The sequence below is a fragment of the Tursiops truncatus genome, chromosome 4, assembly GCF_011762595.2.
Source record: "Tursiops truncatus isolate mTurTru1 chromosome 4, mTurTru1.mat.Y, whole genome shotgun sequence".
Classification (NCBI taxonomy): Eukaryota; Metazoa; Chordata; class Mammalia; order Artiodactyla; family Delphinidae; genus Tursiops; species Tursiops truncatus.
This window is the reverse complement of record NC_047037.1, coordinates 134,905,110-135,027,005: the sequence shown is the minus strand read 5'-3', so window position 1 is coordinate 135,027,005 and position 121,896 is coordinate 134,905,110. Positions and strand designations below refer to the sequence as shown.

General features: G+C 44.4%; 1 protein-coding gene and 1 pseudogene across 12 annotated transcripts; one reads left to right on the top strand and one right to left on the bottom strand.

Annotated features, from left to right (window-relative positions):
• The first annotated feature begins 1,760 nt into the window (after window positions 1–1,760).
• SETD4 (SET domain containing 4) lies at window positions 1,761–58,719 on the top strand. 12 transcript variants are annotated; one of them, XR_012331602.1, is made up of 13 exons: window positions 2,323–2,466; window positions 3,841–3,946; window positions 7,490–7,585; window positions 11,879–11,916; window positions 14,305–14,393; window positions 15,920–16,349; window positions 18,341–18,515; window positions 19,994–20,075; window positions 21,213–21,293; window positions 23,818–23,941; window positions 25,203–25,369; window positions 40,650–40,720; window positions 47,211–47,298. XR_012331602.1 is itself a non-coding variant. In XM_019923137.3 (12 exons), exons 1-11 carry the CDS (start codon window positions 2,356–2,358, stop codon window positions 25,335–25,337), a joined length of 1,467 nt encoding a protein of 488 aa, XP_019778696.2. In that variant the 5' UTR covers window positions 2,323–2,355; the 3' UTR covers window positions 25,338–25,369; window positions 44,628–45,382. The 12 variants fall into 12 exon arrangements, 10 of the variants coding, with proteins under 10 accessions (XP_073660582.1, XP_073660580.1, XP_073660579.1 ...); XM_019923137.3 differs by lacking the exons at window positions 40,650–40,720; window positions 47,211–47,298 and adding an exon at window positions 44,628–45,382; XM_019923136.3 differs by lacking the exon at window positions 40,650–40,720 and having other exon boundaries at window positions 2,324–2,466; window positions 47,211–47,348.
• Window positions 58,720–112,086: 53,367 nt separating this feature from the next.
• On the bottom strand, window positions 112,087–112,496 carry LOC101329272 (large ribosomal subunit protein uL14 pseudogene; annotated as a pseudogene).
• Between the last annotated feature and the right edge of the window lie 9,400 nt (window positions 112,497–121,896).

Below are 121,896 nucleotides of genomic sequence, written 5' to 3'. Positions count from 1 at the left end.
ACAGTCGTCCCTTTGTTAGACCTGCGCGGTCTCCTAGGAGTTTCGACTCGCCCAGGAAACAACAAGAGTCGGAAGTCGATGCAAAACGCAAGAGGTTTATTGAAGGCCGGTGCACCGGGGTTCCTTGGTCCTCACGCAGGAGGTCGAAGAAGGAACCCTTTTGGGCGCGAATATGTCAGTTTTATAGGTTCCCACTTCCCCGTATGTAAATTATAGATTTGGTTGTGTTCTCCTGCTGATTGGTCCCGGCTTAGGCTCGGACCAGAGAGGGAACTTGTCCCCAGCTGCCTGATTGGTCTTTGACAGACACCTTTTTTACATTTTGTTATCTCCCTCCTTCTCGGAAGGGGGCCGGACATCCTGGAAATTCACCCATTGTCTAAGCAGCCCCTATTGTCTGGAGAGTTCTTAATCATTAGCTGGAACAATGTCCCTCGAGTCCCACACCTTGTTATCCAGGACCCCCCGTGGATACGAACAACCTGGGATGCTCAAGTTCCTCAAATAAAATAATCTACTATTTGCATATAACCTAGGTACCTTCTCCCATATACTTTAAATTATCCCTAGATTACTTATAATGCCTAATACAATGTAAATGCTATGTAAGTAGTTGCAGGTGTGTGGCAAGTTCAAGTTTTGCTTTTTGGAAATTGCTGAAATTTTTTTTCCTAATATTTTTGGACTTGCAGTTGGTTGAATCCACAGATGTGGATACAGAGGGCCGGTTGCACTGGTCAGGTGTTTGTAGGTTTGTCTCATGTTATTCTCAAGGAAGAACTGTTACTGAGTCCAAGCTTGTACCGCTTGGTGCAGGACAGGTCAATGAATTGAGACACGAGGTGTTGAGGCAAGGAATAGTGACGATTTGGAAAGCCAGCAGACGGAGAAGCTGGCGGACTAGTGTCCTAAGGAACCATCTTACCTGAGTTAGAATTCAGGCTTCTTTTATACCAAAAGGGGAGGGGTTGTGGCTGGTTGTTGCAGATCCCTTGGTACTGGCCAGACTCAGAGGGGTGTGATAATCCTTTGTTCTTGCAGCCGTCCAGGTTGGTCGGGTCATGATGTTCTCGTAAACCTTCAACAAGTTCTGCAACTTTTTAATCTCTATACAAATGAAAAGTGTTAAGCCTTTAAAATGCAAGCCTGGGAGGCAGAGCCTTGTGGAAGGACTATGATGTGTATTTCAGGCTGTGGACAACGTTCTTTCTCCGTTTGGTAACAAAGGTGCAGAGGTAGCATGACTCAGCACAGGCAACAACACAACCGTTAGAGTTAAAGGAATAGATCCAATACAGAGCCAGGTTGTTCTTCTGTGTTACAGAACTAGGGTTATGGGTTTTGGAGAGTAACATCTCCAAATGTTAGGTGAAGTACCCTTCCTATAGCTGGGAACTTCGCAATCAACATAACTTATTACTGATATGCTAACCCTTATCACTTGGCCAAGACAGTGTCTGCCAAGTTTCTCCACTGTAAAGTTACTTTTCCCTCCTTTCCATGCTGGGCTGTCTTGGAAGCAAGAGATAATCAAGGTGGGGTGGGTGGGGCAGAGATTGAGCCCCATCTCCTGTAGGGAGGCGTATTTACATAAACGACTGGAATTTTCCTATTAGGCTGATCCTGGGACACGTCCGCCCACAGGGACAGCAGGGTGAAGTGGGGCTGGGCTGCCCTGCAACGGGTTCAGGGCGGACTGCGACCCGAGGCAGGGCGTGGTCGAGGCAACTTCGGGCAGGAAGTGGGGGAAGGTCTGGGATTGCGAGGCCCAGAGGCGAGGCGGAAGCTGGCGGGCCAAGGCGCGGGGAGGAGTCTGCTCTGGGATGCGCGCACTTGGCGGTTCCTTCCCTGGTGGTACGGAAGGACTGCGTAGGTCGGCTTTTCAGAGCGCAGTTCCCGGTCCACGGACCACAGGGTTTTCTTCCCCCCGGCGCCCCGGTCCAGCTTTGGGGCGCTATGACCCCAGCCGCTTTTGGCGGTGGCGCCTCCGGAACACAATGCGCATGCGCACGCCGAGAGGCTGAGGCCCGCGGCGGAAAGAGGGCTCCGCCTGGCGACTGAGGGCGTGGGTCAGTTTGGACTCGAGGCGGGCCTGGCGGCGCTCTATCCCTCCCCCCGCTGCTGCGGCTCGCTTCTTTAACTCGCGAGCATCTGGCGCGCTGTTCTGGGTTTCCACGTGGGCCCGCCCACCGCCGTCTTGAAGCTGTGCCAAGGTGAGCGGGTCGACTTCCGGGGCTGGGCCTACCGTTGCCCAGGTAACGGGAACCTGCTCCTGCCGGAGCTTTCCATAGATTTTAACTTTGGGGGGTCAAAAAGAGAGCTGAGTTCGGATAGCCTACCCCCGCCAGGCCTGGCATGATGCTGCTCATTATAGTACCCACCCATCCCCACCCCCGTTATCTGGGAATCGTTCATTTAGCGAATGTCGACCCGAGAAGCCGCTGTGCAGGCGCGAAGGACCCTAAGGTCGGGAGTTTGTAACTGGTCGGGGTCTGAGCTCGCCCCCTGCCCAGCCAACCCGGCGGCCGGAAAACGGAGGGGGCTGGGGAGGGGCGGGGTGTGTCGCAGCTGTGGGGCGGCCTCACGTCTAGGGGCTGAGGACTGGGGGCGAGGACAGTGCAGCCAGCTGTGCTGTCGCCTTGGCGCCGCGTGCACAGCTCGCTCGCCGGACCCCGGGACCCGCGCGCGGCCGGGCCGGGGGTCAGTGTGGACGCGTCTCGGCCCGTGAGCGGGCGGGGCGCTGGGGACCCGGAGGGGACGAGCCGCCGGTGGCCCTGGGACCGGACTTGCCAACTTCGGGTCGATCAAATAGTGAACCTTCCAGTGCTGGGGTGGGATAGTAATAGAGCTTGGAGTTCGTGTCTTGTTATTAATTTCAGTTCGGTAGCTTTTAGTGGTTTTTAAAAAAACAGTGGTATGGTTAAAATGCACATATATATACACTTAAGTAATATTCATATTATGTCACTTTTGTACTCATACATACATAAAGCACAGACTAGGAGGATACAGAAGTAATAGTAAAAGTCCCCTCCCCGTGCATATTTTTTAATATCCTTCCTTAAAGCCTCTTGTTTTATAAACATAAAATGTGCACGGTATCAAACTCGTAAGGGATCATTGAATTTGTTCTGCAACTTTAGTTTTTCATGTAATATATCTTGGACATTTTTACATCTTAGCGCATACTTACTATTAATGGCTTCATATAGTAGGCCACTGCATTATCTGATCATGCTGGTGTGTTTAATAGATTTCATTTTTATATTTCCGAGGAAGTAACGTATAGAAACTGTAGTCATTTTAGATTTTCTTATCTCTTTGTTTTGTCTGTTCTCTTGGCTCTCATTTTCTCCCTAATCTGTGGCAAACCCCCGCTTAGTTTATATTTATTTCAGGATGCTGGTTTTAAGGACAAATCATTATTTACTTCACGCTGAAAGAGGATTTGGTTTTTTTCTCTAAGACTTCCTAGCAGATGGGGGCTTCAGGACTACTGTTTATTCAAAGTACAGATAGGTTGGTGCTTAGTAAGTGTTAATTATCGTTGATGTACACGTCACCAAAGCACACAATTATGAAATCAGTTATGAGGATTTCTATGATTAATCAGCATGTAATAGGACCTCAAGATAAAACTGTTTTAGAGGGACCAATATAATGGGCATTCCATTACTGCGCATGATTTAGGTCAGAGTATAAACAATTTATATACAAAAACACTTTAGAGAAATGGTTTACTAAATAGTTACATTTGTATATTTAAATCTTTATAGGTACAATCAACAGTGATTATCATACAGCTGGAAAGAAAGGCAGAGATAATGCTTTTTATTTTAGATTGGGCAATTAAGCAGAAACTGCAGTTTTAGTATGAAGAACGGAGGTGGAAGAACAAGCCGAATCAGAAGACGAAAACTCTTCACAAGTTCTGAATCAAGAGGAGGTACAGTTTTGATTCTTTTGGTGCCAGTGATGAAAAAAAGGAATCCTTTGTTGATTGCTATTAACACATAGCTTTTCTCAGAGGCACACGAGCAATGTTAAATTTATTTATTTTTTATTTATTTGTTTTTGGCTGCGTTGGGTCTTCGTTGCGGCGCGTGGGCTAGTTGCGGCGGAGCGCGGCTTCTCACTGCAGTGGCTTCTCTTGTTGCGGAGCACGGGCTCTAGGCACGCGGGCTTCAGTAGTTGTGGCTCGCGGGCTCAGAGTGCAGGCTCAGTAGTTGTGGTGCACGGGCTTAGTTACTCCGCGGCATGTGGGATCTTCCCGGGCCGGGGCACGAACCCTTGTCCCCTGCATTGGCAGGCGGATTCTTAACCACTGCGCCACCAGGGAAGCCCATGAGCAGTGTTCATAGAGAATACTTCTTAAAAAATATTCTTTTAAATAGTGCCATTATATTCTTTTAAACCCTTGTAGAAATACAGATATATTGCTTCAACTATGTCTTCTTTGGGGATGACTCCCAGGTTTCTGTTTCTGGTCCTGACCTCTCTGCTGACCTCTAGCTACCTAAAGGATATTAATATTTGGATGTAAATTTATCACTTCAAGTTCAGTGTAACCCAGTCTGAATGAGATACCGTATGTGAAAGTGCTTGGACCACTGGAGAGTACTACATAAATGCAGTTGTTATTTTTCATAAAAATTAATAGCACTCCTCCTAGCTGACCCCCAGCATGTCAGCACCATGGAGGTAATCTTTGACCATGTATCCTTCTTTGCTCTCTGGAGCCCATGTCCTACTGACTCTCACCTGGCCTTTCTTAGGTTCACTTCTCCCTCTCTGTTCTACCCAGAGATGACTTCAGCCACATTCTTGTTTTCTTCCCTGCTGGTTGTTCCATTTGTCACTGTCAGTCTAACTTTCTTAAGGGATGTAGCCTTTTTGGTAGAGGAGCCTCCAGGATCCTCATTCTCTCTCTCTCTCTTTTTTTTTTGGGCCGTGCCACACGGCATGCAGGATCTTCCCCAGCCAGGGATTGAACCCGTGCCCCCTGCATTGGGAGCACAGAGTTTTAGCTACTGGACCGCCAGGGAAGTCCCCCTCATTCTCTTCTGTGTGCTCTCTGAATTCCTGCCTGACATCAACTGCCTTTCTAAGTGGCTCCCCCGCCCCACTCCCTGTGTTGGCAGTATGTTCTCCGCTCACCATTTCCTGAGCACACCTCCCACATTTCCACCTCTGCCATTCCTCAAGGTCCTTCTTCAGCCAAAACATCGTTCTTCCCTTCTCCCTGCTTGTTCAGTTTCTCTCTAACCTTCGGGGCAGAGTTGAGATCTTATGTTTTTGGTAATGCCATTTCCAGTTCTCACTAATGTCACTGGGTTATCATGCTTATTGGGTATTATTCTTTAGGAGCTATGGTTTTCCAGTTGTTTTTCATGGAAGTCTTGTTTCCCCAACTAAAATGTTAACTTTTTGAGGGTGAAGAACATGTTGAACGCTCTCCACAGTGGTTAATAGTGCTGGGAGTGTAGTAGTTGCTTATTAAATGTTCTTGCTGTAAACTCTGTTCTCTAGGTTGTGATAATGTATTTTAGCAGCCTTAGATTTTGGATCATGTATTTTTTTAGAAAACACTTTCATTGAAGTATAATTGACATACAATGAATGTCACATATTTAAAGTGTATAATCTGATAGATTTTGACATACGTATACACACAGTAAGCCATTATCGAAATCAAGGTATGAACATATTCATCACCCCAAGAAGTTTCCTTGTTTCCCTTTGTAATCCTTTCATCTTGCGCTCTTTGAAACCCCCCCCCCCTTCTTCAGACAGCCACTGATCTGATTCCTTTCACTATTGATTTGTTTGTTTTATAGTTTTCTTTAATCATATAGTATGCATTCTTTTTTATCTGCCTTCTTTTACTCAGCATAATTATTTTGAGGTAATTCTCTGTTGTGTGTATCAACAGGTTATTCTTTTTTATTGCTGATAATATTCCATGATTTGTTTACTTCAATTGTTCCAGCAATATTTATTGAAAAAACTATCCTTTCTCCTCGGAACTGCCTTTGCATTTTGTGAAAAGCCAGTTATCCACATATGTGTGGGTCTGTTTTAGACTTTCTTTTCTGTTCCATCGATTTCGTTGTCTGTCTTGATGACAGTATCGCACAGTCTTAGTTACTGTAGCTTTATAGTAATAAAAAGTTTTGAAATCAGTATTTCGAAGTGGTCTTGGCTATTCTAGGTTCTTTGCATTTCCATATGAATTTTAGAATCTTGTCAATTTCTACAAAAAAGCCTGCTTACATTTTGATTTGGATTGTATTGAATCTATAGATCAATCTGGGGAGAACTTGACTTCTTAACAAGTATGGAATCTTCCAACCCATAAGCAAGATGTATCTCTCCATTTGTTCAGATTATTGATTTGAGATCTTACAAAAATTAAAAAAAAATTTTAATTGTAGTAAAATTACATGTAACATAAAATTTACCATTTTAACAATTTTTAAGTGTAGTTCAGTAGTGTTCAGTACATTCACATTGTTGTACAACCAGTCTCCGGAATTCTCTTCATCTTGCAAAACTGGAACTCTATACCCATTAAATAATAACTCCTCATTCCCCTCTCCCCCTAGCCCCTGGCAGCTACCACTCTACTTTTTGTTTCCATGAACTTGGCTACTCTAGATACCTCATGTAAGTGGAATCATACAGTATCTGTCTTTTTGTGAATGGCTTATTTCACTTTCAATAATGCCCTGAGGATTCATCTATAAAGCATGTGTCAGCAGGATTGGTTCCTTCTGAGAGCTGTGAGAGAAGGGTCTGTTCTAGGCCTCTCTTTTTGGCTTTGTCGTTGGCTGTCTTCTCCCTGTGTTTCTTCTATCATCTTCCCTCTGTTCTTGTGTCAAAATTTCCCTTATTATAAGGACATCAGTCGTACTGGATCCAGGTCCACCCTGATGACCTCATTTTAACTTGGTTACCTCTGTAAAGACCCTATCTCTAAATAAGGTCGTATCCTGAGGTACTGAGGGTTAGGATTTCAACATAGGAATTTTTGGGTACACAATTCAACCCATAATAGATGCCTTTTATTTATTTTTCTTTGCCTTTTGCACTGGCAAGAACCAGTGTAGTGTTGAATAGTAGTGGGGAGAACAGACATCCTTCTGTTCCTGATCTTAGGGGGAAAGCACGTAGTTTTTCATCTTTAAGTATGTCAGCTGTAGGTTTTTTGTTAGATTTTTTTTGTCGTGTTGAGGAGGTTCCCTTCTATCCTTGTTTGCTGGGAGTATTTATCAGGAATGAGTGCCAGATTGTATCCAATGCTTTTCCTGCATCTTTGAGATGATCTTGTGGTTTTTCTATTTTAGTTTACATTATTTGTGCATGTTTTAAAATTTATTCCCTTTTAAGATATGACTGTCTGAGACAGTTCATCAGAGATTTACTTTTTAAATGGTGATCGATTATATAGTGATTTTAATCACCAGTTTTTCTTTCCTCTCTTGATTAGTGAATGAGAGCTACAAGCCTGAATTTATAGAACTTAAGAAGTGGCTGAAAGATAGGAAGTTTGAAGATACAAACTTAATACCTGCTCGTTTTCCAGGTAAGGTCTGACATTCAACTCTCACATGAGAGACATGTGGGCCCAGGTGGTAGGAAAGCAGGGGTGATTCTTGCAGGTGGGCTGTATTCTTTCTGGGGGCATATCATCTCCTCAACCCGACAAAAAATATCTAACATCTTCTGTTGTGTGGCAGCCTTCCTGCCTTGTAGGTGTAATATTTACTTGACCTTATTCTAAAAATGAGTTTAAGTGGCTTGTGGAGAGAAATTCCAAAATGGTGAAATAAAATTAAAAGTTAGAAAAGGGAAATGAGAATAGAAAAATAAGACGAAGGCAGGGATAAGGATAACACATAAAAGCCATGATTGTGAAATTTCGTACCCCTGTCAGAGGTGAGCTACGAATTTGACTCATCTTTCCGGCAGCCCAATGTATATGATTAATTAGCTGAATCTTAGTGTTCTGTAAACCCAGCTAAATTGTTTACTCATCAGAAGTACAGGTATTTCTGGAACTTAGACCTGAGGGAAACATCTTCACTGGGCTTTTCTGGGAGGACATTGTGTAATGTGGGGACTGGTGTCCCCATAAACCTGCTTCTGGTGATTTCATGGGATTTTCAAGCCGTGCAGGCTGATGGGATTATCCTTAGCTCCGGAGCATCACCGTAGTTTTCTGAGGGGAGGGGTTCCGGAGAACCAGCAGAGGTGCTTGGTCCCTGGGGGAGGCTCCAGGAGAGGAGCCCTTAGGGAGGCCTCAGCGGCATTGCCCCCCGAGTGTTGGAGGAGGAGCCCCTGTGTGGCCCTGGCGTCCACAGTCACCTGAACAGGGGTGGGTGAACATTCTCTTCTGGAAGGTGAGGAGCTTGTTGTGAAGGTTGGATTAACATTGTTTTCTGAAAATTGAGGAGCTTGTCATGGAGTTTGGGTTAACATTCTCTTCCGGAACATTCTCTCACAGAAGTTGGGCAGCTTGTTAAGGGCTTGTGCCTGCATACAAGGCGACCCAGCTCTGTCCACAAGTGGGCTTGAGGTAGCCACAGAGAGGACCACCTGTCTCTGTGCTACAGGTCTGCTGCAGCACAGAGACAGTTACGTGCTGAGGGCCTTGAAGTTCTGTATCACAGGGCAGGTGCAGACATTTCACCTTGTAGAATATTTAGACCATATGCCTCTGAATGCTCCCCTTGGTGATTAAAATGATCATTCAAGTACCCATTAGGTAATTTAACTTTGAGCAAACTAACTTCCTCATATATCACCCAAGATAAATGGTTTACCATGTGTGCCCCTGGTCCAGTGAGGCGATGTGTGTAAAGTTGTTCCCTATGTGTCAGTTATACATGATGACTTTGGGCTAAAATACTTGATTTGAACCAACTTTTATTAGGATTGCTCCTTCTTTATGATGGTGAACCATATTTATCAGCCTCTAACGGAATGTTTAACTTTCTCTTTTTGTGTGTCAAGGAACGGTGAGTAAAAACCATACTCTTAGATTTTACTGGATGGAGTTCTTTGTGAGATGATCAAGGGAAGGTAGTGTCAGGAGTGGACTTGCTGTGCCTAAGGCCTGCCTACTCCTCGGGTGTCACTTTGCCTTAAGAAGGGTAGGTTTAAAATTGTCAAGCGGGAATTGGCATATGGTTTCAATCGAATGCCTGAAAATAAGTAATCTGTCTGTGGTTTGGAGCAGTGAAGAGTTAGCAGTTTTAAAAGTAGGAGCAACTTTCTCTGGGCCCACCTCCAGATTCATGGTCTTGGAGGAGCTAAAGCAAAGTGGTTTGGCAGTGATCAGAACCCAGTACTTACAGTTCTGGGGTCAGGGACCCTTCTGCCTTAGCTCGGGCTGCCATAGCAAATTACCATGGACTGGGCGGCTTAAAACGGTCCTTTACTTCTCACAGTTCTGGAGGCTGGGAAGTCTAAGATCATGGTGTGGGCAGATTCAGTGTCTAGCGAGGACCGATTCCTGCTTTGCAAATTCCCATCTTCTTGTTGTGTCCTCACATGGTGGAGAGCTGGGAGCTGGAGCAGGCTCTCTTGTCTCTTCTTATAAGAGCACGAATCCCATTCACGAGGGCTCCACCCTTATGACCTAGCCACTTACCAGAGGCCCTACCTTCTAAAGCCATCTCACTGGGGGCTGAGAAATCAACATATGAATTTGGGGGGACACAAGCATGCGGTCTGCAACACCTTCCCTAAGGGCTCTCTGTATCTTCAGCTCTTAATCAGTGTGTGATAGGAGAGCATGCTGACGGGAGTCTGTCAGGATGGACAGAATTCTGGGGAGTTAGTCCTGGTTTGTGGCAAGGCTCCCAAGTTGCAAGCAGGGTTCAGTCTTTAGACTCTGACCTGATTTGTGCTTTGGGAGCTGACCCTAGTATTTCCTTTTAATGCTAAAAGCACTGTCCAAATCGGGGCCTCCCGGGTAGATGGATGGTAGCAGAAATTATAAGGCAGGGAGAGGTCTGTAATAAGATCCTCGTGGCCACTTGCTACCTTGCCTTAGTAAGTGCAGGTTACTGTGATCTGCTTTCTGATCTCCTGAATACTATATTGTAGACATATAGGTAAAGTATCTTCCGGATTTATTCGACATGCCAAGTTCTGTTCATGTGTGCTCGAAGAGAAATTTCCACTTAAATTAGCACATGAATTTTTTTTTTTTTTGCGGTACACGGGCCTCTCACCGCTGTGGCCTCTCCTGCCGCGGAGCACAGGCTCCGGACGCGCAGGCCCAGCAGCCATGGCTTACGGGCCCAGCCGCTCCGCGGCACATGGAATCTCCCCGGACCAGGGCACAAACCCGTGTCCCCTGCATCAGCAGGCGGACTCTGAACCACTGCGCCACCAGGGGAGCCCAGCACATGAATTTTTTTAAAAGATGACCCCACAGAAAAAAATCCTCTCATTAGTAATTGATTTCAGGAAGGGTTCTGGCCCACGGGGATTAACTCCACAGTGGGACACACAGAAGAAATTAAGTAAGTTCTTAAAACCAAAACCGTGTGTTTGAGCAGACAGACGCTTCTGGGTAGGGAGATAACTCATCAAATCAAACTTGCCAGATACCGGACGGGACTCGAGGCGGGAATTTCCTCCAGGAACCTGCAGCTTCCACTAGTCCCGCAGGCATTGACCTTTGCTGAATTATATACCCTCCTAGCTGAGAGAAAAAAGTCAACAACTGTGGATTTGAGAAGATGACTAGAGAGACTCCTATGATAGTTACAGGTCATACATATTGTGCCCAGCCCTGCCGGAAAAGCTGTCGTCTGACTGTTGCAGGAGGGCAGCCTTGGGCACAGAGGGGTAGACGTCTGCGTGTTGGTGGCGTTGACAGAGATGCTGCGGAGGTTAGTGTTGTGGGTGTGCTCTGGCCAAGGCCTTGGCTCACGGGGAGCAGCTGGCCCTGGATCTACCCTGCTGAGCCCGTCAGGTCACGGAGGCCGCGGCTAATGGCTGCCTGGCTGGGGTGGGGAGGGGGTAGGCCTCAGGCTTTGAGGGACCTGAGTGAGCTTGACTGGTCATTCGGTTAAAGACTCGAGATCATGACTGGGGAAGGCCGGGTCTGGCAGTGGGTAAAAGTGGCCTGTGGGTCCAGCCTCTGAGGTTGGGTGGGCGTTAGGGTTAGGCTCCACCCCGGCTGGTGAGCCCCAGGGGAGAGAATCCAGCCTCACGTTTCCTGTAAGAGACCCAGCAGCAGATCTGCCTAAAGGTGATGGTCTTCAGGTGTTGACTCTGAAGCTGACTTTGCCCTTCAAGATTATAAGCCCAGAAGGAGGTCGGGCCATTTTCCAGAATAGCTTCTTTTTTAAAAAAAATTTATTTATTTTTGGCTGTATTGGGTCTTTGTTGCTGAGCACGGGCTTTCTCTAGTTGCGGCGAGCGGGGACTACTCTTCGTTGCAGTGCACGGGCTTCTCATTGCGGTGGCTTCTCTTGTTGCGGAGCATGGGCTCTAGGCGCATGGGCTTTAGTAGTTGTGGCACGTGGGCTCAGTAGTTGTGGCTCACGGGCTCTAGAGCACAGGCTCAGTAGCTGTGGCGCACGGGCTTAGTTGCTCCACGGCATGTGGGATCTTCCTGGACCAGGGCTCGAACCCGTGTCCCCTGCATTGGCAGGCGGATTCTTAACCACTGCACCACCAGGGAAGCCCCAGAATAGCTTCTTGATCCTTTGGTTCCCCTGGGAGTCAAAGGATACGAGACACTCAGCTTCAGCTTTGTGTAATTTTGAAGTTCATCCACATCTTTTATGCAAAATAGTATCTCTAAGACCTTGAAGAAAGAGTAGGATTTACCCTTTTTCTGTCTTTGCATTCCTAGGTACAGGAAGAGGGCTGATGAGCAAAACATCCCTACGGGTGAGAATTTCTCTCTTATCTTGAAACCCAAAGTAGAGTTTGCTGCTTTGTTTTTGTTTTTGTGGTTCACTCAAGTGAATTAAAGATATTTTAGACATACAGTTTTTTATTTTTTACTTAATGGATAGTTTTGAATACAGTTCTGTCAGTTAGAATTAAGTTTGCAGCGTATAAGAGACAACCCCAAGGTAACAGAGCGCAAGTGTCTCGTGCCGTCATGTGAACAAGCGTGGACGGGCAGACCTGGGCTGGTGTGCTGGTCTCTCGGGCTCTGTCCAGCTCTTATCCATGTTCTGAGAGGGAGCCCCACACCCTCAGCTCCAGGGTGCAGCTCCAGGAGCTTGAGCAGCAGGACGGCGCAAGGAGTGAGGAAGGGCAGGCTTCCCCTCACCCCGGAAATTCCAGCTCCCAGCTGCCGCGAGCTCCCAGCTGCCGCGAGCTCCCAGCTGCCGCCATCTCCCAGCTGCCGCGAGCTCCCAGCTGCCGCGAGCTCCCAGCTGCCGCGAGCCGCACCCTTCAGGTGGGACTGCATGGGGAGCAGGAGCAGGGAGCGCGTTGCGGGGGGTGGCCAGCAGTCTCTGCGGCAGCAGGGTTTGTAAATCGGATCATACTGTAAATGCGCTGGGGATGGGCTGGGGGCGGAAGGGAGCTGCTCGAATCTGAACATCCATAGTAAGTACGGCCGGGCAGCCCAGCAGGCTGCTAACCCTCCTGGCTTCTGTCTCCTCACCTGGGAAGCGGGAGGTAAGTGATGCGGATGCTCTCCAAGGTCTGTTTTAGTTCTTCTGTGCTACTTAAAGGGTATCTAATGCACGGTTTTCTGTAAAGCTAGAAATTAATTCCTTAACTTATTTGTAATGATCTTAATTTTCTGTTTCAAAATTGTTTTATTTTTACTTCCTTAATTTAATTTATAAAAAAACCCAGCTGTGTATATATCTTTAGCCTAAAGAATGGTAGCTTTTAATGTTATAATTCTATTATGCTATCTTAATTTTTTTATTAAACATTTAAAATTGTAAAATTTACACAACATAAAATTTACTATCTTAACCCTTTTTAAGTGTGCAGTTCAGTAGTATTAAGTACATTAACATTGTTGTGCAATATTTTTCTTTTTGAGGGGAGGTATATGACTTCATTGTGTAGCAGGAGTTGGGGGGAGAAATCTACCTCTCATGAATGCAGCAGTGGCTGTGGGCAGTTTTTGTTAAGATCATGAAATGATAATTGGCAGTTGCTTTACATGTACTCTCAAATGTGGCTTTTTTGTGAAAACTTTTTGAAAATTGAGATGTATTTTACACATAGTGAAATGCACAGATGTAAAGTGTCCAGTTTGATGAGTTTTGATGATGAAGTCACTTACCCCAGTCAAGACATAGAGCATTTTATTAAGTGCCTTTTTTAAAATCAGAAAGTCATGGGATGTCAGAGCAGGAAGGGACTGTAGTGACCATCCCAACTCAATCTTGAATCACAGATGAGGAGACCAGAAATTGAACCCAGGAGATTTTTTTTTTTTTTTTTTTTTGCGGCACACGGGCCTCTCACTGTTGCGGCCTCTGCCATTGCGGAGCACAGGCTCCGGACGCGCAGGCTCATTGGCCATGGCTCACGGGCCCAGCCACTCCGCGGCATGTGGGATCTTCCCGCACCGGGGCACGAACCCGTGTCCCCTGCATCGGCAGGCGGACTCTTAACCACTGCGCCACCAGGGAAGCCCTGGCTGTGATGTTTAACCAACTTAGGTGCCAGTTATGATGAAAGCAGGATCTTATATCTGGCTTCTTAGTGCTTTCTTTCTGATGTCTCCTCCTTGACATCTTGATTTTTCTTTCTATGTTTCTGTCTCAGTGGGAGAAACTGAAAGCTATACTTTGGCAGGTGGTCAAATGAGACCCTTGTGCTGGGGGGGCTGCCTTTCTTTCTTTAGCCACTTGGCGCAGGTTATATGGCGAGTAGGCCATTGCTGGGAATAGTCACCGGACACATGGATTTCACTGGAAGAATTTTTTGGCGTGGTTTCTGTCTGTTGCCTATAGGTAGCACTATTTCCTGGTGTCAGAAAATGAAGGGATAATATGATTCGAGTTGTCAGTGTTTCCACATTCCTTTCTGGTAGAAGGTTGACTGGTGGTGGGTGTCAGTCACACAATTAACCTTTAATTCTTGCTGGGGATGTAGTATCTATCCCTGGCGTGGGAGCAGCCTTGCCTGCGTCTGCTGACTTAAACTGGGGAGCCCATCCCCTGAGGGCTCTTTGGTCATCGGTGGTTGGGCTCTGCTGGGTTCTTATTAGATGATTGTGGAATCAAGGGCTTTAAAGACTCATTCAGGTCCTTCCCAAAGCATGGATGTCCTAAACTTTACTTTCTTTTTGCCAAGGAGGGACAGATGATTATCTCATTGCCTGAGAGTTGCCTGCTCACCACGGACACAGTGCTTAGAAGCTACTTAGGGGCGTATATTGCTAAGTAAGTGACTGCTCACCTGCTTGTCTGGGCCAAGTGCTTCTCCCTTAAAGTTTATATCATTGGAGAGTGTGTCGTCCAAGACGTAGCTCATTAGGACCCAGCCCTTTCACGTAGCTAACAAATATCTGAAATGACTTGAAAGGTTTACTCTGTTTTATGAAGTTGATTCTTAATTCATTGTAAACTGCGTTTTTAAGGTTTTAATAGGCTGCTTGGGATGTGGGTTTGAATCCTCATCTAACCTTACCAGAAAATAAGGATTAAATGGGATAATAGATGTAAATCATGGCTGAGTGCCTTGTCTCATGACACTCCACTCTCCTCCGTTGTAGTAGGTCTTGACAAATTCTATTTACTCTTTCATTTTTACCCTTATTGTACTTGCTTGAATTCCCCTTCAGCTCTGAAGAGCTGTTGACAGTATGAGAGAGTTGGTTTTGTTTGGCAGAGAAGAGAGGAGGCCAACATGGGAGCTGAGAACTATTTTCTGGCTTATGTTATAGGGGGTCTCTGTTTTGGGTGGGTTTCTGAGGACAGTGTGAGGGAGATCCTCAGCATAAGGGGTTTCTAAATTATAAAGGTTGAAAGATTGTATTGTTTCTCAACCCACAGTAAGTTCTGGACTTTTTTTCCCTGGCTTACTTTTGTAAGAGGGCTGGTGTATTTTCACTGGCCTGAGTAGAGGCAAGGATGCTCTTAGTATTAACATTTTCTGAAAGTTTGAGTAGAATGCATGGTATTTTAGGAATCTGAACTTTGAAGGATTAATGAAAACTTTCCTAAATACATTCATGCAACATGTGATCTTTTTATTGGTAACAAATAAAAACACTGCGATGTATAATTTGCAATAGAATGGGTACATTTAGGATAAAAGCTTTAGATCTGTAACAGGTATATAGTGAGCCTCTTCAGTTTTCTGCCTGGGTTAGTATCATATGATAGAACTTTCTGCAATGATAGCATTGTTTTACCTTGTGCTGTCTGGTACGGTAGCCACCAGCCACATATGGCTCAAGAGCACTTGAAATGTGGCTTGTATGACTGGGGAATTGAATTTTCAATATTATTTAATTAAAAAAAATAAAAATTGAAATAGCTATATGTACTCAGCGGTTACTGTGTTGGATGGGGCACGTCTAGGTTCTTTCCACCAGTTGCCCTCTACCCCCCAAGATTTATATCCTTAACCAAGTGGAACAAGTGAAATTCCAGCAAAAGCTTTAAAACTGGAGAACCAAGTTGGAAGCAAAGAGGCTTTTGCAAGAAAGAATCTCTGGCAAACAAAGCTGGAGCTCGGGTTAGTGAGCCAGTCCTTGTATCAGTGTGACTGGTTCACTGCATTTGTACTGGGGTGCAATCCGGGGAGGAAAGCCTTGAGGAAGGAAGACCTCTCTTGGGTGCATTAGGTGAGCTTGGCCACAGTCCCTCTGGGAGCAAAAGTAAGCCCTAGGATGTCTGTACCTCTTGCTTATGCCGTATTTTGAATGAAAGTAATTCCTTTAATCTGCTTTTCATTTTAAAAGGTGGCAGCCTCCTCCATCTCCTGTGCTGGCTCTTTGCACCTTTTTAGTTTCAGAAAAGCATGCTGGGGACCGGTCTCCCTGGAAGCCTTACCTGGAGGTTTTGCCCAAGGCCTACACCTGCCCTGTTTGTTTGGAGCCAGAAGTGGTGAATCTTCTTCCCAGACCTTTGAAAGCAAAGGCCAGAGAGCAGAGAACCCACGTGCAGGAGTTCGTTTCTTCCTCCAGAGACTTTTTCTCTTCCCTGCAGCCTCTGTTTTCGGAGGCCGTCGAGAGCATCTTCAGCTACAGCGCCCTCCTGTGGGCTTGGTGCACCGTCAACACCAGGGCTGTGTACATGGAGCGCGCGCCCAGGCAGTGCTTTTCCGCAGAGCCGGACACCTGCGTGCTCGCCCCGTTCCTCGATCTGCTGAACCACAGCCCTGACGCCCAGGTGAGACGTTAACCGGGAGACCTGTGTTTGGTTTCAATAGGAGGGACTCTAACGTGTAGAACCTGTGACTCGGAAAATCCAGCAGAACCGCAGGGAGAGGTGCAGCTGGTAAACCCACCTGCTGTCAGGTAGGCTCCTCTCTTTCTTCCCGACCCTCTTTCCCCTCCGGCATCCTTTTCCTTTGCCACTTTCCCTGCTCTGCTCTCCAGGCCTGCAGGTGGTCTATCCCCTCTATGCCCTGAACCCTAGCCCTCCCCCACCTCCCCATGGTGCAGCATCCTTCTTCCTCCTCTCAGACCTGCGGCTAAAGTCTCGCTTGCTTTCCTGTCTCTTTCCCTTTCACACTTGGTGGCATCGCTGTCAGCATTTTGCCGTGATCTCTGAGGGACTTGCTCCTTCCCCGCTTGGAGCTCTGCAGTCTTAGAGGACAGGGACTTTGCCTTGTACTTTTTGTAACGCCAGTGCTCAGCACAGGGCCTGGCACGTAGTAGGCCTGTTCAATCAATCAACAGTTTCTGGCTGGATGGCTATTTGTGGGAAATCGTTAAGGGGTCCCACTTTGGGAGTCAGTCGGGGATCTCTTCTTCCCCAGGCTTCTCTGCTCCAGCACATAAAGGAGATGATTATATCTGCGGGGCACACGGGGCTGAAGGCCTGGCATGAGGGCAAAGGATGTCTGTGTGTCAGCTAACCTGTTGCCTGTTCAGGGTGTGCTTGCAGGCGCACTGGCGGGACCTGCGCTCACGCTGTCCTCTTCGTGACCCACGCCACCCTGAGAAGCCCACGTGCCCACGAGACGAGAGCGTGGGGATGGAGGGGAGACCCTCCCTGTGCTTTCTTAGGCTGCGGCCATCGCCGTGCCTGTCTGCTCCTTGCTTTTGTAGAAAGATACATTTCTAACAAAATTAAGCAAAGGAGAGCTTCCCTGGTGGCGCAGTGGTTGAGAGTCCGCTGCCGATGCAGGGGACACGGGTTCGTGCCCCGGTCCGGGAAGATCCCACATGCTGCGGAGCATCTGGGCCTGCGAGCCATGGCTGCTGAGCCTTCGCATCCGGAGACTGTGCTCCGCAATGGGAGAGGACACAGCAGTGAGAGGCCCGCGTACCGCAAAAAAAAAAAAAAGTGCGCTGCAGCTGGCATTTGACATGACACCGCTGGCCTTGGCCCTGACCTCTTGTAGGTGCCACTAAAGCTAGAATTTCAGCCTGTTCCTCATCCCCGTCTCACTGCAGTTTGCTGCTTAGTGAGAAGGCCTCGGTGCTTGTACCCGCCGCTTGTTGTGGGAGCAGTCCGGTCTTCTTGGTCTTTTCCTCTCTGCCTGTTACCTAACAAAGCTGTCACAAAATCCATATGACAGTATTAGCCAACATCATGCTGCTCACAAAAGGCTGTGTGTGTATCGTAGGACCTGAAATTTCATGCTCGGCCTGGATGTCTGGGCCTCGCGGGGCCCCGAAGGCCTGACCGTGAGTTCCTCCGCCTTCTCCGGATATTTCCCACCCAGCGGGAAGTTGCCCTCAGCCGGACTGGCTGTAGCCTACCTGGTCCTCAACCGAATGCGTGTCAACTCCCTGCCAGCCCTCAAAATTATTCAAACAGGCAAATCACATCACCCCGGGGAACCAGGGCGTCACCCCTCGCGCCTGCAGGCCTGCTTCCCGTGGCCTCTGCTGACACTCCGCTCCCAGGCGCAGCCCCTGTGTGGCCGTATGGGTGACTTACAATAAACTGCCGTTAGTCATCTGTCCGCTGTCAGGTGTCCTGTGTTTGGCCATCCTCAGAGCCCCCAGGCGGGACTCCCTCCCACCCGGATGGGGGGAAGTCGAGGAGAACCAACGAGGCCAAAGTGCGGACGTGGCATTTTTTCTCCAGGTGGATAAATTCCGTGATGAGTGCTTGAAAGCGGCATCCTGCTTAAATTCATACGCTCACTTAATCTTTTTAGTTTTCTGCTTTGCTCTAAAAACATCTTTTACAATTCTGTTTTCTAGGTAAAAGCAGCATTTAATGAGGAAACTCGCTGTTATGAAATTAGAACAGCTGTGAGCTGTGGGAAACACCAAGAGGTGCTCATCTGCTATGGCCCTCACGATAACCACCGCCTGCTCCTCGAGTATGGATTTGTTTCCGTCCGCAATCCTCATGCTTGTGTTTATGTCTCAAAAGGTTGGAATTAACTTTGGTTCTGATCACTAAGATGATAGAATTCCCCACCCCCCCATCTGTGGTTATGTTAAGTTTTTGTCACAATGGCAAAACCTTAAAGTGTGTATCATTTATTTTCTCCTAGGCAGGGCTAGCCTAATTCTTATTGACCACGTCATTTCATTGTTGAAGTAAAACCAGCAAAGCTTTGATCGGTGTTGAGGATGAGAAGAACTGAGATTTTTATTGCATTAGGTCAGACAGTAGAATGGAAGAAAAGAGAAACTGCTAGGGAAATAAATAGAGTATTAATAGATGGCAAGAAGTGGAAAGTTTTGTACTGAGACATTGTCACTAAAGATAAAATAGGATTAGAGAGCAACAAGTAAAAAATATTTATGAAGCACCCACTGTGTGTAAGGTGGTGTACCAATCACATGGTAAATATGTTACACAGTCCTTCTCTGGGCGGCTTAATGGCAGGATAAAATATGCATTCCATTTATGTTCTTTTGTTACCTAGCGTCATCATTGGTATTACTCTTTTTAAAATAATGATTTACGTATTAAATTTATGCTGTGAAAATTTCAAATGTGGTATTAAAAATAGTACATAGGGGGCTGATTTTTTTCCCCCTTCCTTGAAGCAGCAGAGAAATAGTTTTCTAGGCTTTGAAGAAATGGCTAGAGATTTACTGAGTGTATAATTTGAGGTAGTTTTAATATAAGTTCTAATGGAAATAGAGACTTGGTCAAGGTGATACTACTCCATCCTATTAGTAGCCAAAGTAATAATGTTATTTCTCAGAATGAAATGGAAAAGCGAAAACTGGGCCTTGCTGGGTCTCTTAGAAAGCTAGCTTTGAAATTAGCCTTATATTATGAGAATAACTTTAATATCGATGACCATGAAGTATTGATTTGTTAAATAATTTGAACAAAATTCACCCTTTCATTATTTCTGTATTTAAAAAATAAAAGTAGAGAAATGTAAAAAATTTTAGAAATAGAAAAATCCCTCATTATCCTATGACCCCAAAAAGCTTTGTTAATTTTTACATGTTCATTTTCAGTTGTTTATGATTACAGTCACTAATATCCAGACAGTTTTGAATTCTGGCTTTTAAAAACTGAGTCTTGGAAACATTTCCTCATGTTTGTACGGAGTCTGTACTTCTGGTGGGTGTAATTTCTCAGCAGTCCTGCTAATGTCTTCATTACCCGATTTCGCGGGTTGATTTGCTTAGTGAGAGCAGCAGCTGAGGTAGCAGACGTTTTGTCCCCTGCCTTGGAATTCTTGTAGCTTTCCAGAGGGCTGAATCATACTCCCATTGAGTTGGGCTTGAAGACTAGATTTTTTGGATGTGAAATAGGTAAAATTGTTTACACGTGTCTTGATTGCTGACGGGAAGGAAAGTAAGCTGAGAAGAAAGGGTCCCCCCTCTCTTCCACCTGAATTATACCCTAAATCTCAGCCTGATTTTTTTTTTTTAATGCAGATATACTTGTTAAATATCTCCCATCAACAGATAAACGGATGAACCAAAAGATTTCCATTTTAGAGGATCACGACTTTATAGAGTAAGTGTTTCTCTCCAGTAATTATTCCTTCAGGAAATCTTGATGAGAAGTTGAGAGCTGGGATTTTTACAGGTGTGAGCTGCCTCCCGACTTGTATCCGGTGACAGGTAGCTACTTACCGAGCATTTACTCTGTGCGGCACATCGTGCTTCATGTTGCGGGATACACAGGAGGGGAATTTGCTGGTCAGGCGACTTGTTTGGGGACCTAAGATACAAGCCTGAAGTCTCAAGTTCTGTACCGGGAGAGCCCCGTACGTACTGATCGGTGGCCCAGTGTGTTTGTGGCAAACATGTGGGGTGGCATCGGCTACTGCAGGCCAGCCTGGCCGTCAGTCACCCGGCAACAGGATGCAGGCTCTTGGGATGGGAGGAGCCTAGGTGATTCCACGCCAAATGGGATAAACTGGGTTTGACACCCTCCCTTTCAGATTTTCTTCTATAGGTGAAATTAAGTTTTAAATAATCCAGCAGCACTGTGAGGGACACTAGCTCTGTTGGCTGCCATTTGTTTCATCCAGAGGATCATCCAGATTCTTCATCATTCATCTCACTGTGGCCCCTCATCCAAATTCAGCTTCTTACCAAATAAAAATAGCTTTTTACTTTTTTTTTTTTTTGTGGTACGCGGGCCTCTCACTGTTGTGGCCTCTCCCGTTGCGGAGCACAGGCTCCGGACACGCAGGCTCAGCACCCATGGCTCACGGGCCCAGCCGCTCCGCAGCATGTGGGATCTTCCCGGACCGGGGCACGAACCCGTGTCCCCTGCATCGGCAGGTGGACTGTCAACCACTGCGCCACCAGGGGAGCCCTACTTTTTTTCTTTTTTTTTTTTAAACACAAAGAATTTTTTGTTACTCAGGCCTTATTCTTAAGTATTTGCAGACTTACTTTTCTCTTTGTGACTAAGACCATGGGTTGTGCCATGTTTAGTGGCCCCTTTAAAAAAATGTTTGAATTTTTAGTCATTTACTGTGATGTAATGAAGTACTGAAATGACAGACTGGTAATTTTTTTTTTAATTTAATTTTTATTTTATGTTGGAGTGTAGTCGATTTACAATCTTGTGTCAGTTTCAGGTGTACAACAAAGTGATTTAATTATACATATACATATATCTGTTCTTTTTCTACTTTAGAAATTTGACGTTTGGATGGGATGGACCGTCTTGGCGGTTACTCACAGCTCTTAAGTTGTTATGTCTGGAAGCTGAAGAATTGTAAGTTCCCTGTGTGTTGGTCGTGAGCTGTAGTTACGATTTGGACGTAACTTTGGCTTTTTTGGGGCTTACATTCAAAGGCCCAACCTCAGAGGAGAAAAGATATGCCCTTGTATATTGGGGTTGCTTATTCTCTGTGTAACTTGCCCGTGTGGGGAGTGGTTCACTTCTAGGTTTGCACCATTTCTGGAATTCTGGTTTTAGAGTTATAGTCAGAGTACACGGGCCTGAGAACTGGTCTCTCCTCACATGTATCCCCCTGGTGACCTGCAGCTCATTGTTCAGGATAAACACTTGGAAAAGTGTGCGTGTTGGCCCTGGTCAGAGGAGAGCCTCTGAGCAGGTGGGTTTTTCCTGGGAACAGACCGAGCTCCTGACCACTGGCCGGGCCCCCCCTGGTACTGTCCTGGGGGCAGATCCAGACGCCTGCTCAAGGAGAGGCCTGGATATTTCCATAGAGGAGGCAGGTGGAGGAGCCCCTGATGTAGACACGCATCCTGGTCAGGTCCTCACTATTCCTGAGAGGCTGTTGGTCCTTCCCTTAGTGTGGAAAGGATGGTCACATATGTGGCCGTGCGCTGCCCAGCCCTGGAGCTCCTTGCGAGGGAGTCGGGGAGTAATGCCTGCTACTTAGCACATCTCAGGTGAGAGACACCACAGGGAGGACTTCCTGAAGATGGCGAACCCCGTCCTCGAGCAGTTGGGAGGATTAGGTGAGATAACGCCTAGATGCAGCCCTCAGCACAGTGCCTGGAAGTAGTTTGTGCTCATTCCATCGTGCCCGTGATGTTGCTGTTTACAGTGTTGCTTACTTCCATTTCTGTAGGGACCTGGGGAGAAAAACTATCCCCTGGTCTCAACACCAGAAGCAGTTGTGTCTCGTCTCAGCAGATGGTGTGTTTTTGTCGTACAGACACTGAATTCTGTATCTGATGTGTTTCCTTCTTTTTATCGCTCGCTAGAAAACTCAGAGGCAACTTTGTGGTCCATCCACGTGTGCAGGATTCTAAGGCGTGCAATTTATCACTGACTCATTCCTGGCTGTATCTTATCTTTCTTCTTCTTTCCTTCATCTTGTTTTCCCTATCCATTCATCTTGTGTTTTATTTTGTCTCGTGCATACCCACATAAGTTTCTTTAAGTCGTTCTTGGAGACGTCAACCTCAAATTAAATAAAGCAACTGGATGTTTCCCAGAGGTCCTCCTGAGGCCTCCTTTCTTCCCTTTGGGTGCTTTCTGACTACCTGAGTGGTGTGGCAGAGGAAGCATGTGTTTGGGATTCTGCCTGACGGGTATTTGCACGCTAGTTCTGCCTCTCATTAGCTCTGTCACTTAGGGTGAGTGCTTTACTGTTCCGGATTCTCAGTTTCTTTGTGTCTGAGGTGGGGATTATAATGCTTTCTTTGCTAGGCGGTTGTGAAGATTAAAACAGATACTGGCTGCGTATAAAGCACTGTTCCTGGCACACAGTAATGGCGTTCCTTCTTTCTTTCTTCCTTTTTTTTTTTTTGGCCGTGCCACGCGCATGCAGGATCTTAGTTCCCCAACCAGGCACTGAACCCGTGCCCCCTGCAGTGGAAGTGCGGAGTCTTAACCACTGGACCGCCAGGGAAGTCCCTAATGTTATTTCTTGACTTCCTTTCTTTCCCGAGAACTCATCTGCTCTGGGGTTGCCGCCATGATCCCTGAAGCTGATGACATCTAAGACTTCATTTTCTGTATGGCTCTTGGGCTGTTCTGAATTTCTCAGCGACTTCTGTGCCCTCCACTGCGATGGTAGAGCTGTCACCGTGGCCTTTCCCTCCTCAGCCACGTGCACTTTCGCGTTCTGTGCATCCATCTGTCCCCCCGCCCCCTTCCTCCCTGTTTGGTGCTCCTCACCGGCCTGTAGGCTTGACTCAGCCCCTCCTGCTCGGCACATTGGCCGTGGCCCCCTCTTGCCTCCTCTGCAGAAAGCTGGCCCCGCCAGCCCACTGAGCCCCATTTCCTACGGACTTCCTTAGTGTAAAATTGGAAGGACCTGCGTGTAGAGAAAGGCTTCACTGTTGATTCCTCTTTCCATCTGTAGAGCATTTTACTTTGTGAAACATGTCCTGTTCCGTTTGCCATTTTTTTTAGGAGAGGCTGTCATTTGAAGAAAAGGAAAACCTCCGCCTTTGCTCCTTAGTCGGTAGTACTTTGACTGTGGACTCACCTTCCTGTCTCTTGTTCTCTTCCTATGGCTGGTGGACGCGACTCTTCTTACTCATGTGCCAGACACAGGATTGTGGTGCTAATAAAACTCAGGCCCTGTCTGCAAAGAGCGCCAGTTCCCTCGCTTCTTATCCTCGGCGTTCCTTCTTCTGTCCTGTATACCTTGTCTGCTCCAACACAGGACCTGCGTGTGGTGGGAGGTTTGAGGGAACATGCTGATGGAATGAGTTTTATTATATTTCTGGAAAAATAGGAGAAGTGTTCAAGTGGAAAAGCCGCCTTTGTGTTTGAAAACCTGCTGAAATGACCTTATTGAATATTTTGGTTCTAGGACATGCTGGAAAAAAGTACTTATTGGGGAAATAATTTCAGATACAAATGAGAAGGCAAGTTTGGACATAGCCCAGAAAATATGCCATTATTTCATCAAGGAGAGTAAGGCTGTACTTCAAAAGGTATGCTTCTAGAATATTGCGTTCTTTTCCTAAGTGTGTTGATGAAGTTGTTTTGTACTGATGCTTGTTGGATAGGGATAGTCCACCTTCTTAGGGTGTTGTTAATGCCTTAATAAATGAACACTGATGTAATCCATGTTTTGACTGTTAACATGTGTCTACACCTTTTAATAGGTAAAATTATTGCATGAATTCTTGGTAACAGATTTTTAAGGTACTCTTTCCCTTTTATTTTTAAATTTCTTTTAGTTAAAAAAATTTTTTTTTGGCCGGGTTGGGTCTTCGTTGCTGCACACGGGCTTTCTCTGGTTGTGGCGAGCAGGGGCTGCTCTTCGTCGCAGTGCATAGGCTTCTCATTGCGGTGGCTTCTCTTGTTGTGGAGCATGTGCTCTAGGCGCGCGGGGCTTCAGTAGTTGTGGCACGCGGGCCCTAGAGTGCGCAGGCTTCTGTAGTTGCGGTGCGTGAGCTCAGTAGTTGCGGCGCACGGGCTTAGTTGCTCCACGGCATGTGGAATCGTCCCTGACCAGGGATCGAACCCATGTCGCCTGCATTGGCAGGCTGATTCCTAAGCACTGCACCACAAGGGAAGTCCCGTCTTTCCCTTTTATTTAATGAACGTTTTAATTAAATGAGGAATTAGCTTATTTGAATGAAAACATTACTAGGATTAAAAAAAATAATTTTATTGAACCTTGAAGACCTTGTGTTGAGTGAAATAAACCATGACCCAAAAAGACAAATACCCTGTACTGTATGATTCCACTTAAATGAGATATCTGGAATAGGCAAATTTATAGAGACAGAAAGTAGAGCAGAGGTTACCAGGGATTTGGGGAGGGGGGATGGGGAGTTAATGTTTGATGGGTACAGAGTTTCTGTTTGGGATGATGAAGTTCTGGAGACGGATGGTGGCTGTAGTTATATAACACTGTGAATGTACTTAGTGCCGCTGAATTGTACATTTAAAAGTGGTCAGAATGTTAATTTTTTTTTTTTTTTGCGGTACGCGGGCCTCTCACTGCCGTGGCCTCTCCCGTTGCGGAGCACAGGCTCCGGACGCGCAGGCTCAGCGGCCATGGCTCACGGGACCAGCCGTTCCGCGGCATGTGGGATCCTCCCGGACCGGGGCACGAACCCGTGTCCCCTGCATCGGCAGGCGGACTCTCAACCACTGCGCCACCAGGGAAGCCCTAAAATGTTAAATTTTATGTTTATGTATATTTTACTACACTAAAGAAAATCATTTAAAAATAACTTCCAGGTTTCTCATATGAAAGATGAAGAAGTGGCTTTGATAAACCAACTAACTTTGGTAGAAACACTGTGGACAGAAGAGCTGAAGATTCTCCAGGCCTCTGCTGAGACCCTAACCAGTTTGCAAACAGCTTTTACGTAACTTCACCGAAGTGCAGGTGATCACCTCCAATGGTGGGTGTGACTTCTTAAACATTTTTAAACTAAGGTTTATTTTATATAGAATCATTTACAGTCAATCAACGGTTTCTATTAAACAGTTATCTGCTTAATCCTATTCCCCTGCTTCTGTCTGTCTGTGGGGAGGAGTGGTGGCTGCTTGGGGACGTCGAAGGGCATCTGTAGGGGCAGAGCAGGTCCTGGGGACTCCGTCCCATCAGCATTTCTGTTGCTGTCAAAGCAAATAGCAGTCCTGGAGGAAGACGTCCCAGGAACGAATGAATTGTCACGGGAGGGCGAGGCTGGCAGGGGGCCGGGGTCAGCCCGGGGCCCCGTTTGTGGTCTTCCTCTGGGTGTCCTGCTTCTTACCTGACTCAGCGGCCGTAAGAGCACAAGACGTCGTGCTGCTCTGTGCTCTGATGCCAGCGGGTTAGGGTTGAGGGGCATGTAGCATGCGGCGGTGAGTGGCTGGGTGGCTTCGGAGGGGGCAGTGTGGGGCGGTGCCCAGCCGTCTTGGCTCCCAGCCGGGCTCCGCCCCTGCCGCTCTGAGCTAGAGCAACTCACTTTGAATCTTCTGTCCTTGACTGCCCATCTGGAAACGAGATTGTTACGGGGGTCCCCTGTGCTCCCACCTAGCAGCAGGGCCTGTGGCACAGGCCCCGGTGGGGCTGCCGCTCCCCGTCTGCGCCTCCCCTGTCCGCTGAGGACCAGGGATTAGCTCACGGGGAGGGCCCCTCCAGCCCTGACTACCTGTGATTTCTGTGCGCAGCAAGCGAGTTCGTCCTTGTCCAACAGGAGACTGGTGGAGCCTCACCAGTCCTCCCTCTGTTTACAGTTTCCCAGAATGTGTTCAGATCTCTGTGTAGCCCGTGTCCCTTTCCCATGCTTTGTGGTGGGTGTTTAACCCTTTTATTCTGCTCCTTTTCTTCATTTTAATGGGGGTATTGGGAGGAATAGGAGATAAAGTTTTGTGCTCACTTGGTCATTTTGAATTCAGCCTTTGCTTTCCTTTTTTTTCTTTCTTTTTTTTAAAAAAAGACAATACAAGTCCTTTAGGCTGTTGACGGCACTCTGAGTATGGGTTTTATATAAAGTGTGCTCTAATTAGTACTTTTTAGATCTTGGCTCTGGATTTAAACTTCTCACAGTGCTTTCATGCCCGTCAGTTAACAACTGTGAGGGGGTCAGAGCGGGTGTCATATATCCCAGAAGCAAATACGTGCTTATTATAAAAACTGGACGTTGTTGAAACATACAGCAGTAACGTTTATTAAACGTTAGCGTCGCCGGGTCGAGGCCCTGCGCTCCGGCTTGGTGCGCGGAGTTTTACGGAAGCCTCACAGCCGCCCTATTTTACAAACAAAGACCGGAAGAAACGGCCGGAAATCCCACACCTAGCGTGTGGCAGAGCGACGGTGCCTCTCAGCTGACCCTCTGGGAGACACCGGTCACAGCTCGGGGGCGTCAGTGTCCGGAGTTCCGCGCTCTCCTGACTCGGGTACGTGCCTCTCCTCCATCCTCACCGACGGCCGCGCTCCTCGCCCACCGGCCTTGGTGGGCGCGCGGCTTCACTGCAGGTTATGTTGGGGAGTCCGCGACAGGGTCGGCCTCGCTCTCGCCGCCCTGCGATGTGAGAGCGGGGATGAGAAACATCCCGGGAGCCGGTCCCTCCTCCGGCTGTCGTGGCCGCGCCCGGTCCCACCGCCCTCCCCGGGAAGGCGCGAGCGCACAGGCGCAGCATGGCTGGTCCCGGGGCGGAAGAGGGTCCTGCCCGGGGAGCGAGGGGCTGGCCTCTGTGCTGCGTGAAGCCAGCGGCTCGGCCTGCGTGCCTTCCCGGCGTGGACGCATCGAGCTGGCCGTTGCAGGAGGCTTCTGGGGATTTCCAGGAGGACGGGGCGGGTCTCCGCACCTCGCTGGGCAGGGATTACGTGACTGCCAGTTTGGGAAGAAGGGCTGGGCCCCCTGCGTAGCTCTTTCCGCTTCGCCCCTGGGGGAACCCAGCTCCACCCAGCGCAGCCGTGCCGCAGTGGGGACGTCTTCTTGATTCTGGGCCTCTGTGTAGGGAAACTGACCTAAGGCTATGGCTATATTTTGACCTCTGTCCTTAGCTAGGAGTATTTTTTATCCTTTTCAGAACTAGCGTGGGAAGGGGGTGTATACGCTCCTCAGGCCTCGGGGATTCCCGAATGGGTCATGGGGGGTGGGGGCTGCCCCAGCCCCGGCGTTTCTGTTGCCCAGAGTCCTGTCTTCCCTGCCCTGTTTTCAGCCTTCCCCAGAAGCGAATTCCTCTCGTGAAGCTCAACAAAAAACAAGTGAACGGAGCCCACTCACCTCCGGGATCAGAGTTAGAAATAAAACATCTTCATTATTGTATCTTGAGCATCTCTCCCTGTTCATAGATGCAGTTGAGGTTGACTTTGTTGTTGTTGTTTTAAAGATTTTTTTGATGTGGACCATTTTTTTAAAAGTCTTTATTGAATTTGTTACCATCTTTGCTTCTGTTTTACGTTTCCGTTTTTTGGCCACGAGGCGTGTGGGATCTTAGCTCCCTGACCAGGGATCGAACCCGCACCCCCTGCATTGGAAGGCGAAGTCTTAACCATTGGACCTCCAGGGAAGTCCCCCCTTACTCTGCTTTTTAATAGCTGTTGTGTGTTTCATGATACACTCTACCACGGGTTCACCAGCTTTTTCTGTAAAGGACCAAATAGTACATGTTTGAAGCTTTCTGGGCCATGTGGTCTTTGGCCCAGTTGTAGAGCACAGCAGCTGTAGGCAATGTATAGACACGCATGCCTGTGTTTCAGTAAAGCCTGATTTGCCAAGACAGGCCACAAGCCGTGGGGTGCTGACCCTGCACTACAGCACCATTTATTTTTCCTGTCCCCTATTCGTGGACATTTAGGACCTAAATATATTAATTCTTACTTGAGAGTGCTTTATACCTTTAGAAATTAAAGCCCCTCACCCCCCAACAGGAAAAACTTCTCAGGCGCATGTGGGACTTATGCTTTAGTTGTCCGTGGTTAGAAAAAATGAGCAATGACAAGAGGCAACTACTCAGAGACACTGACAAATGACAGCTATTTCATCATCCATGGCAGATCTACCCTTAGTTGTAAACAGCAGTAGAATAAGGGCCTGCTGTGTAGCACGGGGGACTCTACTCAGTGCTCTGTAATGGCCTATATGGGAAAGAATCTAAAGAAGAGTGGATATATGCATATGTGTAACTAGCACAACATTGTAAATTAACTATACTCCAATAAAAATTAATTAAAAAAAAAAGGAAACAGAAGGATAAGACTTACAGTTTGCAGATGACCCTTGGTGTATAAATGCATTCAGACTCTTTGCAAGAAACGCGTGGCTCCTGTGGACAGTCTGGCCCTCAGGGCGAACCCCAGGGAGGCCACACACTGCGTCTGTAGGCTTGTCCTTGCCAGTCAGTCCCTGTGAGGGCCAGCACCCCGCGTCTGCCCACACAGGGGGGCAGCCTGCACTGTCCTTTAGCAGCAGAACTGTTTGCTCCCTTCTCCCATGTACCGCCTCTCCCCCCCACTGCCATTGTTCTCCTTCCCCCTTTTTTGTTTTCTCTCTCCTAGGCCTCGGGCAGGCCTGCGGTTTGTAGTACACCCATCCTTGTTGGTATCTGGTTCCGGAGTCTGTGGGTGGTAAACCTCCAACTGCTGCCTTGGCCTGAGGGGACAGACACCAAGAAGTGAAGGATGAGTTGAGGCATTCCTGAAATCTTTCAAGATAAAAATAGAGGAGACTCTCCTCGGACTGGGGCACTTTAAGTGCTTCTGCCTGAAGGTGGAGACTGTTAATGACCTTTCAGGAAATCAGTGCTGTAATGCTGTGACAATGGCTTTCACTGAAACACCTGGACACCCCCTTGGAGGGGAGTCCGGGCACAGAAATGGGCGACTTATTTTAGCTCCTCCTTTAGTTGGTAAACCGCAGCTATATTCTGTGATAGATTAGTGTTGGGCAGCAGTAAGTTTTGTCCTGAGGAGGAAAGTACAACAAAACCTATTTTGGGTTGTCAGCTGACATTTGAATACAAAGCTTTGTCAGGAATGCCACCATGTTGGTTTACTTGGAAAAGAGCTTTGTTTTACAGGTCCAGGAAGTTACGTGTGAATTAAAGGGAACAAGAAGATTAGGAGGAAGGCCTGATGCACTTTTCTACATCCCTGCCAATGTACCACACACACCACTGTCATTGTATCACATACACCAGGGTCATTGTACCACAGGCAACAATGTCATACCACATACAACAGTGCAGTGTACCACATACAACGGTGTCATTGTACCACATACAACGATACAATGCGTCATGTACAGCAGTGCCATCTGCTGTCTCTCCAGGGCTGTTCCCACTCACCTTGCAGAGGGCATTTCTCTGTCTTCATCATTTTGTTGTAACCTTTCCTTGAAGGGATATTTTTTTTGTTTAATTTCCTTCTGTTCCATGTAGTTTTAATATCAGGCTATGAGTAAAATTTAAAAAAAAAACACACAGAAATATAGTAAGATTTAAGAAAAATGTAAGGTTACCGCTTCACACCCACTAGCACAGCAATCATAAGAAAAGTGGATAATAACCCGTGTTGTTGAGGATGTGGAGAAATTGGAACCCCACACACTGCTGGTGGGAAAGGAAGATGGTGTAGCCGCTTTGGAAAATAGTTTGGCAGTGGCTCAAGAGGTTGATAAGCATAGAGTTATTTTATGACCCAGCCATTCCCCCTTTAGGTACATACCCAAGAGAATTGAAAACATATGTCCACACAAAAACATGAGCATGAATATTCATAGCAGCATTATTCATAACAGCCCCACACCCAGATGTCCATCAGTGGGTGAACGGATCGATAAACAAAATGTGGTCTTCCCATAAAATGGAATATCATGCAGCCATAGAAAGGAATGAGGCACCAACACATGCCACACGGATGGACCTTAAAAACGTTATGCTAAAGGAAAGAATCCAGCCACAAGAGGCCACATAGAATTTTATTCGCATGAAATTTCCAGAATAGACCAATCTGTAGCGATGGAAAGTAGATTAGCAGGTGCTGTGGCGTGGGGCAGGGTGCTAGAGGGATTGGAGGGTGACAGCCAAAGAGTAGGGGGTTTCTTTTTGGGTTGATGAAAACGTTCTAAAATTGTGATGATAGTTGCACAACTCTGAATATACTAAAGCCCATTGAATTAGATACTTTAAATGGGGGAATGGTGTGGCATGTGAGTTATATTTCAATAAAGCTATTCTTTTAAAAAAAGTAGGGTTAGTACCTATTGGAGAATTCTATCCCTCTTCTTTTTTAAATTTTTAAATTGGTTTTCGGCCACGCCACTGTGCGCTTGTGGGATCTTAGTTCCCTGGCGAGGGGATTGAACCTGTGCCCTCGGCAGTGGGAGTGCAGGGTCCTAACCACTGGACCGCCAGGGAATTCAATTCTATCCCTCTTCTCATGCTCAGCTAACACTTTTTCACAGGCAGGGCTAGAGTTTGTCAGTCTGATGATGATGGTAGAGGCCTGGCAGCGTTAGGTCCTCTGCCCCACGCGTGACATTTATCACCTCGTTTAATTCTTAACAATGATCTGTGCGGGAATAACTTTCCTGATTTTGTAAATGTGGAGACAAAGGTTCAGGAAGGTAGAGTTATTGCTGAGGTCACACAGCTAGGATTCAAACCTCGGTCAACCTTCATACCCCACTCTCCTAAAGTTGATGCTCCTGTGACTGTGTGTGTGAAGCACAGGCGGGCTTAGGTGGGCACCTGCCCTCACCTGATTGGGATCACGTGGACTCAGAGTGGAGCTGGAGTGGTCGCCCTTGGACGAGCATCTGGAGGGCTGGGATCTGCGGTCCTGCTGTTTAAGCACGCTCCCTCCTGGCTTGATCACTGGCCTCTTGACAAGCAGAGACGCTTTAGTACATGGAAGAGCAGACTCAGGGCCCAGGGAACCTGACTTCACATTGACCCTGAGAGGGCGTGTTATTAGCCACGTTTTAGAGAAAAGGAAACAGGCTCCGAGGAGAGAAGGAATGCGGAGTGATGTGAGGGTGGCGGTGAGGCTGCTCTCCATCGCGGGCAGCAGGAACCTTTATTAGGAGCACGTTTGTCACGGTGGGGTCCCCTGACCCTGGCATCAGAAGCAGCCAGGGTGCACGAGCCCAGTCCAGACCCACTGAGTCAGTCTCTGGGAGGTAGGTCCGGGAATGTGTATTTGTTGAGGCCCCAGGTGATTTCAGGGCGTGCTGTCTGCAAACCACTGACCTAGAGACGCCAGAGGAGGGGCTGCGCCCTGGTCCCTGGTCCCAGGGCTTCAGTTGTCATTTCACAGGCTCTTGAGGTGAAGTGTTAGACAGACCTGACCCTCGATCGTGTGACTCCGACCCTGGGCCTCTGAATATGTGTAGCATCAGAGGGTGGCAGTGAGAGACGTCCTCGGGGTGATACACTCTGACCCCTCATTTTGTGGGTGAAGCTCCCAGACAGTGAGAAGCTTGCTCTGGGCCATGGACTTAGCATCAGAACCCACATTTTCTTGCTGTTTCTAGCAGACTTTATGCTTTCCTGCATCCTCCTTCCAGATACTGTCCCAAATGAACTCCCCAAACTGTATTCTTGCAGGGAAGAATCAGAAAGTGGGAGCGGGGCTGTTGGAGGAGAAAGGGGAGCGGTAGCGTTAGCCTGAGAAGGGTTGGAGAAGGGACGCGCTGGAGCTGAGTCCTTCCTGGGTTTGGCCTCTGTCCTCATTTCAGCCCCTCCTCTGGTCTCACGGTGGCTCTGGGACGCACGTATTATGTCTTTATTGGATGTGAAGAAACTGAGGCATAGAGGGGTCAGGGGACTTATCCCACATCATACAGTTGGGGTTTGACCCCAGGAGTGTCTGAGTTCAAGTCTGTCACCTGTCAGCCACACCTGTTTCTGCCTCCAAAGATGGGCAGCCTAGGGTGCTGGGTAGGGATGGGCCACCTGAGAGCAGTTTTTGTTGTGTCATTTTTGTGTTACAATGGGCGACCTCATTGGCCACGAGGACCCAGCAGCACCGAGCTTTGAGGAGAAAGAAGGCCTGCCCGGAAGTCCCTGCGGGCCAAGCCCTCTCCCTGCAGCCTGACTTTTTATGGTCGAATTTCAGTTTTCCAGCCTCTCCCACTCACCCTGAAGACCCACATCCCATAAAGGGCAGCAGGTGTTATTAGAGGGGCAAGAAGGGGAGAGTGGTCCCGCCAGGCAGGCTTCTCCCATTCCGGAGGAATTTGTCCTGGGGTGGGGATCCCTATTGATATCAAGGGTCCCTGTCCAGCTCTGCAGCTCTGGCCACAAGCATTTGGACGCCTTCTGGTGCCTAGAATCAGAAGGTGAGGCAAAACCCAGGACTGCAAAGCATCTATTAAGCAGTTATTAGGGCAGAAAGTAATTGCAGTTCTAACTTCGCCCTTTTCACAAAGGGAGACTCTAAACTGATTAAGAGGAGAGGGGGTTTCAGGAGGTCACTGAGGAAGCAGGTCACGTATAGAGCATGTTGGAGATGGGCAGCACAGACCTTCGATTCTCAGGTCATCTCTGGGACTCAGTGTCCTGGGTGACTGGCCTCTGAGCCTCAGATAGTGAAGGTGGGACCAGCGGTTCGCAGCCTTAACCATTCAAGGGAATCACATGTGGAGCCTTTTTAAAAAAACTTTATTGAGGAATAATTGACAAATATAATCGTATATATTTAAAATGTACAACATAATGATTTGATATATTGATACATACTCATTGTAGAATGATTACCAAGATCAAGATAATTAACACATCTATTATCTCACACAGTTAACTCACTGTGTGCCCGCGCGTGCGCGCGCACATGTGTGGTGGGAATGCTTAAGATTTACTTTCAGCAGCTTCAGGTCCACGATACCATATTATTAACTAGTCACCACGTTGTGTATTACCCACAGAACTTATTCTTCTGATAATTGAAATTTATACCCTTTGACATTTCCCCCTCCTTCCAACCCCTGATGACCACCATTCTATTTTCTGTTTCTATGAAATTGGATTTAAAAAAAAAATCCACATATAAGTGATATCATAAGTATTTGTCTTTCTCGATCTGGGTTATCTCCAAATTCATCCATGTTGTCGCAAATGACAGGATTTCATTCTTTTCTTATGTTGGAGTAATATTCCATTGTATATATGTGCCACATTTTCTTTATTCATTCACCTGTTGAAGGACATTTTAAGTTGTTTCCATATCTTGGCTATTGTGAATAATGCTGCAGTGAACATGGGTGTATGGATATTTCTTTGAGATACTGATTTCAGTTCCTTCAGATATAACCCAGGATTGGGATTGCTGGGTCACAGGGTAGTTAAATTTTTACTTCTTTGAGGAACCGCCATACTGTTTTCCATAATGGCTGCATCAGTTTACATTTCCATCAGTAGTGTATAAGGGTTCCCTTTTCTCCACATCCACACCGACACTTGTTATCTTTTGTCTTTTTGATAATAGCCATCCTAGCAGGTGTGAGGTGGTTTTGATTTGCATTTCCCTGATGATTAGTGATGTTGAGCACCTTCTCATATAACTTTTGTATGCCTTTGGAAAAATGTCTATTCAGGTCCTTTGCCTGTTTTTAAATTGGATTATTTGCTTTTTTGCTATTGAGTTGTATGAGTTCTTTGTATATTTTCAGGTATACAATTTGTGAATATTTTCTCCCATCCTGTAGGCTGACTTTTAAAATTATTGCTTGTTTGCTTTGCTGTGTAGAAGCTCTTTAGTTTGATACAGTTCCAGTTGTTTATTTTAGCTTCTGTTGCCTGTACTTTTGATATCTTATCTAAGAAGTGATTGCCAAGACCACTGTCAAAGATCTTTTTCCCTATGTTTTCCTCCAGGAGTTTTACAGTTTCAGTTCTTATATTTAAGTCTTTGATCCATTTTGAGATAATCTTTTTGTGTGGTGTAAGATAATGGTCCATTCTTTTGCATGTAGATATCTGGTTTTCTTTGCACCATTTGTTAGAAGAGATTATTCTTTCTCCAGTGTGGATTTTTGGTACCCTTTCAAAAATTAGTTGACCATATATGTGTGGGTGTATCCCTGGGCTCTCTATTCTGTTCCACCGGTCTATGTGACTGTTTTTATGCCAGTACCATACTTATTTGATTACTGTAGCTTTGTAATATAGTCTGAAATCAGGACATATGATACCTCCATCTTTGTTCTTCTTTCTCATGATTACTGTGGCTCTTCAGGGTCTTTTGTGGTTCCATACAAATTTTAGGGTAGTTTTTTTTCTTTTTCTGTGAAAAATGCCATTAGAATTTTGATAGGAATTGCACTGAATCTCTAGAACACTTTGGGTAGTATGGACATTTTCATAATATTAATTATTCCAATCCATGAACATGGAATATATTTACATTTATTTGTGTCTTCTTCAGTCTGTTTCAACACTGTCTTATAGTTTTAAGTACAGGTCTTTCACATCCTTGCTTAATTTATTCCTAAGTATTTTATAGTTTTTGATGTTTCTGTAAATGAGATTGCTTTCTTAATTTGTCTTTCAGATAGTTTGTTATTAGTGTATAGAAATGCAACTGCTTTCCGATGTTGATTTTGTATCCTGCAATTTATTTATTAGTTCTAACAGATTTTTGGTGAATCTTTAGGGTTATCTATGTCTAAGATTATATCTGCAAACATAATTTTGCTACTTCGTTTTTGAGTTGGATGCCTTTTCTTTTTCTTGCCTAATTGCTAAGGCTAGGACTTCCAGTACTATGTTGAATAGAAATGGTGAGAGTAGGTATCCTTGTCTTGTTCCTGATCTTAGAGGAAAGGCTTTAAAATTTTACCATTGAGTATGATGTAGCTGTGGACTTTTCATATATGGCCTTTATTATGCTGAGAAACATTTCTTTTATAGTTGATTTGTTGAGAGTTTTTATCATGAAAGGATGTTAAATTTTGTCAAATGCTTTTTCTGCATCTATTGAAATGATCATTTGATTATTATCCTTCATTCCATTAATGTGATGTATCGCATTTATTGATTTACATATGTTCAATTATCCATGCATCCCAAGGATGAATCCCACTTAATCATGGTTTGTGATCATTTTAATGTTCTTCTTTTTTTTTTTGTGGTACGCGGGCCTCTCACTGTTGTGGCCTCTCCCGTTGAGGAGCACAGGCTCCGGACACGCAGGCTCAGCGGCCATGGCTCACGGGCCTAGCCGCTCTGCAGCATGTGGGATCTTCCCGGACCGGGGCACGAACCCGTGTCCCCTGCATCGGCAGGCAGATTCTCAACCACTGCGCCACCAGGAAAGCCCTCAATGTGTTCTTGAATTCAGTTTGCTAGTATCTTGGTGAGGATTTTTGCATCTGTGTTCAACCTCTGATGATTGACCTATAATTTTCTTTTCTTGTAGTGTCCTTGTCTGGCTTTTGTATCTGGGTAATGCTGATCTTGTAAAACGAGTTTGGAAGTTTTCCTTCCCCTTCAGTTTTTTAGAAGAGTTTGAAAAGGATTGGCATTAATTTTTCTTTAAATGTTTGGTAGGATTCACCTGTGAAGTCATCTGGGCTTTTATTTGTTGGAGATTTTTGATTACCCATAATCTCCTTACTCATTATCGGTCTGTTCATACTTTCTATTAATTCATGATTCATTCTTTCATTCATTAATTCATTCATTCATTCTTGGTAAGTTGTGTGTTTCTAGGAAATTATCCATTTCTTCTAAATTAATTCATTAGCATATAGTTGTTCATGGTAGTCTCTTATGATCCTTTGAATTTCTGTGGTATCAGTTATAATGTCTCTTATTTCATTTATAATTTTATTAATTTGAGTAGTCTCTTTTTTTTTTCTTAGTCTAGCTAAAGGCTTGTCAATTTTGTTTATGTTTTCAGAAAACCAACTCTTAGTTTTGTTGATCTTTTTCTATTGTCTTTCTCATCTCTATTTCCTTTATTTATATTCTAATTTTTATTTCATTCCTTATGCTAACTTTGGGCTTAGTTTATTTTTCCTTTTCTAGTTCCTTCAGGAGTAAGGTTAGGTTGTTTATTTGAGATCTTTTTTCTTAATGTAGGCATTCATTGCTATAAACTTCCCTCTTAGAACCACTTTTGCTGCATCGCATAAGTTTTTGTATGCTGTGTTTCTATTATTGTTTGTCTCTAGATATGTTTTTATTCCTTCTTTGACCTGTTGGTTGTTCAGAAGTGTGTTGTTTAATTTCCACGTATTTGTGAAGTTTCCAGCTTTCCTCGTTACTGATTTCTAGTCTCATACCATTGTGGTTGGAAAAGATACTCAATATGATTTCAGTCTGCTTAAATTTATTAAGACTTGTTTTGTGACCTAACATGATTTACCCTGGAGAATGTTTCATGTGTGCTAGAGATGAATGTTGGATGGAATGTTCTTTACATGTCTATTAGGTCTATTTGATTGAAAGTGTCTTTCAAGTCCATCTTTAAAATTGATTCTCTCTGGATGATCTACCCATTGTTTAAGGTGAGGTATTGAAATCACCCACGATTATTGCATTGCTATCTGTTTTTTGCCTTCAGCTTTATTAATAATTGTTTAATATATTTAGGTGCTTCAATACTGGGTGCATATATGTTTACAATTGTTATAGCCTCTTGATTAATTAACCCCTTTATCATTATAACAATATAATGACCTTCTTTGTCTTTTGTTACAATGTTTGACTTAAAGTCTATATTGTGTGATATAAGTATAGCTGTCTCAGCTCTCTTGGTTTCCATTTACATAAAATATCTTCACTTTCAGCCTGTGTCTTTAAAGCTTACATGACTCTTTTCTAAGCAGTATATATAGTTGGGTTTTGTTTTTTTATCCATTCAGTTACTTTTTGCCTTTTAAATAGAAAATTTAAACCATTTGCATTTAGAGTAGTTATTGATAGGCAATGACTTACCATTGCTATTTCATTAATTTCTTTCTAATTGTTTTGTAGTTTCTTTGTTCCTCTCTTCCTTTTTTGCTGTCTTTCTTTGTGAGTTGATTTTTTTTATAGTGGTATGCTTTGATTCTTTTTTTCTTTATCACTTATGTATCTATACAGCAGATAGTTTTTGCTTTGTGGTTGCCATGAGGCTTCCATAATACATCTTGTTGTGATAACTGTTAAGCTTATAACTTAACTTCAGTTGCATAAAAGTGTTCCACACATTTACTTGCTCCCACCCTCAACTTATATTGTTGTTGTCCCAATTTACAACTTTTTATATTATGTATCCATTAACAAAATATTGTAGCTATAATTATTTTTAAGACTTTTGTCTCTTAGCCTATATGCTAGAGTTCAAACTGACTTACACACCACCATTACAGTATTAGGGTATTTTGAATTCTACTATACCTTTACCAGTAAAGTTGATACTTCCATGTTTTCATGTTACTGATTAGTGTCTTTTTGTTTCAGCTTGAAGAACTCCCCTTAGCATTTCTTGTAAGGCAGGTCTAGTGCTGATAAATTCCCTCAGCTTTTGTTTTTCTGGGAAAGTCTTTATTTCTCCTTCACTAATGAAGTACAGTTATGCTAGATAAAGTATTCTTGGTGAATAGTTTATTTCCTTGAGCATTTTGAATGTGTCATCCCCTCTTCTGGCCTGCACGGTTTCTGCTGAGAAATTTGCTGATAGCCTTATTGGGATTCCCTTGTATGTGATGAGTCCCTTTTCTCTTTCTGTTTTAAAATTTCTCTCTTTGTCTTTGATTTTTGAGAGGTTAATTATAATGTATCTTGGTGAATATCTCTTTGGGTTATATCTATTTGGGGACCTTTGGGTTTTATGTACCTGGATGGCCATGTCTCTCCCCAGATTTAGGAATTTTTCAGCTATGATTTCTTTAAATATGTTTCTGTCCTTTTCTTTCTCTCTTCTTTTGTTTTGTTTTGTTTTGTTTGATAGTATCCCATAATTCACATAAGTTTTCTTCAGTCTTTTTCAATCTAATTTTTTTCTCCTCTGTCTGGATAATATCAACAAATCTATCTTGGAGTTCACAGATTCTTTTTTTTTTTTCACTTTTTAAAATTTTATCTTTGGCTGCATTGGGTCTTTGTTGCTGTGCACGGGCTTTCTCGGGTTGCTGAGAGCGGGGGCTACTCTTCGTTGCTGTGCGCGGGCTTCTCACTGCGGTGGCTTCTCTTGTTGCGGAGCACGGGCTCTAGGCTTGTGGGCTTCAGTAGTTGCAGCATGCAGGCTCAGTAGTTGTGGCTTGTGGGCTCTAGAGTGCAGTCTCAGTACTTGTGGCGCATGGGCTTAGTTGCTCCGTGCCATGTGGGGTCTTCCTGGATCAGGTATCGAACCCGCGTCCCCTGCATTGGCAGGTGGATTCTTAACCACTGCGCCACCAGGGAAGTCCCAGTTCACAGATTCTTTATTCTGCCTGAGAACTTCAACAGCTCTCTATTGCATTTCTTCATTCCATTCATTGTGGTCTTCAGCTTCAGAGTTTGTTTGGTTCTTTTTAAAAATGATTTCTGTCTGTTGAACTTATTTTTTTCATTTATTGTTTTCCTGAATTCGTTAAGTTGTGTTCTCCTAAATCCTGCTGAACTTCCTAAAATAATAATTATTTATTTATTTATTTTTGGCGGTATGTGGGCCTCTCACTGCTGTGGCCTCTCCTGTTGCGGAGCACAGGCTCCGGATGCGCAGGCTCAGTGGCCATGGCTCACGGGCCCAGCCGCTCCGTGGCATGTGGAATCTTCCTGGACTGGGGCATGAACCTGTGTCCCCTGCATCGGCAGGCGGACTCTCAACCACTGCACCACCAGGGAAGCCCTAAAATAATTATTTTGAATTCTTTTTTTGGTAACTCGCAGATCTCCATTTCTTTGGGATTGGTTACTGGAAAATCATTATGTTCCTTTGATGGTGTCATGTTTCCTTGCTTTTTCATATATATATATATATTTTTTTGCTTTTTCATATTTCTGATGGCTTTGCATTGATGTCTGTGCATTTGAGGATGCGTTCACTTTTTGGACTGGCTTCAGTGGGAAAAGACTTTCACCTAAATGTGGTTGCAAGGGTACTAGCCTGGTGGGATACAGTGTCTTTCATTCTTGGAAGGCACAGCAGCATAGTCTCCACGTGGCTCTGTCAGCTGAGGTCATCATAGGTGCAGACTGCTGGAATATTCTGTGGCCAAGACTGCCAAGGTCCCATGGGTAGGAGTGGCAACAAGGCTTTTGGGTACTTCGGAGGTGAAGGTTGCTGGGGTCTTCTGCTTTTCCCATGGGAGCAAGTTCTAACCAATGGTTTCCCTCTTGGCTGTGGTCTGTTGTGCTGACAAACAGTAGAAGTGGAGCTGGAGTCCTGGGACCACTTGCTGAGGCAGCATCACTTGTGTCTAAAGCGTGAGCATGTACAGATGGCCTGTGGAACCAAGGTCTGGGTCTCTGGGTCTCACCACAGTGACTCTGGCTGGTGGGGGGTGGTGATGCAGCAGTGGCACAGACCCTGGGGTGACAAGGTGCAGCAATGGCTTGGTCCTCGGCCCCAGGGGGCAGGGGGCAGTAGCAGCATAGCCTGCAGATGGTGGGTTGAAGTCCCACCTTTGACCCCAGGGGGCAGTTGTAGGACGGTAGTAGCACCTACCTGGTGGTGGCTTGTTAAAACCTTGTGTTAGGATCAGGGCTCAGGGCAGCGGCAGTGCCTCTGGCAATGACAGTTCAGAGCTTTGACCTGGGACCGAGGGGCAGGGCCGGGAGCACTGATAGTGTGTTTTGGCAATGATGGTTCCGAGTGGTGGCCTGAGTCGTGGGGTTGGGGCTCAGGGCAGCCCCATCCGTGATGATTCAGAGCCAAGACCTGGGAGCTGGGTGTGAGGCTCAGGGCAGTAACAGTGTGGTACTGGTAATGGTCAGAGTGTGACCTGGGACCCAGAGGGTGGGGCAATGCCACCGGCAATGGTGGCACAAAGCTGTGACCTGAGACTGAGAGCAGGGCTCCGGGCAGCCTGGCTCCCATCACGTATATGATGATGCGCTGTGAGGTCCTGATCCCAGAGAGTGGGGTGCGGCGGTGCCTGGGGCCTCTGCGGACGGTGACAGCTCCAGCCCTAGGGAGGGGACATGGTGGTGGGCACTCGGGGCAGCTCCGTCAGCTGGGATCAGCGTTGGTGTAGACCGGGGGAGACCTCAGTAGCAAAGGCTGCAGACGTGCACAGTGGTGAGGCTTGCTGGAGCTTCTGCTTTCCTTTTCTCCAGGAGGTGGAATTCCTCTGGGGGTGATCTCCCTGGCACTCAGACGCTCTTGGCTTGAGGCTGGGGTAACACAGGTAAGATGCTTCCTGCACTTTTTTACATGGCCATCCTCGGTTTTTGAGCTCTGCAGGATTTTTGATGCTTCTTCATTGGATTCCAGAGCTTTCCCTGAGCTGTTTCTGTTGGTTTGCAGTTGTTCACTGTCTGTGAGGAGGTGAACATTGGGACCTCCTAGCCCTCCACCTTGCTGATGTCACCTCCCTCTCACATGCAGAGCTTTAAAAACTGCAGAGGCCGGAGTCCCATCCCGAGGGTCTGATTTAATTGGTCTGGGGTGTGCCAACATCCTGGGGGTCCTAAAGCTCCCAGGTGACTTTGCTCTTCACCAGAGTTTCCTTTCTGAGTCTCTGGGCTATAGGAACAAGCTCCTTTAACTTCTCCCAGCTGGAACATTCTGGATTTTCAAGCCTACAGTTACAATAGTTTTGGGAGACAGGAGAGAGAATGCCAGTTGCTGTTCCACTGAACAAGTTTATGCTGCCTAAATAATTTCTAAAATAGTACCAATCCCTGCTGAGTACAGATTAATCCAAAGTACAAGTGCTTTAACATTCATTTCAGCCAGGACAGTGAAATATGAGTGGCCAGACCACAGCAGGGGCTCAGTACTTTTTAGTTCTTTTCACAAGACACCTGTGAGTGTCCCAAGTGTTATGGTTGATGCCTGAAAAATAAGAAATGGATCTCTGAATCTGTGGGACTCTGCAGTGAGCTTGAGACACTTCCATCTTTGAACACTGGATGGCGCAAGAAGACCGCTGGGCTGAGGATGCATACTGAGGTCCTTGAGGCTACCGTCAAAATCAGGCAACAGGGAGTGTCATTTTTTTTTTTTTCCAGATGTTAGGACCCAGACAAGGCAAACAAGAACTCTATGTGTTGCTACTGGGATAAAATGCAGACTTCATATTCTCTTGTGGGCCGTTGGATCTCCTTGAGTGAGAAACGCAGACCGATAAATAATAGTTCAAGGTGATGGCTGACAGAGAAGGGACCTGGCCAGAAGTTTTCACACCAGGTAGCAGGTTTTAATTCATTTTTCACACCGGCTAGCAGCTTTTAATTTCTTCTATTCTATTTAATTTCTATCACTGGGAGCAGGGAGACAGGTCCTGACTTACAAGCAAAAAGAGCAAGGGTCGCTTTGGAGTTTAAACTGACCACCCACACAAAGAAAGGGGGGCTACTCTTGTGACCCCTCTTCTGCCAGAGGCTTCTAGAATTAGAAAGTGGTCCATTTGGTGGAGAGCTGGAAAGGAGCCACTTCTTCCCAACCAACGGGAGGGCTGCCTGTCTGTTGTTAGAGGCGTGCGTTTGATCTGAGGACAGAGCTTCAAAGTAGAGTGAAAACGACACCAGGGTGTCCTTGGACTGCTGTGTCTACAGGTGACTTGACAGGCTCCAGATCCCACATGGCTGGGGCAGTGACGTGACCCAGCACACATCACCTAGTGACTGCACAGTGGCGGGGGTGGGGGGGGCTCCTTTGAAACGATCTCTTTGGTCCGCTGGACTTTCCCAGTGCCTCTGTGATCTGTCCTTCCATCAAGATGAATTCAACTTGCAGATAGGGGAGCTCTGATCACGGTTTCTCCCTTCTCACTCTTTTCCCCTTCCACACCTCTTGCTATTTATACACATCCCAGCCTTGTCTTAAGTGGGTGTTTGTTTTCTCTTGGGCATTTCATCTAGAGCGTGGTAGCAAGACCTGGATGAGGCCCTTACTATGGTATTGAAGTTTTTCCCCTTACTTGGAGGAGTAAACTACAGATGACAGTTTCTCTGATTGGAGTTGCCTTACTGGTGGTGGCTGGCTGTTTGGGAAACAGATCCTGCTTCAGAGTATTCATGTTGGGATAATGAGCTCTTTGTGATTGTTGTGGTTCAATATTCAGGCCAGGGGACCACACCGTAGCCCAGGTTGGGAGCCGTGGCACACATGGACACAGCCATCAGCAGAAATTTTATGAAAAAGGAAATATTCTGTCTATTTACAAGGCAGTGTTTCTGATACCCGCAGGAGCAAAATCTTGGCAGTGAGCAGCTGTTAGAATTCATCATCTTTCTTTTATAGTTTGCTGGTGGCAGGAGTCTACGGGGGAGGCCACTGCCACTGAAAATGTCCCTCAGAAAGCTAACGAAGCACTGTCAGCATCTTTTATGGGGGTGGCTGGCCCTAGAACCCTGCTCCTTAAAAGCTGGTCTGGAGACCAACAGAATCAACAGTACCAGGAGCTTGTGAGAAAAGCAGAGTCTCAGGCCCTGCCCTGAACCTACTGGGAGCTAGAGAAGCAGTCCCGCAGAAGTGTGACTGGCTCTGGGGTCCAAGCCATTGTGGTAGAGAATTCCCAGTCTCCTGGACCAGTCGGTCGGACCATCAGCAAGCCATCTGGCGCAGTTGGGGGACGCCCATCCTTGACATGAGGGCGCTGTTCGCGGGGCCCTGGAGCTCTGCTGGGAGGATCCACGTGGCCAGATCCTTGGCGATTATCATAGTTTTGCCCCTTTGACTTTGGGGGACGGCTGTTCCCAAATTCCTCGGAAGTGCCAGGGGAGGTGGCCCGACGGAAGCCACCCAGCTCCTTACCCCCACCCCTTGCTGCGGCTGCTGGGCAGTCAGCTGTGGAACCCCAGTCTTCCTAACATCCATTTCTGAGGTTCACATTCACGGGGAAAAAAACAGATCCCCGTGCAGCGGTGTGGTTCTGAATTCCCTGAGCCACTGCAAATGCATGGGGGCTGGTGGGCCTCGAGTGGAAGAGTCCAGGGGCTTTCAGACCCGGCCATGGTGTTAACTTAGGAGTATAAAGGAGCCTTCATACACCTACAGCTTCTTTCTGGTCATTTCCATGAGCTGCTTTCTGACTCCCTACAGCACTAAGGTTGAGTGTGGGGATGAATTTCCTTGGAGCCTTGAAGAATGAGGCAGTGGTGGTGGTGGGGATGGATTTGGTCTTCGCTTATCTGAGGCCACCCATGGGTTCTGGGACAGAAAGACCGCAGAAGCAGAGGAGATTGCGGGAGAGATGAGCCGTGGGAAGGATCAGACAGCTTCACTCTGAGTGCTGGCTGTGCCTTTTCTTTCTTGTGGCCTGGGTTTCCTGCAGGTTCTGACATGCCCCAAGCTCAGATCCCAGCCAGCGGAGGTGCTGGCAGCCCAGGGCATTGTGGCCAGGTTGATTTCACGGCATTGTTGTCACCCATTAGCTCACATTATGCAGAAGGGGGTGGGGGCAGTGCCTGGTGTCCTTTCCTTTGTTTATAGACATATTTTTCTTCGTGAGGGGAAAAAAAGAGCTGACTCCCTTTTAAGGGACACGAAAACTGAGTTTTGTCTTCTCTTCCTATTACTGTCAAACAAAAGTCACCTTAGAACTCTCGATCACATGGGGCCTGTCACTGGCAGGAAGCGAGACCTTCCCCTGTGAATGTATAACTTACAGTAAGTTCTCAGCAGACCAAAAAAAATGCCTTTTATCATGCTCTGGTTTTTTTCCTCCCACTGTTTTATTTCACTTACAACATCACTCAGGCCCAAATGGTATTTGTCAGGAGTAATTGGCAAATGCTGGAGGCTGTGTTCAAGGCTGCCTGAATGGAAAATCTCAAAGCCATTGTCCATGTTGAAAGAAAATATCACATTTGATCTTTTTTTACGATTTCTGCAGACATGATGCGTGTCTGCATTCTTTAGCCTTAGAACCCTTTATATTTGAGGGACAAAAAAAATCCCGGCAGGAAGTAGCCCTTCACAGCTAATTTACAGTATGCCGAGAAGTAACCACAACACATGAGAAGTCATTTTAAAAACATGACCATGATTTATTTTTATTAGCCATCTAATAAACCTGCACCGCTTTGCGGGTTCTTATACATTGAATTATGACTTCAAGCTTCGCGTTTCATGTCTCCTTCTACTAGGATGTTTATTCTTCTGGATAAAAATATTCCTAAGGATGGTGGCAGCCATGCTTGGGATGCTGGGATGCCCTCTCACGCGGGCTCCATTGGAGGCTGCGTGCTTCTCTGGTGCAGGACATCATGTAACCAGCAAATGAGAATCGTCTGATCAAACTGAGTCCCAGAGAGCAGAAATGATGCATCTGAGGGCCAGGAAGTGAATGGTGACACGTCTCCCAACCCATAAGTCTTCATACTGTATCAGACAGTCCCTCTTAGGTACACAGCAGAGTGTAAATGACATAGTTTGGAGGCTTTTTAAGGTCACACAACCCAACATAAATTTGCCTTTCTCCATGTTTCACATGTGTATAAGTATGTACCTATGAGGAAATGGCACAGACCAATGACGAGGACCACAGAGCTTCCCACCTCGAATCTGTGACACGGGGATAATTCTGGAGTCATAACACACATGTTATAGAACACATGTTACAGTTGGGAGAGTGTTAGATTGAAGAACACATTTTACAGAAAACTCTGGATCAGGGGTCAGCCAGCCCCTATTTTTGTAAATAAAATTTTTTTTCTAAATGCAGACTTCTAAAAAATTGTGGTAAAATAGGTATAACATAATAAAATTTGCCATTTAACCATTTTTAAGTGTATATTCAATGACATTGAGTACAGTGTTGTGTGGCCATCACCATTATCTATTTCCAAACATTTTCTATCACCCCAACAGAAATTCTGTACCCATTAAACAATAAGTCCCCATTCCCTCCCGCCCCCCCCCCCCCGCCCCCACACCTGGTAACCTTTCATCTACTTTATGTCTCTGTAATTTTCTATTCTAGATATTTCATAGAAGTGGAATCATATAACATTTGTCTTTTTGTGTCTTGGTTTATTTCAGTTGGCATAATGTTTTTGAGGTTCATCTGTTCTAGCATATGTCAGTACTTCATTGCTCCCCCTGCTTAATTGAGGTATAATTGACAATTAAACATTGTATGTGTTTAAGGTGTACAACTTGATGATTTTGATATACATTATGAAAGAATCACCACAATCAAGCTATTTAACATATCCATCGCCTCACGTAGTTACCATCTTTTTAAAAATTAAAATTATTATGTTTGTTTTTAGTGGTGAGGACACTTAAGGTCTACCCTCTTAGCAATTTTTTTTTTCTTTTTTTTTTTTTTCCGGTATGTGGGCCTACTCACTGTTGTGGCCTCTCCCGTTACGGAGCACAGGCTCCGGACGTGCAGGCTCAGCGGCTATGGCTTACGGGCCCAGCCGCTCCGTGGCATGTGGGATCCCGCCGGACCGGGGCACGAACCCGCATCCCCTGCATCGGCAGGCGGACTCTCAACCACTGTGCCACCAGGGAAGCCCCATCCTCTTAGCAAATTTGAAAAACACATACAGTATTGTTAGCTGTGGTCACAGTGTTATACATTAGATCTTCAGAACTTAACTCACCTTGCATCATTGCTTTTTTTTTATTGTGGTAAAAACATAACATAAAATTTACCATCTTAACCATTTTAAAATGTACGGTCAGTAGTGTTTCCTATATTTAGTGTCTTGCAACAGATTTCTAGAACGTTTTCATCTTGCAGACCTGAAACTCTGTATCCGTTGAATAACACCTCCCCTTTACCCTCTCCCCTCTGCCTCTGGAACCACCATGCTACTTTTGTTTCTAAGAGTTCGACTCCTTTAGATACCTCATGTAAGTAGAATCAAGCAGTATTTGTCCTTCTGTGTCTGACTTATTTCACTCAGCATCGTGTCCTTAAGGCTCCTCCATGTTGTAGTATGTGACAGGATTGCCTTCTTTTTTATGGCTGAATAATATTCTGCTGTCCGTATATACCATATTTCGTTTATCTGTTAGTCAATTGATGGACACTTGGGCTGTTTCTACCTCTTGGCTCTTGTGAGTAACACTGCTATGAACTTGGATATGAAAGTATCTGTTTGAACATCTCCTTTCACTTTCTTTGGGTTTATACCCAGGGGTATGTTAACGAAGTCTTATTGTAACACAGCTGGATCTCTTTGTTTACCGATTGTCTATGGCAGAGTTTACAACAGCGGAGCTGAGTAGTTGTGACAGAGACCCGATGGCTCACAAATGGCTCACAAAGCTGAAAATATTTACTGTCTGGCCCTTTACAGAAAAAGTCTGCTGACTCCTGCCCTAGATCTAATCAAATATGTGCTTCCTTTGGTGGTTCTGTTGGAGAGTTCCGTCTCCTGGGAACTGGTTTTGAACAAGGCTTAGTTCTTTACCTGGTATCTTGCACTCACTTTACCAGGTATTTGGTACCTGGTATTCGGTAACACACCGGGCTTGCTCCAACCGCAGACAAGCTCTTTTGGCCCTAATACATTCGCTCTCCTCCCAGGGCCTGGACTGACAATAATGTTCTTTCCCTCCCTTAAAACCTAGAGCAAGTATGATCTGTGCTGTGGCAACACTTTTTTTTTTTCTTGCCCCGACACATATGTTTTAGTTTCCCGTGGCTGCTGTAACAAATTACCACAAACTTGGCGGCTTAAAAACAGTAGAATTTTATTCTCTCAATAAAGAATATTGGAGGCTGGCGGTCGGAAGTCCTGGAGGAAGGAAGGAGTCCTGGAGGCTGGCAGTCGGAAGTCCTGGAGGAAGGAAGGAGTCCTGGAGGCTGGAAGTCTGAAGTCCTGGAGGAAGGAAGGAGTCCTGGAGGCTGGAGGTCTGAAATCAAGGTGTCAGCAGAGTTGGCTTCTTCTGGAGGCTCTAGGGCAGAATCTGTTCCAGGTCTCTCTCCTTGCTTCTGCGGTTGCTGGCAATCCTTGGGGTTCCCTGGCTTGTAGCAGCGTCACCTTAATCTCTGCCGCTAGGGCCAACATCACCTTCCTGTGTCTCTCTGTGTATCTGCTTCTGCTTCTTTTCCATTAAAAGGACTTGGCATTGGATTGAGGGTACACCTGGTTAATCTAGGGTGATCTCCTCTTGAGATCCTTCACATAATTACATCTATAAAAACCCTATAAGGTCATATTCATGGGTACTGGTGCTTAGAACTTGGACCTTTCTTATGAGGGTGTGGTGAGGACACGGTAGAGGAGGCAAAACGTTTCCTCTGCTCTGTTAGGTTCAGTGGCTGGGGCTTGCAAATGAACTGGCAGTAGACAGACCAAGAGGAGAAAGATTTACTTTGCATGCATGTGAGTGTTGCAGGAAGGGGGACCCCTTCCAGGGCCCAAGAATGGGCTCTTGTCTAACACTCAGAAATGAATTGTCTGAGGATTCACACGTGCTGACGAAGCAAGAGACTTTATTGGGAAGGGGCGCCCGGGAGGAGAGCAGCAGGGTGAGGGAACCTAGGCGGATAGCTCTGCCGCGTGGCTCGAAGTCTCAGGTTTTATGGTGACGGGATTAGTTTCTGGGTTGCCTCTGGCCAATCATTCTGGCTCAGGGTCCTTTCTGGTGGCACACACAACTGCTCAGCCAAGATGGATTCCAGTGAGAAGGATTCTGGGAGGTTGGTAGGACATATGCACTGGCGTCTCCTCTCTTCTTTTGCCCTTTCCCGTATTCTTCCCGTTTGTGTTGGCTTGTGAGTTCCGTGTTCCTGGCTAGGATCTCCTGTCATAAAATAACTCATGCAAATTGTTGCTGTCTTTGCCTGGCCAGGGCAGGCGGTTTCAGTCAGTGTTCTCCCTAACATAAGGGCCACACAGAAAAGAAATGAAAACTCCAAAATGTAGTTAGGTTTCAGAGCTTATATGTCATTTTTTTTTTAAAAAAGGTGATATACGGTAGAGAAAAGACTAGACAAAGGAAAAGGGGTTTGTACTTCTGGGGGGAGGGTAAATTGTGGGAAGGTGAATGTTTGGGGAAACTAATGGAAGATAAGGGCTGTTTAGTAAGGTTTGTTATGCAGACCAAGTTGGCAATCTCCAGTGATAGGAATCTCTGGGGATTAAGAGATGTTCTCTTCCTGGTGTGGGGACAGGGGAGGACACCTTAACAAATGGAAGTTTATGCCCTGATTTTAGGCAAAAAGGAGGAGGGCAGAGAGTTCCTCCTGCACCTGCTGTGTCTCAGTTGCCTTCAGCGCAAAAGAGTCCTTATGCCAAAGTGGCGTGTTTTGGGGTGGCATATTCTGATCCCTTTCAACACCCTTCAACCCACCACACATATAATGGATGACATTCACATCCAGGCTATATAGCTATATATACATCTGATATAATGACACATCCCATGAGTGGACTCAGATTTTTGGAAAATACAAAGAAATCTTGCAGGGAAATAAGGCAAATGACACTGTGCTTTTTTGGGTGACTTTTATAAATACATTTATCCACATGTTAAATAAAGCAGCCATGTGATGATCTCAAAAACTGTTCACTTTGCAAAAAACTGTTGATGTGATTATTGAAAATTATTTAAAAGTGTATTTTATGGTACAGATTTTAAAAAAAATGAGTATTGATTTTGTTCTCCTTCTGTATTCCTCAGATAATTCAGTAGGCACGTGCTACAATAAATACGTTTAAATAAAGACCGTTTTGTTAAAAGTCACGATAAATGGAATTCACAGATATTTGAATGCTATTAGTAGGGAGAGATCACGTGATGGCCTTGATCTGCAGGTGGCTTTCCCTGCTTTAAGGGACACAGTCATATTCAAGCTGTTTGATTTTTTTTTTTTTGGTGGTACGTGCCTGAGAGTAAATTTGAAATAATTTGAAAGTAAATTGGAAAAAAATAAAGAATACTGAATACAGCCAGCTTGCAGATTTCTCTAGCACGCTGACTGAGGAGGGGCGTGGTAGCATTCTGTTCCCTGGTGATGCAGAGACTGCTGACACATTCTTTGCTTGTCCTTGATGTCTTTCTTACCGAAAATATATCCCTGAGTGAAATTCAAAAGAGAACAACAGAAACTGTGAAACCACACCTCGTGAGCAGTATAAATTGTAGTTCCCACAACTGTCAACTGTATCATGGGCTTTTGGGTGTGAGTGGTGGGACAGTAGTTAACTATCTCTCCTTCACCTTAAGCCAACTTTTTTTTTTCTTAATTGGAAAAGTGCATCATTATTTCCTGATTTAAAAAAGTGACATTATTTCAGGAGTAACATTAAATCTACTCTAAATTATTGAAAGAATAATTTTACATCAGAGCTGTTAAATTTTTATTAATAACAAGTTATTTGTGCACACCTTGGGCTGCCTGGGATGATGTGAAGGTTGAACTTAATATGCAAGGTGGTTTCCCTGTTGAAAAATTAGGGGCTTCTCCAGCCAGAGCACCACAGTGATACACAGCAGTGGAAATGGGAGTCACAGCTACATTTTCTGGAGAGAGATCACAGATCAGGACAAAGCAGGGGGTCCTTTTATATGAAAGCTTGCAGAGTAGGCGCTAGGAGTTCTGGGGCTGTCTAGAGCTGCATGGGTTGGAACGGGAGTGGCCAGGGCAATGCAGTCCCCTCTCTGTTGGACTGATCCTTTGAGGTGAGATTTTTGGAGTGGATCATGGAGAAACAGAGAACGTGTTAGAATTAGGATATGAAGACTTCAAGGAAACAAGCAGCCTCTCGAGCATCTATAATCAGGGGGAGGCGGGGTGAGCACACACCAAAGGGCATTGCAGACAGGGAGGGACCTGTGACCTGCTATCACACCGAGGAAGCCACTGCAGCACTTCACACCCCTGGGGCCCTGCCTTGGCTCCCCATCAAAAGCACACCTAATTTCAGAACACGCCTCCTCCAATCTTACCATGCAAAATCCTACTCCAAAAGGAGAAGAGGGAAGGAAGTTAAGGACTGTGGGAGAGAAGCAGAGGGTTTTTATAATCACTTCGCAGCTTCTACCCAAGGGTTGTTCTGCTCTTCCCAATCATCTCGTATTCTTGGGAGCTCAGCTGTGTGTCTGCAGCTAGGAGGGATGGAGAAAGGCCGTAGTATAGAGTTGGAGAGACTTGGATTGATGTGTATCTGTCTCCGTATCACCATGTTCCCTTCCCATTAACATGTGGCACCTCCAAATCTGTGACATAACATTGCCATGTAATTTGGCAACGTGCAAAGAGAAAAGAAAATACACGGTTTGCCTGAAGTAGGAGAAATATGAAATATAATCATTCACAACAGTCATATCAATTGTAAAGCATAAATCATGACTTTTGATTCTAGTATCGTGTAAACCAATGGTTGACAAAATATGGCCCATGGACCAAATCTGGCCTGATGCTCGTTTTTTGGTAAATGTTTTATGAGAACACAGCTAAACCCATCCATTTACACAATGTCTGTGGCTGCTTTGTTCTTACAAAGGCTGATTGAATTGTTGCAACAAAGACCCTCAGGCCTGCAAAGCTGAAATATTTAGTATGAATAAATGGAAAAAGTTTGCCGACCCCAATTAAAAACTTAAGATGGAAACCAAAAGCAAAGGTGAACTACAGACACAGTCTAAGTGGTGGTCTTGTATTATAACATTAGATTGCGTCTGTACTCTCCCTTTGACTTGTTTTGCTTTCTGAGCTACTTTCATGGTAAAAGTGAAGAGCTTACTGGTAAACCTGTAGAAAACAAATGACAGTGATAGGTGGCCCCAGATGCTTTTTTTTTTTTTTTTTTTTTTTTGCGGTATGTGGGCTTCTCATTGTTGTGGCCTCTCCAGACCGGGGCACGAACCTGCGTCCCCTGCATCGGCAGGTGGACTCTCAACCACTGCGCCACCAGGGAAGCCCCCCAGATTCTTGTTTATTGTTCTCTTCCCCAAGTATCTACTGGATGTCTTCATTGTCTTCAGAGCACAAGTGGTTCCTCTATGTTCCCCAAACACTGATTCACTTTAATCAATCCCTAAAATGTGGATAAGTACTGGCTAATGGATGTTTCCAACAATTGTAATGTATCTGAAAAGCAAATAACCAGTGGTACACAATAATGAAGTCATTTATCAAATATGAGAAATCCTCGCACACAAAATTGTGAATTCTCATGATTGATGCCATGACTACAAAACAGCAGTTTTTTTTTTTGTTTTTTTTTTTTTGTGCGGGCCTCTTCTGTTGCGGAGCACAGGCTCCGGACGCACAGGCTCAGCGGCCATGGCTCACGGGCCCAGTCGCTCCGCGGCATGTGGGATCTTCCTGGACCGGGGCACGAACTCGCATCCCCTGCATCGGGAGGCGGACTCTCAACCACTGCGCCACCAGGGAAGCCTAAAACAGCAGTTTTTTACATCCTCTGATTACAGGAGCATAAATTCTATATTTCGAATACAGAAAAAGAAAAACGCCAATGTCTTACATCTTTTTAAAATTGATGTTGAATGTGCAGGGCTTTGAGACTTTGAGGAATCATGTCCAACATTGTACTGAGCAACTTTAAAGAAATAGTGGATTGAAACGCAATGAATTTAGGATGGAGAAGCAGTGGATTGTATTTCCATTCAGGCCTGTCAGGGAGTCAGTTCATCTGTTGTTTTGTTCATTTCTTGTTTTGTAATTTTGCCAATCTGACACATCTAGGAAGTGAGATTGATTTGCTCACCTTTCGGAAGAGCAGTGAGTAAAGAATCTGTTTCTAAATGATTTTTGCCATAAAATTCCATCAATTTGGACTCGTAATAGTTTAGATATAATATATCCCTGACAAGTTTTGTTTTCACATCTGTGGCCTGAGATGTGGTGTTTAATGAAGCAGAATCCCAATAGGAGTTTCCATCTTACTAGAGTTTTTGGAAGAATCTTAAATGGATCCAAGCATATACTTCACGGTGGCTCCTAAGATAATTCTGTTTCTCTCATTCTTTTGCCCAGAAGAACTCTCTTCCTCAAACATGTTTTTCTGTCCAAGCTGAGTCTCTTGGGCACCAAATCCCTCCCCCGGTTCCTCTCCCTTCTGTGGAGTGCCTTGCTCTCCCTTAGTTCCTCTTAAACCCCTCCACTCCCCCTTCCTTCCCTGAGGCCCCTTCCTGATTTCTCCTGGACCTCTGTCTTTGATTCCTGATTCCTTTCCATAAGTTCTCCTGCAAAACAAACTTTTCTCACCCACTGCACCCCACCCCCAGAGAAACCCATGCTTCTCATCATGTCACCCCCCTCCTCCTCCTTTTCCTTCCTCTTTCTCTTCACATCCTTTGGGGAACACTCTTAGGAACTTCAAATTCTCACTGTCCTTTTAAAAATTGAGAGATAATTTATGATAAAATTCACCTTTTAAAAGTATCCAATTCAGTCATTTTCAGTATATTCACGAAGCTGTGTAACTATCACTATTATGTAATCCCAGAACATTTGCATCACCCTCAAAAGAAACACCTGGTCTATTAGCAGTCACTCCCCACTTCCCCTCCCTTCAGCCCCTGGTAACCACTAATCTACTCTGTTTCTATGGCTTTGCCTATTCTGGACATTTCATGTAATAGGAATCATAGAACAGGTGGCCTTTTGTGAGTGGCTTCTTTTATTTAGCATGATGTTTTCAAAGGTCATCCATGTTTTCGCATATATCAGTACTTCCTTAATTTTTATGTGGAAGAATATTCCATTATAAGGATATACCGTATTTTGTTTATTCATTCATCAGTTGGACATTTGGGTTATTTTCATTTTGGGGCTATTTGAACATTGCTGCTATGAACATTTCTATACGAGGTTTTATGTGAACATGTGTTTTCAGTTCTCTTGGGTATATACCTAGGAGTGGAATTTTGAAGAATTGCCAAACTGTTTTCAAAAGTGGCTGTCATTTTAATTCCCACCAGCAATGTATGAGGGTTGCAGTTTCTCTGCATCCTCACCAACACTTGTTTTGTCTATCTTTTTGATTATAGCTATCCTAGTGAATATGAAATAGTATCTAATTGTGCTTTTTGTTAGCATTTCCTTGGTGACTGTGATGTTGAGCAGATTTTCATGTTTCTTATTGACCATTGTGTATCTTCTTTGGAGACATGTCTATTCAAGTCATTTGCCCATTTTTAAATTGGATTATTTGCTTTTTATTGTTGAGTTGTAAGACTTCTTTATATATTCTGTATACTAGACCCTCAACAGACATATGATTTGCAAATATCTTCTCCCATTCTGTGGGGTATCTTTTCATTTTCCTGATAGTGTCTTTTGGAACACGAAAGTTTTTGATTTTGATTAAGTCCAATCTATTTTTTTCTTTAATTGCTTGTGCTTTTGGTGTCATATCCAAGAAACCATTGTCTAATTGAAAGTCACAAAAATTTACACCCGTTTTCTTCTAAGAGTTTTATAGTTTTAGCTCTTACATGTAGGTCTTTGATTCATTTTGAACTAATTTTTGTATATGGTGTGAAGCAAAGGTCCAACTTCATTCTATTTATTTATTTGTTTATATTGCCGCACCATGCAGCATGCGATATCTTAGTTCCCCGACCAGGGATCGAACCTGTGCCCCCTGCAGTGGAAGCACGGAGTCTTAACCACTGGACCGCCAGAGAGGTCCCCCAACTTCATTCTTCTGTGTATGAATATCTAATTGTCTCAGCACCATTTGTTGAAAAGACTATAATTTTCCCATTGAATTGTCATGGTACTCTGCTGGAAGTCAATTGCTCGTAAGTGTACGGGTCTACTTCTGGACTCTCAATTCTTTTCCATTGATGTAGATGTCTGTCCTTGTGCTAATATCATACTATCTTGATTACTGTACCTTTGTAGTACATTTTGAAATTGGAAAATGTGAGCCTTCCAAATTTGTTTTTCTTTTTAAGATTTTATTATTTTTTTGGATATTCTGAGTCCCTTGAATTTCCATATGATTTTTAGGATCAATTTGTCAGTTCCTGCAAAAAAGCCAGCAAGGATTTTTAGAGGGATTGTGTTGAATCTGTAGATAATTTGAGGACTGTAACCGTTATATCAGTTACGGTTCTATCAGTCAAACAGAACTGGTAGGAGGCACACACGTACTCACACACACACAGCAGTAAGTTGGCTCCTGCAGTTGTGAGGCCTGCTAGGCAAATCTGAAGTCTGCAGGGCAGCGTGTCTAAAGAGCAGGCTGGCACTCTGGGACACGAGGAGAAATTGAAGTCCACAGGTGGAATATCTTCTACTTGGACACCTCAGTTCTATGCTTACAACTTTCAACTGATTGAATCAGGCCCGCCTGAATTATTTAAGATAATCTCGTTAACTGAAAGTCAGCTGTTTATAGAGGATAACCACATCTACAAAATACCTTCATAGCAACACCTTGATTAGTGTTTGATTGAATAACTGGGGACTGTAGCCTGGTCAAGCTGACACATAAAACTGACTTATCACCGCTACCTTGACTATATTAAGTCTCCCAATCCATGAACATGAAATATCTTTCCACTTGCTTAGATCTTTAAAAATTTATTCCAAGGAGGCTTTGTAGTTTCCATTGTATATGTCTTGCCCTTCTTTTGTTAAATTTACTCCTACCTATTTTGTTGTTTTTGATGTTATTGTAAATGGAATTGTTTTCTTATTTTCATTTTTGGATGGTTCATTGCCCTGTATAGAAATACAGTTGATTTTTGTATATTGACCTTGTATCCTACAGCCTTGCTGAACTCTTTATTAACTCTAATAGATTATTTTGTGGATTTCTTAGGATTTTCTATATATGTGATCTGCAAAGAGAGAAAGTTTTACTTCTTTCTAATGTGGATGCTTTTTATTTCTTTTTCTTGTCTAATTGCCCTGGCTAGAACCTCCAGTACAATATTGAATAGAAGTGGTGAGAGGGGCCTTCTTGTCTTGTTCCTGCTATTAGTGGCAAAGTTTTCAGTCTTTTACCATTAAGCATGATGTTAACTCTGGGTTTTTGAGATACCCTTTATCAGGTTGAGAAAGTTCCCTTCTGTTCCTACTTTATTGAGTGTTTTTATCATGAAAGGGTATTGGGGTTTGCCAAATGCCTTTTCCATGTCTAATCATATGGTTTTTATCCATTATTCTCTTAATAAGGCATATTACTTTGATTGATTTTCGTATCAACTAACCTTACATTCCTGGGATAAATCCCACTTTGTTATGGAGCATAATCCTTTTTATATGTTGCTAACGTTTTGTTGAGGATTTTTGTATCTGTATTCCTATGGGATATTGGTCTATAGTTTTTTTTTCTTGTAATATCTTTGTCTGATTTTGGTATCAGAATGCTACTGACCTTGTGGAATGAGTTTGGAAGTGTTTCCTCTTCTTTTCTTTGGAAGACTTTGTGAAGTATTGGTGTTTTTCACTGTATTTTACAGCAGAATGTAGATCTCCTCAGCCTCCATTCTAAAATGTTGAAAGAGGCAAGTGAGAAGGAATAGCCCCTTTGTGCTTCTAGATGTTGTCATCTCTGCATGATGCCTGGATCTATGCAGCCTCCTTGGGACTATGAAGGGAGTCACCCCAAGTCAACACCCTGAGGATGGCAGAGTATAAAGAAGGAAAGAATACACACTCCTTATGAGTGTGGAGACCTCCTGTCTCCAAGTCTCTTGTTATGTGAAGTAACATGTCTTTATTATTGTTTAAGCCCCTTTTGGTTCGGTTTTCGGTTATTTGCAGCTAAAAATATCTATATGATAGTTATTATTGTATCCTCTGCAATAGGAGCATTCCTTGTTTTTTAAATTTTCTTCCGCTTTCTATGTCATCGGGTTAAGACATATTGTGCCTGCAGAAAGGTATCATCAGAGGGACTAGACAGTCACTGGCTTCTGTTTAAAATAAACCAAGTACAGTCTCAAGGTTGTGTGGTCTGTAGCTCTGCCAGGGCTCTTTAGGATGTCATGACCATTAAAAAAACCCTCAAGGGGTTACCGTTTTTGCCCCTTGTATGAACGTGGGTAATATAAAGGACAAATTGAATTTGGAGAGACATACTGTGGAGCCCGAATTGTAACTCACAGAATGAACAGGTATATTAGTCAGGGTTCTCCAGAAAAACCAAACGAATAGAATTGTGAGATGGCCCCAGATTCCTGCTGCCTGGTGTACATACTCTGTATAATCCCCCTTCCTTCTTAAGTGTGGACAGGACTATGAACACCATGACTAGGTTATGCTATATGATAAAAGTGAAGGGATTTTGCAGTATATAATTAAGACTCCAAATCAGTTATCTTTGAGTTAATCCAAAGAGATTATCTTGAGTGGGCCTGACTTAATCAGGCAAGCCCTCAAAAGGGACCAAGTCCTTCTTGAAGAGGTAGATTTGAAGTGTGAGGGGACCTGTGGAGGAGGCCACGTGGCAAGGGCTAGAGTACAGCCTCAAGTAGCTGAGAGTGGTCCCCAGTTGGCAGCTAGCGAGAAAATGAGGACCTCAGTCCTATAGCTCTAAGGCAGTGCATTCTGCCGACAACCCCATGTTGCTTAGAAGTGGATCTTTCCCTCATTGAACCTCCACATGAGGGTGCACCTGGCTAACAAGTTGATTTCAGCCTTGTGAGACTGTCTCGGTCAGCTCAGGCTGCTATAACAAAAATACCATAGACTGGGTAGCTTAAACAACAGACATTTATTTCTCACTGTTCAAGATCTTGGAAGTCCAAGATCAGTGTGCTGGTGGATTCTGTGTATGGTGAAGACCCTCTTCCTGGTTTGCATGGGACTGCCTTCTTGCTATATAATCACACGGCAGAGAACGAGAGAGCTCTGGTCTCTTCTTTTTCTTACAAGGCTCTAACACTTTCGTGGGGGCCTCACCCTCATGACCCCATCTAATCTTAATTACCTTCCAGAGGTCCCATCACATTGATGATTAGAGCTTCAACATATGAATTTTGGGGTGACACAAACATTAGTCCATTAGCAGAAATCCTGAGCAAAGAACCTTGTTAAAGTATACTGGATCTTGGACTACAGAAACTGTGAAATAATACATTTGTGTTACTTTAAGCCACTAAGTTTGTTGTAATTTGTTATTCAGCAGTAGAAAATTAACATAGGTACCATTTCAAATATCGCTCCTTTATATTGAAAGAATATCTCAGTGATCAACATAAAGTAAATTACTAAAAGTAATGTTTGGCAACTCAGGAAATTACATAGATCAGATGCCCCAGCAAATTGCCTTTTCTTTCTCTTTTTTTTTTTTTCCATTAAACATTGTCACTTCTGATGGGACCTCACAGACAAGGAGAGTGTAGGGGATACTTTTTCATCTTCTCCAGGAGAGTTGGCTAGGTGTGATCAGCCCTTGGGAGGCCAGTGTATTGAGAAGCCCTTGTCCTGGTCATTGGCCAGTGGAAGCCACAGTTAGCGCTGGCTTGTACACATTTGTGGGTTCCTTCTATAGGGAGGAAATCTATTCCAGGGAAGAGCATCCAAGTTAAGGAAAGCCTCAGCATTGGGAAAGATTGCTTAAAATACACGGGACTGATACCTGGTTGAATTTTTTTCTCTATGTAATGAGATATAATTCTTTCTTGAAACCTTATTACTCAGGAAAAATTGTTCAGGCAAATCCAGTTGGCTAGGTAAGTTCCACTTGTCCTGTTAGCAGTTTGAGCATCACTCGTGGTTGTTAGGTGGAGCTCGAAGACGGTGTCCTGACTATATGTTATTAAACTGTTTCACAAAGTGATTTTTTTTAAAGACAAATGATCATCAAAACCACTGACCTTTTATTAACCTTACTCAAGAAAGTTCTTGGGATTATTTCTTAATGTTACAGATTATTATGGAACAATTTTTTTCTTTGGCTTTGATGGGATCAAAGGTAGTTGTGTACATTTCTAGTTTGTAAGGCAACAGAAGAGGCAGAGAAGTACCATACTTGTTGTTGTTGGATTGATGATGAAAATGAGAATAAGATGAAGGGTTTTTTTTTTTGTAAATGTAAAAAATGTCCAGTCATTTGTACAAATGGTTTAAAAGCCTTGAGATTTTAGGCGTGTATATTTGCAATTTTTCTCCTTTACTCATTAATTACTAATATGTTTTAATCACTGAGAACACTGTTTTGATCATTAAGAATTTACAATGTAAAGATTATTTCACGGTCGAGTTTCAAATGTTAATCACCGTAACCTAATGCATGTAAATCTCTACTGAATTGAGTTTAAAAATAAAAAGTAAATCATTAATTTGAGCTAGCATGCTTACTAGCTAGCTCAAATTAATGGAAAAAAGGAAACTGGAAACTGCCTTTTATTATTCTCTGCTGTGGCTCAAGGTCATTTCTTTTACTCAGACCTGAGAGTTTGATCCAGTCATGGAAAGAAAAATCATTCTTCTCCCTTTCTTTCCCTAAAAGTGCAGCTCTCACAGGAAACCTCTTCCAGCTTGCCTTTTCTCTTTAACTGTTCTCATCTCATCTTTAATTATTGCTGCTGCTGTGTTTTTTGTTTGCTTCTGTTTTTTAGTTTTGAGGGGAGATTGTGTCACCTGACACGAGGCACTTTGACGTCACGTAGCTTCGCTGGCTGGTGGAGCACTTTTGCGTGATGCTTTGTCATGAAAGCTTTGTATGGTATCTTCCTTTTGCTTTAACGACCTGGGCTTCTTGCTTAACTGTACTCTGATCAGGGGCCGTGTGGGGTATGGATTATAAGCATGGGTTCTAGACTGGCCCCCAGCCTTGACCTGGGTTTGGGTCCTGATGCACCACTCACTAGTTCTGTGCATGGAAAGTTTATATCCATCCTGTGCCTTCCTTTCCTCATCTGTAAATGTGGACAAGCAGAGCACTGATGTCCGAGGGCTGCTGGAAGGATGAAGTGTACCTCCGTGTGCAGCCAGGCCTGGCTGTTGTGCAGGGGCATCAGTTTCGCTGCAGAGAAAATGTGATGCCTTCATTTTGGCTGCATGACCCGATCCTCCGTGAGCCCACCCAACGGGTTATTGGGTAAAATTTTGCTTTTAGTCCCGTCCAGTTTATATCATCTCATCCAATCTAATTTAAAAGGCCACAGTTGAGTTTAAAGAGCTCCTTTAGGCAATAGCCGAAAGTGAAATTTGCTCCAATAGTCTCTCTTGGTCTTTTGCCTAAAATGGCTTTGGGTGGGAGGGGTGTTGTGTGTTTAGTGTTCTGCCCTCTGTGGTGGTTCTCCTGCCTGGAACTGGTGAACTTTCAGTCTGTTCTTTGGGCCCCGGCAGTACCTCTGGGACACATCTGCTATTTCTCCCTTGCTGGCTTTTGCTGTCTGCAGACCCCTGAGCCTGACTGTCTAGCTGGCCCCAGGCCAGGGATCCGTGTGGCCCAGGACAGCTGGTCTTCAAGGCGTCCTTCAGAATGACCCTGCTTTTTGTGCTGCCAGAATTTTTAGGGTGTGTCTGGGCCCTGGATTGGAATACGGGGCAGCCTGTAAGGTGGCTCCTTCACAGCCTGACACACGTAGTAAAGCCAGAACTCCCTGTCCTGGGTATATCCTCACTTGAACGATAGCACACCTGTTGGCTTGTAAGTTTGGACTGCGTGTTTGTGCCCCTCTGCAAATTCCTATGTTGAAACCTTACCCTCCAGCGTGATGGTTTTGTGCCTTTGAGAAGTGGTTAGGTTTAGATGAGCTCCTGAGAGTGGAGCCCCCATAATGGGATTGGTGCCCTTGTAAGAGGAAGAGACCAGAGCTTCCTCTCTCTCCCTCTGCTATGTGAGGACGCAACGAGAAAATGGATGGATGCAAACCAGGAGGAGAGCTCTCACCAGAAACTGACTGTGCTGGCACCCTTATCTCAGACTTCCCAGCCTCTACAACTGTCAGCATTAAATGTTTGTCATCTAAGCCACCCAATCTATGGTATTTTTGTTATAGCAGCAAGAATGGACCAAGGCAGTTGTTTTGACCTCCTGCCTCTTGGTTCCCTTCTCCTCACTACATTTCCCCCAGGGCCAGAAGGGGCAGGTCCTGACTAGGTCTCCCTTATAAACACTCCATGGTTTAGTCCTCCAGGCCTGGCTCTTGATACACTAATGGGGAGACAAGGAAAGCTGGGCATCCTTTCTCTGGTCAGCAGCCCAGCCTGAAAGGTTATCTCTTGCTGTGAAATCATCATTTTTAATGCGTGAAGGTGAATGTTTCCTTGGCCTATCTCTTTGCTTTCCTTATATACTTCTCATTTCCCCCCCCACCCGAAGCAGAGGGATGTCTCCAAAGATCAGAGCAAAGAGAAAAGCAAAAGAGAAAAGCATATTAATGCTTTCCAAACTGCTACCCTTGTAACACTGATGCTGGAATGAAGTTTCCTGCAGGCTGGGATTGTGTCTGCATGCTTCCCAGTGCAGCCCTAGGACCAGGCATAATTTCCAGTAACTATTTGTTGAATAATGATGATGATGAAGAATATCAGTAGAGGTCCCTATAAACAAATATATATGTACTTCTCAAACAGCTTGCCAGCAATTTGCGATAGATGCCTTATAGACATTATACCCTGAAGAAATTATGGATCCTTTGTTAATTGTGAAATAAGTAACTTTTACCTTTTTTCCATGATGAGCAGAGTCATAGAAATGATAAACCCTTGTCAAAGCAAAAATTGCAGTATACGAAGTTAAACAGGCTAGGGAGATTTTATTCAAGGCTATTGCAATAGGAGAGAGAGACTAGAACTAAGTCTGACTTCAACTCTACTGCAATAAAGGGCAGGGGGTGTTTAAAGGGCTGGGATGAGCTAGTGGAAATACACTGGAGGAAGTTAGCAGGGAGGTTGATCAATGGGATGTGTGTCGAGCACACTGAGTTATTTCCCGAGTTTGCAAATGTTTTTCTCTGTGATTAAGACCATCAAATTAGGCTCCCACCCTCCCAACAGAGACTGGGAGATAGGGCACTCTTTTCCTTGATGATTACATTTTAAGGGAATGGCTCCGAGGTCCTTGAGAAAGACATTCCTGGGTTGTAAAACTAGCAACAGGCTTTAAAAAAGATTATGTATCTCTCAAAGTGGCAGAGGAAGAATTTACAATGACAAATTTTCTAGAAAAAATGCTCTAAGTAATAGGAGGCCAGACCCTAGAGTGAGGAATAAGGTTGTCTAAACTTAAGTCAACCTGAGGGAACCATTAAGGCCATCTTCACTCTAAACCAAGTGATCAGATGGTTTCCTCTGGACAATTTAATGTAATATTATGTTTTGTACTGCTCACCTTAAACATTCCTTACTGAAGTAAAATACAGTTTACTATTTTAAGCAATAGGAGAATGTAGATCCTGACCTATAGTATGCTGTTTTGGTTAATATTTTGGGAACAGCAATCAGGAAAGAAATTGGACAGAGTAGGTCCTATCTGTGGAAGCGCTTCAGAGCTTGGATGTCATTGACAGAAAGAACTTGGCCATGATTCTTCCCAGTTTAGAAGAAGTGTTAAGTGAGGGTTTCCCCAATTACGATGCTGCTACCAGTCGTATTTATGTTGAATCAGATATCTTATGGTAAAATATATCATAAATCGACAGATATCTTTACTACAAAGATATCTGTTCTAGGGGTTATTCCTTCTTGTGTTTCCCTCACAACGGTACCTTTTCCCCTGCCATCCCATTTTGCTAATAATTATTAGTAGATCTTCATCACCATAACACTCCAGCAGCAGAGAAGTTGAAAGAAAACTTCCATGGAAGTTCGGACATGTTGCATGAAGATTTAGTCATACGAAGTAGCATGGCTTGGGGACTTAAAAGAAAGTAACACAGTGCTGGAAGCAGGGAGAAAATGATAAAGAATGAAAAGATATATGGGAAATTTAAGCTAAGAGTACTGGTTAAGAAGACACTTCGTTACTTTGATGATGTCAGGTGTGGGGCAGCTGATAGAAATGTCATGAGCTGCAAAAAAACTTGGTTACTCTGAGGTTCAGAAAAAATCTCTCTGTACGTTTTGGTTAAATGTGTTTTAAGATGCTGTTTAGTACAACCTAAGGTTGTTTCCTGGACCTGATCCCTCCTTTCAATGATCCCACGTTCTAACCTGCCCCTTGGCTGTGTTATCTCATTTGCAGAACAGCTATTTGTCAGTCCTCAGGGAGTTGTAGAGTCATGCATCTTGATGAAGAAGAATAATAAGTACCGTGGGCCAATAGTGATTCGGTGCCGGAAGCTGTAATTCCCTCATTGGCTAGTCACATTCGATGATTTACATAGACTTTATGATCTTGGACTAAGTGCCTTCTGGATTGTCTCATTGCTTATTAAAATAATAACGGCTATTAAATTTAACAACAGCAGTTTTTCAGATCATAAGGACATTGTGTGAAAAGCCCTTGTCTTTTATTTATTAAATGCTGTATCTGCATTTTTTCCCCATCAGAAGCTAAATACAGATGGTTTTTAAGATATATATTTTGACTTACTTTATCATTTGGATCTGAAATGAATGTCCAAGGGTTTCTGGTGGAGGGGAAGCCCCTTTAAATTATGTTAAAAGATAGAGGTTAGGAAGATAATTTACTTTCCATAAATGTAGTGCTTTTATTATATCTATCTACCTGTCTGTCGATCGATCGATAGGTAGGTAGATAGGTAGATAGATAGTTGATTTATTTCAGGGGTGTGGTTTAACCCATGGTATTTGTACATTGATGGTTTTATGGGTCAAGTTAAAAGAGAGTAATACCTTAAACTTCTCCATCACTCTACAGCATTAAAAAAAATTAATTAATTAATTTTATTTTTGGCTGCGTTGGGTCTTCGTTGCTGCACGCGGGCTTTCTCTAGTTGTGGCGAGCGGGGGCTACTCTTCATTGTGGCTTCTCACTGTGGTGTCTTCTCTTGTTGCGGAGCACGGGCTCTAGGCTCGTGGGCTTCAGTAGTTGCAGCACACAGGCTCAGTAGTTGTGGCTTGCTGGCTCTAGAGCATGGGCTCTAGAGTGCAGGCTCAGAAGATGTGGTGCATGGGCTTAGTTGCTCTGTGGCATGTTGGATCTTCCTGGACCAGGGCTCAAACCTGTGTCCCCTGCATTGGCAGGTGGATTCTTAACCACTGCCACCAGGGAAGTCCCCATTCTACAGCATTTTAACAGTTGGTTCTGTTAATATTTCTGGTATATCCTCTGTTATGGTCTGCACTGTGTTCCCACAAATTGATATGTTGAAGCTCTAACCCTCAGTGTGACTGTATTTGGAGATAGGATCTTTAAGGAGATAATTAAGGCTAAGTGAGTGTGATGGTTAATTTTATATGTCACCTTGACTCGGAGAAGGGATGTTGAGGCGGTTGGTAAAACATTCTTTCTGGATGTGTCTGAGAGTGTTCTAGAGGAGACTAGCATTTGAATTGGTGAACTCTGTAAGGCAGCCTGCCCTCCCCAGTGTGGGTGGGTGTCATCCAATTCATTGGGTGCCTAAATAGAACTAAAAGACAGAGGAAGAGTGGATTCACTTTCTGCTTCAACTGAGACATTCACCTTCTCCTGACCTCGGATATTGGCACCCTTGGTTCTCTTGGTTTTGGACTCCGATCGGGACGTACATCACCAGCCCCTTGATTCTCAGGCCTTTGAACTCAACAGAATTACACCACTGGCTCTCCTGGGTCTCCAGCTTGCAGGCAGCAGATTGTGGGACTTCCTGGCCCCCTTAACCATGTGAGCCAATTACTATAATAAGTCTCTTCTCTATCCTATTGGTTCTGTTTCTCTGGAAAACTCCACTAATACAATAAAGTCATGAGGGTGGGCACTATTCCAACTGGACTGGTTTCCTAAGAAGAGGTAAAGACACCAGGGATGTGTGCACAGGGAAAGGCCATGTGAGGACACAGTGAGAAGACGGCAGTCTGCAAGCCAAGGAGAGAGGCCTCAGGAAAAACCAACCCTACTGACACTGTGATCTTGGACTTCTAGGCTCCAGAACTGTGAGAAGATAAATGCCTGTTGTTTAAGCCATTTAGCTGTGGAATTTTGCTATGGCAGCCCAGGCAGGCTAATAGATCCTCTTATAAAGGAAACAAGTGTTGGGCCAGGACTCAGGAAATGCTCCAACAGATCAAAGCCACAATGCAAGTACTTAATCCCCTATCCCACTGAAAACGTCTTTTCCCTTCAGTAATTTGCATCTGAAGAATCAAAAAAATGATGGAAAATGGAATTACCAAAGTGACTATGTGCAAAAGATGAGAAGTATAAGAAGTTTTTCTTCCTTTGGTGGGTGAATGAACCCTAGTTCTGTCGGCTGTGTAGGCTCTTCTGGGGTTCCTTCACTTAATAATGAGTTTTATTGATTTGGTAGAGCAAGTGTTACGGAAGTGAAAGATGAAGAGATTGTTCACATGCACAAAGAAAACACAGAAAAAAAGCACAAAGAGATGCTTTTTTACTTTTTGAAATTGAAGTATAGTTGATTTACAATGTTGTGTTTGTTTCAGGTGTACAGCAAAGTGATTCAGATATATAGATTCTTTCTCAGATTCTTTTCCCTTATAGGTTATTAGAAAATATTGAGTATAGCTTCCTGTGCTAGACAGTAGGTCCTTATTGATTATCTGTTTTACATACAGTAGTGTGTATATATTAATCCCAAATTCCTAATTTTTTCCTCTCCTCCTTTCCACTTTGGTAACCTCTGGTTTGTTTTCTATGTCTGTGGGTCTGTTTTGTAAATAAGTTCATTTGTATGCTGTTTAAAATTTAGATTCCACATATAAGTGATATCATACAGTATTTGTCTTTGTCACGTAGTAGTACTCCCTGACCATGCCATCCAGCTAGAATTTTCCCCTTCAAGTGTCTACTGGATACCGCAGATCCCACAGTCGGCCCATTTACCTGTAGCTCTGTGCAGTTCTGGTCCTATTCCTAAAATGACGTCACAATATTTAAGAAGCGACCGGAATTCTTAGTTATTTTTACTTGCAATTTCAAGGCTTTTTCCTTTCCCCAAATCTCCTTGGGCTATAAATTAATCTTAGTCAAAACATGCTTTTAAGAGAAGGGGACTCAAAGTAGGACAACGACTTGTTCTTTCTGAAATTGCATATAATTTAAAGTGGTATAACCTTTGAAGGGGAAATGTGATCTGTTCAGACCATCGCAGTGGTATTTAAGGAGGCTCTCTGTCTGAAAGCCCCATCTCAAAGAAGGCAGGTATTTGGTTTCAAATGATCAAAACAGCCTTGTACTCTTCTTGGAGTTATTTTGACATCTAAGTAATAGTTCTGGCATTTCTTTCAGAGTGTAAATCAATAACGTTGACTTAGTGCATTCTTTCCTCTTATTTTCTTTCCTTACGCTTTTATAACCTTAGATCAAGTATTAATAATTATTTTAAGCCTTAGCTTAGGTTTGGTCCTTTGCCACTTAGTGATGCAGGAGGTACCTCCCCCTCCCCCCTCCCTTTATCAGTTGCCTGGCTCTTCCAGAATATTCCCTTTCTGGGACAAAGGCAGGTAAGTGGGTTTAGCGGTGGCCTTGGACACGTTTCTCTTTCCTCTTTTCCAGTTCTCACAGTATTAGAGCACGTACATCTTTCTCCCATTTTTACCACACTTTGCTATCCTTACTTCTCCCTCGTCTCTCACCGGTGTTTCTGAACGCTGTTCTGCCTCAGAATCCCTGGTGCTTGTTGAAGCTGCCATTCTTGGGCTTCACCCCAGGCCCAAAGAATCCAAATCTCTGGATGAGGACCCAGAAGGTGCAGTGTAACAAGGACCCAGCGGTGCTTTCAGCATTAATGTCTGAGACTCACTTCCTGCTTTCCCAATTCTCTTCTCTTCCTTCCGGTGACACCCTAAGTAGCGATTGATTCACTAGCCTCTAATATGACTGTTATTGTATTTTCAAAAATGTTTGCACCAGCTCCCCAATTTTTTGTTTTTTGTTCTTGGCCTTCATGCCTCCATTTAATGGCCAAGCCATCAGTGCCCAGATGATGCCCATGCCCCCATAGGGGAGTCCTCCCTCCTGCCCGGTATCCCCTGAAGAGTCCACCCAGGCTCTACAGGGAGACAGTGTGGTGTAGGAGGGTGCTGGGGGTGGGCATGAGGGGGCAGAGAGACGTGAAAGGCGGTGGGAGAGGTTTTGGGTCTTCAGACCTAGGTTTGATGAACAATTCTGCCGTATAACCAGCTGAATGACCTTGGTATATTTGACCTTATGAAAGCCAGATTTCTCAGCTCTCACAGGGTGGTGGGGATGGGCAGGAACCTGGGGGATACTCTACAGTGCAGGGCTGTTAGGAGGATAAAATGAAACAATGTATGTAGCGCTAGGAGGCGAGACCACATGGTAACTTTGGTTATTCTTTAGTTTATTCCTTTTAGCTTCATTCCTGCACTTTTGTCTTGGGTTGGCTCAGCTCCTTATCTTTTTCTTTGTTATCCCCTCAGATATGACAGTTACCTTCTTAAATTCTCATCCTTTTTTTTTTTTTTTTTAATAAATTTGTTTATTTATTTTTGGCTGTGTTGGGTCTTCATTGCTGCACGTGGGCTTTCTCTAGTTGCGGTGAGCGGGGGCTACTCTTCGTTGCGGTGCGCGGGCTTCTTATTGCAGGGGCTTCTCTTGTTGCGGAGCACGGGCTCTAGGCACGCAGGCTTCAGTAGTTGTGGCACATGGAGTCAGTAGTTGTGGAGCACGGGCTTAGTTGCTCCTCGGCACATGGGATCTTCCCGGACCAGGGATCAAACGTGTGTCCCCTGCAATGGCCAGCAGATTCTTAACCACTGCACCACCAGGGAAGTCCCAATTTTCATCGTTGCGTCTTCTTTTTCAGATACCCCTCTCTAAAATGACTACAGCTTATTCCAACCTTTAATTCTTGATCTTGAGGTAATGGTCTAGAAATTTCTCAAGCTAAGAGTCTTGGTAGATATCTGCTGTTCTGGTCTGTTTCGCACCCATCCCTTCCACAATAGCACTTCTCTTCACCTGTGGGGTCCTGCCATTCCTCCCCCATCATGTGTTGCTGGCTGGCCTATGGGCGTCTGACTCAGGTGTGTGCCATTGTCCTTCCCACCGTAGTGATTGGTCCCAGGCATTGTCATGGGACACGAGCGGGGCCTATTAGTGTTGTTTTCTGTAGATGTATACATTGGACTTGCAGAGAGAGCTTGCTGTTTGGAACTCCAAGTCTGCTCTAAGATCCCTTCAGGCTGCTGACGCTTGCTTGCGGGTGGGGTGGCGAGTAGGAGTGGGGGAAGAAGACAGTGTCTGTTGCCTCTGGGTCTTGTCGTGTCCTGAGGCTCACTCCCCTTTTCCTGGTAATGAACACCTTTCCAATCTCTGTTTTCTGGAGGGGGTCCTTCTGCGGAGATGCTGGGTGCTGGCTCTTTTAGGACTTACAGTTTTCTTAAGTGTTTGTATTCCATACCCCTTTTTCTTTCCCAAGGCATGTACACACTGTCGTTGTGGCTGAGTTTGGGGCAGCATCTAGGGAGATGCATTTGTCACACCTGGAATCGCCGTTCCCCTCTATCCCTTAGGTCCTGTTGGTGAAATTGGCCCCTAAGATCCATCCCCTTATCCAGCATGGTTGCTCTTTGCTAGGGAACCTCACAGTCTCTCCTATTCCTACCTTCTACTGATTCTCCTTACTTGACCCTGTTCTTCCTGCCCCCAGTTTCAACAGATATTAAAGTAATTTCTGGGAGGCTTTGGGCCCCTGTGATACTTAGTGGATGACACCTGTCTGGGTGGTCCAGCCATCTCCACAAGCTTCATCTACAGCCTAGCAAGGACTTCTGCTACACATATCCTTAGAACTGTGCAGAAGTATGGACACATATCGTTCAGATATCGGGATAGAAATAGTATAGGAGTCATTAGTGGAGGCAAGTTCAAAAATTTCAATTCTGGGACTTCCCTGGTGGCGCAGTGGTTAAGAATCCGCCTGTCAATGCAGGGGACACGGATTCAAGCCCTGGTCCAGGAAGATCCCCCATGCTGCGGAGCAACTAAGCCCGTGAGCCACAGTTACTGAGCCTGAGCTCTAGAGCCTGTGAGCCACAACTACTGAAGCCCGCGCGCCTAGAGCCCGTGCTCCGCAACAAGAGAAGCCACCACAATGAGAAGCCTGCGCACCTCAACGAAGAGTAGCCCCCGCTCACCGCAACTAGAGAAAGCCCATGCGCAGCAACGAAGACCCAATGCAGCCATAAAAAAAAAAATTCAATTCTATTTAATTGCATCAGTGGGATGTGGTAGAAATAGGAGGAGGTAGGGATCAGGGTGCATATACACTATGTTTGCCTTTGCCATTGAATAGCTGTGAACTTCAGACAAGTCAGGAAGACCCTTCTTCCCACTGTTTTCTCATTGGTAAAATGAAGGGTTTGGTTTACATAAACCTCCTGCCTCTAAATTATGCATGACCTTATGGCGAAGGTTGTAAGTTGACATTTAGGGCTCATGGCAGTGGATTTTGAGCCGTATGCCCAGAGCCCACAGCGCTGAGGGCTGGGTTCTAGGTCTGGGGGTGGGGCTGACTCAGAGGATACGAGAAGGTCCAGTGGGTGAATCCCTGAATCTCCATCCTCCTACTATAAGAAGACCAGCTCTGATTTGATCGATTTTATGTATTGAAGACCTACATAAAATTTCATTCATCAAAATTGCACTGTTGCTGGACTTCCCTGGTGGCGCAGTGGTTAAGAATCCGCCTGCCAATGCAGGGGACACGGGTTCGATCCCTGGTCCGGGAAAATCCCACATGCTGCGGAGCAACTAAGCCCGTGTGCCACAGCTACTGAAGCCTGCGCGCCTAGAGCCTGTGCTTCGCAACAAGAGAAGCCAGTGCAATGAGAAGGCTGCGCACTGCAATGAAGAGTAGCCCCCGCTCGTCGCAACTAGAGAAAGCCCACACACAGCAACCAAGACCCAACGCAGCCAAAAAAATAAATTAATTAATTAAAAAACTCCAAAAGAACCCTCATTATCTCTTCTAAAAAAAAAAGAATCTATAAAAACTGCACTGTTGCTAAAGAGAAGCTGGAAAACCCCTTGGCTTATTCAAACAAGTAAAATCTCCCTCATCTTGGTCTAGCTTGGTATAACTAAACTTACCTTTCAGTACTCCCCAAATTACTCTCTACCTCAATCAGCCTGATAATCTCACAGTCCCTTAAATACTTCATGCCCATCCGTGCTTACCTGATTCTGTTCAAAATGGTCTAGCCTTGGAAAATGGGAAATTACTGACTGCAAGAAAATGTTAGTTCTTGAAGTTACTAAAATTGGTCTCACTTAGCAAGACACTGTATAGTTGGGCTAAGGATACGAATGAGGTCACAATGCCAGCAGGAGAGACAGAGGAGTGAAGTAGTTGATAGCTCAAACCTCTGATGTTTCTTATGTAACACCTTTGTCGGAGGGGCAGTGAGGAGTGGGCTTCATGTCTGATGAGAAGGGGAGGGGAAAGGCATCCGCCTGTCCTGAGCTATGGCCGTGGGGCTGCTGTGGGGTGTCCCCAATTCATAAGATTTGTCCACATCAGATCGTGTCATTGAGTAGTCACCTGGAGATGGGACCTGAGCCACGGCAAAGCCAATAGGAGTCACCTACATGCTCACCCCTCACTCTGCTTATGATTTCCACCTGGAACACACAGGCTAGAGGCCCCTCATGTGCGCTCTGGGTCTCTGGGAGCCAGGGCGGTGGGAGGAGCACAGGCTTTATTCTTCACTTTCGTCCACAACACAACCCTCCAATGTGTGGATTTATCAGGTGTTAATGGAAGGATTGGAGTTTAATTACAATAACTCACAATGTAAAAGGTAAAGGATGATAAAGCTCTTAATGTAAAATGTGGCTTTCTTTTAATTGAAGGGCAAGTTCACCATGGAGTTCAACCTCTGCGTGGACACACGCCAGTTCCCAGCGTAGCTCCTCTGGCCTAAAATTTCCTTTCTCATCTCATCCTCGTCTGCTTTTGACTTCAAGATTTTGTTAGTGTAAAAAATGAGTTGTGCCGTTTCCTCTTTTCCTAGTATCTGAAAAATTTTATGAGAGAGTAGAATTCCTCTTCCTTGAGTGTTTGATGGAATTTACCTGCAGAAACATTTCTATGTGGGAAATTATTACTAATTTTACTCTTGCATATATTTGAAATTTTTGATCATAAAAAGCGGAGAGAATAGAATCATAAACCCCATGTATTTATCATCCAGCTGAGGAAAGAATTTAAATTAGTGATTAAATTTTGTAAATATTTATAGGACCATTCAGGTTTTCTATTTCTTCTATACTCACTTTTGACAATTAGTGTTTTTCTGGGTATTTATCTATTTTAATTAAGTTCTCAAATTATTGGCAAAAATTGTTCATAATTTTCTGTCTTTTAAATTTGTACATCTATATTTCTGTTTTTCATTCCTAATCTTTTTTATTTATGCCTTCTCTCTTTTCTTTAATCAGACTTACAGAAGGTTATCAATATTTATTACCTATTTCAAAGAATCTGCTTTTCTCTTGATGTTCCTTTGTTTCAGTGTCTGGGCTGAGGTGCACCTCAGGGCTGGAACTGAGTTTGGGAGGGACCTTGGACCGTTAGATTACGTGCCTAGCTAGGATGCTCCTTGGGCAGATCAGAGGAGGGATTTTCAAGACCAAGCTAAAGACGGTCACTTTCAGGAATACAGTACATATTAAAAGCAATGCCATAGAAAGAAAGACAACAACAATAATAATTATAATACTGATACAGATTAATTACTGTGTGCTGAGGACTAGGTTAGGTGATTTACACACGTTGACTCAATGTTTACAATAAGCCTGTGATGTTTCTGTTATTAACCTCATTTTCAGGTAAGTAAGCAGGCGCTGTGTGAATAAGTAATTTGCTCAAAATCATAGAGTTTATCGATGGTATTTGATTTCAAAACCTGTGTTTTTCCTGTTATCCCATTAACCATGAACAGAGGGAAAATTGGGTGGATTGCTGGAAACCTTGAGAGTTTGGACCACAAGACATGAAAAGCCAATGGGATAAACAGAGTTCAGCTTGTCACCTACTTCCTTGGCCATTCTGGGCCAAATGAATAAAGCAGACCCAGTTTCATTTTAAATGACTTGATCTTTATTTTATTCTGGGAACTCCAGGGAGAGAAAACGTACCTGGTGAAAAGATCCAAATGGAAACAAATTCTTTTTTTCAATACAAGGGAAAAGTATTCCTTGAAATGAAGTTTTAGTATGAAAAATTTGGGTAAATGGCATTAAAAAATTGAAATACAGTATTAATGTTTGCTAAAAAAATGAGCTACAGTGAGCAACCTAGAAGCTTTCATTGTTTTAGTTTTTCACAGCAAACATATAAAGATGATAATATGCGAACACATTACCAAAATGAGCATGAGAGCTCCAACTAACCTCTTGTTGAAAGCATTGTTCTCAGTCTATTTAAAAAGCTATGAAAATTACTAAAGTAATTACCCCATGGCACTTCTACTACTACTACCTTTCTGTGGAACAACATTGGCTTCTGTAGGCCTAGAGTTGCAAGTCAAGTCATCCATGTGTTTGTTGTGTTTGAGTACGCCTTCAGGAATCTCTGAGAGAGGGACCCAGTAGATAGTTAAGTTTCTGATTAAAAACAAAACAGAACAACCCCTTTTATTTCTTTTTAAAACTCCTTTCCTTCTCCCTTTCTTAGTAATTAGTTCCGTGCTGTCCAATAACACTTCCTGGTAAGTGTTTTATACCTGTGCCATTCAATATGGCGGCCACTAACCATATGTAGCCATTGAGCACTTGACCTGGGTGGTTAGCATGACTAAGGAGTTGAATTTTCAATTTTATTTCATTTTAATTAACTAAAAATTAAACAGTTACATGTGTCTAGGGATACTCAATTGGACAGTGCACATTTAATCCATCAATCCATTTCAGAGTGTTTGTTTCTGATGGTAAGACATCATTTGTGATGCCTGCTTGTGTTTTATAGTGGTCTGAGTTACCCATCTGATTTCCCTAACTCTCACATTTCCCACATCAAAAAGATCAGTGGCTGAAAGAGGCTGGCTGTATCACCCTTTTTTTTTTTTTTTTTTGCGGTATGCGGGCCTCTCACTGCTGTGGCCTCTCCCGTTGCGGAGCACAGGCTCCAGACGCGCAGGCTCAGCGGCCATGGCTCACGGGCCCAGCCTCTCCGCGGCATGTGGGATCTTCCCGGACCGGGGCACGAGCCCGTGTCCCCTGCATCGGCAGGCGGACTCTCAACCACTGCGCCACCAGGGAAGCCCCTGTATCACCTTTTAATCAAATTTGATTTTGTTGTTTGGGTGGGATCTTCTGCCCCAGTTATGGTTTACTCTAGATGAGGTTCTGTGGTTGAGTGTGGGTGAATTGTGGCTTTCTGCTGTACCGCTGGTGTTCATGCAACACACTGGATGCTGAGGGCAGTCGAATGTAACCTGGGAGGAAGGGATTTGCTTATCTTTCAAGTTGTTTGAAGACCAAACCACAGCCATGTTGGGATAAAGTAGCCGTGTGAGACAGAACCAGCAAACTCTAGGGAGGCTTCATCTCCGCTCACCACTAAACCTCAATGTTGATACGCCTTTCTTTTCTTTATGGGCCTTAATGACAGACTGTCCTGGGTCCCAGTTGCTGTGTTGCAGTGGGGAGTAGTATTTTTACTGCATGTAATTATTTCTGCATTTGCCCTAGTGTTTTAAATAAAGTGAGAGCAACCCTTTCTTTAAGAGGTGGCGACAGTTTTGTACTCCTTGTAGATTACCTGTCTTCCTGGTTCCTGGTAGGACAGTTTCCAGTCTTCCTGTACCAAGTTCAAGTCTGCTGGATCCAGAGCCAGGGGTCTTTAGAGTTACAACTAAATGCACTGGTTCAAATGACAAAAACTGCAGGCCTGTCGCAGAAAAAGGCCCATCTAAAGGAGATGGCACAGAAGGTGTCTTTCCTGTTGTTTCTGATCATGTTTCTTCACAAAAACTTGATTGGTCTCTTGATCTCCTTCCTCAGTACCTTGCTGAGAAACAGGCCTGGTTTCTGACATCTGGGTCATCTTGTCTTGTGCATCTTGTCTAAATCTGTGGCCGTCACCATCCACAGGCTTGGCAAAGCCAGTCGATGTACAGACATTGTAGGCAGAAGGACTTTTCTTCCCTAATCTTCCTAAAAGGGGTGGGAAAGCATCCTTCTCCCCCCTTTGACCGTCTGATGCTTACCTGCCCAGGTGGAAGTGTGAAGGGTGGGTTGTCTGTGGCGCGGTGAGTGAAGAGTCTGCCTCCCTAAGGGGCTGGGTGAAGTCCAGGTTGACGTCTGCCGCCCCCTCCTGTTCTTGTCACCGCAAGTGTCCATCCCACTGTCAAGAGGATCCAGGAAGACTCACTGCTCTTCCTGACTAATCTGTGTGATTCTCATGTCACTTGTCCTTACACTTCTCATGGCCACGGCGTAGAGGAAGGCTGGGTAAGGTCCGTGAGCCAGGCAGGTGCACATGGGGTCCCCTGCCTGTGAATGTCACCTTGGCCCAGGCTCTTGTGATGAGCCAGGAGCCAGGAGCCATCCGACTGATCCCTGTTTTCCCTGAAGCTTCCCATCCCGAGCAGCACTTTGCCCTGGATGATGGAAGGTGAAGGCGGATGCGTAAGGGAGACCCTTTCTCTCCCTTCATCCTTCCGTTGACTTCCAACGTTCATTCATTTACTCACCCAGCAGTTATTTATTGAGCAGACTATATACCAGCTGTCTTCACTGTGGCTACGCTTGTGAATGAGACCCGCACAGCCTGTTTCTCTCCAACCCACAGAATAGCTTCTAGACACATTTTCCTTCCTTAAAAGTTCTCTCCGTATTCTTCCTATAGCACCTGTATCCCAAGGACAGTGGGAGAATCTTATGAGGATATTTAAAATGTGTTTTTCTAATCGATTCCTCCCTTTGGAGGCAAAGTGAACTAATGTAATAAAAATAGAACCAAAGAGGCCAGAGTCAGAGAGGACACAAAACCCTTCATGGTGCAGAGGATGCTTTACTGGGATATATTTTCTCTACTTCTGGTGTCCGAGGGGAGAGCAGGGCTTTGTGTCCAGGAGACCTGGAGCTGCCCTTGTCCACGCAACAGAGGCAGGGTGCGTTTGGTTTTCGAAAGTACTCAGTTTCGAGAGGGCTGGGGCCAGGGTTGGAGACGCTGGGGCCCCGGGGATGATGCCCTGAGGCTGGGAAGTGCTGCAGTCCTGGAGTGCAGGCGGGAGGTTGCTCCATGACGCCCCCAGAGACGACAGGGCCTCTGCTGTGTCAGGGCCGTGAGAGGGTTGGGTGTGTGTGAGGGTTGGGTTGTGTGAAGGTTGGGGGGTCTGTGTTTTTCGATGGCTGGGCCTGTGGGGTTGGTTGTCATGTGTGTGGGGGGCACTGAAAAGGAACTGGGGCCTTGGAAGCTGCTGAGACAGACCCCTGGGCCCAAGCTTCAGATGGGCTTGGGCAGTGACGTCGCAATAGTAAACCGACGGTCTTCTGTGATGCCCTGTTCATTTCTAATTATCTCAGTTTGGGCGGCTGTAAGGAAGGGCAGCAAACTCCAACAGACTTTGTAGGCCCACGTTTATAGCAGCATTGTTCACAACCGCCAAAAGGTGGAAACAGTCCAAGCGCCCATTGAAGGATGACTGGATGAGCAAAGTGTGGTACATCCACACAACGGAATGTTATCCAGCCTTAAAAAGGAAGGACATCCTGAGCCCTGCCACAACATGGACGCACCGCAAGGTTACATTTCATTGTGCTGAGTGAAGGAGGTCAGCCATAAAAGGGCGAATGCTGTACGATTCCACTTACATGAGGTATATCTGGAGGAATCAAATCCATAGAGACGGGAAGCAGAATGGTTGTTGCCAGGACCTGGGGGTGGGGTGGGGAGTTATTGTTTAATGGGAACAGGGTTTCTGTGTGAGGTGATGAAGAAGTTCTGGAGATGGATGGTGGCGAGGGCTGTACAGCAATGTGAATAGACTGAATGCCACTGAGCTGCACACTTAACAATGGTGAAGATGGTAAATTTTATGTGATGTGTATTTTACCACAATTAAAAAAATAAATGAAAGGACGACACAATGGGCCTAATTTGTTGTAACTTTTATTTTAAAAATTTTATTTATTTATGTATTTATTTATTCATGGCCATGCCACACGGCTTGCGGGATCTTAGTTCCCTGACCAGGGATGGAACCGGGCCCCCTGCAGTGGAAGCGCAGTGTCCTAACCCCTGGACCGTGGGGGAAGTCCTCCTTAAAACTTTTAGAACGAAAAGAGAAATCTGGAGTAAAACTTCAGAAGAGTAGGCTGGGAAAATGGAGGGAGGCTCTGTTATTTCCCAGGGCGTGAAGTGAGACCAGATTTCTTGTGGATTAAAACATGACATAGAATCCAAAGTCTCATCAAAAGAAAGTTCTATCCTGGGCTGCCCCTTCCCTCCGTCCTGTTTGTGTGTGTTTTGAGCGCCTTCAATGACACAGACATTTATTTCTCTGTCCCAGAGTGGTAGGGGGGCAGCTCGGTGGTCGCTGCTCCACGGGGTCCCCCTGGGACCAGGCAGGGGGGCTGGGCCTTCCTCAGTGTCGCTGTTCCCTCCCTTCCCCCAGCCTCCAGGTTGAGCTGGGTGCTTACACTTGGGGAGCACACTCTTTGCTCCCAGTGTCCGCCCAGGGCAGTGTGCTCCCAAATTCTCTACCAGAAGGGGGAAATGCAGTCCAAGTGGCCCATCCTGGGACAGGTCAAATGGATTCAGTACATTTGAAGTGAGCAGGTACCCACCTCCTCGAAGGCCTGTGGGGACACCGGTATGGCTGCAGAGAGCACAGCCGGACGTGGCAAAGGAAACTCTTGCCAAAGGTTTCCTAAAGGCAATTGTAGGCTGAGCTTGACAGAAAACTCATTTCCCCAAGGTCATGGAACCAAGCTTTACTTTTATATGTTCAAGGGGCCCCGGGCAAGCTTGGCCTTGCATCCCCGCTCTGTCAGGTTAGGGTTAGGGTTAGGGTGAGATGTTGGGACGGGACCCTGAGGGGCAGAGCGTAGGTCAGTACTCAGGGCCCAGTTTCTCCTGCAGCACCGTTTCCTCTCTCCTCCCTATGTCTCCATCCCCCAAGGCCACATCTGTTTGCACATGGAAATCAGAGGTGCGTGTCTCTGTGTTTAGAAAGTGGGTGCTCTGTGAAACCTGGAGCAGACGGCTTCTCCATCAGCACCAGAGGGTGTGGCCCACCTGCCTTTCATTATCTGAGGTCAGAGGTTTGAGTCGTGGACTTGACCTCCTGTTGTCACCGAGGCCCCGGCTTGAGCTTCTGCGTCTTCATCCATGACCAGGTCGTGTTCCAGAGTCACTTCAAGGTGAGCTGCCCCGCTGTAGAGCCCGTTAATATTTTGGCCTAGGCTCCTGTCCCCTTTGAGGCATGTGACCGATTCAAGTAGCAGCTGGGGGCCCTTTGTTTATAACTCTCTCATCTCACATTCCTCAGTGGATTTCTTTTTGGAGACAATGTTCTATGGATCACCTCTGAAATGAGAAATGATCAGCTTAGGGACTCTTCTTTTTGAATTGTCAGAATAAGAATAAACTAACTCTCTGAAGTCCTTTCTGGAGTCCTAGGCCCACCACAAAGGTGGAGATGAATCCCCCACACCCTGATCTGGGGACTATGTTTTATTCTATTTTTCCCCCAAAGGGTAGCAAGGCAGTTCTCGCCTGCTTCTTTCGTCTCCCTGCTGACTGCTGACCGTCCCACTGTTATCCTGCTTCTCCACTTACTCGTGTTGCTATGAGTCTCAGATTCCTCATCTGCAAAGTGGGTATAATAGCTCAAGGCTGCTGAGAGTTTGTGAGTTTCTGTATGTGAAAGTACTTTATTGATTTAAAAATGCTATACCAATGGACATTATTTTTCTGCTAAATAAAAACCGTGAGAGGATGGGGCATTTGTCTTTCTCTGGACTCACTGCCTGGCAGTGAGAATATCAGTCTTTTTTTTTTTTTTTTTACATCTTTATTGGAGTATAATTGCTTTACATTGGTGTGTTAGTTTCTGCTTTATAACAAAGTGAATCAGTTATACATATACATATGTTCCCATATCTCTTCCCTCTTGCGTCTCCCTCCCTCCCACCCTCCCTATCCCACCCCTCTAGGTGGTCACAAAGCACCGAGCTGATCTCCCTGTGCTATGCGGCTGCTTCCCACTAGCTCTCTATTTTACGTTTGGTAGTGTATATGCTACCTTATTAAAGCATTTTAATAATGAAGATCATTTCTCTCTCCTCCCCCTGGCCCTCTCTCCCTCTTCTCCCACTTTGGTCCAGGAGGCGATGAAGACTGGCTTTCACTCCTTTTCGTCTTTCCTGGTAGCCCGGTCTCACTGTTGGAGTAGCTTTCAAAGCTGTTTCTCCTTGAACTTCTGCTGTTGCCATCTGCTTTTACAAGGGTCGATAGAGGACGGTGCTCTGAGCCTGTGAAGGTGTTGGAAAGCCAGACAGCCTCTGTCTTCTGACTCACAGAGATTGATGTGAATGTTAAAGGCAGGACTTTCTGTTTTCTCCCGGAGAAGGTCATTAATTAGGAGGCTGAAGAAGCAGAGTGGGCTCAGCTCGGGGCTGGCGGAGGCTGCTCGTATACTCAACTTCTGAGAGCGCTCTGCAGTCCTGACTCGGCTCTGCCCCTAGATATGGGATCTGTCCTCACGTCCAGTGGGGCTGGGCTGTGTTCCCAGGCTCATGGGGAAGTGAATATCTGCACAGTGCTTTGTTTAAAAGTTTGATTGTGCGACTCAAGCCAGTGTGTCAGACTTCAGCCAGTAGCTTTTGGGGGACCTCGCAGGGGTGAGAAGTTATCCAAATACTGTGACCTGGGAAACCTTTCTGTTGATTTTAATGCACTTTGTACAGTTTTCCAAGGCTCTTGGCGGCTCGGTGGCGGCCTGATTCTTTGTGTAACACAAGGCTGCCACGGACGCGGCAAAAGAAGAGTTAGGAGTGTGTGGTTCACCGACTTGGAATCCGGACACACACCTTCTGGATTTTATTGCCAACTAACAATCTTGAGGGAATGATTGGCTTAGCAACGTAACACCTCTCCCTGAACCTTGGTATTCCAGCTAGTTCTTGAAAATTACTGCCACGTGATAACTTTTTGGTGGTCTCTGTGTGGAGAAGACAGAGAAGGATAAATGGTATGAAAATTGGCATCAGTCTTGACATTTTGGCTGGCTGTCTCAGAGGGGTAGCTGTTGTACAGAGGCTCTGTCAAGGGTTGGAGGGAAAAAAAGATGAGCTTCTAGCTATCACTTGGCTGCTCAGGGTGTCCGATTGTTGGAAGTAGAGTTGGGAAACCCAGAATACACTGGTGAAATCCAGGAAGCCAAGAACATTGTGACGTCATGCGTGTGAGAGATCGAAATGGAAATTCCACTATTTAGGTGAAATCCAAGACTTTGAATAATCACAGATTCACAGGAAGTTGGGAAAAAAAATTATACAGGGAGGTACCATGTACCCTTTACCCCTGCAACGTCTTGCTTAACGGTAATAACAAAACTATGAAATGATGCAGAGTGCTTTTGAAACAGCTAGGTGACACATCAAGATGATGAAATCACAGTGCTGTTGCAAAGATAGCATCGATTTTTTTTGAGCCCCTACTATGTGCCCATCCATATATGGGGCATAGGGAGTGTAAATAAATCAGTCTCGGGTCCTCCACTGAGGGAGCTACAGAATAACCAGGGAGTCTGACATCCAATAAAAAAATTATGTGCATAATTCATGAATCACAGTTGGGATAAGTGCTATGATGAAAATAGAACCCAAAGAAAAAAAGTTGATTTCGTGAAAAGATACCTTAAAACGTTTCCATGACATTTCATAATCTTATTTTAAGATTTGCCAAAGATTCTACGGTAGCTGCAACTTTGAAGTTTACTCCTTGTATTACATTTATTATAATTGCGTCCTTTCTGGGCTTATTTTTTTCCGATTTCTTCTTTTTTTTCCAGTCTGTGGAAGCCAAGCGTGTCTTGGAATGGGCACTGATGGTTCTGCCCACAAATGACAGTTTATGAGGGTGTTTTTAATGTACGTTAGCAACTTGGCTGCAGAAAGGGAATCAGACCTCAGAGATCCATTCTTTAATGTCACCAGCAATTAGGAGCGATCACACCGAAACTGACGCCTGCCAAGAGGAGGGATTCTTGAATGTTGGTTGGTTTGGCGAGACCCTGAAGCATCTTCTCGATTACAGACCCTGCTGCCTCTGGTTTCACAGGGCAGCTCCGGCCAGCCACGCAGAGTTCACGTGCACAGGGTTCCTTCTTGTGGTTCAGCGATATGAGCTAATTTGGAATCCTTATGGTTTAAGTGCAGAGAGGAACAATTACGTGTATGTTCCCTGTTGAACACAACACGTGGTATCCAGGCAACTCAAGTGAAACGTAGGGGAGAGAGCAGCTCTCCCCACCTGCTTGGTAAACTCAGCTCAGGTGGCGGAAATAATACCTGGATAAATACCACCGATCACTTAGGACATTTTCTTTAGATCAACATTTGCCCTGGGAGGTTCTCAGGTCTTTTGGCTTTGGCCAAGCAAACTGTGTTTCAGACAACAAGTGGAAATCAGAGGTTTGCCAGAAATGGCCGGGGGGAATGGGCTTTAACAGCGGTGTAGGCAGCGGGGCTTCTCTTCCGAGGTCAACTTTGGGTCTGTGTGAGATGCAGCCTAGATTTAGGATACCTGCCCAAGAGGCACGTGATATCCAGAAGTGCTGACTTTCCGTCTGTTCAAGTGGAGTGTCTTTTGCAATTTCCCACTCCTCCTTTTACATTCTACGTCACGGAGCCTTTCAGAATGCACTGTTGGTACAGAAGCAAGATCTCCACTTCAGGGGCTGTATTTGGCCACCTGAAAATCCCAGTCCTTGTCCTTCATCATGACTTTAAATTCGTGAGGTGGGGGAGCGGAAGCCCCTCACGATATCCGTTGCCCCAAACCTGACTTTTCTTCCCTCTATGGGGAAATGGCTGGATCTGTTGATGATCCTCTTAATGGGAATCTTTTTGTTGAATTTCACTTCTATTATACATTTTAAATTATAATTTTAAGAATGATTTTTTTTTCCCCCAGAGTATTAGAGTGGAGTTTGGGATCGTTCGTTATTTTTATTTTTTTGGCGGTACGCGGGCCTCGCACTGCTGTGGCCTCTCCCGTTGCTGAGCACAGGCTCCGGATGCGCAGGCTCAGCGGCCGTGGCTCACGGGCCCAGCCGCTCTGCGGCATGTGGGATCTTCTCGGACCGGGGCACGAACCCGTGTACCCCGCATCGGCAGGCGGACTCTCAACCACTGCGCCACAAGGGAAGCCCCGTTCGTTATTTTTAATGAATGCTGGTGAGTGGGGAGGTGTGCTCTTGGGCCCGGAAGCCTCATGTACTAATCTTTGCAGGCAGATGCTGTTCTAACTCTTGGAGGCATCGCTATACCCCACAGGGCCTGGCATCGTGCCCTGAACATATCAGCTCTCAGTGCACGCTGCCTGCTTCGCTGTTGAAGACGTGTAACTGGATCGTACAGGTGTTAAGAGCTGGGCTTTGGAGAGGTGGTATCTGATTTTGAATCCTGCTTCTGCCACTTAGTCTTCTGAGTCCTTGGACAAACCACTTAACCTCCCTGAGCCTCAGTTCCCTCATACGTAAAATGGGGATAATAAGGCCCACTACATAGAGTTGTGAAAATTAAATGAGATGGTGTTTACCACGTTACATAGAGCCTGTGGATCGCCTTTCTCCCTGTTAGATTGTAAGCCCCATGGGGTAAGGATATGTCTCATTCACTGCTATATCCCAATGCCTGGTACGTAGTAGATGCTCAAGAAAATACTCATTAGATTAAGAAAAACGTGTTGTAGATTTTTCTGTGATATTACTGAGTAGAGGAAGAGAACAGTTTAAAGATTTGAGGAATGAAGACATGAGACAATTCTATTTGGAACATAAAATAATGGGAGGAAATTACTTTTATCAACATGAGTTATGTAGATGTATCTTAGTATTGGGCATTAATCCCACTTTTAAGTAAATTTATTATTTTAACTAAGAAGTCATCATTAATTTCTTAATAAAAACATTAATGATGTTTTTAGGATTCCTGAGAGAAACTGACTTAGATGTTGGAAAATCTTTGACTAATATGCATGTTTTTAATAGAATTATGGTTTTGGGCACCAAATACGGCAGTGATGTCCCCTTTCTTTCATTTCTTCTCTTTCCCCCTCCTTCTTTCTTGCTGTCTTTCTCTGCCTCCAAAACACAACGCTATCGTGCATTGAAAACATTTCTGAGAATTAAGGATGAGGGGAATGTTAGCTTCTCAGGGAAAGTTTAAAATAAAGTCAAAATAGTGTTTTTCCTTAGGAGTTACTCAAGCTTTGTAATTCCATAGGTAATCAGTAATTTTTCTGCTCTCCAGATTACCCAAATCTGGTATCAACCTGTAGCCAGTTTGGAGCATCAATTCTTGTCTGACTCAGTTGGGAATGAGGTGGGCACTCATTCAAACACCCATCGCAGAGTAGTACCAAGTGGCTTTGCGTGTTTTAAGGACAGTTCTTCAACTCGCCACCAGATGGCAGAGGTACTCCACTGAAGTTCACCAATGCGTTTGCTGCGTTAAAACAGCTTTTGACACTTTTCTCCTTTCTGGACTTTCTGGATGCAGAAAAGAGAGCAGCTCATGAGGGTTTGTACTTAAACATTTTATGTAGGAATTAAAGTACATGTTAATACAGATTCTGGCACTTATTTGCCCACTTAAAATAGCTAAAGGGTTATGTATTTTTAACCCTTAAGAGACTGGTGTTGACATGTAATTTTGATTATTATTATTTTTTCTTAAGGTCAACTTTGATTTCCCATCTCCTTATTTCTAAGCCCCAGTCTGTCTCCCCCACTTTCTTTGTGGGATCATAACGAGGCTAAGAATTAAGAACAAGAGTGTTGGAAACCCTCAGCTTTGGGTTCAAGTCCAAACTATTCCACTTGGGTGAGCCGCTTACCCCATCCATGCCTCCGGTTCCTACAGAGTGAAATGTTGGAGGGTGTGAATGAGGTGACCTAGCTGATGCCCCCGGGGCACCTGTGGTGCTCACACGGTTGTGTTTACTGATAGCTGTGCAAAGGCAGTGCAGTATTTTACATCTCTGTGTAATATTTTTATTTATTTATTTTTTGCTGTATGCGGGCTTCTCACTGCTGCGGCCTCTCCCGTTGCAGAGCACAGGCTCCGGACGCGCAGGCTTTGCAGCCACGGCTCACGGGCCCAGCCGCTCTGCGGCATGTGGGATCCTCCCGGACCGGGGCACGAACCCGTGTCCCCTGCATCGGCGGGCGGACTCTCAACCACTGTGCCACTAGGGAAGCCCCCTCTGTGTAATATTTTATATCTCTGTCCGGATGCTACATTGTAACTTAGCGACGGCCCCTTTGCTTGCTCTTCCCATTCTCACCACTACCCTCTGGGTAGGCTGCACCAGTGGTTCTCGTTGCTGGAGAAAGGGGAGTGGTATTGCCTCCTCAGGGCACAGCTGGCAATGTGCAGAGACAGTTTTGGTTGCCACAGTTGGAGGGTGGGTAGAGGCTAGGGATGCTGCTAAACATCCTGTGGTGCACATCCTGCAGCGCCTCCCACCCTCCGCCCAGCAAAGAATGATCCAGCCCCAAATGTCAGTAGTGCCCAAATTGAGAGACTCCGGGCTCACCGGTACTCAGTAGAAGAAAAGTTCCCGGTATTTGGTCTAGTCCATTCAACTTGATGAAATTCCAAACATATATTGTACTAATCAGGCCTGTAGTAGACTCTGGAGCCCCAAGGATGGTAAGACACAGACTCAGTCTTGGATCTGGGAAGGGTCTGGGATTTTACTCACAGGCTAATGACTTAGCCTCTTACTGGTTCACTGGATGCTGGCAGAAGACAGAGTCCTGGGTCAGAGACGAGGGACTTCATTATTCATGGCAGAGCAAACTGAATGAGTATTATGACGGCCTGGGTTCCCCTTGTCCTCCAAGCCCCACAGGGGCAATATGAGGGGTCCAGGTGGATGTTAGGTGTGCAGTGGGTTTGTGTCATAGCCGAGGAATGCTGAGCTTGGGGAATCCACTGTTCTTAGAGTAAGTGATAAGCAAGCCCGTTTTTTGTCTGGGGGGAAGAACATTATCCCATCTCTCAAGGGTGTAAAGAATTATACACAAGGTGCAGAGGATACAGAGCAGGGTATTTCAGATGGGTAGCGTTTGAGAAGGCTTCACGGAGGAGGAGATATCTGAACTGGGTTTTGAAGGGTGAATAGGATTTCAACCCATAGACAAGGGGAGACAATATTTCTCTCTTCTTCCCAGAAATAAATTAACTTATCTCCTGAGCAGCTCAGCACAGGTTGTGTGGGAACAGGGAGGACATTCTGGAAAAGTCCTGGCTGGGTTTGATTAACTAATGAATCTGGGTGGGCTGTTGCCAATTATGTCATGCTATTGTCAACTTACGTCTCAAGGTAATTTACTATGAGCAGGTAGGCTATGTTTTTTTTCAGTATTTTTTAATTGAAGTATATTTGGTTTACAATGTTGTGTTAATTTCTGCTATACAGCAGAGTGATTCAGTTATACATATATATATATATATATATATACACATTCTTTTTTTTAATATTCTTTTCCATTATGGTTTATCATAGGTTATTGAATATAGTTCCCTGTGCTGTACAGTAGGGCCTTGTTATTTGTCCACTCCATATATAAAAGCTTACATGTGCTAACCCGAGCTACATTTTCCTTATGTGATTTTTTTTTCCCATGCTGTAGCTGGGAGCCTGTACTGGCCCACAGAAACCAGACTTCTTTATCACCAGTAGACCCTCCTTCAGTACATGATAGCATGTTTGGCCAAGGTTGACGGACTGGAAAGCAGGATCCAGTGGACCACCTACAGAAGGAGATGGAGAAGGAGGTAAGGGCAGGAATGTTGAGTCCAGTGAGTGAGCCTGAGAACTGTGTGGGTCAGCACCAGGGCGTGATCTCTTGTTGCCCGTGGTAGTATCCTCTGGGCACACTGGCTGTATTAAAAGTGTCCAAGGTGGGCAGGCAGGGTATAAAATGCAGCCTCACTGTGGAGAATCCTATGTGATACCGTCACAGTGTGGCCTGTTACACCACAGTGGAAAAGACGGTCCTAGGTGACATGCATCAACGTGGATAAATCCCAGTCTCTTAATCCTAAGCCCAGAAACCATTCTATATATTTCCATTCGGAAGGGTTTAGTACAGGAAATCAGGTCCTACAAAATTGTTGGAAGGGATGGGAGGGGGCGAAATCCAGAGATGGGGATGCTCCTCGGAAACCAGAACATTGCAGGAAGCCACTATGGCTACCACAGACCCCATCGCTGCCTGAGGAAGCGTGAAATCCACCTTGTACCACCGTCCACCTGTCGTTGGTCATGGAACAGAAACCCTGTTGGCAAGAGATTTTTGGGAATTGTGGCCCTCAGGCTTCTACTTCCTGTGACAGAGCTGAGAACAAGGGGACAGGATAGTGTTGAGTGTCCCTAGACAAGAGTAACACGATGGCGAGTGACAAAGCAACTCCCAGAAGATTACCTGCAACATGGTGGGATCTTAATTCCCCAACCAGGGGTTGCACCTGGGCCCTTGGCAGTGAGGGCGCGGAGGCCTAACCACCGGACCGCCAGGGAATCTCAACATGGTACCATTTTTATAAAGCACGAAATGAAACAACATGTTGTTGGGCCATTCACGCAATGGTTTGCCTGAGCCGGCTTGAACTGACTTGCGAGATCCAATAGTTAAATTTTCAGGAATTCGGCAAGGCAGTTGTTAAACACAGCTGTTATTAAAGATTAAATGATAAGCTTACAATAAAATAATTACAGCAACAGGAATGGTAATAAATACTCTAACTCATCACCTCCTAATGATCTTACTTATTTTACTATTATCTATGCTGTTGAGGTTATTCTATCTATTGCATCTGTATGGTAAAAATCCTATAAACTGGCATGCTACCATGATCTCTTTCCAATTCAGTGTTCAGTGACATCACCTTGGTAGCTTGAAATGGGCCCCTATTTATATGAAAGAAATTGGCCAGTGCTACAAATCAGGGCGTGATTGCTTTGTTGATTGTCTGGATATAACAAAATGACGGACTAAATGTTAATGATTAACAGATTAAACTTAAATGTTTGTCATGTCTGCGGCTGTTACATTGTGAATAGCACAGAAATTGAGGAAATAGCCTTCCAGTATTTGAAAACTATTATCCGATTCAACAAAGAAGTTGCTCACATAATTGATAAAAAAGTGATTTTCTACCATGTGTCTCTGTCATTTTGCTTTCTTCTTACTTGTTTTTTTTTTTTTTAAACATCTTTATTGGAGCATAATTGCTTTACAATGGTATGTTAGTTTCAGCTTCACAACAAAATGAATCAGTTATATATATACATATGTTCCCATATCTCTTCCCGCTTGCGTGACCCTCCCTCCCACCCTCCCTATCCCACCCCTCCAGGCGGTCACACAGCACCGAGCTGATCTCCCTGTGCTATGCGGCTGCTTCCCACTAGCTATCTACCTTACGTTTGGTGGTGTATACATGTCCATGCCTCTTTATTGCTTTGTCACCGTTTACCCTTCCCCCTCCCCATAGCCTCAAGTCCATTCTCTAGTAAGTCTGTGTCTTTATTCCTGTTTCACCCATAGGTTTTTCATGACATTTTTTTTTTCTTAAATTCCATATATATGTGTTAGCATACGGTATTTGTCTCTCTCTTTCTGACTTACTTCACTCTGTATGACAGACTCTAGGTCTATCCACCTCATTACAAATAGCTCAGTTTCGTCTCTTTTTATGGCTGAGTAATATTCCATTGTATATATGTGCCACATCTTCTTTATCCATTCATCCGATGATGGACACTTAGGTTGTTTCCATCTCTGGGCTATTGTAAATAGAGCTGCAATGAACACTGTGGTACATGACTCTGTTTGAATTATGGTTTTCTCAGGGTATATGCCCAGTAGTGGGATTGCTGGGTCATATAGTAGTTCTATTTGTAGCTTTTTAAGGAACCTCCATACTGTTCTCCACAGTGGCTGTATCAATTTACATTCCCACCAACAGTGTAAGAGGGTTCCCTTTTCTCCACACCCTCTCCAGCATTTATTGTTTCTAGATTTTTTGATGATGGCCATTCTGACTGGTGTGAGATGATATCTCATTGTAGTTTTGATTTGCATTTCTCTAATGATTAGTGATGTTGAGCATTCTTTCATGTGTTTGTTGGCAGTCTGTATATCTTCTTTGGAGAAATGTCTATTTAGGTCTTCTGCCCATTTTTGGATTGGGTTGTTTGTTCTTTTGTTATTAAGCTGCATGAGCTGCTTATAAATTTTGGAGATTAATCCTTTGTCAGTTGCTTCATTTGCAAATATTTTCTCCCATTCTGAGGGTTGTCTTTTGGTCTTCTTTATGGTTTCCTTTGCTGTGCAAAAGCTTTTAAGTTTCATTAGGTCCCATTTGTTTACTTTTGTTTTTATTTCCATTTCTTTAGGAGGTGGGTCAAAAAGGATCTTGCTGTGATTTATGTCATAGAGTGTTCTGCCTATGTTTTCCTCTAAGAGTTTGATAGTTTCTGGCCTTACATTTAGGTCTTTAATCCATTTTGAGCTTATTTTTGTGTATGGTGTTAGGGAGTGATCTAATCTCATACTTTTACATGTAGCTGTCCAGTTTTCCCAGCACCACTTATTGAATAGGCTGTCCTTTCTCCACTGTACATTTCTGCCTCCTTTGTCAAAGATAAGGTGACCATATGTGTGTGGGTTTATCTCTGGGCTTTCTATCCTGTTCCATTGATCTATATTTCTGTTTTTGTGCCAGTACCATACTGTCTTGATTACTGTAGCTTTGTAGTATAGTCTGAAGTCAGGAAGCCTGATTCCTCCAGCTCCATTTTTCGTTCTCAAAATTGCTTTGGCTATTCGGGGTCTTTTGTGTTTCCATACAAATTGTGAGATTTTTTGTTCTAGTTCTGTGAAAAATGCCAGTGGTAGTTTCATAGGGATTGCATTGAATCTGTAGATTGCTTTGGGTAGTAGAGTCATTTTCACAATGTTGATTCTTCCAATCCAAGAACATGGTATATCTCTCCATCTATTTGTATCATTTTTAATTTCTTTCATCAGTGTCTTATAATTTTCTGCATACAGGTCTTTTGTCTCCTTAGGTAGGTTTATTCCTAGGTATTTTATTCTTTTTGTTGCAATGGTAAATGGGAGTGTTTTCTTGAATTCACTTTCAGATTTTTCATCCTTAGTGTATAGGAATGCCAGAGATTTCTGTGCATTAATTTTGTATCCTGCTACTTTACCAAATTCATTGATTAGCTCTAGTAGTTTTCTGGTAGCATCTTTAGGGTTCTGTATGTATAGTATCATGTCATCTGCAAACAGTGACAGCTTTACTTCTTCTTTTCCGATTTGGATTCCTTTTATTTCCTTTTCTTCTCTGATTGCTGTGGCTAAAACTTCCAAAACTATGTTGAATAAGAGTGGTGAGAGTGGGCAACCTTGTCTTGTTCCTGATCTTAGTGGAAATGCTTTCAGTTTTTCACCATTGAGGACGATGTTGGCTGTGGGTTTGTCATATATGGCCTTTATTATGTTGAGGAAAGTTCCCTCTATGCCTACTTTCTGCAGGGTTTTTATCATAAATGGGTGTTGAATTTTGTCAAAAGCTTTCTCTGCATCTATTGAGATGATCATATGGTTTTTCTCCTTCAATTTGTTAATATGGTGTATCATGTTGATTGATTTGCGTATATTGAAGAATCCTTGCATTCCTGGAATAAACCCCACTTGATCATGGTGTATGATCCGTTTAATGTGCTGTTGGATTCTGTTTGCTAGTATTTTGTTGAGGATCTTTGCATCTATGTTCATCAGTGATATTGGCCTGTAGTTTTCTTTGTTTGTGACATCCTTGTCTGGTTTTGGTATCAGGGTGATGGTGGCCTCGTAGAATGAGTTGGGGAGTGTTCCTCCCTCTGCTATATTTTGGAAGAGTCTGAGAAGGATAGGTGATAGCTCTTCTCTAAATGTTTGATAGAATTCGCCTGTGAAGCCATCTGGTCCTGGGCTTTTGCTTGTTGGAAGATTTTTAATCACAGTTTCAATTTCAGTGCTTGTGATTGGTCTGTTCATATTTTCTATTTCTTCCTGATTCAGTCTTACTTGTTTATGTAAATGAAAATATCAACCAACCTTCATACTGAAACTACATTGGTTCATCTGTTGCAACCGTAGGTTGGCCACAATTATGAAAGTTTGGCAAAAATAAAAAATATTCTGTGAGAATCAATTGAATGTTAGAGGTTTATAATAAGGATATTATGTATTTTATTATTTGTAAACTGTGTGATATACATCCTTTGTATCACACAATTTATAACAAACTTATTAGGATATGCACACATATTTAATTTTTGGAGAGCTGATTTTTAAACATTTACCATCACATCACTGCATATATATGATGAAGCAAGGGGATGATTAACAACATTCCAGGTAGCTGTTACCTTTGGGAGAGACCCCACATGGATATCCACTCACACCCCCTTCCGTTTTGTCTTCCTGCCCTCGTTTGCCATCTACCTAGTCATCCAAGTTCAAAGTTGGGGAGTCGTGCAGGAATCCTCCCTCCCCCTTCACATCTCATTGCCAGCTATGGTTGATTTTTCCTTCCCAACATGTCATGGTATTTATGGTTCCACCTGGAGGGAACCGTTTCCAGCTTGGAACCCAGTTGAGAAACGCCTCTTCCCACTGATTCTGCTCCTAGAACACACAGGGCACTGACTGCAGTGGAGGATATAGTTGTCAGACAGAAGACAGAGGATGAAGAGTGAGCCAGAGCTCTGGGTTTCACTCAGGTTCTCAGCAAAGTTGCTGTGGGCATCGATCAATCTACGCGAAGCCAGCCTCTGCCAAGACAATTGATGAAGGTCTATAATCGATACAGAAAGAAGACTTGGGGCAGCTCATAAGGAGAGACCAAGAGTTAGGTCCCTGCGAAGAAGAAAGTGCCAGCCCAGTGTCAGTCCTGGGATGCAGGGTACACAGAGGAGGATGCGCAGGGTCCACGGGGACAGATCCAGACCAGAGGATGGGGCTGCTCTCCAGGTGGAGCAAGTGAAAACTGGCACGGAGGTGGGGCTGAGCCAGTGTAGCCGGCGCGTTGCCCTGACCCCAGCCAGAGGCCTCCCCGCTGTGTCCGGAGACAGAACACAGGCACTGGGAGCTTCACCACCTCTCCATGATGCAGCTGCTTCCCAGTGAAGCTCTGGAGGAGGAAGGAAGGAAGGAGGGCAGAGCGTGGGGAGAAGCTGGGAAGGGGCAGAGCTGTGAGGACGGACTGCTGCTTCTCCTTGGCTGCCTTTAGCATCTGTGTCTGTAGGATGTTCATCACCTGTGCCCAAGGCAGACGCCCCCTCTGCTAGGATGTGCTTTTCTGTGCCACGAACAAAGCCCCCGTCTGCCTCCTGTTCTTCCTCCTCCTCCAGTCTCTCCAGATTCTGCCCTGCTTAGGTCTCCTCTGAAGAGAGGAGGGAGCTCCTCATTGCTCCGGCCTCACCCCTTGTTGATATCAGTATCTTGCAAACCATGAGTCTTAGTTGTGGAAATCACTAATGCCTAAGTCACCTCCTAAGGGAGTCAATATACACAGAATTCAGCTTTCTGTTTACACGGAAGGTTTACTAGCTCTGCTGTTTTCATCAAGTCCTGTATTTATTTATTTGGGGGGACTTTTTTTTTTTTTTTTTTTTTTTGCAGTACACGGACCTCTCACCGCTGTGGCCTCTCCCGTTGTGGAGCACAGGCTCCGGACGCGCAGGCTCAGCGGCCATGGCTCACGGGCCCAGCCACTCCGCAGCATGTGGGATCTTCCCGGACCAGGGCACGAACCTGTGTCCCCTGCATCGGCAGGCGGACTCTCAACCACTGCGCCACCAGGGAAGCCCTGTTTGTAGATTTTTTGATGATGGCCATTCTGACCGGGGTGAGGTGATACCTCATTGTAGTTCTGATTTGCATTTGTCTAATGATTAGTGATGTGGAACATCCTTTCATGTGTTTGTTGGCAATCTGTATATCTTCTTTGGAGAAATGTCTATTTAGGTCTTCTACCCATTTTTGGATTGGGTTGTTGGTTTTTTGATATTGAGCTAAATAAGCTGCTTGTATATTTTGGAGATTAATCCTTTGTCAGTTGCTTCGTTTGCAAATATTTTCTCCCATTCTGAGGGTTGTCTTTTCGTCTTTTTTATGGTTTCCTTTGCTGTGTAAAAGCTTTGAAGTTTCATTAGGTCTCATTTGTTTATTTTTGTTTTTATTTCCATTACTCTAAGAGGTGGATCAAAAAAGATCTTGCTGTGAATAATGTCAAAGAGTGTTCTTCCTATGTTTTCCTCTAAGAGTTTTATAGTGTCTGGCCTTACTTTTAGGTCTTTAATCCATTTTGAGTTTATTTTTATGTATGGTGTTAGGAAGTGTTCTAATTTCATTCTTTTACATGTAGCTGTCCAGTTTTCCCAGCATCACTTACTGAAGAGGCTGTCTTTCCTCCATTGTATATTTTTGCCTCCTTTATCAAAGATAAAGTGACCATATGTGCGTGGTTTTATCTCTGGGCTTTCTATCCTGTTCCATTGCTCTGTACTTCTGTTTTTGTGCCAGTACCATACTGTCTTGATTACTGTAGCTTTGTAGTATAGTCTGCACTCTGGGAGCCTGATTCCTCCAGTTTCATTTTTCTTACTCAAGATTGCTTTGGCTATTTGGGGTCTTTTGTATTTCCATACAAATTGTGAAATTTTTTGTTCTAGTTCTGTGAAAAATGCCATTGGTAGTTTGATAGGGATTGCATTGAATCTGTAGATTACTTTGGGTAGTAGAGTCATTTTCACAATGTTGATTCTTCCATTCCAGGAACATGGTATATCTCTCCATCTGTTTGTATCCTCTTTAATTTCTTTCATCAGTGTCTTATAGTTTTCTGCATATAGGTCTTTTGTCTCCTTAGGTAGGGTTATTCCTAGGTATTTTATCTTTTTGTTGCAGTAGTAAATGGGAGTGTTTCCTTACTTTCTCTTTCAGATTTTTCATCATTAGTGTGTAGGAATGCAGGAGATTTCTGTGCATCAATTTTGTATCCTGCTACTTTACCAGATGCATTGATTAGCTCTAGTAGTTTTCTGCTAGCATCTTTAGGATTGTCTACATATAGTATCATGTTATCTGCAAACAGTGACAGTTTTACTTTTTCTTTTCTGATTTGGATTCCTTTTATTTCTTTTCCTTCTCTGGTTGCGTGGCTAAAACTTCCAAAACTGTGTTGAATAATAGTGGTGAGAGTGGGCAACCTTGTCTTGTTCCTGATTTTAGAGGAAATGGTTTCAGGTTTTCACCATTGAGAATGATGTTGGCTCAGGGTTTGTCATATATGGCCTTTATTATGTTCAATAAGTTCCCTCTGTGCCTACTTTCTGGAGAGTTTTTATCATAAATGTTGTTGAATTTTGTCAAAAGCTTTTTCTGCATCTGTTGAGATGATCATATGGTTTTTATCCTGCAATTTATTAATATGGTGTATAACTGATTGATTTGCGTATATTGAAGAATCCTTGCATTCCTGAGATAAACCCCACTTGATCATGGTGAATGATCCTTTTAATGTGCTGTTGGATTCTGTTTGCTAGTATTTTATTAAGGATTTTTGCGTCTATGTTTAGCAGTCATATTGGCCTGTAGTTTTCTTTTTTGGTGACATGTTAGTCTGGTTTTGGTTTCAGGGTGATGGTGGCCTCATAGAATGAGTTTGGGAGTGTTCTTTCCTCTGCTATGTTTTGGAAGAGTTTGAGAAGGATAGGTGTTAGCTCTTCTCTAAATGTTTGATAGAATTCGCCTGTAAAGCCATCTGGTCTTGGGCTTTTGTTTGTTGGAAGACTTTTAATCACAGTTTCAATTTCAGTGCTTGTGATAGCTCTGTTTATATTTTTTATTTCTTCCTGGTTCAGTCTCGGAAGGTTGTGCATTTCTAAGAATTTGTCCATTTCTTCCAGGTTGTCCGTTTTATTGGCAGAGAGTTGCTTGTAGTAATCTCTCATGATCCTTTGTATTTCTGCAGTGTCAGTTGTTACTTCTCCTTTTTCATTTCTAATTCTATTGATTTGAGTCTTCTCTCTTTTTTTCTTGATGAGTCTGGCTAGTGGTTTATCAATTTTGTTTATCTTCTGAAAGAACCAGCTTTTCGCTTTATTGATCTTTGCTATTGTTTCCTTCGTTTCTTTTTCATTTATTTCTGACCTGATCTTTATGATTTCTCTCCTTCTGCTAACTTTGGCGGTTTTTTGTTTTTCTTTGCCTAATTGCTTTAGGTGTAAGGTTAGATTGTTTGTTTGAGATTTTTCTTGTTTCTTGAGGTAGGATTGTACTGCTAGAAACTTCCCTCACCAAGTCCTGTATTTAAGAGCCTCTGGTCAATGTTCAGCAGTAAGACCTGGCCCGGGTAGACCCAGCTTTAGTAATGCGGTCAGGGTTCTGTAGCCTGAGCTCGGCACGACCTGGGAAAAATAATGATTTTACAGCATGAGGCCCAGCTTCCTTTGAGTGCGTTCCAGGTTGTGTAAAGACAGATGGCAAATAAATAAAAGTGTGTTTGTAGCTGGTAATTTGGAATTTGGAATGTAAAGACACTACCCAGTCAAGGCAACCACAGTATCCACAGATGTAAGAGGGCTTGACTCCACTTAATGAGAAAATGCAAATTAAAGACAAGGCTTCATACTTTCTCCCACAGAGCAAGAAGCCAAGCAGTCCTGCCCCCAAGGAGACAGGCTCCAAGTTCACTGTGGCCTCCTCTGGGAGGCTGACCATGCCCAGAGTCAGACCTCAGGTGGCCTTGGCCTTGAAGACACTGTACTCTTCTATCCCTTCCTTCTGCTGCAGCATCACCTGGTGCTTTGAGCTGGAAATACTCCTCCCAGTACCAGCCCCAAGGAGCCTCTGTATTTAGCAAAAGCCCCTGGCCAGCCCTCTTCCCCTAGAACACGAGGAGGCTGCAACACTTCTCAAACCTACATTTCCCCCCCCAACACTAGAACATTACTTAAGGGAAGAATGCCAACTGGTTATTATTCAACAGTCTGCAGTCTCACAGGAGTCATTCATTCCTTTTTTTTTTTTTTCCCACCCCATCGCATCCTGCCTCAGCAATTAGATAATGTGAGTGGGCATATACCCTGTTAAACAGCTGCTGGGAATTCTCCTTAGGAGCAAGAGGTGATGTGCGTGTTTGTGGGTGCTGACTTGTGTGTTTCCTGTGCTTAAGACTGCAAAGTATGAAAGGCCTGATCGCTGGGCAGAGACAGGCAGAGCGGGCCAGGCAGGGTGCGCAGCGAAGGCTGCGGAGAAATGAGGACTCCAGGGAGAAGCATTTCATGCCGGCCCCTTGCCAGGGGGCCAGCTGTACGGCTATTTCCTGCTGCAGTGGTGCTGCCCGGGCTCCGTCTGGTCCTAGTCCTGGAAGGGAAACGCTGGCCGATTCTCTAGTACATTTATCATTTTCAGGCTTTGTGACTAACCACAAAGCTGGATGGAACATTCTTGTAAGAAATGGAAGCGTCCACCGTTGATCAAAAGGAATCACTCCGCAGCTATTTGTAACTTGGCTGCCGTGCCAGGAGCTGCTTGGCCTTAGCTGAGGGTGCGGTGGCTCTCATCACAGGGCACCGAAATTCTCTGCACTGTTTGCTCAGCTGCTGTCTGTTTGCAGAGCTATTTAGATTCTCCCGTAGAAAGGAAAGCTTTCCATTCTTGGAGAAACCACAGTGATTAAGTACATATAAGAGAAAAGCATTATGATGACTCATCAGAACAAAATCAATGATTCCCTTTCTGCATTATACACGATGAGGTTTAGAGTCCACAGCTTTTAGCAAGAGCGCGGGTGTGACTTTGGGGTGGGAAGAGGAGAGGGCAGAACCGCACGAAGGCCAGTGAGCACGGGACTTGCCAGTTGGGAAAAGGACTGAACTTTAATGACCCGATTAAATGCCCCTTTAAAATCTGACCCGGGAAATTCTTAACCTTTGTAATAGGGGAAAGTAATGTCTGAGGAAGCAAGAATTTTGGGTTAGCTTCTATGCAGTCATTTGAGGCCACCCAACCTAAACTCTCTGTCCTAAGGGATGCTTTCTACAAAACCTGCCTTGAAAGTTGAAGAATCGCATGTTCCTCTAAATTTTCATGCAGCCAAAAAAAGTGGGAAGACACCTTTGTAGGAAAGCTTCAGTGTGAGGAAGGCCCACCACCTCATGAGACTTCCAGATTTTGAACAGCCTTCGTTGTTGGAAAGGTCTCCTTCACATTTTGCTAAAAATTGTCTCCCTCTCAATTTTGTCTTTTGGTCTCAGTTGCCCTTTGAAACTATATGAAAAAAATCCAGCTCTCTTCATACTGAGGTCCTTGCAATGTTTAAAGATGACACTGGTGTTTACGTTGCCTCATTGTCTCCTGTCTGAATGTCCTCACTGCTTTCTGATGCGAAGGGAGAACACTCTCACCTCCTGCAGCAGTTGTCCAGTAGCAATATAGACCCCGCACATCGTTCATGTACAGAGATCGGTCACCTCCTTTGCTTATGACACTGTACTTCTATTAATTTATCCATCCTGAGATCTCATTTGGTTTTTTGGTAGCTGTGTCACACCGTTGGCCTGTGTTTACCTTCAAGTCTAAAGAACAATCAACCTGTTATTCCCTTACATTTCCATGTACCCAGAGGGTTCTGAAAAGAAGCAGAAGTGAACATTTTAACCTAGTCACTGTTCGTTTGTTTTGCTTTTCTGCTGGCCTTTGAATATGCCATTTGATGTGAGAGTCTTCAGCCAGTGGATGTATGATGTTGCTATGCAACTTTGCATTGTTTTGCATACTTAATGTGACAGGATCACACTAAAATTCATGTTTTCCTTTGGGAGTGGTGGCTGGAGCTTTGGTAGATTTTTTTCCCCCCAGTTTTATTGAGAAACAGTTGGCATACATTGCTCTATATGTTTAAGGTGTACAGTGTGATGGTTTGATTTATATATATTGTAAATGACGACCGCAGTAGGTTTAGTTAACATTTATTGTCTTGTATAGACACAGTAAAAAGAAAAGAAAAAAGCAAGTTTAAATTTATCAGTGTTATAAGAGATGAAGATTTAATACCTCTACCTCTCCTTCCTCATTCTTTCCCCCAAATTATCATACTTTTAATTATGCCAGTAATTAGTGTTTGCAACATTCTAATTATGTAAATATTGTTCACTGCAGACAGAACCTATTAGAATACGGTGATTACATCCTTTCTTTTCTCTCTTTTTTTTAAAAAAAATGAAGTATAATTGACCTACAACACTATGTTGGTTCCAGGTTCACACAGTAGTGATTTGAAATTTCTATACATTTACTAAATGATCCCCACCTTTGTGAGATTTTTTTTTTTTTTTTTTTTTTTTTTTTTGGTACGCGGGCCTCTCCCTGTTGTGGCCTCTCCCGTTGTGGAGCACAGGCTCCGGACGTACAGGCTCAGTGGCCATGGCTCACGGGCCCAGCAGCTCCGCGGCATGTGGGATCTTCCCGGACCGCGGCACGAACCCGTGTCCCCTGCATCGGCAGGCGGACTCCCAACCACTGCGCCACCAGGGAAGCCCCTCTGTGAGATTTTTTGAAAGGAACTGTACGTCCCGGCTAAAGCACACGTGCAGCTGAGTAAGCTGACGGCGTCATTCCCAATCAGGAGCTGACCCCGCCTGTCTAGAAGTTTGAGGGCATTTGTAGGCATGTTTGCAGAGCCCTGGGAACCTCCTGTGACAGCCTGTAAATAACCTCTGGGTGCCCGGTGCTGGTGTTAGGTTCTGGCTTGGCAAGGGTACCCGGCATAGTCCCCGCCTTTGATATCAAGTGTAGCCTTTGGAGTGACCACCCTTGTACCTTACACAGAGGGGACCCTCTAAAATCTTTTGTAGGGTGGGCACATTCATTCAAAAGTTTATTTGTTATACCCTCCTGAATCAGTAGGTAGTACTCAGAGATGTATCTGCTGTGAGTGGACAGAGCCTGTCCGAAAATGTCTCTCCAGCTCTGTCATCGTTGGGACAGCTATCAGTCTGAAGCCCGTCTTGAACCAGAGTGGATGCTGACCCAGAGATGGGAGACCCGGCCTTCGGGAAAGCAGGAGCTGCTTCCTTATCCCCGTCTCCCTGTGCTGAATCCTTAGCCTCAATCCCAGGAGCCTGAGCATGTCTCTTCTTTCTCTGGATTTCTTTAGCACTTATGGCTTATATTAAACCCTTGGGTATTTACACATCTAATTAATAATTAACCTGTTAACTTTTCCCTATGAGTACGTCTGGCCTCCTCAGCTACATTGTCTGATCATTTGTATCCTCCACAGACCTAAGAGTGCAGTTTTGCCCATCAAAAGGCCGACATAGATAGATGTAGGATTAAGCCATGGAGATCTGAGAGGAGTGGGTTTCTCCCTCAGGAGAAAGGGCAAAGGAAACAGACTTTTAGGAAATTCATATTCTGTGCCAGGCACTGTGCTGGGAACGTTACATTTGTTTTTTCCTATAATCCCTGTAAGACTCTCAAGTAAGTATCACTATCCTCGTTTTGCAGAATAGGAAATGAAATCTCAGAGAAGTTGAGAAACTCTCAAACTGCATACAGAGAGGAAAGAGGCTGGGCTGGATTTGAACTTGGGTTGCTGTGCCTGCAGCAGCGGTGCTAGGGAGTCTGTCCTCCCTCTTGGAGGTGCAGCGGGGCTGGAGGTTAGGACATTGCTTGTGGCTGTAGCTGCCACGTGGCCACCCTTGAGTTATCAGCCAGCACCATCTCACTGCTGAAGAAAGATAGGAAAAAGGCTAGGGATGAAAGAACCAGGGGACATAAGAGAGAAAGGTACAACCATGAAGCATGGGAGAGAGAGTGGAAAATTGCAGATCACTTAACATTCTCTGTGCAGGAAGCATCTCACGCCTGCTCAGTAGAGCGAAGTGTTCATCAACGGAGTAGCTTGTAAACCCCCGAGAAGGCATAGCGACGGCCTTGCTGATATCAGTACTGTTCTCCCCTAAAGAGGAAGGAGTATTCTCAGCTTCTGAAGACAAGGACTTTCAGTGGTGTTGGGGAGCTCTGAGAAGCTGGATCCCCTGTCATCAGATTGTATTTGGAGACTTTCTTAGGTTAGCACCAGGCTGTACTGTAGCAATAAATAAACCTTAGAACTCCGTGGCTTACACAATAAAGAGTTCTTTCTCACTCATGAAAATTCTGGTGTGGGTCAGGCGAGTTTTCAGGGCACTGTCCTCCACTCAGGGACCTGGTGATCCAGGCCACTTCCATATTGGGAAGCCAAGATCTCTGTATGTGGCTTCCAGGTTGCTGGGGCAACCAGGGTGGGAGGGTCAGCTTTTAAATGCTTTGGCATGGAAATGCCGTCGATCACTTCCGCTCACAGCCCATTGGCCAGAACTGGTCAATGGTACCGCCCCCTGTGACGGGTGCTGCACGTCACTGGGAAAAGAGGGCACTCAATGACTGTTCAATGACTCTGACTCATTTCCTTTACTCTCTTCTGTCCAACCCTTTTTAAGGCAGCTCATTGCTCTTGGGAAAGAACACAGATGCCTTCATGGAGCTTGTTAGGCCCCTGGTGGTGGCCGCCATGTTCCAGTCACAGTGGACATTTCAGGTCTTGTGGCTCACTGTGCCTTCTCTTCCTCACTGCCTTCTGTCTTCCCGAAATACTCTCCTCTGTCTGTCTTTCCTGTCCAACGCCTAATATTATTTATGTCAGTGTTTAGATATCACCTATTATGGAAACTTTCCTGACACGAAATCTGGGTTAGGTGACCTTCTTTGGACATCCAGGTCATCCTTTATTTCCCCCACTGCGGTGGAAATGTATTATTTATTAGTCTGTGACATCTTAGATTGCGGCTCTCTGATGCTTGGAACCATTGCAAGAGTGGTCCCTACATACGATGGCCAACACACAAAAGAGGCCTAGGTAGTGTACTTTGGATGCAGGAAGAGAAGAGATCTTCCGAGGCAGAATGTGTATGATTGTACTGTTGCAGATTTGATTCTCAAGTTAATCTGGAAAAGCAAATGCTCTAGAAGAGTCAAGAAACTTTTCAAAAAGAAGAATGAAGGAGAGTCTTACTTTTCTGGATGTGAAAATGAACTATAAAGTTACAGTAATTAAAAGAGTGAGATGCTAGCCCAGGAGTAGACCAAGAGATGAACAGGATACTGAGAGCTGATGTTACTGTCTTGAGTCCAGACTCCACAGGGCAGACCAGGCAGGCTGGAGACTCAGCCAGGGTTTCCGTGTTGCAGTCTTGGGCAGAATTGCTTCTTCTCCTGAAAACCTTAGTCTTTGCTCGTAAAGCCTTCAACTGTACATGGAGAATTGGTATATGATAAAGGAGGCATTTTACGTCAGTGAAGAAAGGATAAATTATTGAACGAATTATGTTTACACATCTGGCTGTAATTTGGTAAAATTAAAAAATAAGCTAAGATTTAAGAAATAAAACATTTAAAAAGAAAGTTATATCTTTCACTTATATCACATACAAAAGTGAATCTGAAATGATTATAGATCTAAACCTTAAGAAAAATCTTTAAAATACTAGTAAGCGCATAGGAAATATTTTCATTATGTTGGAGTGAGCAAAGCATTGAAAAAAATGACATATGGCCCATAAGTCAAATGGTTTAGAATGACATATTTGATAACAGTGAAGCAGAACTCTTCTATGTAACCAAAAGCTATATAACCCAATTTAAAGACAGCATATGAAGCTGGGAAAAACATTCACCCTGTGTCATTTAAAAAGGTTAGTATAAGAAGTGTCTAAGTGCCTACAGATCAGTAAGCAAGCACTTAACAATCCAATTTAAAATGGACGAAGGTTATGAAAAAGCAGTTCATGGAAGAAAAAGTATACATAGCTTATAAGCAGAAGAGATGCTTATCCTTACTGATAATCAAATTAATACAAATTAAAACAATGAAATAGCATTTTCTCCATGAGATTACACGTATTAAGAAGGCTAACAGTACTCAGTATTGATGATGGTGGTATAATTTTTTAGAGACAAATTTGACAATATCTGTTTTTAAAAAGTGCCTATATTTTTGACCTTACAATTATACTTCATCTATAGGGGGTAAGTTAACTGACTTATGGAATATTATTTAGCATTTAAAGAAGTGAGATACAGTTACTATATATTCTGACATGTAAAATGTCTGTAACAGAGACTTAGATTTAAAAAGTGACTTACAGGGAATTCCCTGGGCGTCCAGTAGTTAGTACTTGGTGCTTTCACTGCCGTGGCCCGGGTTCAATCCCTGGTGGATGAACTAAGATCCTGAAAGCCGTGGGGTGTGGCAAAAAAAAAAAAAAAAAAATGACTTACAGAATAGTATGCAGTTTAGGACCCCATTTATTAAAAATATGTACGTATATTCTATATATGCATGGGAAAAAAAACCTGGAAGAATATGCAGCCAACTGTTAAGGGAGATAACCTCTCAGGAATAGGACTTTGGGAACTTCCATTTCTTATTTTCCATATTTTAGTATTATTACTTCTAAAATAAGTGTGATAGCTGTTTATAGTATTTTTAGAAAGAGATTAAAAAGACATTGCTGGGACTTCCCTGGTGGCGCAGTGGTTAAGAATCTGCCTGCCAATGCAGGGGACACGGATTCGAGCCCTGGTCCGGGAAGATCCCACATGCCGCAGAGCAACTAAGCCCGTGCACCACAACTACTGAACCTGCGTGCCACAACTACTGAGGCTGCGTGCCACAACTACTGAAGCCCGCGCACCTAGAGCACATGCTCCACAACAAGAGAAGCCACCGCAATGAGAAGCCCACACACTGCAACGAAGAGTAGCCCCCGCTAGCTGCAACTAAAGAAAGCACGCGCACAGCAACGAAAACCACACAGCCAAAAAAAAATAAATAAATAAAAATTAAAAAAAAATTAAAAAAAAAAAGGACATTGCTTAGTTTAACTGACCAAAGCTTTGACTGGTTACATAGGATCTGAGGTTCAAAAAAATGCTTGTTGTGCCATGTCATGCTCAGATACGTTCATTGACTCATTCATTCATTGACCAAGCATTTAGTGGATACCTTTGTTGTGTGAGGTCTTTTTTCCTACGTGGCTCTTAACTGCGTAATTTTCTTCCTCATTTTACTCCAGAAAGTGAATAAATAGAAAAATAGTTGAGTCTAAAGCAAAGTATGCTTCTGTGGGGGACCCTCTTCGATACGCAGCAGAGGGCGCTGTGGCTGGGAACCAGGGGTACCTGTTGTTTGCTTGGATGTTTAAGGGAGTCCCTTTCTGATCCCGTCTAAAAGATTCATGTTGACAGAGGGTATTCTTATTGGGGAAAAAGCCCCCAAACCACTCCATATTCCTATTGCTGGTTAACTTTGTGTGGGCTCTCTCTACTTCAGAGCTATCAATTTCGGTCATTCGTGGGCCTGTGTCCGTGCAGGGAGGGAGTGGACGTTTGGAAGTCGAGCAGTCCAAATATAGCTGCATATGCGTCACATCTCTTGAGGATGGAAGATTAAAATGAAAGATTATGCTCTAAACTTTGCCCTGTCTCGGCATCCAAATGCCACGAGACTGCTGGTTTACTGAACGCAAAACCAGAATGATACGGTGACAGCACGCTGGGTAGGCTGTAACAGGAGACATTGCAGCCACGGCAAATTTGCCCTCATGCCGTCGAATGCATTTTTGTTTTAGCTCCTGATTTCGGTCTGTATTGCATTGGATTATTCATTGAATACAAAAGTGAAGCATGTTTTGGATAGTATGCCCTAAGTTCGTTGTGAAATACCGGGATATTGTCCTGAAAGATTTTTGGATAGATTTGAACGTAAAAAACAGATAAAATAAGTCGTGATTCTTCATATCACAAAATGACACTTAGCAATAAGAAATTTGCTGCAGTACCTTTTTTTTTTTAAATTGAAGTATAATTGATTTACAATATTGTGTTAGTGTCAGGTGTACCGCGTAGTGATTCTTTTTTTTTTCCAGATTATATTCCATTATAGGTTATCACAAGATATTGGGTATAGTTCCCTGTGCTCTACAGTAAATCCTCGTTGCTTATCTATTTTATGTACAGTAGTTTGTTAACCCCGTATTCCTCATCACTGCAGTATCTTTAAAGAACAATTTTCCTAGTCCAGATAAAATATGATGTCCCTTTAAGAGCAGAATCTGTAATGAAGTCAGATATAGTACATTTTACAATTAAAATACACAAGTCCCTCGAATTCAGTTTGGCTCACGGTTAGTACAAATGGGAGACTTTAAAAAAAATCCTTTCCTTTCTCTCTAGCCCTTAGTCTTGTATTTTACCAAACTGTAGTTTCGGACAAGTCAGCTGTTCCCCCACAGCACACAGGTAGAGTTGCCCTGCAGTCAGAGACATCCTTCAGCTGGAGAGTTGGTGAGGCTGTAAGAAGCTGAAGGAGCTTTGGCTACAAAGTACAAATAGAAGTGGAGAATTTATGCAATTTGACTAGTTAGAGAAAAAATCCATCTGACAGAGTAGCAGTAGTGAGCTGTTAGACTGTGCCCAGTGGCATAGAATTTATAATTTCAAACATTTCTGGCTTCCTACATTAACTTCCTTGGTTAAACAGGTAGAATTCCCTGAAAATCTGTGGTTAGTTTCTCAAGTTCAATGAATGTATTAAGGAAATGTCAACATCTTAGCTGCTATACAGCTTTCTTTCTTAAAAAAATAAAAAAATCTAAGGACATGAATTTGAAAAGGATAAGAAAAGATTTCGCATGTTATTGTATCTTGTGTCTGTGCTGAAATGACCTCCTTTAGATCCAACTCATTGACGTTATTTAATCCAAATGCAAGGGTAGTGTTCAGGGCTTGTGCCAGACTCCGCTTCTGTACCCGCCCAGATCTGCACCTCCCTCTTGCCTACTGGCTGGAGCTGCGCCAGCAGTGACTTGCTCTGTTCCTGTGGTCACGACGTCAGATTACTGCAGCTGCCACTCTCCATGCAGCCTGACCAGCAAGAAGAGGCCACCGCCCCGGAGGAGGCTGGGGCGTCTTGGAAATGTGGAGAGATGAAAACCTCCTGGGGCCAACTTCACCCAGTGGGAGGCGGCAGATAGGAAGGAGCTGGTCAATGAGTTCTTTTTCCTTTCTCTTCAGAAACTGTTCTGAGATGCAACAGTTCCTACAACCTTCCTGAAGACATCACGTGGGGCTGCACAATCAGCCAGGCTGTCACAAAGCTTTGGCCAACTCAGTACCCTGCCCTCGTGCACTTGGGCTCCCTCTCCCCTGCCTCGTTGCTCTACCCCTCCCCCACCCCGTTCTCTAGGATCACACCTTTGAATGAAGTATTAGCAAATAAACATATGCCCCAGGGTCTGTTGTCTAGAGAACCTGGGCCAACAGAGTGGGAACCTAGGTTGACTCTAGAAAGCAGACCCTCTGGTGCACTTTGGCAGTGGGGAGTGCGTGGTGACAACCCTCCACACATGGTAGCGTCACGATTACTAAAGCCTTTATCCGAAGTTAAAGAGGACAGGGGTGAAGTGGAGGTAAAGTGTGCGGATATCATTTCACTTCGGCACTCAATCCGTTTTGAGGCAATAAATATTAGGACGGTGATGCGTGGTAATCACTTTTGAAGGCTCTGGAAGCCTTGCAAAAAAACGATAGGTGCTATCTTGAGCCTGTCTTTGAAAGCCAGGGTATCCTGCGGTAGCTGTAGAGGGGGTTCTCATCTCCTCAAGCTGCAAGGCAGAAGACTTTTAAAGCAGGACCTGATGATAAGATGTTAGAAACATAAAGAATAAATGGACAGCCTTAGCGGCTCCTCTGTGTCAAAGGAAATCCCCTGATGAGGAAAGAAGTGGGACCCTTGGATGGTGACATTTGCCTGGTTGAGACTGAGAATATTGGATCCCAAATGGCCTGAAGCTTCCCCGCTGGCAGAAGCTGTCCCAGTGACTTGAAGGGATCAGCCTCCCCTTCCCAGGGGATCCCACCGTGACCTCCCAGAGGAGATGCTTCACATCTGACCATTGTTTTTCTCACTGTCGGTCCCTATCATCTCTTGTTGTCTCCTGGGTAATAGCCAGAGTCAGGTCTGATCACAGCTCTCCGCTCCAAGGAAAACAATGTATGTGTCAAAGGACATACAGGGATTGTCAAATGTGCACCAGCGAAGATGGGTAGGAGTGGGTCTTGAGAGTGTTAGATTGTCATGGTCACCTGGAGCTGGTCAGTAGGGGTGGCTCCTTGACATTTAGGCAGGATGATGGCCTACAGTTGGTAAAGTGGAGGTGCAGGAGTGTGAAGAAAGGGTAAGACTCAAAGAGTTGGGAATGTTAGAATGGATTTACTGTGTAAAACCTAGAACCCTCCACTTAACTCTGTTTCTTTCTTTCTTTTTTTTTTTTTTTGCGGTGCGCGGGCCTCTCACTGTTGTGGCCTCCCCCGTCGCGGAGCACAGGCTCCGGACGCGCAGGCTCGGCAACCATGGCTCACGGGCCCAGCCGCTCCGCGGCACGTGGGATCTTCCCGGACCGGGGCACGAACCCGTGTCCCCTGCATCGGCAGGCGGACTCTCAACCGCTGCGCCACCAGGGAAGCCCACTCTGTTTCTTGAAAGAGACTGGAGGACACTTCCTCTGAAGGCAATACAAAGTCACAAATTAAGGGCTCACTGACATCTCTGAGAGGTTGGTGTCTGTCTTCTGTAGGCTGAGCTTAATGGTGGTAAACGTTGCCATAGACTCCTTAATGTCAATGAGGGTAATGAGATTCCACAATTAAAAGACTAGGTGGCAGCTCTTAACCACCAGAGGCAAAGGTAGCCATGCTTATTATAACCGGAAGCACCACAGAGTAGCAGTTAGGGTGCCTTAACCTTCAGAGATTTGTGGCCATGACTAACAGATTGTGGTGTTTCTAGACAGGAGACGGATGGACAGCTGACTAGGGTGTTGTTAAAATTGTATAATAATAACAAAAATGAAACCTGGAGAGCAGGATGTTATTATCATCAGTCACTGCAGTGGAAAATTATGGCTTCTTGCTTGGTTTTCAAATGTAAGTCAACTTACATATCTAGAATCTGTAGACCCTAAGGGAGGCTGAGGTCCTCTTGGAGAAGAACATTACTATTTCTCACTAGTATACGTGAAAATTTATTCCTCTAATCCTCCCCTTCAAGGGGTCTGTAGATATTTCCCCAAGTAACTAGTGCTACGGAATGGGGACTAGCCAGACCTTTTGAGAACGACTATATATAAGGTCTAAGCTGACAGTAGTACCAGCGTATCTGAAATGCCACATACTGGTCCCATAGTTAGATCAGCAGCTTTAGGAGGCCAGGTGACAAATTAAGTCTTCCCCAAAGTCCATTTTATAATGGCTCTTTGGGTCCACAAAACTACCCTGGGGTTATTTCTCAGATTCCCGAGTAGGATAGATATATTTAATGGTTGGCAGAACTCCCAGTAGGTTTTCTGACTTGTGGAGTGTGGGACATTATGGTAGGAAGGACCAAATAAAAGTAATCTGAAACTGTTCTTCCCCCATTATCCAAGATGGGTAATCAGAAATAATATTGCATCCTAGGGAAGAATTACAGATATTCACCATCAAAGACATAAGGGATGCAAAGTGATGATTCCTATAATATCTCCATTCAATCTACCTATTGCATCCCTGTAATGACCAGATGAATTATGGCAGGTGTTATTAGTCCACCTTAAACTTATTCAGGTGATAATCCCTTTTGAAGCTGCTGTACCAGATGTGTTGAATGTGTTGAATGTTGAAGATCAACACATACTCTCAAACTTGGTTATGGGACTACTGATCTAGCACATGCTTTTTTCTCAGTCCCCATCAACGGGGAGAATCTAGAGTGGTTGGCCTTCACATGGCAAGGGCAGCAGTATACATTCGCTGTCTACACGTCTGCTGGGACCTTGCTCATCCTGACATTCTACCGAACATCATTCTGCCCACCTATTAACGACATCATGGTACTTGGACTTACTGATCAGGGTGCTGCAAGTATCAGAGATGCCCTAATACAGGGGTTCTCGATCAAGGGATTTTAACTCCCAGGGTACACCTGAGAATATCTGGAGACATTTTTGGTTGTTAAAAATGAGGGATTGTGAGTAACTAGTATTTAGTGGGTAGAGTCCAGGGATGTACATTCTGCAATACTTGAGAAACCCTCACCCTTCACCAAAGAACTGTCTTTCCCCGAATTTTATTTTATTTTATTTTTTTTGTAACATCTTTATTGGGGTACAATTGCTTTACAATGGTGTGTTAGTTTCTGCTTTATTCCCCGAATTTTAATAGTGCCATGTTGAGAAATACTGCCTTAGTAAAACACCTGTGTAGCAGAGCTGGGAGATTTACCCTATGAAAATTCAGGGATCTGTTGCACCAATGAAGCTTCTGGGGGTCCAGTAGTCTGAGGCGTGCCAGACATATATATATATTTTTAATTAAAGGATAAATGTCACATCTTAGCCACTCAGAAATGTTTGCTGAATGAATAAATGAATGAAGAACATACAGGAAGAGTTCCTTGTGCAAAGAGAAATCTGTTTGGGTGAGAGGCTGGCGGGGCTGGAGGCGAGGGGCTGGAGGTGAAGCTGAGGTTCATACAGTTTACATGCTGTTTATTTAGACACCTGCCCCCAGAAGGTGGAGGACAACAAGTGGCTTTCATCCAGGGAGAAACAAGACCTGGTTAGTGTTCTAGAATGATCCCTTTACAACCGGTTAGCGACATTGTCCTAAAAGGCCCTGAGACCAGAGTTAGAAAAACTAGCCTGGTCCCTCTGTAATCGTCCAGTTGGGAAGCTATGAACAACGAAAATGGGACAGATGGAAAGAGAATAAAGGAAGAAACAGATTCCAGAAGATTTGGGAAGAAGAATGACCAGGATTTGATGACTGGATTGGAACTGTGGGTAGAAGGAGAAAGAGCAGAAGAAACCCCTCAGGTCTCTGTGTCTTTGGATGACTGGATAACGCAGGAATAGAATCCAGTTTAAGTGACAGATCGTGAGTTTTGTTTTAAATATTGGCAACTTAAGGATGTGGGGCATACAGGAGGAGGTATCCAGTTGGCAACTGGACAAGTGAGGAGAGTCTCAGCTGCAGATGGAGGTTTGGGAATTGTTTGAAGCCACAAAACTGAGGCTCAGAGAGGTGATCTAACCCATGCTAACATAGTTGGTAAATAATAGAGTGAAGATTCAAACCCAGACATTTCTGGCTCTAAGGCTTACCCCACTCTCTCCTAACTTACCTTTTTTCGAAGTTATAGATTTCTAAAATGAGATTTTAAAATGCATGTAGATGGAAATCTAGCAAAATTACCAGTGTATTTACACTTTGACCCAGCTATCCTACTTCTGCAGGAGTGGACTTTACAGTCAGACCTGGACACATACAAAATGACACATGCACAGTGTTATTCATGGCAGTCTTGTTTGAAAGAGCAAAAAAAAAAAAAAAAAAAAAAGAAAGAGAGGAGGGGAAGGGTTAAATAAACAGACTACCACACACCTGTACAGAAGAGTAAGAAGCTCTCGGTAAACTGACAGTGTGTATGATATGCTCTCTTTTGTGTAAGAAAAAGTGAAACTAAGAACATGTATTTGCTTGTATGTGCGTGAAGATACAAGGATATAAGATGCTAGTGGGTGCCTTATAGGGGTGGTGAAGAATGGAATAGAAGGATACAAGGTAGGAACAAATCTTCTCAATGGATATCTTTTAGATTTGAGGCATGTAAATGTATTACCTATTCAAAGCAATTAAAACATTGAAAATGTGGTATATTTACCCATTAGTGTTTATCTACATTGGAAATTTATTTCCGCCCCTGGAAAGATGTATTTGGTTTATGCATTTATAATATTTTTGTACTTATCCATCCATCCATCCAACACAATTATTCACCTCTGTGCCAGGTGCTGGACTAGCCACAAGGGAAATAATTGAGAAAACAGACATGGTTCCTGGCCTCACTCTAGATATAAAGACAGAGATTAGTCAAATCATCCCATAAATACACTAAAATGGCAATCATGCTACAAAAAGTGTGAAAAGGACCTCAGTTATTCTGAGACGGGTTAGTTAAGGATGTGGCAGGGAAGGCTTTCTTGAGGAAAATCCTTCTGAACTCCATGAAATGCAGGAGGGAAGAGGTGAGGAGATGGGGGCAGAGGGAACAGTATTTGCAAAGGCTCTGAGGCAACAAAGAGCACAGTATTTGAGGAACCGGAAGAAGGCGGCATTGATGCTGTGTAGGAACTGAGCAGATGGGGTGGATGTATTAGCAAGGGGGGCTGCACACATGAAGATCTTGTTGGGCATGTTGAGGATGAGGGTCTTTGTAAGTAAAGCAGAATTGGAAGCCACCGGAGAGGTTGAGACTACGGTGGAACAATATGAGCCATTTATGTCTTGGGAAGGTCACTGGCTGTTCTTTGGAGAAGGACGCAGGGTGTGGAGAAAGAGTCGAATCAAGGGGACCAGTTGGATGGCTGTCTCTGGAGAGTTGGAAAAAAGTGACCTTCGTTTAGACCAGGGTGGAGGTTACGGTTACAAGAAGCAGATGGAGTCAAGAGAAAGTGAAACCGAGAGGTCTTGATGATGGGTTGTATAAGGCTGGAGAAGAGAAGTCTTCCAACATGGATAGGTTTCCAGAATAGACAGGGCTGCCATTTCCTGAAAGAAAACATGAGGGTAGGCTGTTTGTTGGGGGTCAGGATGGATTTGAGGATGTTTGAATGTCCTAGTAGAAGACACATCACCTGGAAAGGCAACACATAGATCATGTCACAATTCCATTTTTAGAATACACAGTGTAACCACACACTTGGTTAACAGTATCAGTAAAATGTGGCTCACACCCAAGTCTCACATTTTTATTCTTCTATACCCCATGTTAGTTTTTTTTTCTGTTAAGATTCTTCAACTTCATTGAAGCATAACTTATATCAATAAAATGTACATGTATTAAGTTTACACTTAGATGATTTTTCTTCAATCTATACCTTCATATAACTGTCATTCCCCTTTTTATTCAGTCGTCTGCTTGCTCCCTGGCAATCACCCCATGTTAGTTCTTGACAAAGTATTTCTCTACTCATCTCTTCCCCAAAATGCATGACATGTTATTTTAGGGGCATTGGATCCTTTAGAGAAAAGATCTTGAAGAAGACCATCGTTCCCCCTGATATGCCCCTTGCACTCAGCTTTCTCAGGTGGCATTTTGGACATGTCAACAACAAAGTTTCCTTTTTTTCTGGTTCCCCCTGTGAGGGCTTAGCTGTTAAGCTTCCTTCGTGTTTCATATTTCATTTGTGTTTTTAAAAGGATGCCCTTTTGTTTTTGTTCTCTTCACTGGTTCTGTATTTACAGGGAGCTTTCTCCTTTATTTTCTTTCAGTCCTTCAGCAGAATAATTTTGCTGACTTGAGGCCCCCTTGGGATACAGCCATGATACTTTCAGCCCTGCTGTGTGGCAACACTGCTGCTAATATTTTTGCAGGCCCTGGGTCTGGTAGTACTCAGGGTTTTGTCTTCTCAACTTCTTAAATGTAACACTGATGCTATTTCTGTATCCATGGGAGGAACTGTGGGATCACTGGAACGTTCCCAAGGGGAACACTTTTCTGTATAAAAAGAAGAGGGTGAGAGATTCCTTTATGTTTCAAACACTGGTATAAAATTAATTGGTTAAAAAAATGCTGGTTGTTCCTACGTAACTTTTCTGGTTCTGGAACCACGTTCAGCAAAGGGCACCGTGACCTCTGTGGGGACATGGAACAATCTGATACCTGATCCAACTTTTCTGGCCTGAAGGCAACTTCAGTGACTGACTTCCAACAGATCTCTAAGGACAGCTGGTTCTGAAAATGTTTCTCCTAGCGGCGCAAGTCCTGTTTTCAACTGATGAATCCTTTCAATGCCTCTGAACTGGATGACTAAACTCTCCTTGTGTCTGAAGAGATGTATAGACACAGAAAGACAACAGTGGTTCATCAAGGGAGCGATGTCGGGAGAATGAAGAAAGTAACTGTAATCTGGGCCCAGGAAGAGTCTCAAACTGCTGGTCTGCAGGTGTATTTTGTGGGCACCCTGAGGGCCGTGAGAATGACCTCATATCTCCAGTGGTTCTCAGAAGCCCCAGCTTCTGAGCTTTGAAGTCCATCACTGGTTGGTACTGAGGCCATGCCTTCCAAGGCTGAGTGAGGCAGGAAACTGAGGCAGGTTCATTTCTGGGAGAGATGGGACGCCTCTGACTGTGGCTTTAGGCCTCCCCCAGTGGCCTTGGCGAACTTTCTGTAGAGCTCCAGGCAGCCCAGGAGGCGTCCATGCAAATTCCCTTCCTTCCCTCTCTCCTTCCCTCACGTCAGACCTGCATCACGGTCCATCACCTCTTGGAGACTGGCTCCTTTCCCATGTTCTTTCATAGGTATTTCTCTTAATAAATTACTCGTACGTTTAATCCTCTCTTGGTTTTTGCTTTTCAGAAGACCCAGACTAACACAGGCCCCCTTCAAAACAAAACAAAACGAAATGAAACACTTCTTTATAAGGGACACATGCAGTTCTTACTGTCCCATCTCCTCTGTTATCTTGTATCTAATCTGAGTCACACATTTGTGTTATGTGTCTGACCCCTACAGGTGTTTGATTTTACAGCTCAGGTATTGCATCTTCTTTGACAGCATCCTGGAAATAGAGACATAGGGAAGGGCTGGCTATTAGAAAAATATTAGTCATTTGGGAATATGAGGTTAAACTATTTTATTTCTTGCAAGTTACCAAATTTGGGTGTCATTAGCATTTAGTTTATGAATGACCCATCTAACTTTTATTTTTTAGCAGCTCGTTTAAATTTTTTCTTATTTTAATTTAACCTGTGAGTTCATAGAGTTTTCTCAAAATTAGGAAGTTGTGAAAATAAAGATGAGCATCGCCTTTTATTAATTTGCGTCATTGTCGAATGGCCAGATTCTCTCCAGTATTTGAGACTCTTTGGGTAATGTCACTAATTTCTACTCTTCCCCAGGAAGAGGTGGATTAAATCATTTGCTTTTCGTACATGGTGTAGTTGTAGTAGATATAGTCATATGATTTCAATAAATAACTTTTTGAGGGCTTCCCTGGTGGCGCAGTGGTTGAGGGTCTGCCTGACATGGGTTCGTGCCCTGGTCCGGGAAGATCCCACATGCCGCGGAGCGGCTGGGCCCGTGAGCCATGGCCGCTGAGCCTGTGCGTCCGGAGCCTGTGCTCCGCAACGGGAGAAGCCACAACAGTGAGAGGCCCGCGTACCGCAAAAAAAAATAAAAAACAATAAAAAAAAAACAAAAAAACTTTTTGAAAAGTTCTCAGACAACAAAAAGAGTTTCCAAGCTACTGTTGTTAACATTTTCAGTAATTATTTTTATAACAGGATTTTCTTTATTTTTTTCTTTCTTTCCAAAATCAACTCATTGCCTCAAATGCTATCCTTAATTTCTACTTTAATTGAATCTAAGCTTGGTGATGAGGGTCACTGCCAGCCAAAAAGATGACCATGTTGCTTTCGAGCTGGGAGAACAGACCATATAGGACAGAATGGATTTCCTCTACCTTAGAAAGTTTTTGTTGCTCTCCAGAAATAACATGGATACAACCAGGACCGACTACATAATTTTGGGGCCCAGTGCAAAGTGAAAATGGGGCTGCTTGTTGAAAGGTAGGGAAAAGTGCCATTAAAGGTCTAAAATATGAAGGTTTTTCCTTTATTTCATGACTCTCCTCTGCTCATACGCATCTTCCATTGTCCCACTGAATTTCACTTATAAAAGACAAATTGTAAGGTAAAATTATTAAGAATTTCAAGGTATGGACAGCAGAGCATTAAACCAAACATAGGGTCCCTTCCAAGTGCGGAGACTTGTGGCATGATGCAGGCTGCATTCCTGGGAAGTCGGTCCTGGATACAACTCACCAGTGAGTTGACAAGCAAGCTGGAAACCAGAGGGATCGTCTCCGCTCTTCCCTCTAGTCTCTCAGGTGGAGGTGTGCACAGGGATCAGGGCTCCAAGGTGAAATGGAAGGCACAAGGCTTAGTATCCAATGTGCCAGGGCATGAGCAGTGTTTCTCCTCCTATTTCATCCTCGGCTCTCTGGGCAACGGCTTCACCATCCTGTCTACCTTAGTGGAGAGAAGGTGCTTACTTGTTCGTGGCAGGCGATTTTATTTTATTTTTATTTTTGGGGGGGGGGAGCAAATCATTTTTATTTTTATTTTTTTACAAATACACGAAAGAATCATGCAATGCTGCAAGCATTGGATGCAATCCTGTGCCACAAGTCTGCACGTTCTTCTGCAGCTGCTCCTGTGAAAGGCGGAATCTTTCATCTCGCCTTATTGTTTTCTACGACTCCTGCATTATCTTCAAAATAAAGAAACATACTATCTTTTCTCCGGTAGGACTTTCGTTGTCTAATTACCACTTCTTTCTGAGCTCTGGTTTGCCTTTCTTGACTGCGGCCATCACCACGTCACCCGCACCAGCAGCAGGAAGTCTATTCAGTTGTCCCTTGATCCCCTTCACAGAGACGATATGCAGACTTTTGGCTCCTGTGTTGTCAGCACAACTGTTCATGGCTCCAACCAGAAAACGCAAGGGAATCCAGAATTTCACACCAGAGGACCCACCATGTCCTCGCTTTGACATCTTGAATGCCGGAGAGCGACAAAAAGCTGGGCGGTTTTATTTTGACTTTCCATTTTAAACATCTTATTATATTTACGGAGTGTCTGCTCTGTGATGATTTCTGTTCAGGGGTTGTTGTGATCTCCTGGTCCTCATAGAGCATCCCTTCTCGTGAGGGGAGACATGCAATAGGCAGAATAAAGGACTAGACAAACTGTAGAGAATCTCAGATATAGAAGCGCTATAAAGGAAAGTTGAGTGGAGAAAGCAGGTGGGCATTGTCAACAGGTGATTAGGGACGGCCTTGCCTTGAAGGTGGCATTTGGATGAAGACCTGCAGAAGAGAAAGGAAGCAGCTGAGCTGCCCTCTGGGGAAGATTGTCTGGGAGGGCCACGTCATGGCAAGGAGTCTGTGGTGGGAGTAGAAAACTTTGTTATTCATTGACCTTGCATGAGCTTTTGGTGTAAGTTTAGCTTGCGTAGATATACATGAAAGCATTCTTTCCTTCCTTTTTTTTTTTTTTTTTGGTAGAAAAATAGTACTTCTCTGTCAATTCAGTTAAAAATGACTAAGAGTTTCTACGCTTCGATTGGTTGTGGCCGCATCTCCTCGGAAAGTAGCACAGCTGGGTTCTGGTGTGGAGTCACTCCTATAGACTCCTCTTCTTAAAAGAACCTCTTATTAATGGGTGAGCTCAAAGCAAACTTTAGAAATCCAATCGATTTCTCATTTCTTACATGTTGTTTGGTAAAAGATTTTATGTCAGTGATTGCAGAATGAAGGGACCAATAGGAAAATAATCGGTTTATAAATGGGAGGGCGGTCAGGCATCCCCCTTTCCATCGTCCTCTCCAAGGTCAGGGCATCACTGAAATGCAAAGAAGATGCACTTGTCCAGTACGTAAACGATAGTCTTCTGTGGAGGGTCATTAACCTCAAGTCTCCCTCCCGGAGGGCAGTGTTGAAGGAAATGGCTTTGTGAGCTTCAGAAGAACGTGACATGATTGTACCTGGGAATAGAAGAATGGTGTCTGCAGTTCCATTAATTGGGATAACAATTATGAAAGCTTGGGAAGAATCAAGTTTCAGAGCCCACACTAATCCCCAGGAAGACTTTTCCCCTGGTGGATATAATATTGCTGCTTTTCAGGTGCATTCCTAAGATGTATTACATTTCTCAGACTCACTTTGTATAGGCTGCTGTCAGGGGCAGGATTTGGGGGTTGCCAGAAGATTCTTTGGTTTCATCCAGGCAACTCTCTGCTTTCCTGAAGTGTCGGTGAACTTGGTGGAAGCAAGGGTCAAAGCAGAGTTGACTTGTGTCTGGAAGCGTGAGTTCCGTGTCCTGGTTTCGATGAAACACAAGGCAGGAATGCAAAGGCTGTCTTCCTGAAACTGCTCATGTTTACACAATGATGATGTATTTCTTCATGATGTTGACCCAGATGTAGCCGTATCTCACCGGGTGACAGGGTATGCTTCCTTGATTGGCTGCTCTGGGATAATGAGCTTCTGTTGATCATGGACTATGTTTTCCTGGGAAATGGAATATGAAAATAATTGACAGATTTCCCATAAGCCGAGCTGAATTCCAAGAACATGTAGGTAATCCTACCTGATTCACTTTCGGAGCTTTACTTTGAATTTCTGTTGGTGTCAACAAAGCTGTCATAAAGAACAGCGTACTTCACCTTCGAAAAAGCAAACTTCCATTAAAAAGGCAGACAGCTTTAAAAAAGTTGTCACTTAAGGCTCTTGGTTGATCGTCACCTGAGAGTGAAAAACTCTTCAATGTAGCAAAACTATCTACTATAAACTAGTCGTTGGTTTACATGACGTATTCCAAAATCCTTGTAGGAAACTTAGCATTTGGAGTGTCAGTGTGATAGCATATTGTAAATAACCAATATAAACACAGTCCTCAACCAAGGGTGTTTCTCTGTTCACGTTGGGGTTGACTTTTGAAGCCTTTAGATAAGTAAGAATTGGCATGTGTTAGAAGCTGCAGTTTTTTTTTAGAAGCTGCAGTTTTTGCAAGCTGAGTATGTCATTTCCCCCCTTTTCTCTACGCCTTTACAGGAAATACTAAGCCATGAAGATCATTGATATTTCCTGAAATTATATTGCTATTTCCTGTCTGAAGAGCTGTGAGGGTATATGTCTCTGGAACACTGCTCCTAAAAGTAAGCACTTAATGATTCCACTGCTTATCTTTTCCAGAATGTTTCACTCTTTCTGTTTTAAACTTTTTATTTTATATTGGAGTATAGCTGATTAACAATGTTATAATTAACACTGTGATAATTTCAGGTGTACAGCCAAGTGATTCAGTTATACATATACATGCATCTATTCTTTTTCAAATTCTTTGCCCATTTAGGTTGTCACATAGTACTGAGCAGAGTTCCCTGTGTTATACAGTAGGGACTTCTTGGTTATCCATTTAAAATATAGCAGTGTGTACATGTCAGTCCCAAACTCCCTAACTATCCCTTCCCCTCGCCCTTCCCCCTGCCCGGTAACCATAAATTCGTTCCCTAAGTCTCTGAGTCTTTCACTATTTCTTTTCTATTAGGCAGAGACTGAGGGGAAGGTTAGGTCTGAAATGAAGTTCAAAACATGCACAGCCCTCTCCCTGGCCCCTTCATACTGGTAAGCCATTTTCTTGCCTCCAGAAGCCACTGTCCCTTTTGACAGCCTCTCATCCATGTCTGGGGACACAGGTAGGTCCTGGGAGGAGACTGGGCAGGAACGTGCTGGAACTCCTCGCCTCTGCATTTCTACTTGGTTGGCCAAAATTGATGGGGGACTGGGAAGACACAGCATTTAGGCTGAGTTTTGGCACAGAAAATGGAGGGAAGCCAGGCAGGACACTCAGTATAGGCCCATGTACCTCACACATAAAGAAGAAGGTAAATTTAAGTTAAATGAACTTCAGAAAGCATAATCCGGGATCGCTTCAGTCAGAGCCGCTAAGCTCCTTACTGCTAGCTCTGTCTCTCAGGTCCCACAAACCTGCCCTTCTCTCCGTCCTTTCACATCAGGTCCTTCTTCCCTGTTTCAGTGTCTGTGGTCTGGTAATGAGCACGTGCTCCATGAGGGAATTTCTGCAGTTGCCAGAAGCTCAGAGATAAAAGCATCCAGAAGATTTTTATCTCTCAGCAGAAATGTTTTTCTGAGGACACACACATAGTGTCACCGTGACATTTAAGATCTTAGTTTATCATCCTTTTCCTCTCATGGAGAACAGTTCTAATCACTGGAAAACTACCAGCTTCTCCAAGAAGCCAGATCCGTTGGAAATCATGCAGAAATACCCACAGCAATAACGAAACCAGCAGCACACAATAGGTTAAGAAGTCTCTGTGTACTACTGTGGATAAAATAGATAAACAACAGGGACCTACTGCATAGCACAGAGAGCTATATTCAATATCTTGTAATAACCTATAATGGAAAAGAATCTGAAAAAGTATATGTATATATATAACTGAATCACTTTGCTGTCCACCTGAAACATTGTAAATCAACTATACTTCAGTTAAAAAAAAAGGCTCTGTGTAGATCTGTTTCTACTGACTTTTTAGATAGTAGCTAAGGGAGAGCTTTGAAAGTATGATTTCAGCTGGCATATGGCATCCCCTGCTCCAGGAGGCGAGGTTGCATGTCAAATTCCACTTCAGGAGGTATGTGCTTCTTAGACATGGCTTCCTGGCTGCTTGTGTTTGGACAGTGGGCATTGCTCACTGACATGGTTCATTAGGGCTCAGCATGGTCTTCAAGGTCCTTCACTACCTCTTCTGCCATCTTGACTGGCCCCACTCCTTATCTTCCGGAAGACTTACTCAAAGGGCCAAACCACTGGTCAGCACAAAACTGGGTGGAAAGACCTGGATGGACTACAGGCTCCCCGAGGAGCTCTGGTCCTCTCTGCTTCTATGTCCTCACTTGGCCAGGCATAAGGGAAGGTCATCTGTGGAATGGCCGGCGGGCAGTCTCTCTAGGGACCTCCCTAGATGGCTCACCTTAGGAAAATTACCTTAATTTCCCAGGCTTCAGTTGGGCTCCAGGTCTGCAGGCTCAGGAATAGTATTGGGCTGACACATTAAGAGGTGGGCTCTTCTCTCTCTAGCACAGATACACAATTATTTCACTCAAGTGAAATTATGCACTGGAGTCAATCATGAGACTCAAGTGTATAACCAGAATTCCAGTCCATTGATTTTCCACAAGAAATATAACTGCAGAGAGGCTGAAGTCTCCAGAACTCCAGAGAGGTCATGCTACCTGGGAATGAAACCACGATTGGAAAGCAGTGTGGTCGGCCAGGATTCAGAACTGGGGTGTTAGTGATACGGTTTCAATCAGAGTGAGGCATGCTGTCTGTAGCAGGTTGGATGGTGGTCCCCCAAAAGGTGCATTCCCCTGGAACCAGTGAATGTAACCTTATTTGGAAAAAGAGTCTTTGCAGATGTACTTAAATTGAGTGTCTCAAGATGAAATCATCTTGGATTCGGGTGGGCCCTCAATCCAACCATCTTATTTCCCCCAAGTTCTTGGGGATAGTAATGATAGTGAAAGACACACTTCTGTGGAAAAAATATTCTGCAAGGGCAGAAAATATCAAAGTGTATTGTTTGTTGCCGTGAGCATTTTCCTGTGAGATCTTGCCAGCTCTGACTGGTTCCATGACGTGTTTATTTTTCTAGGGCTTTAGTAGTAAAAATCAGTGTGATTTTCATCCTGGTGTACCGAGTCCACTTCTTCATTAGTTATAGGAACTGGATGAAAGAAAAAGCACAGATGCAGGTTATCCGAGGTGGAGTGTAACTTTCTCTCCAAGGTCAAGACCACTCTCCTGTCTCCTCCGAAGAAGGTACTGACTCAAATGTCTTTCCTTATTAAAAGCTGAGTGTTTCTAAGAAACACATTTCATGGAGGATGGAATGCTTGTGCTGGCCCTTGGAGGATGAGAAGCAGTTTCTCTGCTGGCGATGAGGTGTGGTGAAGGTGGTCCAGGTGGGGAGAACGCACATGCAGAGGCTTGGATGGGGCTGAAACACTGGCCCCAGCAGGAGGGAAGCAGCCAGAAGGGGCAGCCAGGAAGACACACTGAGTAGTTCCAACTGTTCTTGGTTGGTGACATAGAGCCATTGGGCAGAATTAGATTGGGTAATATCATGATCGGATTTGCATTTCTGAAAAAGCCCTTTGATGCCATGACAGAGAATGGATGGGAATGGGACAAGGCTGGAGAAGGCAAGGAGAAAGCTGGCAGCCTATGGAACTAAGTAGTATCAAAGTGGAAACTGGTGTTAAGTTGCAAGGTTTTAGAACATTCTACGTCTCAACTTATATTTCTTTTCCCATCCATCTTTCAAAGACGTTGTAAAGCACAAATGAGATAAAAGTAGCCAGGGGTGTGCAAAAGCAGCACACGTTGTTAGGAGCAGCTCACTAAGAATGACGTGCTATTAGCCTGAATAGACTAGAATCACTGACCTCAGTGAGGCAGCATGAAGTAGGAGCGGGGGAGATGGATAATGATGGGAAAGGCAGTGCTCCATGGGCTGTATCATGCAGGCCTTGACTTTTCAATCTCTGCAGAAATCCATAATCCAGATGTCTCTTTGTTGAAGCCAGAACAAGCATTATATACAATTAAACCAATGGGACTTAGCAGGTATTTCTGGAAGGGGAATTAAGCCTCTATAACATGTAGTAAAACCCCAGATAGTCAGAGAACATGGTCAACAAGTGAGAAAGAAGTGGCCAGACTCTTCCTAGGGTTTAGGGCCACAGTCAGTTGTCAGGGATCTATGCTCCTAGCGCTGTGCTGGGCACATAGTAGGTGCCCATTAAATTAAAAAGAAATACACACACACACACACACACACACACACACACACACACACACACGGAGCCCACAAAGCACATCAAGGATCTCTTCATCATCTGGCAGTGTACAGTTTTCTTTTCTCTCTAATACCATGCAACTGAAATGATGCAAGCTGAGTCAAACCAATAAGCATTTGCCTTTACAAATACAAGGGACTTCTAGCCCCTATTCTCTCTGGTTGTGCCTGCTTCCATCTTTCTTTTTCCGGGTCATTTGCAAACACAAGCTGAACTCTGAGCTTGGGAACCTTTTGCCCTTTTCTTCTTTTTTTGTTAGCAGAGTTTGGGAGGTAGACTGCTGAATAAATAGAAATCCATTCTGGGCCTCAGGGCTCTTTACAAAGGTAATTCTGACCTCCAGCCACACACAGAATATTGGTAATTTGACCTCAGTTTGATTTCCACATAAGCTGTCATTTTATACACCTAAAAAAAGCAAGGGAGGACATAGATAAAGAGGATATATTTCTTGTGGCAAATGGAAACAGAATCAGTTACCAAAAACTAAACTTGCTCAAGTGATAACAAGCTATATATTTTCTTTAATTGTTATTTACAGGTGTGTATAGTGTGCTTCTATTTGGGTCCGACACACAACTCGTAATGACTTTTGTGTTTGGTTATAAAATTTTACCTAATGGGCTAATATTGCTTACATGCAAAAAGTAATCAGGTATTCATATACTTTATAAAGTATGTGTATTATTAATAAACAGAATAAAATATAACATTTTTCTCTGATTAAAAAGTAATCCAGGACTTCCCTGGTGACACAGTGGTTAAGAATCCACCTTCTAATGCAGGGGACACGGGTTCGAGCCCTGGTCCCGGAAGATCCCACATGCCACGGAGCAACTAAGCCCGTGAGCCACAACTACTGAGCCCACGTGCCACAACTACTGAAGCCCACACACCTAATGCCCGTGCTCCACAACAAAACAAGCCACCACAATGAGAAGCCCACGCACCTCAGGGAAGAGTAACCCTTGCTCGCTGCAACTAGAGTAAGCCTGTGCGCAGCAATGAAGACTCAACGCAACCAAAAATAAGTAAATAAATTTTAAAAAAAGTAAAAAAACCCCAGTAATCCAAACTTATGTTAGTAAATCTGGAAAATACACAAAGGTGCAGAAAGCACCTGGTATCTATCACTCAGCTATAATTACCATTATTTGAGGCATTTCCTTTTTTCTATTTTCTATACATGTATATAATCATTGTGTGATTATATATATATATATATGTTACAAATATATAATTCTGAATTCAGCTTTTTTCCCTTTAACATTGATGTACAAATAATTCCTCCATGTTATTGAATATTCTTTGACTACAGTAGGAATGGTTAAGGCTTTATTTGGTTAATTTTAGGTTATTTGATCCTTGACATGGCTAGATATTTGGTATTTTCAAGAAAATATTGCATAAAGGATCCTTTCCCCTTTGTTTATTAAAAATAAAGGTATCTATATTTCATCTACAGGGCAAGAGATGAAGGGAATTAGGACCTATATGTTTTATATTAGGAAAAATGCAGTCAGATATCTGGCACTGCCTGTTCTGTTTCTTATTTATATTCTGTACATTGTATTTTTTTCTGGTAGACCAAAATCACAGGAGTAATTAAATTTCAATAAGAGAAGTGATTTCTCCAAATCTGGAGGGTTCATCTCAAGATGATGTTGAATGTAAATGCAATATTTTACAGAGATCAAACCATCCCTGCTACACTTGTGCCTCTGTTCCATGGCACTGGCCCCAGAACTGTAATCACTGAGGGTGCGGAGGGGTTAGGATTTTAAAGGGTAGAGTGACGTGTTCATCAGACAAGTGATCAGAGGCAGCACAGAGGCGTTGGAGTACACAGGCCAGTAGATTACTTGTTAGGGAAGGCTTGATGTCAAGGACAGAGGTGAGAGTCTATGGGGAAGGACTTCTGCTTTTACGGGGTAACAGCCCCAGTTTCAACTGGCTTCATTGGCTACACCTCTGTACCAACTAGGTGAAGGGTTAATTTAAGTAGAGAGGAACCCACATTGACATATGCCTGCCCCATCTTCTAGGAGCTGAGGCTGTCCCTCTTCATAGTCAAGGAGGCATCAAGAGACCCACAGGCCAGTCGAGAGGACTCTCAACATGAAGGAGACAGAGGTCTGACCTGGAGAGTTTAGACATGGAGAGATTAGACACGTGTGCTCTTGGCTGGAATGGCCAGGGGCACTGAGCTGGATGGGGACAGTAAAGCCTGCTCCTGGCTCCACTGGACAGGTGACCCTCAGTGCTCAGAGCATGTGGACCACCCCCTACCCCCTCCAATCGAGGCCAAGGAAGAGAGTCTTCTGGCCTCACCTGGGGGCACAGGTGCCCCGTCTGCCCACTGTCTAACTCACATCAGCTCACTGTGTGTCTCAGGGGTGCCTCTCAGTTCTTGGCCAGTTAGGTTTCTGAGTTTAAGCCACTCCACTCCTGATACCATTGTCTGTATTAATTTCCTATGGCTGCTGTAACAAAGTGCCGCAAGCTGGGAGGCTTAAACAATAGAAATTTATTCTCTCCCACTTTTGGAGGCTGGAAGTCCAAGATCAAGGTATCAGCAGGGTTGGTTACTTCTGAGTGCTGTGAGGAAATCTTCCGTACCAGATCTCTCTCCTTGGCTTGTAGCTGGCTGTCTTCTCCTTGTCTCTCTTGACATCATCTTCCCTCGGAGTTTGCCTGTTTCTGTGTCCACATTTCCTCTTCTTTTATAAGGACACGGTCATACTGCATTGGGGCCCACCCTAATGACCTCATTTTAACTTGATGACCTCTGTAAAGGCCTTGTTTCCAAATAAAGTCACACTCTGAGGCACTAAGGGTTAGGACTCCACCGTATCTTTTTGGGGGGACACAATTCAACATCACAGGTCCTGCCCCTCACCTACTGGTGAGCTCAGGAGGTCCTGCTAGCCCTCAGTAAATCCTGTTTTTTGACTGAATGTATCTCTGATGTGAAGTTTGAGTTATGTGTCTTTTCTAAAATGAAAGCAGCAGAGCCCTTCAAAACACGTCCATTTTGAAGGATTAATTTGACATTGGTTCTTTACCTGGAGAACCTGTGCTGTTGGGTGTGGATTCCGTGTGGATTCAGATCAATGCAAGGAGAAAACAGAAGTCTTTTAAAAAAATGTAATAGAAGTTGATGCAGGACGCATCTGGGTTTAAGCTAGAGTTATCTGGCCACTGATTATCTCAGTGGGTCACCATCCTGGTGTGTCATGGTGACAGGAAGTGTCCTTGTGTCCAAGTCTGTGTACCAGACGCTACTGTGGAGCTCCTACCTCAGCTCCACTGATGAGCTGGCCTCAGTGGGTCCTAATGATACCATCTGTGCTCTCAACCAGTGTGGAAAACTAGCAGAGCTGCCTGGCATACCGGGGAAGAGATTAGTGTCTGAAGCCAGTCTGACTGGGTGGTAACCAACTGTGGGACCCCAGGCAGGGGACCTAAACTTTCTCTGTCTCAGTTCTTATCTGTAAAATGGGG

What these genes read in the sequence shown, in the direction of transcription:
- SETD4 (XM_073804478.1), top strand. Translation starts at nt 2,356, where the DNA reads ATGATGCTGCTCATTATAGTACCCACCCATCCCCACCCCCGTTATCTG. An exon ending in GAGGATCACGACTTTATAGA is followed by an intron (nt 20,076 to 21,212) that starts GTAAGTGTTTCT and finishes TTTCTACTTTAG; the next exon opens with AAATTTGACGTTTGGATGGG. An exon ending in TGTCTGGAAGCTGAAGAATT is followed by an intron (nt 21,294 to 23,817) that starts GTAAGTTCCCTG and finishes TTTTGGTTCTAG; the next exon opens with GACATGCTGGAAAAAAGTAC.